The sequence below is a fragment of the Perissodus microlepis genome, chromosome 15, assembly GCF_051167445.1.
Source record: "Perissodus microlepis isolate ML-2025 ecotype Zambia chromosome 15, ASM5116744v1, whole genome shotgun sequence".
Lineage (NCBI taxonomy): Eukaryota > Metazoa > Chordata > Actinopteri > Cichliformes > Cichlidae > Perissodus > Perissodus microlepis.
This window is the reverse complement of record NC_140475.1, coordinates 17107317-17250732: the sequence shown is the minus strand read 5'-3', so window position 1 is coordinate 17250732 and position 143416 is coordinate 17107317. Positions and strand designations below refer to the sequence as shown.

The 143416-nt window shown below is 39.6% G+C and overlaps 7 protein-coding genes and 1 non-coding gene across 11 annotated transcripts in view; 3 read left to right on the top strand and 5 right to left on the bottom strand.

Annotated features, from left to right (window-relative positions):
- jag2b (jagged canonical Notch ligand 2b) overlaps positions 1-42412 on the bottom strand; it is a 43228-nt gene extending 816 nt beyond the window's left edge. Inside the window, exons 1-25 of one of the 2 annotated variants that reach the window (XM_084952219.1) lie at positions 41962-42412; positions 40995-41315; positions 25854-25908; positions 20139-20396; positions 19441-19501; positions 17216-17346; positions 15792-15911; positions 15362-15472; positions 15131-15244; positions 13445-13558; positions 12985-13091; positions 8387-8549; positions 8121-8282; positions 7874-7987; positions 7601-7714; positions 7306-7419; positions 5773-5889; positions 5446-5473; positions 4845-4930; positions 3875-3988; positions 3471-3586; positions 2817-3065; positions 2591-2722; positions 2208-2358; positions 1-2080 (exon numbers count right to left, since the gene is read on the bottom strand). The exon at positions 1-2080 is cut by the window's left edge and continues 816 nt beyond it. In XM_084952219.1, the coding sequence (XP_084808345.1) occupies positions 1560-2080; positions 2208-2358; positions 2591-2722; positions 2817-3065; positions 3471-3586; positions 3875-3988; positions 4845-4930; positions 5446-5473; positions 5773-5889; positions 7306-7419; positions 7601-7714; positions 7874-7987; positions 8121-8282; positions 8387-8549; positions 12985-13091; positions 13445-13558; positions 15131-15244; positions 15362-15472; positions 15792-15911; positions 17216-17346; positions 19441-19501; positions 20139-20396; positions 25854-25908; positions 40995-41315; positions 41962-42030 (3642 nt within the window). In that variant the 5' untranslated portion in view covers positions 42031-42412 and the 3' untranslated portion in view covers positions 1-1559. The remainder of the gene's footprint in view (positions 2081-2207; positions 2359-2590; positions 2723-2816; positions 3066-3470; positions 3587-3874; positions 3989-4844; positions 4931-5445; positions 5474-5772; positions 5890-7305; positions 7420-7600; positions 7715-7873; positions 7988-8120; positions 8283-8386; positions 8550-12984; positions 13092-13444; positions 13559-15130; positions 15245-15361; positions 15473-15791; positions 15912-17215; positions 17347-19440; positions 19502-20138; positions 20397-25853; positions 25909-40994; positions 41316-41961) is intronic. The other variant, XM_084952220.1, reaches the window with a different exon arrangement.
- Positions 42413-61331: 18919 nt separating this feature from the next.
- nudt14 (nudix (nucleoside diphosphate linked moiety X)-type motif 14) lies at positions 61332-80704 on the bottom strand. The gene is made up of 5 exons (XM_084952221.1): positions 80529-80704; positions 71167-71210; positions 65373-65437; positions 64598-64889; positions 61332-62235 (listed from the first exon to the last, which is right to left on the bottom strand). The coding sequence occupies exons 1-5, from the start codon at positions 80607-80609 to the stop codon at positions 61986-61988; spliced, it is 732 nt and encodes a 243-aa protein (XP_084808347.1). The 5' UTR covers positions 80610-80704; the 3' UTR covers positions 61332-61985.
- A 12148-nt stretch (positions 80705-92852) lies between these two features.
- Positions 92853-105555, bottom strand: knl1 (kinetochore scaffold 1). The gene is made up of 32 exons (XM_084953956.1): positions 105348-105555; positions 104539-104573; positions 104373-104409; positions 104234-104293; positions 104045-104127; positions 103911-103966; positions 103801-103825; positions 103655-103695; positions 103513-103565; positions 102725-103391; positions 102360-102412; positions 101774-102161; positions 101344-101381; positions 100607-101198; positions 100396-100448; positions 97869-100091; positions 97667-97781; positions 97485-97543; positions 97294-97392; positions 97086-97201; positions 96413-96503; positions 96087-96203; positions 95894-95981; positions 95547-95609; positions 95412-95451; positions 95184-95288; positions 94992-95092; positions 94723-94782; positions 94457-94566; positions 93998-94119; positions 93745-93870; positions 92853-93560 (listed from the first exon to the last, which is right to left on the bottom strand). Exons 2-32 carry the CDS (start codon positions 104565-104567, stop codon positions 93464-93466), a joined length of 5907 nt encoding a protein of 1968 aa, XP_084810082.1. The 5' UTR covers positions 104568-104573; positions 105348-105555; the 3' UTR covers positions 92853-93463.
- A 154-nt stretch (positions 105556-105709) lies between these two features.
- Positions 105710-108782, top strand: knstrn (kinetochore localized astrin (SPAG5) binding protein). The gene is made up of 9 exons (XM_084953996.1): positions 105710-105812; positions 106555-106620; positions 106695-106830; positions 107100-107129; positions 107220-107319; positions 107951-108065; positions 108156-108217; positions 108503-108577; positions 108654-108782. The coding sequence occupies exons 1-9, from the start codon at positions 105725-105727 to the stop codon at positions 108780-108782; spliced, it is 801 nt and encodes a 266-aa protein (XP_084810122.1). The 5' UTR covers positions 105710-105724.
- A 304-nt stretch (positions 108783-109086) lies between these two features.
- LOC146371996 (adhesion G-protein coupled receptor G2-like) lies at positions 109087-119277 on the bottom strand. 2 transcript variants are annotated; one of them, XM_084953994.1, is made up of 18 exons: positions 119216-119277; positions 119022-119126; positions 118654-118806; positions 118059-118106; positions 117799-117954; positions 117604-117642; positions 117369-117446; positions 116987-117140; positions 116356-116518; positions 115834-115968; positions 115649-115759; positions 115516-115552; positions 113731-113831; positions 113209-113330; positions 110391-110659; positions 110182-110284; positions 109809-110092; positions 109087-109594 (listed from the first exon to the last, which is right to left on the bottom strand). In XM_084953994.1, the coding sequence occupies exons 2-18, from the start codon at positions 119077-119079 to the stop codon at positions 109452-109454; spliced, it is 2154 nt and encodes a 717-aa protein (XP_084810120.1). In that variant the 5' UTR covers positions 119080-119126; positions 119216-119277; the 3' UTR covers positions 109087-109451. The 2 variants fall into 2 exon arrangements, with proteins under 2 accessions (XP_084810120.1, XP_084810121.1); XM_084953995.1 differs by having other exon boundaries at positions 119022-119265.
- Positions 119278-122260: 2983 nt separating this feature from the next.
- Positions 122261-122333, top strand: trnav-uac (transfer RNA valine (anticodon UAC)). Its single transcript has one exon. It is a non-coding gene; the product is annotated as a tRNA-Val (tRNA).
- Positions 122334-124037: 1704 nt separating this feature from the next.
- Positions 124038-126840, top strand: mtif3 (mitochondrial translational initiation factor 3). 2 transcript variants are annotated; one of them, XM_084953280.1, is made up of 4 exons: positions 124038-124140; positions 124767-125235; positions 125703-125872; positions 126484-126840. In XM_084953280.1, exons 2-4 carry the CDS (start codon positions 124776-124778, stop codon positions 126730-126732), a joined length of 879 nt encoding a protein of 292 aa, XP_084809406.1. In that variant the 5' UTR covers positions 124038-124140; positions 124767-124775; the 3' UTR covers positions 126733-126840. The 2 variants fall into 2 exon arrangements, with proteins under 2 accessions (XP_084809406.1, XP_084809407.1); XM_084953281.1 differs by having other exon boundaries at positions 125721-125872; positions 126484-126789.
- A 1597-nt stretch (positions 126841-128437) lies between these two features.
- heca (HECA ribonucleoprotein granule regulator) lies at positions 128438-142379 on the bottom strand. The gene is made up of 5 exons (XM_084953279.1): positions 141934-142379; positions 137395-138457; positions 135578-135744; positions 131467-131621; positions 128438-128955 (listed from the first exon to the last, which is right to left on the bottom strand). Exons 1-5 carry the CDS (start codon positions 142070-142072, stop codon positions 128791-128793), a joined length of 1689 nt encoding a protein of 562 aa, XP_084809405.1. The 5' UTR covers positions 142073-142379; the 3' UTR covers positions 128438-128790.
- Positions 142380-143416: the final 1037 nt, after the last annotated feature.

Genomic DNA, 143416 nt, shown 5'->3' with positions numbered 1-143416 from the left:
TTCTCTACAGCACTTACAAATAAATAGCAAGTAAATCTTAGAGCTAAACAGTTAAGAGCAAAATTAAAGCATTTATAGTACATTTTCCTACAAAATAAAACATCCAGGTTGTGCTTCCTACTTCTAACTTTGCCAATTGTGTATACACCCCCCCTAAAAAAACAACAACAAACAAAACACTAAGGGAAGCTAATATTGAGACTGCATGCTAGACTGAAAGAAAAGCCAAAATAACATCAATGAAACGAACAGGATGCCTAGTGATGCCTCGGCCCTGTGAAAGTTATTCTATCACATAATGTAAAGGTGAAAAACCAAAAACATCACTTTTTCTTTAATATTTCAAAACACATATTAATCCCCCCCCCCCCCCAAAAAAAAGACAAACCATTTATAAACCCTTCATAAATTCCTTCATAGGTGGTACCTCATTGTAAATGTTCCTAACTCTTAACTGCGGGACTCTGAGTATTAAGTGTTATAAAACCTGCCTATTTGGACTGGCATTAAATAAAAGGAATGGCGTTGTAAAAAAAATAAAAGTAATATTAATCATAATAATAATAAAAATGTGTGACTTGTTTTTTAAGTTACTTATTTCAAATATACACAGCGACTCCTTTAGTATTTACATGTATGTACAGAGTATTCATTTCTGCTTTGATCAAATACCTTGAATGGCGTTGCTGTGAAATTGAAGTCTAAATGTACACATATCCCTTTGAGATTTGAGAACAAGGAGGTCAAACTGGGCAGCGCAACTTGGAGCCTGAACGCAGCTCTTAGAAAGGCACTTGCTACCAACTCAAATACTGCAAAAAATCGTCAAACAGAGCTTTCAGCCAAGAAAACGAGACAGGAGAAAAGGAAAACAAACAAACAAACAAAAACAAGGAAGGCCACATAGTAGGCACTGGGGTTTCTGCCCCCTCTTCCCCTCCAGGCCAAGTGTTTTTGGTAAGGCTGGCGTGTGACGGCCACAGGTGGGCAAAGCTGGAAGGAAACTAGAGCAAAGGGAGAGTTTCCCCTGTTACTGTGAATGCAACAACAGTCCATGTCTCTATAAAACCCTTCCCTTTCTCTCCCTTTAATGTGTATCTGCCCCAACAGACACTGAACAGGAACCCACTGATAGTTCAACAAAATCATAATCATCTGTAAACAAAACAAACAAAAATAAAATCATTATACAGCCTGTTTTTTTTTTCCCCCTCAATCCATATCAGTGACTCACCATTTACCAACAAGTCCATAAACATAAATTGCAAGGAGCTTCTTTTGCCTCCTGAAATATCATTACATCTCAGCTCCTTCTGTGTACATGTAAAGGAAAATAAGGTAACAGAATGAAAAAAGGATGTTCACTGTGCTCTAGCCCTCCTGAATCAAAAATCACTTCAGGTGACAGTGACGAAAACATGAAAATGAAGCAAACAATGGCTTATACAAACAAAAAGCATTTTTTCCTTTCTTTCCAAAAATAGTCCAAACTAAAAATAGTCACTGCCTTGCAGCTTCTCTTGCTTCCACACTGCAACTCATTTGTTTATATATATATCTCATACACAATAGTCTCTGAGGTCTTTCTGACCAGTCAGGACCGCACTGACATTTTTCCAGCGGTTGTCTTTGGGACTGTAGCCTGGGGTCCGGTGGGGGGCTTTGAGGGGTGAACTGGAGCTGTGCATGGTGCAGATCACTCCTCCACTGGGCCGCACTGCAGTCTTAGAGTACTTATAAACTAGCTGCTTTCCCGCCTCTGCTCCACCGCACTCCTCCTCGAGCTCAAGCTCGCCTTCCGTCTCCTCCTCCTCCTCATCATACGTCCGACAGGAGGGGCCCATGAGCTTTTTGCGCTCCTGCTCAGCCTCCCTGTTGCTTTCTTTCAGCTGCTGCTGCTCCTGCTGACGTCGCACAACGATCCGCAGTGGCTCCCACTGGTTGTTGACGCTGTCGTCAGCGGCTGATCGGGAGGTCCTCTCGCGCTCTTTTCTCCGTTTGCGTGTCCACCAAACACATACAATGATGCAGAAGAGGCAGAGCAAACAAAAGGCGACACATAGTAGAGGCACCAGGTAATCTGTTGACATCAACATGGAAGGAAATTGTAGAAAAAGTAAAGTCAGTAGCAGTGCGACGTCAGCAATAACTAAAAATGGCTGGCCCTATGAAACCATTGTGCAACATTTGCGTTAATCATTCCTTACCCACTGATGGACGCATGACCTGGGTTTCCACTTTGACCTCAATGACTGCCAGCATTATGGTGCTATTGTGCCGCTTGGACAAGGTGCCCACAATGGCACTGGCTGTCTCCTGGATCAGACTGTGGTCAGGTAAATCCTCTGGATGGAAAGACTGAGAACCAAATCAAAAAGAAAGGAAGAGATAAGACACCATGAAGTCCCAACCAAACATCTTATTGAGTGTGCCACTTGGGTTGTATGGTAGGCACTGGCTGTTTGTGTATTTTATGCCCCCACCCATAAATCTGTGTCAATCAAGCTTGGTAAAATCTCCAACATGAGCTAGAATAAGGTTGTTTTAGAAGGCAATGGAATAATCACCACTCTAATTCAATTTTACTTACTATAGCCACCTCTACAGCATCCTGATTTGAATGAGAGAGATCACAGAGAAGGAGAAGAGCGTGATCTCTTGCCAAGTGTCTAGTATCAGGAAGATACCTCAGCTCAAAACAGATATTCTCCACTGTTGTTCCCTGTAGATATACACAAAAACCCAAAACGCATCAATCAGAAGCAACACAAAAAGTCGTTTAAACGGTTCAAAACGATATGTGGCTGATTACTCACCGGCGGTACTTTGTCTCTGTTGAAAACGAGTGTTATGCGGCCGCAGCTGTTGTCCAAATGGCCGCTGTTTGGCTGGCACTTGGTGGTTACATGTGGAGGTGGAGGTCCAACCATTGAACAAACCCCCCACTGATGACAAGGGGGGGAGAAGCAGGTGAAGTAGCTATGCTCCAGACATTCTTGTCCAGCTGGACAGGACTGGTCACGGCCCGATGACTCGAGCCGGCACGGACGGCGACCACACAGCACCTGGTGTCACAAGGTCAAAATATTCACTTAGACGTAAGACAACATTCGCATTGCCATTTCTTTCTTGCGTCACTTGTCACCATGTTAAAATGTCATGTGGGAGTGTGACTTCATATGAAAGCATTTTCATTCATGCTTCTGGAAATATTCTTACGCTGGACACACTTGAATTTAATATCCATTGTGAACTCAAAGACACAGAATGGAAAAGCGAATAACAGGACATCAATCAAGCCATCTAAAAATAGCACAAGTCCTGGAATCTGTTCAAAGGTGCGAAAGAAGAGTACCTTGAAGGCTAAACTCTAAATCATAGGTGGTTATTTAACTTTAGGGTCCAGGAATAAGATAAACACGATGAGCTCTTAATCAGAACGCCGTTTTGATGGTAATTAAGTCTCTTACCTTTGTACAATCCAGCTTGCCATCGAGGCAATGGCAACTGTTGCACTCCTCCTCCCAGTGGCTGCCATGTGGAAACTGCAGCCCAGTATAGTGGCAAGTTTTCCCAACACCTATGACTATAGATAGGAAGAAAGAACCATGATGCACTTATGGAACAGTTTTAAAATCTCCAGCTGTCCTCCTGCAGCTCTCCTCTCTGGTCTAAGCCCCTTGCGGTAGATAACGACATTCGTAATTGCATGTCATAACCAGACAGTGAAAGCCCTCAGCATAAACCACTGTGCCACTGCAGCTCATTCAATGCAACGCTTTTTGTTATTAAGATACTCCATGGTTTTAGCCAATAATGTAAATCTAAAGGAGGTGATTTCATCCTGAAATCACTTAAATTTGAGCGTGCTTACACTCTTGGCATCTGGCTCCTCTTCTTCCACGCGGACAGATGCATCGGAAACTATTGATCTCATCCACACAGGTGGCTCCATAGGCACAGGGTGAAGACTGGCACTCGTTTATGTCTACACAAAGAGGAAAAACACCAAAATTTAAGACAAAATGTTAAACCATTAGTTAGGTCTACGAGTCTTCCAAGCTCCCTGAAACTTGATGTTTTAAGTACTATGAGCTACTGGGAAAAAGTTGACATCTTAAAACAAGACGTGGCCTTCTTATGCCTTTTTTGCAACCAGTCACCATTGGCTGTGCATTGTTAAATAAATGTTGTTCTACAGACAAAGTTTATTCAAAAAGATAGAAAATAACTATAACAGTCACATTTTCCCCCGCTCACAATCATATCATATCTATCTATTACTTTTGATGCTTTAGGGAAAAAAAAACCAACAAACAAAAACCGCCCCCCAATAACACCCCCCCCCCGAAAACAGCCAGTCAAAACTAAAAACTTCCAAAAAGTGCAAAATAAAAATCACAAAGCCTCGCCTCCCGTGTCAGTGGGAACCTCCAGGGCATTGTCACCCAGATTTCACATGAACATGTCTGAATGAGAATTTTCAAATTTAAGCCCCAGAAAAAGGTGAAGGCTATCCGTCCAAAACAAAGGAGCAGAAAAGAAGAATTTCGGGGTCACTGGGTTATTTGTCTTCAATGTGTGAATATGTGACTGTGAGTACGGAGGAGGGATGACCTTTGACCCCCCAAGGCGTTAAAGGACTAAGAGAAAGTGAGAGGGGTCTGTCTCGGTCTCACATTTAGGTGTCAATACCGCCATCTTTTTTCACGCCCTATACTTTTTTCCACCCCTTGTTCCATGTAGCAATCCTCTTAATCATGTTCTCATCAGGAGTATCATTGCGGTTGGTTTTAGCCATCACATCCAAAATCGGTTCATCATAACCTCATGTCATCACTCACTGATTCTGCAGTCAGGTCCGGCGAAACCGGGGGCGCACTCGCACCGGAACCAGTTGACTCCGTCCACGCAGATCCCACCATTGTAACTGAGGGAGCAAAGAAACTGACAGTTAGATGAGACCGTACATCCTTTCCAGCTACAACAAAGTACATCGATTGTGTGCCTTTGTGGGGGGGGGGTGTCACAAGGCTCAGTTCAACCCATCAATACAAGCCTCCACCTTTCAAATGCTAATAGGTGTGTCCAGTCCCTCCCCTCCCCTCCTCTCATCAGGCCTTCTTCCATTCCTCCTCAAAGCCAAGCTTCCCCCCAGGTCGCACGGAAAGAATGGACACGTACACCCCCCCTCTGCCATTCTACCCCCCACCTGCATTCACCACAGGGTAGGTGGGACTCTTGTCCTCCCCACAAAACTCCCACTTCTCACTGTCCTATTCAATATTTGAGCCCCCTCCTCTGCGAGATGCCCCTTTGAGGCTTGATTTAAGGACAACTTCCACTGCTTTAGTGGCCCTTCACCCCTCTGGCCTGTAAGGTCTGAGTAAAGCGTGGGGATGAAGGAGCCAGGGAGGTGTGCAAGGAAAGAAAAATGTTACATACCATGGATGAGGGTCGCAGTCGTTTGTATCTGTTGAAGAAAAGAAAAGAAAAAGTAATATATCATCATCATCTTTGTTGCATACGTGTGGCATGCTACCCCCCACATCTGAATTGACCGAAGTCTATTATTTATATGCATGTAATGCAGCAATAATCCCAGCCTTATATGATCATGGGTTTCAAGCTTTTGTTACTTGCACACTTTATAATAAAACTTAAATGTCCCATTGCAACAGATTTCACTTCTACTTCAAAAACAGTACATCCTACACACAATTATGGTGATTTTACTGTCAGTTATATTTAAAGTTATACAGAAAAACTAACTTTGTCCACAGGTGGGGCCTTCCCAGCCCTCTTTACAGATGCAGGTGAAGGTATCGCCTCCTCCCACACAAGTCCCTCCGTTAGAGCAAGGACTGGAGGCGCATGTGCTGTTCTTAGCTATGGAAAGAGAGAGTGAGTCACGAGGTGCCCTAGACTGTCAAAACACAAAAGAGCAACACATACACAGGTATATGATTCCAAGCAGTGGAGCAAGCGGGTGATACTAAACTACCGGGAATAAGGTTACAGGTTTCCTACACATTATAAACTTACCGTACAGTCCCTATAGACAGTTATTTTATGTTCTACCAGCCTATATTTATCATCATTTTACTATTTTTTTAGCAACAGGCTTGAATAATTACTTGTTACCTGAGTGTTTGTGAAAGGCGAGGTAATTTGGGACATGCTTGTCTCACTAATTCCAGCCAGCCTTTAAATTAGCTAAAAGTAAGCTCTCAGGGAGGTCCTCCTTGGAAGGCTAATACCATATTGGATTGTCTGAATCATCCACTCCATATGGCGGTGTAGCTTCTGCCCTCAGGTTATCATGTAAGGTCAACCGTTTGGTCTCTCATGAGTGCTATTCAGATATTTATAATGGGTTCTATTCTGCAAAAAAAATGGGTACTTTGCTAACTTGTTATGAATTTTCATTTCCCACTTTTTTTTTTAAATGCTAAACTGTTGATGCCATTATGTTTGTCATGTTTACTGTTTCTATATGAACCTAGAAAAGCAGGACCGTCACCAGAATCCAAAACCTCTTCCGATTAAAACATTTGCCAACTTTCTCGTCAACCTAAAGTTGGCTCACCGATCAGGCAGGATTAAACTGCTGAAATGCGACACCAACAATGGAAGCCGATCAGAGGTGGCTGTTAAGTCTCTAAGACTGCATGACATTTCTTTAAGGAAGGGCCAACAGACATCCCATCTATTACTCCAAGTTTGCCCACCATAAGGTTTATGAGTGAAAGACAATCATGCTCCGTCTCCTACACTTAGTTTTAAAATACAATAATGTCAGTAATATAAAGCATCAGAAAAGTTTCTGATAATCTTACAAGTGGATGTTTCCTGTCAATTTGTGCCAGTTTCTTATTAACATGATTAACATTTACTTATTCACCTATAAGGAACTGCAGTAGGTTTAAAATCAGGGCTGATTAACAGCCAAACTTTTTCATCCTTGAATCCATCATTAGCATTACTCTGGCTTAGCCTCACCCACACACATTTCTCAGCTTGTTCAGAGGGTTAAGGTTAGGCCTGGCATTGTGTCCATTAATGACAATTTAAGCCAGTGACGGAAACAGCCCATTTCACAGTTATGAAAAGCATTAAGAGCTCCCAGCAACTACAAATGTAGCCGAAATGATTGGTCCATGCATCGTCTGTTTAGTGAAGGCAAAGCAGAGCAAAAAGCATTCAGTAAACATTTTAAAGTTTTTAGATTTCTGACAACTGTACAAAAATCTCCCATAAAACTAAGCCATTACCTTCCTTAAACCTTAACGTATTCTGCCTCACCTGTGTTGCACGTCTTTCCTCCCCAACCAGGTGGGCATGCACAGCGGAAGGTATCCCCGTGGTCATTGCAGGTTCCTCCATTACTGCAGGTGGTTTCATCACACTGTCGCTCACCTGGCAAGAGGAAATTAATTAATTAATTAATCATTTGTGTCATCCAATAATGATCTAAATGTAGACATCAGTTTACAGTTTCACAGCTGTAAAAATACACAAAAGGTGGAGCTGGAACTACTGGGAGCTGTGAACATAAACACACCCATTAACACATAACCCACACACCCAGATAACTCACGGGAATGGCAGGTCTTGCCCTTCCAGTTATCAGTGCAGTTGCAGTAGAAGTCGTTTACCAGGTCGATGCACTGTCCACCATTCTTACAAGGATTGTGTCTGCACTCGTTGACATCTGAGGAAGGAGGAAAGTTTCTATGATTCAAGTGTTTCATTCACTTTTGCATAAACTGTGGCGCGTTTGGTACAAAGCAACGCAGTGGTGGCAGATTCTTTAAACCGGCCGTGACTCTGTGTTTAAGAAGGACACAAACACTAGCAGGAAATCACTCACTGTGGTCACAGAGCTGGCCCTCCCATCCATCAGGACAAACGCACTGAAATGAGTTCACTCTGTCAACGCAGGTTCCCCCATTTCTGCATGGGTTGCCTATGCAGTCGTTAATATCTAAAATAAAAAGAAAATGATATGACGTATATAATGATATACTGAAAGGGCTAAAAGAAAAGAAAAACACCCCAAAAATGAATTACAGACCACACAGCACCTCCAGAATCTGAAAGCTCAAGTCTCTACGTACTCTCGTGACAGTAGATGCCACTGAAACCCGGATCACAGACGCAGGTGAAGTTTCCGGCTGGCTGGCTGATGCAGCGTCCTCGTGCGCCACAGACATTGGAGGGTATGTTCTGTATGCCATCCGAGTCATTGGTTGCAACAGCAATGCTGCAGCTGTCAATAGCTGTCAAAAATAAACCAAAAAAAACCCACAAGTTTCAGGTTCAGTGTTTTCTTATATTATCGATCTATTCCAGCCCTTTCCCCCCTGCAGATTCCTTTAGCCACCTTGACATGGAGTGGTTTGGCAATCCTCTTTGAGCCTTTCACACATCTTTCCTTCGTAGCCTTCAGGACACGCACAGTAGAAGTCCTGTTCCATGCTATGACACTTGGCCTCATTCTCACAAGGGTTTGGATCACAGGCATCAGAAGATGATGAGCTTGGGATCTTTGGAAAAAAGAGGAGAAGAGAGAGGGGGGGAAAAGGACAAACAAAATATACACATTAAAAGAGTGACTGTTGCAATTATAAGACCAATGATGGAAAAATCACTCAGTAAACATAGTAGTCCATCATCTTTACACAGCCAGGTATCTTCTTCAGGTGATGATGGAGACCAAGATGATCTAAAGCACTATATGTTAAAACAGTCCATTTGTATTTATCAGGTCATCGCAAGCACAAATGTTGTGGATGCTTCCTCAAACTAACAGCCTGATGTTGGACACAAAAACCCCGGCAAACAATAAAGTAAACTGGTGTGACTTAGTACACTCAAAGTTTTCTTCAACAAGTGCTCACGAATTGTGGGGTGGTAGAGCAGATCAGCTACTAACTGGAAGGTTGGTGGTTCGATCTTTGGCTTCCCCAGTCTGCATGCCAAATATAAATCCTTAGGCAAGATACTAACCCCAAATTGCTCTCCGATGCGCCCATCGGAGTGTGAATGTGTATGAATGTTGGTTAGATTGTACTTGAGTATAGAAGGAAATGCTTGTATGTGCGCTATATAAGAATCAGTCCATTTTATGGACAAAAGAGTTTCTAAGTGGTAGAAAACATTATCTTCACATTAAACTGCCTATGATAATAAAGTAATCAGGCCAGCTGGAGTAAGGACAGCTAAAGTCTGAAGGTGAGCAGCTTAGCTTGGCTCAAGCCTCTGCGATTAAGAACAAACTGAGTAAGTGGACGAGCAATGTAAGCCTCAGAAACTTTTACTAAGCTCATCAACAGAATCCATGCTTTCGGTTTTACATCTCTGCCCTGCGTTATCATTCAAGATTATTTTGAGAGGAGTCAGAATGCGAAACGGAGCAGGCAAAAGAACGGCTATCCATTATGAAGCTGGTTCCACATCATGCAGAGACAAGCGAACACATAAATATAAATCCTCTGACACAGAGAGAAGCTGCCTAGAGGTCAGAGTGATAACTTCAACCATTTATACGTACGGCATTTCTGGGATTGGACAGAAAATCTTTCAGTTCCTATAAACAGAGCATAACTGTGCATAAACTCTGGGTTGCAACCCGTTGCCATTTAAGGTGCTGAAAAAGGGAGATGGAATTGGGCAACGGGGTTGGTGAAGTTTGTGGTCACACACAGTTTATTTTAAGTGTCAGGGCCAGACTTCTTTCTTTAGTATTTGCACGTGTGTGGTCAGGGAATCACGTCTGAAGGTAATAAATCTGCAGAACATCATTGTTAACTGCTTGTGCTGTTCAGAGCACAAAAGTCATTGTTAATGCAGCAGGCGAGAGCCCAGAATTTAGTGCGTTTCATTGCATAATTTATTTTTGTTGTGTCTAGCCAGACTTTTTGGCGATCGCTTAGATCACCCACAGGTCCTCTGTGAATAAAAAGGGCCCAATTAAATGTAGATTGGCAACTGAGGACTCACATTTTACTGACCCCCTCTTTTCTTTCTTTGTTATTCTCAACTTGTATCCATGTTGTCCACTTGTCATCAAGTTTTCTACAGGAGAAAGAGGCTCTCGTCACCAGCACCACCCGGGCAAGTTTAAGCGAAATTGCAAGATGCACCATTTCAAGTGGTCATAACAAACGGTCCTTTGGTACACAAGAAAAGTTGGCTCTGAAGAGAAAACTGGCAAAGGTTAAATCGGGTATTCCTGGAAGTTTTTTGTTATTTGCCCTTTTTTCTTCACACCTCTAAGATTGTTTAGATGCAAGTTGCCCATTTTTGGATATCTCTTGCTTTAGAGATGTTTGCTTTCGCGTGAATAAAATCTCACTAGATGGCATTCACCGTGTTGCGAGTAGTTTCATGTAGGATATTATCTTTCTATTGCACTACATCCACCAGAGGTATAATTGTGCAGATGGAGGCGGGCATCCACCTGGGTCCTGCTGGTGTCAGCGTGTAATGTTTAGAATTTCTTTCGTTTATCATTATTCAGCAGCTGGTACCTCGTGATCTCAATTAACTCTGAGATAATTTAATATATTGCTTAATCTCCATAACAAGAGTCTTAAAAAAAAAAAAAAAAAGCATTGGCCAATCAGATCACCAAGATATTTAGGAACCATGAATGGATTTCAAGGCAGCAAATATGAGATATTTCACGCTGGGACCTAGTGCTTGACCGACTAAAAGTGATATTCACAGAGTCACACTAGTAAGTGTGCTTGAATATAAAAAGATAAAGCTCTTTTTTGCTTGGCCCCTTAAGTAAATTCACAAAATTCACCAAATTTAAGCATGTCTACTACCATAAAAGTAAATGCATCATATTTGTCCCCTTTAGCCTTTTCTCTGTACCCATTTTCTCTGAAGACATGAAACACCGAGGCAAACATGACATTGATTAATCCAGTAAGCACTTGATTGTGTAGAGATACTAATCAGAGAAATACGATGCTGGAGGCATTGTAGTTTTGGCACTGCGGGGTAGGAATATACGGCCCTGCAACAGCAGGCATTAGAGCTCTGTAGTATGCGGGCAGAAATCCAGGGTCCCCTCATTCAGAGAGGCTCATATTTATAGTAGAGATGCTAAATCAGGATTGGCTCCTGACCAGCAATGTCCTCCATTCAGGGCCCAAGAGATGCAGCCGAGTGTCGGTTTCCTCACTGCTAACCTACATTCAAACACTCGCTTCATACATGAAGGGCTGCAGCAGGGACACAAATATGTGGCATCTTTATGAAATAAAAGTATGAATTAAGAGAAGTTGCCCTGTGACGTGGACTTGGCTTGCAGGGTTGGAGGCTGACAACATTGCACGTTTTGGCAGATCACAGCAGCGATTTGGCACGTAGGGGAGTTTAATGATCTGCTGGATCAGATGACTATTGTGTTATGGCTTTTTGGTTGTCTTTATAGTTTAGGGCAATTTGTATACTGTAGTTTCTAGTCCATCTTAATGACACTTACGTCCCAATTCATGGGCCGCTTTGCTTCACAACATGTTTTCTAGCATCCAACTTCACAGGAAACCATTTCCCCATCAGTGCTGGTACAATTGCACATGATTAGTCGCTATGATGGCATTTTGTTAACGTTCTACGTTTACAGAAGATCTGTGAAACAAACAGATCACCTTTTTACGGTCATGATACCAGGTTATAATAAGAGATATCATCTCCTGATTTACATGCATATAACCACAAAGCATTAGGCGCCTCAGGCAGCCACAGTGTGATGTGTGATCAACTCCAGCTGAAGGTCAGTCTCTTAGGCTACATTCAAATCGGACTTTTTTGACCCTATGCGACCCATATCCAATCATGGTATGATGGTTTGAACAGCACAAATCCGATATTTTCAAATCCGTTTTAGAAAGTGACTGCTGTTTGAACGGTCATGTCTCATTAAATCCGTCTTTTATGTCACTGACACAAGACAGACACCAATTATCAGCGCCGGAGAAGGCAAACGAGAAAGCATGGCGGCGGCGGAGGAAACTGGAGACTGAGCGAGTCAATGGAGAGAAACTGAGGTTTTGGACTTGATTAGCATATGGGGAGAAAATTCTATTCAAGTTACGACTGTGCAGAAATTGATAGACTGCAGCAACAACACCTACTATCTCTGTAGCTGCCATTTTTACTTCTGTAAACTTCTTTTGAGCATGCGGGCCGCTTTGAGGGCTGTGAACCGTTCACACCAGAGCGCGTTTGCGGTCACATTTTATTTGTAGTGTGAACAACCAGACAAAAAAAATAAAAAAAATAAAAAAAAATAATCGGATTTGATCAAAAAAATAAAAAATAAAAAATCTGAATTGAGCATTAAGACCTGCAGTGTGAACGTAGCCTTAGACCTCCAAGAAAACACCCTGAACTTAAGTGGACATAACATACAAACTCCACAGGTCCTGGACCCCTAAGTCTGGGGTGGGGAACTCAAGGGCCGGTGTCCTGCAGGTTTTAGGTATCGCCCTGGGTCATCACAGCTGAATCAAATGATTAGTTCATTCCCAGGCTTCTGGAGAACTTCAGGACATGTTGAGGAGGTAATTCCCCCACCCCTGTCCTAAGCACTAAAGAGCTCAAGTTAAGGTAGTGTGTGAAACTTCTGGTTTTGGATCGATCAAATAATCAACGTTACTAATTTACAAGCGTTTGTTGAAACAAACTTTGAAAACGTGAAATTGTGAAAACCAAAAATGTGCCTTGGCAAGGCCAACAAGTCCAGAAATGTGAAAGGCAGTAAAGCACTTTACGAAACCATAAATCCTGCATGATATTGGTTTATGGAATTACAGCAAAAACAGGTTTCTCCTCATATTTTATACCACAAGATGTAATAAAGGGTTAGTCAGCATCTCGCAGCAAAAATTAATAAATGAAGCCTACTGCTACGTTATGTATTGCAGTTGTTCACTGGTAGAACCTGGGTAACATGAGACTCACCTCACACAGCTGTCCAGTGAACTCCGGTGGGCATTCGCACACAAAGCTGTCCAACACAGCGCGGCAAGTTGCTCCATTCTTGCACTGACCATGGCAGGCACTGGTATCTGAAGAGAAAGACAACAAGAATGAGCAAGTTTCCTAAAAACATACATTTTAAAAATGCTACTCCACTAAAAGAGTAAATCAGTTGTGCATAGATTAAGTAAAAGTTTGGAAAAGGAAAAAACTAGTGAAGTGAGAAGGGTGCCAGATAGACTCTTATGTAACTGGGCATGCATAACACAGCTGGAGTTTCGGTTTGCGAGACGAGAAAGGAACACGTTGCCACACGTGTGGAAAGTAAGCGGTGCCAAAGTACACCTAAGCTGTGCATCCAGAAAGTGAGGAGGAGACATCCGAGAGCAGCCAGAAGAAGAGTTATCGATTTAGGAGCGACTTTGAAGGGAGGAATACTGACTGATGTCACAGTTTTGTCCGGACCATCCCCGAAAACAGCTGCAGTGATATCCGCCAATCAAATTTTTGCAAGAGTAAGCGTTCACACAGGGCTGTCTTGCACACTCATTTGCATCTGTGAAGGCAGGAGTAAGGAGTCAATCAATTGAATGAAACCAGAGAAGGGACAAGAAGATGGGAAAGAGACCAGCAACCCAGCTTTGAAGGCCTGCTGGCACCTGCGCTCTTGTATAATCGAACACTCAGAAGTTCGAGTGAGGTAAAGTTCGAGGAATAAAGAGTTAATCAAAGAACAGTTTAAATAATGAGGATTTTTGGTCAACTTCTGAGTTACAAAACTTTATGAACGTCTAATATTTAATGGCTCAAGTGCCTTAATTCTTAAGTTTTTTGTCCAGTTGGTGTCAACCGAGTACTGCTATAAAATTACCTGCCCATTATTGGAATTCAAAAGCACAAAATTTGATATAAATATATTCATTCTTTTCAGTTTCTTGACAAATTAAAACATTGCTGGTTAAGATCAGGTGGAGCGGTCTCATAAGCTCGCTTCTGTACCAGAGAGTTCTCTCCACTTTCAAAGCTATAGTCTTCAGACCGAAAATGACGCAGGCTCAGGCGACAACACCTCAGGCACTGTATCAGACTTCACACAGCTTTAAGTGCCACAAACAGCTTTATTCAAGCCTTTACTCCACAATACATGGAAACAAACTTTGAAGAGTAAATTGAAGAGTAAAAGTGCCGAGCTACTTTCAGGATCTCAATTTCAAATTCAGTGTAAGTGATAAAACCACCTGAATTTAATATTTAGCACCGAGTTATCCTGTAGTGCATTGAGTCGACGTCATTTTCGCAAAAAATTCCCCATTTGCATCACAGGGTGTTTTTTTCCCTGCTTAAGAGATTTTAGCCAGACTGAGAGAAAAGCACTGTAATTAAGTCTTACGTAAAGTTTATTTTAGAACTTCATAATATTTCTAGAATATGTTTTGTGCGCCATATAGACAACCTCACAGTAATTCTATACACCACTTTGACCTGTTCAATAAAGATTAACAGTTTCACTCACAAACATCAACCACCTGCAGGTATCAAAAGGGTGGAGGGTGTTTGGGGAGGAGAGGGCAGTCCGCAGGGAGTCCTGCTACACTCCCCTCACACACCTGTCTTCTCTATGAAACCCCAAACTCTACACATGCACCAATGGCCAGGTAAGACAGGAGGCCTATAGCTGCCTGTAAACTGAGACCGGAGCTGGTAAAACGACACTGAACTCTTGGGATCTCTTTCCTGCCTTTACCCCCACACACGCAACCCAACTTTGTTTACCGGTTGTAATCCATTTCCTGACTTTATGCTGGTCACGTCCGCTCATCGGAGAGGGAGGTTTTATAGAAATGAATGCCACAGAGAGTGGCCAGCAAACAGCCGGATATAGGCTTTGGTATCTCATAAAGTCATAGAGAAAAAGGTGGTCACGCTGTGGGAAGCTGACAGCTCATTCAGGATACCAACATCCTATATTGTGGCCTTGTGACATGGCAGTTTCATTCCAAAATGATGAGCAATGCTATGCCTGCGTGTCAAAGGCCAATTATTTATTTTAGGAAAAGGAACAAACAGGAAAAGGGCAGAAAAACATCTTCCCCGGCTGAAATAATATGTGTATGCACACAAAACTCACCTATCTGGCAGGTCTTTCCTTCCCACTGAGGGAGGCACACACATTCGAATCCATCCTTCAGGTTAATGCAAGTTCCACCATGAGAACATGGACTGGAAGCACAGTCATCCAAATCTGAGGAAAATACTCAGGTAAGTGACTGACTAATCAAAAACCTGATTTTCATGGCTGAAAATCACTTTCATCATATAAAAATAAAAATGTGCGTAGAAAAGAAATGAAGACACTCACTGGCACAGGTTGGATTATCCCAGCCTGGAGGACACTGGCATTCAAACCCTGCTGGAACCTCGCGGCATGTACCACCATTTGCACAAGGACTGGAAACACAGGCGTGCTCAGCTGAAGAAGCAATAGTGTGGAAGAAAGGCAAAAATTAATTTCATATGAGATATGTTTGGGTATTTTTTTTTTCCTGTTTTTAAAAGTGTATTGTTAAAAAAAAAAAAAAAAAAAAAAAAAAAAATACAATTCTCCATTTGTCTTGCTGGATGCTTTCCCTACAAACTGTAAATAAGTTCACAGAAAAAGTGCCATGTATTTCTGACTAGCAAAACAAAGGCCAGTAAAGCTGAGAGAGCAGGAGGCGGCAGCAGCGGGGGAGAGGGCAGAAAATATGCTGTACATGGAAGGCCCACCTCCAGGGAGTGGATTCTCTCACCTATCTCACAGTTCTTTCCAGAGAAGCCCTCTGGACAGGCACAGTGGTACTCATCTGGCTGGGTGTTCATACAAGTTCCTCCGTTAACACAAGGCTGATGGCGACCGCAGTAATTCAGATCTGGAGCAAAAACAGCAGGGAGATGCACAGTGAAGTGAAATGACAACTCAAGGTTGCAAAGAGTGAAGCACAGAAAATCTATGAAGCTGTCTTTTTTTCACTTTACCCTATATTTTCAACCAGGTAGAGAGAAGTTTGATATTAAGTGATAAGTGAATGTTCAGAAGGAACATGAGGATTAGAACTTCACCACTCAGAAACAAATCAAAGATGACAGCTGTTAGCTCATGCAATACCCTTCAACACACCCATTTGGCAAACTGCATACTGAGAATGCCATTTTAATTGCTTTAACCTGCCTAGCCAGTTTTTGGCCATGCAAACCCCTTTGCAACCCACCTCTACATTATCATGCTGTGTCTGACCTTGACACGGGTACAGAGGCATACTGCCAAATATGAGTTAATGCAGGTCAAAATAATGTTTTTATAAAACTGTTCCTGGTTGAACTGAATACTAGAATTTTATCTGTATTGGTATATTCTGAAGTGACACTACTAATAATTCTCTTTAACAATTACAAGTGGAACAAACAGCTCTCGTCTTGTTCCACTTTTTATCCCGTTGGAGCAGAGAGCTCCCAGAAAGCTCGTCAGATTCCTCAGTCAGCAAGAAGCACCAGCTGTCCACTTTGACAGGAAGCACAGTGTTTTCTCAACCCCTCTGCTGCACTGCATTAAAATAAATTTTACTGTATTCAGACCACTAGCTGTGGAGACTTAGTCTGCTTATCTGTATAAATGCAGTTTTTCACAATTATATTCTTTGCTTCATTATTTTAAAGCTCCCAAAAATAAACTAACTGATCGCCGCACACCAGCTTTAGGCTAAAAGCCAGGTCACCCTAAAGGCTGGTAAATAAATGAGCAGGGGGATCAGTCTCCGCTGGGGATCTTAGGGCCCATTCTCATCCCCTGAAGAGCCCTGTGTGACGAAGGGATGTGGGGGGGTGGAGATCGGGTGTCCCTGCTGTCGCTCAGATCACACAAGCAGTAAAACTATCCAGCCGCCGGTCTCCACTCAGAGAAAATGAGCAGTAAATATAATTCAGACCTCATATAAACAGTGTAATTCTGTAATAACTGAATAACTATAATAATATAAAGATAAATGTAACTCCTCAATGTTAATGGGTCAGGGTGTGAGAAGCTTGCTCATCTATTACTCATGAAATCCAAGAAACTGTACCTGGAGGGGGAGCAGAGGAACGACAACAACGACTCACCCTGCCTGGTGTTGAGAGTCCCTGTGAATACATTTTGTAAAAAAATAAAAAATAAAAATAAACAGCATTTCTTCCATACCTTTTTCGCACATCAGACCACCCCAGTTCTGCTGGCAGTTGCACTGCCAGGGGGCGTTGCAAGTCCCGTGGACACAACCAGGATGAAGCTCACATTCATCACAAAACTGGCCCTTCCAGCCATATCTGCACCTGCCAAACAAGAACACAGCCATGAATAATTTCCCTTTAACAGCTTCTTAAAAAATTGTTGGTTTCATGGTCCGAATCCTAATACAGTGAAATCACCATCGGTGATGAAACAATCTTTTTAAAATATCTACATAAAACAATCTGCAACTTATGTCCAACAGTTTTGAAACTGATATGGTTTTATGCTTGATTATAAATCACCACAACCAAACTAGCGTCTGTTAAGGAGAACAGTTCTTAAAGACATCCATTAGGCTGTGAGCTGCTGTAGCTACTAATGATGCACAAGTGACAGACAGCCTGTGGAAACAAACCTAATATTGTACCTGCTATAGTGTCAACACATCCCATGAACTTCTGCCAACTAATCTTAGTAGAGGGTGACATTCCGGGGCAGCAGGGGTTAAGGATACTTCCAGTAGCTACTGTGCATTGGGTTAGAGTATGCGGGTGAGGTGGATTTGGGGGCTACAAGGGTGACGTGATGTTTCTGAGAGTGCGTGGCTGGAGGTGATTGTGTGTATACAGTGTTTATGCGCAGCAGTCTGACGCTTCGGGACTGTACTCGGCTATTCCAAGGCTGAAATGTTGTCACGGCAGCTGTCTTGTCAATTGGCTGCTATTTTGAGCCCCTTGCAGACGGCACCGCTGCCTCTCTGAGCTTTCAGCACCCCCTTCCAACCCCCTCTTCCAGCCAGTCTCAGACTGTGGGGTCCAGGGGTATCAGACTTGGCATGCTTCATCCACTGTATTCAATTACCACCAGAGAGCTTGACAGCAATTTGGCAATAACACTAAAAAGAACATGGAGACTGCTTTAAGGTATCCAAAGAGTAATTCTGTAGTTTGTCCTTATTGATATAATTAATCGCAAATGTGAAACTTATGAAACTTGGCAAAACTCCATATAGAAGGGTTACAATTAATATCTAAGGAGCTCTTAGGAACACTGCAGCAAACCTCTTAAATATGTCAGAACAAGCCTAATGCGGGCTAATAAAAAGCCTCAATACTGCGGTGTGACAACAGGCACGTACTAGCCTTTGTGTTTCTCAAAAGCCCGTGGCAGATGAGGCAAAGCCCATAAAACCTTGATGAAATAAAGGGAATAAAGGGAGATGGCAAGGGATTTGATGCAAGCTTTCTGTGACCTGAGGCATCATTAAATTCATGCCGCTGCAGGAAGTCTCTTTACTGCTGCTCTTCCATTGATGTCACACTTCCTGTTGACTGCAACTTGACATTTTGTATGACTAAGAAGAATGCGCTAACTAGAATAAGGACGGCACAAGAAAACACCATTCCCTCATTCCTCAGCTTTTGGCCAACTCTCTTTCCTAACACATGGAGGCAAGCGTTCCCCCCCCCATCCAGCAGGTGAAAGACGGGGGTGGCGAAATGACGACGGGATGTACCACATCCTGGAAAGGTGGATTCACTGGGACATCCAACGTCACTTTATCTAATTGTCGTTTCCACTTTGGGAAATGTACATAACACGGCGGGATATTCATTTCAGCTCCTGTCCCTTGCCCTTCGAGGAGGACTGCAATGCGGATGGGGAGAGCATCTGACAATTCCCAGCACGTTTTGCAGTGGTCAAATTCACACACCAAGACGAGTCCCTTTCTTCAGTCCGAGCTGCAGAAGCCTGATGAGGTGCTTGGTATTCTAAGGAGGATTTCGGATAGCTAAAAATACAAGAAGGCTGGTACGGCATTGCCCTTTTCTTCTGAACCGAGGTGGAGATGCCCACGAGGGAGGGAAAGGCTGACACACACACGCGCGCACACAAAATACAACAGGCTTCGACAAGTGAAGGTGCCTCTGCTTTAAATCCAGCCTTTCCACCCCCACAGATTTAGCTCCTCTGCTGAATTTTTAAGAAATACCGATGCAATTTTTCTATGTTTTAAAAACAAACAAACAAAAAAATCCCAACATTTCGTCTAAAAATGCATGAGCAATATGACAGTGATCTAACATTTTACGAGATGTGATACATTTAGAAAATTACAGCGCCAGAAACAGAAAGATTCTGCATTTATGATTCACATTTTTGCATATCAAATAAAATCTTCCCAGTCATCTTACTTGCATTCGCCTGGGACACTGCATGAGCCATGTAACAGGTTGCAACCTTGCTTGCAGATCGCTAAGACAGAAAAAGAGAAACAAAATGTGTTTATTTAAATGCATCTCTTCCCATCCCATGCAACCCAGGTAATTAAAGAAGTGGAGGAAAGGGGGCACCAAGACAGAAAGTGGGTGGTAGAGACGCTGGTTTGTTTTGTTTGCCTTCATCCTAACAAGTGCAACAAGACATGAAAATTCATGGCACCCTGACTAGACAACTTTATGGCCTGCATAAAACACCACCCTCTTTTTTAAAAAAAAAAAAAACAAGCCAGGCCTTCTGCGCTGTCCTCCCCTTTTTCACCCTTCATCTTCTAAGGTCAGTTGGATGATTTATTGAGGGCCCCCCACTCTCTCCAACACCACCCACAAGCATGACCTCAACACTGCTAGACTTTAGAATAATGACCTGACCAAACATTCTACGTTTATTTATGCATGCTGCACATTTCTGCCATCTTACTTTAATAATTATAGCCTTGATGATCAGTAAAGAGTAAACTGATCGGACTCCCTTTGAAAATCTGAACCCAAACTTAATAGAAACAGTTTAAAAGACATCTCATTAAATAGATCTCAAAAGGCAGCGAATCTTTACAATTCATTCACGCATTTCTTTTTATTTTTGAAGACATTTTAAGGTGCTAGGAGCTCACCTATTGTGCAGTCGTGGCCCATCCAACCATCCAGGCACACACGGGTGCCGGAAAGTCCACAGCGGTAGTGGCCAAAGTAGTCGTCACGAGGAGAACACTGTATGTTGCACGTGCTGGTGTAGTAGTTTTCGTCACACTTTACCCGGATACGATAAGTGATGCGAGCCACGGGCCCATCGTGCATGATTGTCTGCCAGGGGTCACCAGGGTTGATCATGCCAGTGCGGGCGCTGCGCTCAATCAGCAGGTCCTCCTCAGCTGAAACAAAACGGGGTGAACACCAGTTAGTGCGATTCAGACTCACTTCCTTCTCACCACACATAAAGCAACTCAACCTGACACTGGATCAGATATTAGTCCACTCAAAAGGTGTCCTGACAAAACATCCATCTATAGGGCAGTTTAGTTTTTTGACTTGATCATTGTGGTCATCTGAGTCGACACAAAGTGTGAAGCTCAGACGATGACATTTCATTATTGCCTTTCTCTTGTCATGTTCAACACAAGGTTTAGAAGCTTTTATTGTACTTGTGCTAAAATAATATCCTGAATTAATATTTCACTTCATTTCACTTTCACACCTCTTGTCGGCTGAGAGCAGCTACACTTACAGTGAGAGGAGGGAGAGAAGAGTCTAACGTGACTAAATAAGAGAGGTATGCAATAGGTAAATTGAAAGTGGTGTTTAAGTACAGCCTGATGTTGCCTGGTGCCATGTAAAGAATCATTCCCAGCTTTTTCCTCAAAGTGAGCACCACAGCTTATTAGTATTCCCTACACAAACACCAACTACAGTCACTCATTTTAAATTTTTAGGCGGTCCCAGACTTCAGTGCATTTTACCAACTTTATGAAGCTCTGTAATGCTCCATATTTATTCTCAACCCTCAAGTTAATTTGTATAATTCACAGTTCATAACAATCCTCATAGCTCGAAGTAAAGCCGCATAGTTCTCCCCATTTATAAAAGCAAGACATTTCAAAGTCTCTCTTTTTAAGCCAGCTTTCTTCTGATTGGCTGCCCCCTTGCAAATCGATGGTCTGACCAGCAAGTGAGGGAGCCTTCTCTGCTCACCACCAGAACTGTGTCTGAGATTGCCATTAAGGATAGCGAGGATGTCTTTTGAAAATACAGAGCCAAGGCTATGGGGAAAAAAAAAAAAAAATCTGGCTGGTATTGAGCATTTACAGAGATATTAAGTCTGAACGTTTGTTGCACAGGCGGTGCCTGCACGTATGGTAGACTCCACATTTAAGCCAGATTTAAAATGATCGACTAGTTTAACAGACAAAATACAGAAAAGTGTAACAGATCCGATTTCAGACTCTGACAAACACTTGGACCACATAAATAAGGCACACATGCTGTGCAATAACCAACAAATACCCACTACCCAGGCTGAGATCCTCACACTTTTTTTCCCCTGCCTATTGCACGCTTCTGTCCGTCTGTTACAGACCGAGCCACAGCCTCTAACAGAGTGTCAACAGTAGACTTTATATAGAAGATTACAGATTACAGTTGGAGACTTTAATATGAGAGTCTCTTGGACCTGACTTGCATCTTCAGTCACTCTCAGGAGGTTTTTTGAGATACTGCAGTTTGTGGCACTTTCTGGTGGCTTCGCTTTTCAGCATCAGAGGTCACTGCTTTCTGTAAATAAGCTTCCACTTGCTATCATCAACTTAAAAGGTAATGAAGATCAATCAAGCACTTTAAAAAATAAAAAACACTATCTAAGGAGTGAAACCTTTATGCAGAAGTCTCTCCATTAACTAAGTTGTTTAAAGGCTGAGGTAAACTTATCAGGATGACTAAAAACTAATTTATTTGAAGCAATTTGAAAATCTGACGCCAATGTGGAACCCTCTATCCATTCGTACAGTCACACTCAACTGTACCCACTGAATTTTAAGTGCGCTCTTGAAATTCATTGTCAATTTTCTGGCAACAGCACATAGCATCTGTGAGCTTTAAACGAGCACCACCATGAAGCATCTGTGAAACATTTAAAGCCAATCATCCTCTAGCATTCAAACACAGTCTACTTCTGAGGGGCAGAACGAAATAACAGGCAATCTTTTCACAGTGGAGTCAAAGCTGGAGAACAATCTCTGTGGAAATATGGGGGCCTGTGACTTCCTCCATGGCTTTGGGCTCAATGCTCCAAAGACATTTTAAAGCAGGAACACGCACACAAGCGCACACACATTCCTCTGCTGGGGTCTGACAATGTCAGACAAAATTAAGCAACAATAACAGAAATAACCCTCGGTGGTTGCCAGATAGAGAACAATGGGCTCGGGGCCCAAGCCGGTCTCTGCTACTAAGCGTCTAAACACCGAGCCCGGCCACCCAGTCCAGTCCACTTCCTGCTCGATAAACACAAGGAAAACAGCCGGCGGCCTTTCCTGAGGACACAGGGGGAAGGGAAGAGGGGTGCTATGGAGGACATGACGCTGGAAGAGAGGAATCTCACTGACATCCTCGACACACTGGTAGGCTCTTACGTAGGACCAGACATGACCCCGATGCTGACTCAGGCCAGACAAGTTCAACAGACTGAGAATGTCATGAATTTAACTGATCTTTTACACATCATTCTGCATGAAAATGAATGAAAAAAAAGAATAAAAATAATAATCACCTGAGCGGTCGATCACCATAATTACTTTTTCCCCTCTTTACAACACTTGCCTGCTGGCGGTGTAAAAACCTACAACATATTTACTTTTACCTTCACCTTCTGCATTTTACATGTCATTCAAGAATTTGTTGTGTTTTTCCTTTGAGTGCTACTTTAAGTAGTGCTGCTTAAAAAAAAGAACGACAAATAGTTCAATGACACGCAAAAGCAAAACTTAAGTATCGCTGGTTCATGACAAGTGTGAACTATGGCTACACTTGGAGTGGCGTGTCTCCAGAATCTCCAGAATATTCAACTTTGCAGTAGCTTGCAAATCCAGACCCTGTTCTGTTCTGCAAACTCTGAACAAAGTCTCCACCTGCTACAGGTTCTAGTTAGAGTGCACCTCTAGTACACAGTGAGTCAGAGTACACCACTGGGGTGAGGAGGTCTCTGAAGAGGCAAGTGAATGAAAAAGGAGCACTACAATGGGGACGAACAAGGAAACATGAGGAAGGAAGACTGAATATGTCCCAGCATTGATTCATTAGCATTGGTGTCCATATTAATACAAGCACTGTTTTTTCAGCACTACCAACTGACTTAACAGGCTCCTTTTTTTGTTTTTTCTTGCAATGGTTACAATGGCTTCAAGCTGCAGTTCCACATGTATCCATTAGTATAGATCAAACTACGGATTTGGTTGTTGCACCCCAATTCTCACCAATATGTGGTGTCCTGGTGTTGGCCCAGTATAGATCTGGTGTATTAGAACTGGTGCTTCAATGTTCATGATCTTGGCTCTACTAAGGCCTACAGACCAGTCAGTGCAACCAAAGAAGACAAAAGAAGATAAAAAAAAAAACCAGCTGATAGGCCTCTAGATTTGTGTGACTGGCGCTTTAGTAGTTGCTAACTAGCTATCATATGATATATGACAAGTTTTCTCAAGTGAAAACATGTTTTGGTGGAAGAAAATCTTTTACCATCAGTAACAAAGGGGTTCAGATGATGCTTTTCTGTTCTGTAAATCTAGATGAAGGCTTGACATCTTAGAACAGCGGTCCCCAACCCCCAGGCCACAGACCAGTACGGGAGTCGCTTGGTACCAGGCTGCGAGAGTTCAGGCTTGGGTTTGAAATTTATGGTTTTCAGGTTTTTTATTTATTTATTTTTATTATTATTATTTTTATTATTATTATTATTATTATTATTATTATTATTATTATTATTATTATTATTATTATTATTATTATTATTAATAACTCTGTTTCTCTGGGTCTTTTCCTGTGTTGTAGTTATGTGTCTTATTTTGAAAGAAATATGTACGCGTTACCATAGCGACCAGAGAGCACTCTCAATGTTGTTGGCGCATTTCAGGAGGACGCTGCTAATAAAGTTACAATTATACAGTGAATTCACGTTTATTATTGTATTTACAAAATACCACAGTTTTTGTCTTTGTTGTATAATTTTTATTTTGTTGTATTTATGGACGACGCCTTAAAGGCCAGTCCGTGAAAATCATGTCTGACATGTAGCGCAAAAAAGTTTGGGGACCGCTGTCTTAGAACTACTGGAGAATGAGGTCCATGTCTTTCTAACAAGTCTCCCCATTTATAAAAAGTTGCCTTACCATTACTCATGAAATAAACCTACTTCTAACACGTTGCTAAGAAAAGCACAAGACACCACTGCTAATGAAAAGATACCTGACAAGACAAATTCACGTGTGACCTGTCCAACCCTCCCACCTGCTGAGAAAAGCTGTAATAACTGCCCAACTCTGACATAAGCTTGCTACTACTGCAGACTGGCCCACCATCCTCCACAAAAAACAAAAAAAACAAAAAACAAAACAAAAAAAACCCAAACGTGTTTGTTATTTCTTGAACTTACGGCATTAAGGTAAGAAATTTGGGACATAAAATCCGGTGACATCTGAAAATAACAATGAAAATAAAAATAAAATAAAATATAAGCTGCCTGAGATTCAAAGGACAGTGTAATTAAGGTTTTTCTATAGTTTGGCATTTTCCTTCTCATCTTGGTGAGGAGTCCCATTTCTTGGGGGAAAAAAATCTTCATCTTCTTTATAGCAATTTGGCTGAGACTAAAGCGAGAGTAGTTGGCAGATAATCAACTGGTCTGTTACTCAACAACTGGGCCGTACCACCTTCAGAAACATCAGAACTAATTACCGTAAATGTACACAATCAGTGCAGAAACAGGAGACTACACAGGGCATGCACAGTCTAATCAAAGAGTGATGATGTCAAAATCTATTTCTTCTCCATTGTCTGCATTCTCAAGTGGAAGTGTGTTTGATGTTATGGACAAAACAGGATGCAGTGACCTCATATAAACAGAACAAGCTCAAGACTGGACAAGACAGGATGGCATGATTCAAAACAAAAATTAATTCACCCTTGCATGCACATAAAGTTAATAGAGACACATGAAAAATGACACCTTCCTCACAGATCAAAGTTACATCTAGACATGCAGACATTATATGCCTCAATGTGTCCTCTTCCTCCTAGACTGGGCTACTGCTCAGATGGGGAAAAAGAGGCTCTACAGGAGTCCACCCAGCGGACATAACCAAAGGAAAACAGGATACAGCTGGTCAAAACTGACTGCCACAGCCAACATAGCCAAGGAAAACCAAGGCTTGTATTCTTTATGAGGACTCTTGTCCTGTAATTCGTGACCTCTGCCATTAAGCTATCAATAAACTATGTGTCACAAAGTATTTAAGAAATTTGGAGGATATGCTGGAAAGATCTTTGGCACATTTTAGTGGAAATGATTAAACGTAATGTAGCGTCATGTGTTTTTAACTGTAAGAGGTTCTCATTACGGTATTAAAATTAATAAATAAATAATGAAAAAAATACATTTAAAAAAAAACCCTTACTACACACACTGGATTGCAATCAAATCAAATTAGAAACTCAAGTACTGATGTCGATACTAAACTCAAAGAAATCCAGCACCAGTCAAGATTTGTACTAAACACTTCTTACTGACAAACTCTACATAGTAAAATCCAAAGCAGTATGATGAAGGTGAGGTTTAAACTTACTTTCTCGTGTCTTGTTGTCCCAGTCCCAGGCCTCTACAATCAACGTGTATGTCCGCTGAAGGAAAAAGCAAAAACAAAGACATTAGTCACATGGTATTTATGACTCATTATTTCAGTTTTGTGCAGGTGGGCCTAAATGAGCTTTCCAAGTGTTGGCCATTGACTGGTATAATGTGAATAACAGGAGTCTTCAGGATCATGCACATGTAATAGTTGTGTCCATAAGCTGCATTTTTGCAGCTCTTTTTCCTTCTACAATCACCCTCTTCAGTAATGAAACAGAAATCAATCCATTTCCAGTAAATGAAGTTGCAAACAGTCTATCAGAGTACACCTTATATTCCAATGCACGCACAAATGTTTGGGACTATTAATCACAGGCCTCACTGTAATGCCTGCTGTACAATGAAAAGTTCCACTTTATTCAGTGATTACTGTGACCAGTCCAATTGTGACATGGCTGTTGTAGCGAAACCCAGTGAGCAATGCAAGACAGAATTTCAATTTATTTTACTCGTCTTGAAGGTAACCTTGTCGACATTTAAATCTAAAGACAAAGAGGAATTGAGGACAATGAAATATTCTCCAACCAGTTTTTGTTTTTTGTAACTAGAGGGGGGAAAAAAGGGAACATTAAACAGCCTTTGTCATTTTGTTCCTAAAAATCACAGCAGTACTTATTAATAATGACAGTCGTTTCCTAAAAACAGACCGAACCATGGAGATGATCATTTTAGCCTCAGCTGTGCTGCTCTCAAACATCAGCTCGCACGGATACAAAAATCAATTTTACTGCTACTACAGCGTCTCATATGGACCTCGGCCCCATTATCCAAAGGTATGCTGAAGTTACTGCTGAATCATTGGGTTTCATTGACAGTGTAAGACAACAAGTACAACTGTGGAAAAGAGCCAAGACAGGGAACAGGACTTCGATGTGAAAAGTACATGACAGGAAGATAATGCATCGCATTGGGTATTGGGATTATAGCTGGTTTAAAAGAGTTTTTGTACCCTTACAGAGCGGTCCAAACACATCAAAACGAGATAAGAGCCATTCAGGAATACAACTACAAAATGTAGTACATGTCAGGCAGGGGCTATGATCACATGTACACATTTCAGTCTAATGTGCAAAAGTGATGTCTAATTTTTCTTTGGCTCAATCCAGTGGAACAGAATGAATCTATAGGCACTCATGTTGATTTTGTTTTAATGAAGTTTAGCAGCCATTATATAAAAATTCTGGCACCCAAGGTTAGTGCCATCATGGAGATCAAATCAGGTAAAGAGCCATAGATTTGTTTGTCTGAATGAACCAAAAAACCAAAGCCAATCTTTCCTGCTTCAGTCTCCAGTTTTTAAGTTTGCCTTTTATCAAAAAAGAAATTTAAAAAAAGAAAAATCTGCAAAAATGTACGGTCACTTTGCCAGTATAAGCTGTGTGAGATGAATTGGCTTTATCCTTGGTTGTCAGACAGTGAAAGAAAGCAGCAGCTAAGGGGATTATCTTGTTTCTGTCCAAGTTATGCTTTACAGTTAACCAGTACGACAGCACTACATGGGTTTTACCCTCTGCTGAAATTATTGTGCAATTAATACGAGCAAAGATACGATTGGTGATCTATTGATGGTATTTCATTAATGTGAAAGCTCCTCTGGTTGCTTAACTCACCTCGACCAATGGACAGATGAGACCGCCCACTCTAATGCAAGTCAGTTTATGGACTGAAATTGGTTTCCATTAAGTGTGAATAAAACAGACGACCGTTTGCGTTTTAAGCAACGATGCAGCAAAAACTTGAGCATTCTGCACAGCTGATGCTGCTCGAGTAAACACCCGCACACAAAATAACCAAGCTAACCAGTATCACAGTAATCTAGCTGGTGTGCTGCAGGGCACACTGCTAGGCAACTAGCTGACCTAAATAGCACTCGTTACGTCACCGCCAGTGACAGTTGTAGTAGCCACAGTGTGACTGCTGTGATCTCTAGTGTAATGTCAATGACGGGGCATTACTCTCAGTGTGGATGGAAGAAAAAAAAAAAAAAAAGATAGTAGTATTTGAGCTACTTAAAGTTGAATGAAATGAGGAGGAGAAATCAGGGAGGGTCACTGTAAAACATGTGTACGTCTGCCTACGTTGTTGTTCTGGGGGACCAACAAGCTGGTAGGCTAGTTGCTGCTGGGCTGTGGGATTAAAGAGGCTTGTCTGGCTGTGGGTGGCAGCGGGAGGAAGGGGAGGGGAGTGTTATTGTGGAAGATCATTGGTGAAAAGAGAACGGGATGGAAGATGACAGGATAGGTGTGAGCGGGAGGGCTTGGGTTAATAAGGATTGGGAGTGCAGGTGTATGAGATTGTACGTATACAGGCAAGACAACATTAGAAGAGAAAACAGGGCTGGCGTGAAGAGATGGAAAGCTATAGTTAGGAGTTAAGAGAAATCAGGGGATCAGGGCATCGGCAGACTCGTGCTTCTGTTGCCGGAAGCTTTGCCAACCCATCCGACCGCAGACACACAACAGATGCGGGCTCAAACGTGGATTATTATACATGAACGTGCATCATCCCACGACACGTAGACGGCTTCTGACCTTTCTAAACACCCATCCTCCCCCAACAACAAAAGGGTGGGCTGGCCGACCCACTCAGAGCATTTGGATGGGTGGGTGCATATGCCAGTGGATATAAAGAGGAACTATAAGTGGCAATACATGCATTTGGGACAGGAGATCTTAGAATGAAGCCTGTCTGTGAGACTATGCAGAGAGACGAACCTCGTCGTGACGCACATTCAAAGATTAAACAAAGAAGGGGTGGTCATACCGTGACTTGCACCTTTTAGGGTTTACTTTAAGTCCAGGCTTCCTTACATGCCTACATGTAGTAAATGTTTGAGTAAACAGTCCCGAATCAGCGCATGCTGGGGATGAGCAAAGCCATGGACTAGTCTGGTTTCCCACAGACCGTCCCCGTCTGTGATTAGCTGGATTAAGTGACAGCTGCCCAAATGGTTGGAACAAGATAGATGGATGGGCAGAGGGATAAAGGGGAGGAGTGGGGGAGGGAAGGGGGTGAAGGCAACTGAACAAAGACCCTTGTCCCAACACCGTAACTCACCCCCATTCCAATCAAAACCATTGTCCATGAAGAGACACAGTCAGCACGGGGACAATTAGTGTCAGCATGTGTGCTACTGAGCCTGAGCAGCACAGTTGAATTGCTGAAGTCAAAACAAGCCGCCAGTGGCTCCTGTGCAAGTCCTAATCATATAATCAGACTCAGAAAGTATCCTAACATCATTAACCTGCCCCTTTTTTCAACTCAAAACACATCAGCCATGTCTGACAGCGTGAAATACATCATTTGAGACTACAAAGTATCTGCAGTCAAATCTCCAAAACCCTTCCTAATGGATTAGGGGATTTACTTGGAGAAATCCTAGCTTTCAAGTCAAGAAGGGGGAGCAGTGGTAAGAAACAAAGGATGTTAGTTGGATGCACTCAGTGACTTTGTTTGAGGTAATGATGCACTGACATTTAAGGAAAAAATAATCATTATCTATTCCAGGTAGTTATTTTAATTCTCCACAGTAGACCACAATGCTGATAAAAGCAAAGGATGTACCACTAGTGATGTCTGGGGAGAGCTACAGGTGTAGGTTCCCACGCCAGACGATGGGTGGATGGGTGAGTGGAAGGTGGCTGTTGAAATAATAAAAGGGACGGGGAACAGAGAGGTGGCAGTGGGAAGTGGAAGCCGGGGCAGGTTGGGGTCACTAAGCATGGGATCTGCACGCTTCTTTTTCAAAAGAGGGGTCAGCCCTCTGTATGTGGGGGCGACGTGCGGGTTTGCATTCGAAGAATACTGAGAATGTGAGATCCAGGGCTGGTGTGTAATCCCATGCAACATCCCCGTCTGCCAACAATTCCGTATCGTTGGAGGGGTGCGTCTGCTTTGTAGATCACAGCTTTGATTGACTAATTTCTGTCCCCTGGGGAAAGTTGGGATATCAACAGAGCTTTGAGAACGACTTTCACATAGTTACTATAAAAAAAAGGTCTCAGATTAGCACTCGCAATTTAAAAGGAAACAAACAAAAACAAAAAAGCCCCGTCTGTGTCCTTGAGCTATTTTTGTCTCGCATGTCCACTGAAAGTAGCCTATATGCACACCTCCAAGCTCGTCTACAGAGGGTTTAACTGATGTCTCCTGATTTATTGCCTTCTGATGGGACAAAAGGTCATCACAATTCATTCCATGGCCAGTAATCGCCACATGTAATCTTCATTAATCTGCGATGTCAATCCCAGCTTTTGATGTTAATAGGGCCGAGTTTACACTATTCTAGTGTAAAGGCACCGCACTAGAAGTCCTTAGTAGACTGGACACAAGAGCATGTGACACAGGATCTCTGGAAGAACTGCTAAAAATCTGGATTAATGAGAGATATGACATGCTATGTCACCCTTAATATTTAGTACCAGGTAAGGTGAGAAATAACAGAATTCATCTGGTATTGCCATTTCCTAATGAATCAGGATCAGTAATCAAGCAACCCCAAAGCAGAGAAGTTTCCAAGGGAAGGAAAGCATGCTCGGGTATAGGATTTTGGGAAGCCATTTCAGGGTAAAACATTTGAAAAAAATAAAATAAAAATGTGAGCTTCCCATCACTTCTGCCAGTAGAGTGGACTTCAAATGTAAATCTCTCAGACTAGCTCCTCAATCTGTTCAGAGGCAAGGATCAAAGACCTCCAGTGGCAAAGTCCTTGCATATGTTGGCAGGCAAAAAGGTTGGATGGTTTTTGACCCTTCTTGACATCAGTGTTGGAACAGCACGGTGGCCATTCCAGGTTTCAAGGTATGAAAAACTCTAAAATAACCTAGTAGGAAATTAATTTTCAGTCATAAAGACAATTAGAATCCAGAGCACACAAATATATGATTAATGTCATCAACCTATCAAATATTTATGACATAATCCTGTGATTTTAACATCTTTAAAGGAGGAGAAGCTGGCAAATAAATCACAGGATTATGTTTGGTTTATTTTTTAATGTCCTCTAGCAGTCAAGTTAGGCATCATTTATTTTCACCATTGCAACCACAGGTGTAGTTGAGGAAGCAGATTACAGACAGTCGCATCTCTCCGGGTAGAGAGGTGGAGGGCTATGAGTTCTGCACGCCTGCCAGAGTCGTGTGCCAAGAGATCTCGTACTGAAGGCAAGGCATTTGGCTGGCTGGCATATACCGGCTGTGCACACACACACACGGCCCATTGAGCATGCTGCTACTATGCCAACAGGGTCATTACCCATGCACTTCCAATACAACAAACCCCTCCCCTCCTGGTGCTAATTAACCAGCATAATCCAAGACTGTGTTACACGCAAAACAAACACTGACACATGCACATGTGTATACAAAGGCTAACGAGCTCGGCGTCGCCGTGTGCTAGTTTAGAGTTACAATTAAAATAAGCTAAAAGCTAAGATGTGGTGGGGATGTGAGGGGTGACGCTACAAAGGCAGTTTGTCACACCTGAGTAAAGAACATGTATAAATGCTGTAAGTTAGCTGAAAATAATTCACTGACGAGGCTGACGGTCACAAAACTATTGACAGAAATGCCACATGTCATGAGTTCATCCCGATGCGTGCCAAGTGTGACAAACAAGTCAGAGTTCAAACAGGTTAAATCTCCATTACTGCAGCGTCTTGGATATTTGCAAATTACTTCCTCTGGAGTTAATTTGCCTTCAGAGGTCTAAGAGGTACTAGAGAAATAAGCGTGCTTCAGAAACATTAACAGGCTAATTCCTGATCCAAAGCAACAGGGCTCCTGACTGGAGTGCAACACAGGACCGCCTCCAGCATAGCCCCATTATCATTTCAAACAAGTTCAACAGAACAGTGACAATTTAACTGCCCATGTAATGACATGCTTTAATTACCCCCACAAGGAGCCTCTCGCACCTGCACACCATTCATTTAACAAGAGGCAGGGGATGTGGTGGGCCACAACAACACGCTTCGATGCAGAGTGACCATGGAAATACACACATGTGCAGACACACAACTTACTGTACAACAGGGTTATACAAATAACATGTGCAGCATTCGTTGACAAGCAGTTCACTGTGCCACCTACTTAAGCAATGTTTTTACAATAAGAGACATAATGACTTTTAAAGTATGTGGTGAAAATACTGGAAAAGAAATTGTGATATGATTTAAAAGGTTTCCACCAGAAAAAAAAAAAAGTAAGACCATCACCTGTGATGAAGGAGTTCAGTTGATGTCATACAGCAGTGCTTGTGAGTCCTTTCAGGTGTAACTTTGAGCCTACATCTGTAGATCAAGTCACCCCCCCCCCCCTTTTTTTTTACACTTCATTTGGACCAATTGCACTTCTTCCTCTGTTAATATGAACACCGGCTACCAAATGGACTGACGATATACCAGACAGTGCTTTTGCTCCAGTGTTTTAAATGTGAAACATACCAAATATATCATTGATCTTTAGCAGAAAAAAACCCCCACACACACTAGGGTGGAGCAGGTGCACTGTGCATTTACAGTAAATCTGAAAACATCAGTTTAATTTTGAGCAGAGACTCTGCAGACGTAAACAGTGGAGTTTTCCCCATCTGTCCCATGAGCTCAGATCCACAAGAGAGTACTCAGACCAAAGTCTTAAACGTGTTCATGAAGACACCCTCAGTACCTGTGAGATCACAACAAAAGAGCACATGCAGTCCCCTTCTAGACAGGACTTTTTAAAAAACAAAAATCCTTCAGTTACCAACCTTACATACACTGATAAAAACAAAAAATAAAAAGACGTTTAGATAGTAAACTTCGATACATTATGGATGTAGTCGAGCTAAGGAAGGCATTAAGTACACAGCGGATGTTATAAAATTACAGTAGGTACACTGTAGAACAGATTCACTGTGCTAAATCTCGCCGTTTTATTCATTTATCATTTTCCCTCTTCTACTTACATCAATGAAATCTGAACTGAAACCTTTACCACTGAAAATGACAAGAGTCCAAGAGTCTGCATGTTGGACCACGCAGATGCAATTTGAAATTTTGTGCGTCAATTTGCCTCTGGTTATGTTTGCATAAGGTGTTCGCATGACCCTATAGGAAATGGCTCAATGGCAACTTAAAGCCCATTTGAATGGGTGGCTTACACATTCACACATGACAAAGCCACACGGGCCTATGGCAGGGCATTCACAGTGCAGGGGTTAAAATATGGTTTATGCCAAAGAAAAATAATGAGCTTATTTTCATACAGTGTGGAAACAGGATGTGTCACATCTTCTTAAAATACCCATCTGCAACATTTTTACCAGTGTTGATGAAAACAGCTGTGATTCTAGAGATTTTGTTCCTTTTAAAAACAAACTTGGCGTTTACGGTTTATTTTTAGTCGACTTATTTTTAAAGATCAATATCCAAAGCCAATTAATTAGTTAATTGTGATGACCGTTTTTACAATAAAACAGAAGCATTACTTTCAGTCACCAAGACTTAGCGATAATGCTATGTTTATGTTACAAACAAAAGTGGCTGTCTGACATTAATAACTGTCGAGTTCCTCTGAAGTCATAAGAAACTTTATATATACACGTGCTAGATTTACAGAAATGTGCTGGAAAGCAACCAGTAAAAGAGGCCGAAGTGATCATTTTCTTCTCACGCCTCTTTTTTTTGACAAGCACAGAGAAGAACATGAACATGATATTTACGAGCTCATTAGGAGAGGTTTGATTCCCATTTGAGACACACGAGTCAAAGAGCGTGAAACTGCAATAAATGTCCAAAGATTGAATCTGTAATCGCACTTAACTGTAAAAGATGAGAGCTGTAAAGACTGAAATGATCCAGTTATTAGTGAGGCTTTCATGATAATCTAGGAGTAAACCAACTGTCAGTTCATCACAGTTCACTGAAGCCCCATCTCACTCAGTAGCATAGAGCATTTGGACTGTTGTTTACGTCAGTCCGCTAAGTCAGAACCAAAAGTGTGGAGCTACTGCCTGATAAATTTAATCTGTTTACATCTTTGTTTAATAATTTACAGGCTTTTTTTTTTTCAATAAAATTGGAAGAATATGGACAATCATTTCAGGAACAAAAAAATCTCATTCTGCAGTAAAGCTTAAAGTAATAAAACTGTAGGCTACCACATCTTAAAAAAAAGAAAGGCCCTCTTACGTCCCATTATGTCACTTTGGGAGTTCAGTGCGAGTGGCTAATTGTATAATCAATACAGAACAACGCTGAATCACAGGTGAGACTCGTGTGAGTAGCTTTCCACAGACCAGCCCTGGGACCAGAGGAGGATGGATGGGGGAGGGAGCCACACAGAGGAAAGATAATTGTTTACTAGAGGCCTATGCAGCCGTCTCCTAGCAACAGCTCTGACACGCTCCGTATCAGGTGTGGTTAACCATGGCAGCCTGCATTAGCCTCTCTCTCTCTCTCTCTGCGTGTGTGCATGCGCGTCGAAAAAAAAAAAAAAAAAAAAAATATAGCTGCCGCCTCAGCCAGAGAGGGGAGGAAGGAGGAAAGACCTACATTACATGAGCCAAAGTGCATCACTAAAGCACTGAAATGCTCTGCTCTGCTTCATTCTCATATTCAGATGCATAAATAAGAATCCTTGTCTGCTTGTCTGACAAATGCGATGATACTCAAGAACATTTTCCGCTGCTCAAGCTCAAATTTGCTGACGTTTATAAGACATAAAATAAAATAAAAATTAGAGTTCTATGTTAGAAGGTTTTGTCTGCTACAGTTTTACTCTCGTAACGGGTCAGGAGCAAACAGATCACATGTTGTAGGTGATATGTGGTGTTGGATATGCATATATATTGCTAGATGCAGTATCCAACCACTTCACTTCCTTTTTCCATTCATCTTGCAAGTACTTCACACCTGTCAAATGTGTGCACAGCATACTTTAACACAATTACTACCTAGTATCAGAGAATGTGCATCTTTATCCTAGGAAGTATAATTCATAACTTGATACGAGCACAATGATTGAGTTGGGGACTGTGTCCTTGACCATCTTCTAGGAGTCAGTCGAGTTTTTGTACTTTTATTCTCAACAGAAGCATGAAACAGGAATTCCAATAATTTATGTTTGCTCCAGAAAAGAGTTATGTAAAATAAAATTTAGCAGGTACGGCTAAGTTAAGATGCCATTTAATTGTGAATCAAATCTTCTCACAGTTGAAATAATCAGCTGCATGAGACCAACTACACATTAAGGGAGTGCGTGAGCGGAAGAACAAATAAACCAACCTGTAGCACACTCACTATCCCTTTATCATAGATGGGTCAGAGTGTTTAAAAACTCTTTATTCTAGGAAACAAACTATTTTAAGAAATATGTAGTTTAAGCATTTTAATGACACTGATGCCTGGTGTAGATCCCAGTAGAGTTTAAACTACTTCCCTACATCCATTTACTAGCAGAGTGAGGATGGAGGCTTGATACATGTCAAAGCCTGGAGCGGATAGAGTTACAGGCAGGATCACATCAAACGGACGTCCGGCTGATGTCACTTGAGGGCAGGGAGGATGAGAGAAAGATAGGAAAAGAAATTCCACCAGCAATTTCATTAGTGTTCAAATGGAAGTAAGACGTGGCTCTCTCTTTCACTTGCTCTCCAGAAGTGCACACACAGCATGAGCCAACAAAAAGAAAACTCAATAAGAGTGGCCAAACAAGGCACTAACTTGGTCAGCTCATCTGCGAGCTGGAGCATGTGAATCTACATTGCATAAGGTCCATGGGCTTTATTAAACATGAATGCTGTTTTTAATTTAATGAGCAAATAGGCTTATTTTTAATCTTTCTAAGGCCAAGATTAAGAAAATCAGTGATTAACCTAGTCTGGCCTAAATAATGGAAACGCAGGGAAATGACTAGCCTAACCCTGATTTAACCATCATTGAGTCTGTTCCTTTTTTTCCCCTTTGGCCCAGTCTGCACATAATCAACTGGGACCCAAGTCAAGAACCTCCAATCAGAGCAGCTCCATCACCATAATGTTCAGTAATTTACAGACAAGATGGGTGATAGTAGCCAAACACAAAGCAATGTCTAACAAAGATTTGGTAGATTTCGTTTCCAGTTTGGACAAATGAAACCAATTCGGTGCATTCTGAATTCTATGTGGAAAAACCTGCATTCTATTTGAAGGCCACCAGATGGCGATGGCTGCGATTATAAAAATTAAAAAATTTAAAAAAAATAACAAGACATATAGATTTCTATGGGAAACAGATTTTTATCCATCAATCCTTTTTCTGAAGCTGGCTTGCAGAGGCAGCAGACTAAGCAGAGAAGCTGAGACCTCCCCGTCCCTCGTCCTCCAGCCTATTCAAGTGAACATGGAAGTGGTGTTCCCAGGCCAGCCCAAAGATGCAAGCGTGTCCTGGGTCTACCCCGAGGCCTTATTCTGGTAGGACATGCTTAGAACACCTCATGCAGGAGGCGCTCATCCTGGCCAAACGCCTGAACCACCTCAGCTGGGTCATTTTGATGTGGAGCAGCAGCAGCTCTACGCAGAGTCCCTCCGAAGGTTATTATATTTTATTGACAGGACTGAAATGCTAGGATGGCTCCTGCGTTGCCTACTAACATTACGAGATTGAACGTTAGCATTGGGAACACAGTTGATTTTTCAGCTGCAATGCCAGCTATCTCAAACAAAACAGCAATATTTCCTAAGAAAAATAATATTTTAAGAAGATGTTGCATTGAAACTCATTCCCCCTCGAATTCTTTGGACAGATCTTGTCTATGGATAGTTCCTTCACTAAATTTAAAGGATTTCCTCCCTTTGTCTACAAAGCTGGACAGTATCACTTGGATATTGGTTTTACTGCCTTTCCTATCCGCAAGTTAGGGTGGACACATCGCAGCAGTTGTACTAGTCGCAATCTTCCATGTGCTGTTTTTTTGCGTGCTTATGGACATCTTTCTTCTTCAGCATGTAAGGACAGACTGGAACACTTGTAGACATATGCTGCCCCCTTCAGTTCCAGAAGAACTGTAGTGGCAGATATGCTGCACACGGTACCCACGGTAATAAAGAAAAACACAAGTACCATCGTGTTGTCAGAATATCTGAATCAAAAGTTCTAAGTATTGGTTCTGGTGACATCCTAATTACAATATGAATGTCGGTCTAACAAAAAGATTTAAAGCCACGAGAGTATAAGCAGTAAATTTAGGACTGAAGAAAGAGAGAGAGAAGAAAAAAAGTGGAGGCTGAGCTCAGAGGTGGCATCACTAATCAGTCTTTTTACTGGCATGCTGTCAAGAGAACAACAAGATAGAGAATCACTGGGAGAATTCCAAAGAATGGATAAAAATCAGCCATTAGCAGCTGAATCATACTGGTGTGATGATAGAAGAACAGAAGAAACAAGAAGCTATGATGTATAGAGCCACTATTTCTGTGGAGACAATCGTCTCCAGGAATACATGATGACCTTTTTTTGTTACAGCCTGAGTGCTCTACACAAGACTGAGATTAAATGTTCACTTTCAGATTTACCTTAGGTGAACGGTTTAATTGAAACTTAGTGTCTTTAGAGGCAACATAACCATAGATCTAAATTACACACAGACTTGCATAGCCAGGATCCTAGGATTCAAATTTCTGCTTTCATAAGAAAGTGTATGACTAATTAAGTGTCTGTTTAAGTATGAACAAGAACATTTATTATCATCAAAAAAGGCAACCTAAGCAGAATTTTTTCTGTTGACATCAACATCTGATAAGGATCAAAATTGGGAGCAGGAATAAAATCATTCATTCTGCTCAAGCCTGATTCAAGATGACAGAAGAGTCCAGCCCTCGCTGGTTTTCATGTGGCTCGAAATGGGCAGTTGACCAGATGACACAGCCAATAGTACACTGCATCTTTGTTTCTTCAGTGAGGAAAGAAACAAGGCCACAGCCAGTGACCCCGAAGACTTGTTGTGACATCTGGCACTGGAATACTGCGACGTTATCAGCCGGGCACTTAACAGAAGTACGACACACCAGAACAGCCCTCTTCACCTCTGCCTCAAGTTGTTGAGATCCTCAGTGGTTCATATTTTATGAGATATGAACCATGTAGTTAGTCCATATGAAATTTGAGTTAGACTCGAAAGAATACTCAACTCAGATGAAATATAACTTGATGGTGAATATATATTGCTAGACATTGACTTTTTTGTCTTTTAGCCTTTTATCAAGTCATTTTGGACACAGCAGGCTGCCTCAGTTTGAGGAAAGATTTCAGGCATTTTAAGTCGTGAATAAATATGGTGCTCCATCCTTTTCATCAAAGGCAATTAACATAGCCTTTGGGCTATTTGCACAAAAGCTGTTGATTATCCCGGAATCCTTTCCATGGTACAGAAAAATCCCTTTGTCGGATCAATTCAAATGAAGAACACCTCCAGGTACCCGAGTGGGCAATTAAGGTTCCCAAGGGGCCACATGAGAAAACGGGCCCTTATTGTTGAGCTCACAGTGAGCAGAGACTTCAACAATAAGGTGAACTCACTGCTCACTGTTAATTTTATCTCGTCAGAAGCTTATTGGTGCGGTCCTCCACAACAGGCCCATTTTCTCAGGTTAACATGGGAAAATTAATTGCCCACTCCTGCTCCAGGTGGTAGATGTATTATCATTCGGTTCCACTAGCATGAGGTGCAAACCAGTAATTGGCGCCAGGAACAGAATAAAATGTCTATAAGACACGCCAAGAATCGACTAAAACGGCTCATGATCCAAGGGATACAACATCACCTCTACAACACTGGGCAGGGAGTCTAACATATGGCCATTCGTAGCTTCCAACCAGCTGTCACTGGCTTGCTGATGTTTAAGCAATAATGTGACAGAAGACAGGTAAAGACCGATGAATTCAAGTGTAGAGCACAATGTTTTGCTCAGATTCAGTGAAAAGTTAAAAACAAAAACAAACAAACAAAAAAACAGACCCCCCTCCCCCCAAAAAAATAAATAAATAAATTGAAAATGAATATTTTAATTTATGATTATGTTAATTTGCCCAATCACATTACAGCTCCTAATGGCTTTAATTCCTTAACAGTTAATAGGATTTCTCCCAGCCTCTTGAATTAAAGCTAAACATCTCCACTTAAACTGAATATTTATTGCACAAATAATCACTGTGGTGGCATACACTCAAAATTATGACTTTGTATCCAAATACTTCTAGACATTATTTCCTCTGAACCTAAAAAGTAAGTAAATGCAGCTGTTATTTCACTATTGGTCAACCACTTGTACTTAAGTTCACTTCGTTTATCATAATAAAACCTTAAGCACTCAATTAGTTAGGAAACTGCTGCTGATTTTGTCATCCATCCTCAGCTGCAGTTCAAAAGACAGCAGACACATCCTGGTCTAAACAGCAGCCAATAATGTGCAGTACAGTTCCTTTGACACAAAACATCCCCCTAAAGACGTTTTAACGTCTACTCCAACTGTGTCAGACGTCTGCGTTCGCTTATTGAGTTCCACTGGCTACTTTATAGTAAAGAACACCTTTAGGTGTTCGAGGCTGTGTGAAAACAGTGCTTGACATTAGAGTGTCCAAAGGAAAGCACTCATTATCATAAAAACCTCAAACAGTAAAATTGCTCCTTTATCAGCTATCAGTTATCTGGAGGGAAATGAGGTTAACTGGCCTGGAAGGACCACAAGCAGCCACCTGGCAAGCACAGCATGAGAGGAGGCTCCTGGGTGCTGAAGAGGGGCGGAGAGTTGTCAAAACCAGCCAGAAGTGCACACTGAGCTACTACCCAAAGGCATCATTCACTCCAACTGAACGCATATTTCAAACTTGGAGCATAATGTAACATATTCATTATTGTATTACAGAATTCATCCAACCAGCACCTACAACCAGGCTGCATCCCCTCACTCTCCTACACCTGTAAAACTTGGCTGTCGAATGTTGCTATGTGTGAAAGTAGGAGTTTTCACTCCCACACACCAACAATCACCCCACAAAACTGCGAGTAGCAAACAATAAGGTTCAACCTTTAAGTTAACGAGCTAAGGCTCAATAAATTGATTTGACTTTAAAATCAGCAATTTGCTGATGTAAAAAGCATTGCCGTAACCATTTCTCCATAAAAGGAGAAGCACTCCCCATCCGCCACCATCTACATATCAAAGCATTTCAGAGTAATCACCCCATCACGGCCTTGACAGGTGCAAGCTGGTGGCCTGGAACAAAGCCAATCCTCATATATCAGGGCAACTTTAAAAGATGACCCAGTTGACACTGCGAAACACTGTAACTGCAATCGGATCCTTGTGAAGCATGCAATCATTTAGCCCCGATGTGTGTCAGTTCTCATAAGGACAGGATGCTGCTAAGCACCCCCTTTAATGAGGTCTAGCTTCTCTGTAATAAGACAGAGAGGAGGTGGGAGATGCTACAAAATCATTTTGGATCACTGCTTTAAATCTATTCCAACTGCGACTCCTTTACAGGTTCTTGCCTCCAGTCTTAACAGTATAAAGGAGAATCGCTTCAATTTGAGCCGCAACAAGCAATTGTTGATGTAGCTGCTCAAAAGTTAAAGGTAATCTGCAATCGTTTTCATAATGGGTCAGAAATTTTACTCACTTTCAAATAGAAAAAAAAAACAAAGCAAAACCAACTTGGGGGGTTTCAGCTTCTGATGTGTTGCTCAGACCTTTGAGAAATAAGCTCTAGATGAAATAATCAACAAAATAACTGACTGTCAACTAAATTTGGAAGCAACTGTTAGCTGTAGTTTTTTTTTTTTTTTTAATCTGGTGGATCTTATTTTGAAAATACGAACTTTTCTCCAGGTAGGTGCTGCTGGGGAAAACCTCATTTATGCAGAATACCAGAGCGTTTTCTACCCACGAGTTTCTGCAGGTGTGTGCTTGCGCGCGCGCGTGTGTGCCCGCGGGTACATGTAACAAGGAGGGGGAAAAAAACCCAAACCCGCCCTACATTTTAAACCGGGTTCAAAATGATGCACTGTCTGAAGAAAGGGTGAAGAAAGGCTTAACTGGAGCAAGAGAAATCACTCACCGGCCAAGCAAACTGGAAGGGGATCACAATCCTTCCAGCATCGTCGACTTTATTCGGGTTATTGTTGGCGCCCTTAAGAGAAAACGTATTTCCACCGACAACTTGCGTAGATTCAGCTCCGAACGTGCAGGAGCCAGTGGTGGCCACCTCCATCTGATATTCCTTCAGGCACACTTTGAAGTAAGTGTCGCACTCGTCTTGAGTGCAGCTCAGGTCTTGGGAGCTCCGGGGACCGTCGCAGCACTCCCCGTCCGCCAACTCGCCGTTTACATTCTCCACGGAGATCAGCTGCAGCTCGAAATAGCCGGTTGACTGGGACATCTACAACCAACGTATATACATTTTTTTAATAGAGAGAACTACATATAGGCTCTTGTGGAGAAATTACAGCATAATTTATACATCTTAATCTGGTGCGTAAAAAAAAAATAGTATGGAAGTGGCCAAATCTGAGTCTTACTCTCCATTTAAAACGGTATAGAGGTTTTGGAGATTGGGTGGATGTGCCACAATATTTTTCTGCATCATGAATGGAGCACGTGAACAGCGTACAGTTTGCACGCTGGGATTTTAGACAATCAGGTTACTCTCAGACGGGAGCGAATTAACCGCTGCAGCAGCCAATTGATGCAATCCAACTTACAACTTGTTTGGTTCAGGCCTAATTCTCTCCCCTCAAGAAGATGAAGAAATTCAAATAAAGGAGTCAGCATTAAACCAAAATGGAGAGTAGCCTGTATCAATTCCTTACACTTGTCATGGTAACACGATCACATGCTCCACAACTGACGGCTACGTAATTCAATTATCGATTAATGTGACGCGAATATGCGTCGCCGAAGAGCCAACGCATCTCTCCACGCCCACCAACTTTTTAATTTGAATTTTAAACATTTTTTTTTTAATTATGCGGAGCAGAATTAAATATGAGTAATAAATAAATTATTTTTTAAAAACACCCTCTTACCTCCGTCCATAACGTCAACAGCAGGCACACTATTGGGAAGCAATTCCTAATCCTGGTGAGATTCCACATGCCTCCGACTAATTAGAGTGATAGGTGGGGAGGGGGGGACGATTTAAAAAAAAAAAAAAGACAAACAGCCGCGGACCCGGCGACTAGTTCCTCCTCTCCATACATGCAAAGATGGAATATTGACACGCTTGTCGTCTCCAACGTGTACGTCCAGATTTCAGCGAGGCATTACATGCGTGTGTGTGAACAGGCGGCGGATTGCAGGCGCAGTGATGGTCCATGTACAGCAGCGTCCCTCCGTCAAATCTCTCCACACAGCAACTGAGATGTTTCGTTGCCACAGCCTGAGGAGAGGATGTCTGCTGTGATTGGCAGCTCCGCAAACCACTTACAAATTGGCCTGCGGGCAGTCTCTGAGCCAACCGGATTAAGGGGCGGACAATAGTATAATAACCCCCGCTTCAATCCTCCGCCACCTCCGCCTCCTCCCAAAACTTGAATTGTACTGCCTTTCTATTGAGCTTCATTTAGACAAACCGCATTACAGCGTGCAAACAAAGCAGGGGTCGACTTTAATTAAACGCGGCCGCAAAGATATTATAATGAGCATGGCCATTAGCCTATGTCAAATTAGGAATTTATCGGCGCTGCTGTGCTTTTAATTACAGTCTTAATTAGGCCCAGAGACAAATTTGGATGGGTGTTTAAATGAAGTGACGCCCGATGGCAGAAGGCACATTAAAAAAAATGATTTGCTCCTAAAGTTAAAAATAAAAAATAAAGCCCTACAAGTGTGCTAAATGTTTGGCGTTAATCTGCGGGGATTACTTGATTAATTTACAGTACAGTTTCATTTTCTTTTCAAGTGGTTGCTTTTGATGTTATCTAATAATGCTTAAAATTGTTGCCACTAATACCGTTATTGGAGTGATATGGAGAAATAAAGAGGTGCTAATGTGTTTAATCTAATCATCAACATTTCTGGAGCATTAACTGCGATTAAAGGTTAAAGAAAAGAGGAAGGAAAAAAATACTCCATACAACGCAACACTTTTCAGTCCACGAATTGCAGTTTAGAGCGCCCTCTACTGTCTATGCACTACTCGTCAACTTTAAAAACATGAAATCATGTTCGAATTTTTCCAGTATTTTTTAGGTGTTGCGTGGATCTTAAGTTAAAAACACAAACCTACTGTTGGTGCAGCATTTCCCATCATACATTTTCTCTTGTTTCCTTTGCTTCTCTGTTCTCTGCTGCATCTCATTGCTATCTAATTTGACCACATAAATCCACAATAAAACCTCTCCCTTATTGACTTAATGAGCTTCCTTGTCCACAGCTCATTCCGCTGCCTTTATACTCCACGAGGAGTGGAGGTGACCCCCTCTCGAAGAACGCAACGACAGCAGCAAGCGCGTTTGGTCATTTAAAATGACTCCTCTTCTCTCAGATTGTACACAGAGGCATACATGCTCACAGAAACAGATGTTTGGGATACCTGCATCTCCTCACAGCGCACTCAGGTGATCTGGTCCTCCCTGACAGATGGTCAGTCCTTACCAGTGTTTTTCCATGCTTTATAAGCCCATTATAAGCACAGCAATAATCATTTCTCAAAGCATGTTCAAGCTCTTTTGATATTTCTTTCTTCCTGCATTGAAGAAGTGAATTAAGGTCACTTCTAATAGGCAAGCTGCAACTAGCGGCTGCTCACTCCGAAACCTAAAGCACCTGCTGTGAAAAAGGCTGCTGTGAAAAGGCTCCCTCTTTAACCATTCCAGTTATTCACCCACAACTAAGAATGAATTGTCCTTTAATCTAATGCCAATTTACACTTTTACAACGTCCTCATCTTCGATCCGATTGAGCCAGAGTGTCCACATATTGTTTTGTAGGTTAAAGCTCCCGATATCCAGTAGTTTAGCAGCCCCTTTATTTGTTATTTTGCTAAATACTATAATCATGTAAGGTTTTAAGTAAGATGTGCACTCACATTAACAGGACTGGATGTTTTTGACTGCAACATTAACTGCATGGGTCATAGATGGGAGGTATTTAAAGAAAACTAACACTCTGTTTCAAGCCTAACATTGCTCCGTTAAACAATGGCAGTATTCACTGCCACGAGTACTCAGATAAACTGGCCAAAAACTATGACAACAATTCTACGGGCTCAGGTAGACATTTACCACGCTACCAGGATAAGCTGCCACTCAAAATGTACGTGACAGCAGCCTTCAGCCTCCTTTCATGTCACTGTCTCCTCCTCATCAGGCGCCTGCCAACCTGTCAGATAGGCCTTGAAGGAGGCCGCTGATATCCTAAGCCACCACAGTCGCTTTGACTGGAACATTTCACACGCTGTCACAAGTACATGTTAGTGCCTTAAGTTGGATAAGTAAATAGTCTTGGGTGGCAAAGGAACAATGTGTAAGAGTGTGCATGTTCCGTGCTGGGAGAAAGATAATGGTTCAGCTTTTGGTCAGCCCAAAAAAATGTGATGCAGGCTCAAAACACAGTATTTAAATTTTTGGTTGCTTAAAAATTCTTGTGCGGTACCCTAAACCTACTGACCCAATGTCTGCACTGTTTAAAAGGAATCATGAGAGTGGTATTTGTGGCTTTGGGATATTTTGCCAATGAAGCAAACACAAATGTTCCCCTCTGGGATCCATAAATTTTCAAACTACAGCCAATAATTTTCTTTTTTACTGAATACTGGAGCTAACAACCTGCCCGGGATGCACCGTGCTCTCATTGTCTGACAGCTGGCATAGGTTCAAGTCAGCCCCATGACCCTGGGTAAGCAGAGGAAGATGGATGGATGAAAGGACTGTTGCTACTGGTCTTATTGGTTTTTGGTGTTGCTAAACTAAGGCAGTGACCAGCATGTTTGCATTGCTATTAGGATGCTGGTGTTAATGTTTAGCAGAGAGCCCTAGAGTAAAGCCTAAGAGATAGATGTGGCTTTAGATTTACCTGTTAAAGTCCTCTATATATGAAGGTTATTCATAACCAATCTCTTGCATTAAAAGCATATATTAAAAATGCTTTTATTCCCATATTCAGCACTTCAATAGCCAGACCTGTTTTCATGTCACAGTAGAAATGCGTCTGTGAAAGCATTTAGACGTTTATGATTCACTAATATGAGTCTCTCCATTAAATGTGTGACTAATGCAATTTGTTCAGCATATCTTTAAGCTCAAGGATTCTTAATACATTCGTTTTTTTTATAAAATTGATCAAAAAGGGGGAAAAAACCCGCATTCTGAATTGAATCCCAACAAGAGAAAATAAATCAATAAATTTAAGATTCATGGAGCCTCGCTTTATCACATCAGTCACGGATAACATCTATAATGTTATAAAAGACTAATATTAGCACCAAACTGATGAATTCTAACACCTACCGAGGACCTGAGGCGGTGTGTGGTGCCTACCGTGTCTTCCTGTTTGCATACACCACATGCATGTGTTTGAGGCGCAGGGAGAGGAGTGTGTGTGCAGGAGGAGAAAGGATTATGAGTGGGAGCGCTGTGGGGGGTTTGCCAGCCTCCAGGGGGGAGGTGAAGTGGATTTCTTCTCTCATCCATTTTTCATGGCTTTTCTCCTTTCAGATCTCCAGTCTCTGTACATACGGCTGACGGGTCGATTCTCTTTTATCTTTAAGCATCTTTTGGGGACTCTGTGTGTGTGTGTGTGCGGTGGTGGTGTTTGGCGGGGGTGGTGGAGGTGGCTTGGGTCAAGGTTGAGGCGTGCTGTTTTTCATCAAGCTCTAATGGCTACGAAGATGATGATCATTTGCTGATGTCTTCGGATTTTTAATAGAGGTGGGTAGCTTCATTACCTTGGTCGGAGGAGAGTGAATTCCAAATACTTAGTGAGGTCTGTGATTTCTACAGTGCAGATGGCTGCATCTCAGAGGAATATTATAGAGGCCGGTCCACATGGACCATAAACACTACTATTTAATAGCAGTTTATTTCCCTTGTGGATTTATTCAAACTCATGTCTTTAAAAGGGACTTTGAATGATTAAAGACCTCCGTTTGTGACCTCTAGAGTTCAGCCTTCACTGACCAAACTTGTTTCGTGGCCACAACCTTTCCCCCTCGACCTACTTAACTGGCATCAATAACTGCAATATTCCTATTTAGAGAGGCAGTTTAGGTTCAGAACGTAACGATCACCTTGATGGCTTTGTCCTTTCTGGTTTTCAAGGTCTTTTGTTTTTTTTATTGTTGTTTTATCTACTGTAGTTTTGATAGTTTCATTATTATCTGTGAAATAATTATTTTCTTTTTGATCTAATCTATGCTTTATACCACTACATGCATGTCAGAAAAGGCTGAAGAATTGTAGCTGCTCCAAAGCAAACTAACCTGACCTGGTAAAAGACATTTCGCCGGCCATATAGTGTATATTTTTGTAGTCAGCGTAAGTCAGGTTTCTCGATTTCAGTATCTCTGAAGTGACCTTTAATGTGGCCACCTTCAGTTGCTGCTTGGCTGTGAGTCATTCTGCCTTCAGTTTCATCTGCACTGTACACTACAGCTCATCGGCATCATGACTTATTTCTCTTCCTATCGCTGTGGTACTACATAATCTTGATTTCATCAGCCCAAAGACTTTTTTTTCCAGAACTGTGCTGGCTCTTCTGTCAAAATCTACTCTGGTCTTTTTGTTCTTCAGCGGAAACAGTGGTTTACACCTTGTAGTCAAAGCCTCTGCATTTCCATTCATGAAGGCATCTCTTTAGACTACCTCCTCGAAGGTGTACTTCATTTAATTAGATGTTGTGAGACTGTTTTTCCTTAACCATGGATTCACTGCCATTCACTTTCAGGTCTAAGTGTTATAATCAGGGTACTAAAAGGTCTTTTAGGCCTTCTAGTGTTGCAGAGTTGGTCAGTGCATTTAGTCTTTTAAAGAAAGTACCAGGTTGTTGATTTTGCCACTCCAAAGGTTTTTGATGGCTACTTTATTTAGCTTTTCATCTTAATGATAACCTTCTTGGATTGCATTGACATCTCAGTGAAATTCAACACCTTGGATTAACTTTAGATATTAAGTCTGCTTCATTTGTTATGAAATAAGAGGAACAAGCCTCACCTGGCCATGAATGTACTTGTCAGCCAAATGTCCAATATGAGTCTGAGCATCTGAAAATGGAGGATTGCGTGTAAAAATGGCTGTAAGTTGATGTAAAAGCCCTTGAATTAACAATAACATATCGATTGCTTGTTTTAAAACCGATGGTGGTGCTCCAAGAACCATATGCTCCTTTCTTTCTTCATATGCATAGTACTTTGAACCAAATAGGCTTATTACGTGTCATATGAATGCAGGGGAAGTTTATCATACAGACCATACTGTATCAGTAAGATCAGTGTTATTCATTTTGCCTATCACTGGTTATAGTGTTGTAGCTGATCGGTGTGTGCAGTAGCACAAGCATAATTAATGGTTGAATTCAAGTGAGGGCATTATCTGAATTATCTGCACTTTTAAGAGGTCATTTTAAGAAGGTAGCATTTGTCAGTGGAGATAAAAGAACTCATTCGCTTACAGAAGTAATGTTATCATACCTTCCCACAGCACCTAAATGAAAATAAAGTGTTTTAGGTACAGTTTATCTGCTTATATCAGCTGAAAGAACATCTCACCCGTAGTTTAAACTTTCAAGATAGGAACGGGGAAACTACCGTATCCGCTGTGCCAAAGCTAGCTGAGAAATCCAGCTTGTCCAGCACACTTGTGTTCAAAGAACATATTGCCAAATGCTTGTGAGTTCAGCCTTGAAAATAAACTATCTTGACATGTACAACGTTATCAGCACTCAGACTTACATAGTACCAGTATAAGTGATCACGTATAGTATGAGCTGTGTCACGACAACATAAAACTCAATAATGTTCTAAGAATACAAATAAATACGACCATCCTAGTTTGTGACCTAGATTTTCATTATCTATTAGAAAATCAGCAAATTGTAATTAAAAACTAAGCACACAGGTCTGATCAAGAGGCCGTGCTGAAGTTTAAACTGTACACTGGAATGAGCAAGAATGGTGATTGAAGTGACTCTGAAGGTGCCGTGGTTGATGGTGATCGACTGGGATTTCCCCCGCACATCCATCTCTAGGGTTTGCAGAGAATAAGTAACTTTCAGCTGCTCTCAAGGGGTTGTCACAGGGTAGCGTATTTCATTTTGCAGATTTTTGTAGTTAATGGCCCTCCTGACGTAATCTCTGAGGGAACTGTCTATCTTCTCAGCCTCTAAGTGGAGTCCTTTTACTTCTCAGACAAATATATAAACCACTACGCTATGGAGTGGTCTAAAAAAGCGAAAATAATCAATGAGTGGCAGTTCAACAGGTGAGGTTAGAGGAGACTGACCAAGCTACTTTCAGCTGATAGGAAGGCAAACTCAAATAACTACTCTTTTCATTCAAGGTATGCAGAAGAGCATCGCTGAACACACAACATGTTAAGCCTTGAAGCAGATCTACTACAGCAGCAAAAGACTAGACTGGATGCCAGCTAAAAACAAAAAACTCTCTTAGCTGCTTCCAGCAGCATAACACATCTTTTCACAAAGCTCAGATCATCTCGAATTGGTGTCTTGAACATGGCGATGAGTTCGCTGTACTCAAACGGCCTCTGCAGTTACCTAACCCAGTAGAGCCCCTTTGGGATGTGGTGGAACGGGAGATTTACATCGTGGATGTGCAGCTGACAAATAGAAACTGAAGAAACTGTGTGATGCTCACATGTCAGTGCAGACCTAAATCCCTGAGGATGTTTCCCTCTCAAGGAGAGGTTCAAGTAAGGTAGGTCGAAAGGAAAAAGTGGGTTGAACCTGGCATTAGCAAGGATGAGCTATTCATTTTAAAAAGGCTAGTAAAGCTTTAATGATTTGGGATTTATATGTCTACTTGAATGATATTTAATATCCCAAAAAGTCTGCCACCCTATCCCGAGGCTAACTTTAAACTATCCACGTTTACATGTTAACAATATGTGACACCTGCTGACCAGTGTGTCCAGTGCAACAATAGCCTACGTAACACCTACTGACCAAAGATATTGTATGGCAAATGGAGGAAATTATGGCTCTTGATGGTTGTTGCTTTTTTTTTTTTTATGTTGCAGAGCTAAGATAAGCATTGCCAGGAGAAAGCGTCTGAAGACACTGCAGTAACCTCTCCTAAACAAGCAGAAGTGAGGACAACGCCAAGCATGTTTGCCAAAGGGAACTCTCCAGAGCCTGACTGACAAGTTAGCAGACAAAATAAGCTCTGCAACCTTGAGGCAGTTTTTTTTATAGTACACTTAAACCAACCGATATATTAATTTTAGCTCACTTCAACTTCAGTGAAAATAATTTCTTAATTTGCAACAGACAGTCCGGGACTAGAAAGCTTTGTGCAGCTATTTGAAATATGACAGTTGGATTTGAAAGTCACAGTATGCATATATGGAACCTTGGCATACAGACAGTTTCAAAAAAAAGGAAGTAGTTTGCAGGGATTTGCAGTTTTAAGTACTGTTAACAGCAGTTTATGTAGCCTACAGTTGAACTGGATCTTCCATTAGAACTACTTAGACACCAAGCTAATTTGATACTTGACATTTTCCATATCAAATCAGATGACTTAAGAAATCCAAACTTAGTATACATTTTTCATACATGGCTACCAGATTAAATCTTTGTGTAATTTCTGAAGCGTGAATCAGTAAGAGGTCAAAGAAGCTTTGTGCCTCAGTGACCTTAAGTTCCCAGTTTTTGTCCCGTAATTCCCCATGGCTGAGTAAGCCAGCAAGTGTGTGGAAAGGGTGCATTTCCGCTGTGATAAAAGCGCATGTTTAGCCACCGCTGAAACCCAGGCGTACCTCTACCTCTTTCACACCCTTATGTTCTGCTCCAGTGACAGTACCGCATGCATTTCTGTGCTCTCTTACAGAGAGCTCACATTTCCAAGCCCATGCTGGCTTGTTTGACATATTTACTGTTTAAAGAATTGGAAAAGTGACAGACATTTCCAAACTAACTGGAAAAGCATAGTTGGACTACAGTAACACCGGACGAACAGGGAAACGGTCCACACCAGCTAAGATATGAGCACGCACACACTTTTGCCAATGGTTTACAAAGGAAACGCCTGTGTTCATGATGTTAACCAGTTGTGCAAGTTAATCTCATTGCATAATGTATGCCTCGATTTGCTTGGTCATGTTTGGCAACATGAACAAGCAACTTAACCTTGACACACTTCTTAGCTGCTTCCAAGAAACTTAATTTAATCTTTTAGTTATTAAAACATTTGGCAAGTATAAAACAGATCGAAGATCCTTTTTATTTAGTGTTTTTTCAGCAAGGTAACCACCGTCAACAATGAGTGAGATTTTGAAAAGAAAAAGCTGCAGGGGTTTAGTCCTTAATCCCTCTGAACCTAAATGATTGTCTCTTTTACTTCCCCCTGTACTGAGAGATAAGATATGATGCTCAGATTATCTAAATACTGCTGGTTAAAAGGCTAAAGTGAAATATGGTATGTTGTTCAGATTCCTTATTGTCAGTGTTAACATAGCAGATAACATTTTCCTATTTGTCTCCTTCCAGGTATGGAGGTACTAGAAGCTGAGGCTCGCTTTAACCCATCCTAGCTGGGAAATCCCAGAGCCTTGTAAATTTACCTCACTGATAAGGCCAGTACACGTGCACAAGAACTCAACAGACTGCAAAAAAGAGCAGTTAATCATTTATGGCCTGCTTGATATTATCTCTCTAAAGTTGAAACAGGTTATGGGTATTCACCTGGTCCCTATGGAAGTCTGTTTATCACTTTGGACCATGCAGTTTCTCTTCTGCTGTTCCTCAAAGCACAATGGCATGTTAATCCAGGGTTAGGAGCTAAGGGCAGAAGGGCAGGACATCTTGAAGTGATTTCATTTGTACCCGATATATCATAGACCCCTTGATCCAATCAGAAAATTCACTGATGTTTTCAGGGTAAATATAAAGAGCTTTCAGAATTTTAATAGGATGACAATGAGAACAGAAACCAACTCTTTTACATTTTTAAAAATTATTTAACAGGAGCAATATGAAACCTCCAGAAAATGTAGAGTACACATAATTCCAAAAAGTTGATTCTGTTCATCTGGATGTAGCGTTTTCAGTGGGGCAAACATTTCGTCGCTCGTCAAAGTGACTTCTCCAGCCAAGACTGTCCTCAGCTGAAGAAGTCTGAACATGTGTACTTATGACAGTCCAAATTTTCCCACTAGGCTCTTAGAAAATGTAGCAGATGAGGCACTTTAACCAGTGTATCTTATCAGCTGGGAATATGATTGTAATTCTACCCACTAAGTACAGAACACAGAATACAAAAATCTACAGGTTAGGAGAATTGCTGTGCACAAAGGCATACTGAAGATTTGCGTTGATTGATATAAGGTTGAAGATCTTATCAGCATACAGATGGAGAGTGTGTCAGAATTCTGGCTTGGTGCATCTCAGTGTATCCTCTACCTGCAGTGGTAGTTATTGGATCTGGACTTTCTTTCAAAGGGCTCGTTTTAGATCCCACCTGTGAATGGACTGTATTCAGAAAAAGAGGAGTGGTAATCCATCTGCTGTGGAAACACACACACACACACACACACACACACACACACACACACACACACACACACACACACACATCCAGATGGTCTCTGGAGAACAGAGACATCCCATGCATCCAGTTACAACATGAAAGCAGCAGGGACACAACATAAGGACTGATGCATCCACCCATCCCCTCCACCCTCGCCTAAGATGGTGTTGAGGATACAATTGCTGATCATGTGCGCAGTGTCTGTAAGAATAGAGGCTTCATTGGGGAGCCACTCAGCTGACTCAAATATCAGATTCAGCTTCTCTAGTGATCTAAGGATGGTGAACACAACTTAAAAATACATAGATAACAGTATCTTAAGGTATATTTTAGTCTCTTTGATTTAACTGTATTTCAACTCACTCATCAACCGTATGTCCAAAATCAAACAGCATGACAAACAGAGTGTTTTTGCACATTGGGGTTACATTTGTCTGCTGGACTCTAAATGAATGCAAACTCTGTTAAATAGACTGTCACATGCTCCCCGTGTCATCCAAATATACAAACCTATCACCCTATGAAAGCTGGCATAGGCTGGCCCACCCAATTCCTTGGATACAGTAGGTGAAAGAAAATAATAAAAAATAATAAAAACAACCTACTTTCCCTGCCAAGAAGTGAAACATCTATGTCCCTCTACTCGAAGTAGTTTTTAATATATTTTAATACATTACTGAAGGATATGTAAACCACTCTTTTGTAATCTGTAGAAAACTGCCTACCAATCCTGCAAACAGATGAAACATCTCATTTTGTCTGTGTTTAAAAGGTCAAAGAAATTCTTGCCACTAACTCTGTTGTGTGTCTGAGCGTGCTTTCTGCAGGAGTTGCGTTACCAGAGAAGCAAGTTTTGATGCTAAAATGGGAGGGAGTGTGACTTGTTGCGATTTTGTTTCCAGGCAACATGCATTGAAGAAACCCAGAGAAAAGAAAATAATACTCCAAATGAAAGTGATAGAGTTGTGATTGATGAACTTTTGACTGTGATGGAAAGTCATTTTTGTCTTTGTAACAATGCTTCCATAAGAAAGACAATGTTCTTCCTGTTTCCTTACACACCTCTGCTGAGCCACCTCAGATAAAATCACCACGGGTAAAATGAGAAAAAAAAAAAGAGCCCGTTTTCATTTCTGGGGGAAAAAAAAAAAGAAATCATGATGAATTTACACTTGCTCAGGCTTATCTTTACAGGCGGATTCTTTGCATAAATGTGTTGTCTCATTTCCTGATTCACATCTAGTTGTGTCTTATCGGGATGCCTTTTTTTTTTTCCAAGAGGGATGATTCATATCACAGGGCCCCATAAAGGCCACTGACAGGTTTATATAAGCAGGCACGGAGAAGTGATGTAGATTTTATGGTAACCACAGAAAAAGCAGATCTTTTGCTTTACTATGAAGTGAATGGAACTGTCTGATGCAAACAATACATTTTGGGTAACAGATTAGACTCTCAATGACATTCATAAGCAGTTGCATCAACAAAATTTAATGACAACACATTTGAGACTTTGAATGTGACACGGTTGTTGGTGCCATATGGGCTGATCTAATTTACCGGGATATCCCCACAATTTACCGGGATATTCCCATCTCTAGGTTTTTACAGAGAAAACTACTTGGTGAGTTTTCTGAGTGAAAATCTCTTGTTGATGCCAAAGGTCAGAGGAGAATGGTCAGACTGCTTAAAGTTGATAGGAAGGCAACAGTAACTCAAATATATTATGTCTTGTTACAGCCAAGGTATGCAGACGAAAATCTCTAAATGCACAACACGTCTGACCGTGAAGTAGTTGGGCTGCAGCAGCAGACAACCACACTGGGTGGCAACCCCATCGACCAAGAACAGGAAACTGAGGCTAAAGTTCACCAAAAGGTGCCAACAGAAGATTAAAAAAAACAAAACATGAAAGCATGGATCCACTCTGTCTTGTATCAATGGCTCAGGCTCCTGCTGGTGATGTAATGATGTAGAGGAAATTTCCTTGGAACACTTTGGACCCCTTAATACAAAATGAGCATCATCTAAACACCACAGCCTACCTGATTATTGCTGCTAACCATGTCCATCTGTTTATGACCACTGAGTACTATTCTCATAAAGCTCAAATCATTTCAACATGGAAATGAGTTCACTGTAGTCAAATAGCCTAAACAGTCACCAAATCTCAATCCAATACAGCATTCTTGTGATGCAAAATCTCTGAGGAATGTTTCCAGCAGCTTGTTAAATCTATAACGTGAAAGAATTTGGGCGGTTCTGAAGGTAAAAGAGGGTACTGGCAAAGTGTACCTAATGAAATGTCAAGCACAGTCATCAGTAGCATTACACGCCTTTCCTCTGAAAACCTTATTTTTTTTTCAACCACTTAGCTGTTCTTTGTCTATTGAGATACAAATAAACATCAGTAAAAGAAATGACATAAAATATGCACAGATATGATGATCCTTATTCTACGCAAGGAAAGAAAAGTAAGTAAAGACTCAGAGCACAAACAGACACTTTGGGCATCAAACCCATTTTTATTTGAATTTAATGCAGTTTAATCCAACACAGTGCACATGCAAAGTATCATATTTAAATATCCTGTATGTTTGTACCAAGTGTCATGTTTTGAAAGTTAAATATTTTAACATTTAGGTAATAAATTAACAAAATCGAAACATTACTAAAAACACTGCCCACAATGAGTATACACATTTTAATAAAGCATAAAATACATGATAAATTCATAAATATGCAATGTTCATACCTGTACCTTTTTCTGAAAATATTTTCTTAAAAACACAAATTCAGTTTAAGACACCAAAAAGGGAGAAAAAAAAAATCACAACTGGACAAATTTCTTTATGTCTTTACCATAAGAAAAAGAGTACTTTGCTCACTTAAAGGTAGTATGTGTAGGATTTTCACTGCCTAATAGAATAACATGTGCTACAACATACAGTCACTGAGCTCCTTCACTGCCTCTGTTGCTTCCGAATATTCAGCTACCAGTCTGCTAATTAAGAAGCAAAAGTGACTTAGTCTTGGACTTAATACAAAATCATTAACAGTACTACACCTTCTTCAATAACTCAATACTACACATAGCACCTTTAAATGTATTTTCTGCTGTTCAGATCATCAAAAAATACAGTAAGAGACTGTCAAACAGTGCACGAACCATTAACAAAAGAAAACAAAAAACAATCACAGTTGAAGAAGCAATTACAGCATAGCCATGGGGGCAGGGTACAGCTATAAAAGTACTGATGAATGAAGTATTTTGTGACAGGGAACCACTGGGTTCCCACGTTACTGATCTGTTTTTGAGAATTTCAACACCTTAGGGTCAAGCAAACGGACACAAAACACCTTTGTTGTGTGCCTGAGTGATGGAGGTAGAAATGCTGGGCAAATGGTTGAAAATCCAGCATAGGCAAGAATGAAATACTCAGTCATTTGCTTACCATAAATATGAGTTTTCCTGTATATTAAATACAAGTAGCATATGGCTTACCTGTAGCACAGTCTGCAACCTCACTCTAAACTGTCAAAAATGTGTTTAGATTTGTCGCAGAGGGGCGGGTTAGGCTTGTTGCACTGGTAGACCTAAAGGGACAGTTAACGGACGAAACGTGCTTATTTGCTTTTTTGACACTGTGGCGCCGACACAATGAAGTTGAGCTGCAGCCAGCAGTTATCAGCAAGCCAAAGCTAACTGAGTGTCTACACAGAGAGCACAATGCAACCAGTACGTCTAGTAGAGAAGCAGTAGCAGCAAATGCTCCGTCTTTGTGGCATTCAGGTACACGGTTTGAAGGTGCTGGAGCCAAAGACACAATGACTGTAGTTAAAAACTGAGCAAAAACGACTTGAATAACGTAAATGCCTACTGTTCGCTCAGATGTGACGACTAAAAAAAAAAGATGGCTGAAATGTTTTTTTGTGAAAACAGCAAAACTCAACTCAAGTCTGGACACGATATCCTGTTCGTTACACAGAAGTGTGAAGAAAACATTTCACAGTTTAGAAGAGAATCTGTTCTCATATTCTGACGTCTCTTGTTCGCTGCTCCGTAGTATAGTGATTACTATAATTTGCATTAAATGCAAAAAAAGATCTGTGTGTGTGTGTGTGGTGGTCCCAGGCCTGGACTATTGGGAGCATTGTGTCGGGGTTTTCCTCTGTTTCTAGTCCTTATCCCTGTAACTGCCCAGACAGGTCATCAGTCTGCAATTAATTTCCGCCAAAAAAAAGGTCTAATAACCACATTCCTCCAAAACTGTGAAACTTTTCCTATAAGTCTCCAAGAATAATGTTAGTCACCAGTGTTGAATCAGTAAAAAAAAGACCTCAGAGATTGCCTTTACACTCAAAAGATGTGTGTTTAACACAGAAACACACAGCTGTTTCTAACTAAATAAGATTACACAAAAGCTGATTAAAAAAAAAAATCAATGGGGAAAAAAAAATCCTAAGTACAAAATTAACAGCAGGCCTGATAACACAGAATACGTAATACGTTTTGACTCCAAAGGCTAAACAAAACTAAAATAACTCAAATACAGGCTGAAGCTGGCCGAACCAGCTGAACCTGAAGTGCTACCACTCTGTTTGTGCTTCTTTTGGCAACCGAATTCTCTGCACCAATCAATCACATTAGCAGACATCTGACACGATCCTTCCCACTTTGCAGCTGCTATTCACCCGCATGGACGGTACTTTTATTTTCAGTCAGTGAGTCATAATGCTGCTGCAAATCCTCAGCAATGTTCACCAAATACTCTTGACAACTAGAAGGGAAAGTGTTAGGAAACAATCACCTGATAATACTTGCCTGAAACAAACAAACAAACAAATCTATTTCAGCCTAAAGAGAAGTCACTGTGCAGCTCTTCACTTTTGACAGGCACGTTAAAAGTTACAGACTGGCCTTAAAGTTAAAATGGCTTTTACGTTGAGCCAAATCAGAAGCAAACACTGGTAAAACACATTTCTAAAAATATTTTTTTCTTCCAGCCTTGAATCCTCATGGCTAACACATTTCATGAGTTATTTCTAGACACAAGTGTGATACTTCTATTATACTCCACCATACTAGATGAGAACAAGACAATGGAAAACTGTGAGCACCATTGGAAATCCTTCACTGAGGTTCTCCAGTAAACCAAACAACAAGTGCTGAGATCCACTTTGACCTAAAAAAAAACAAAGGGCTGTATGATTGTCATATGAGAGAAAGGGGACTGCAGAAGTGTTGAGTAACTTCTGAAAGCTAACAGCAATTTATGATGTTAGAACATATAATACACTGTCTGGCCAAAACAAGTCACATCTGAATTTAACTAAGGAAACACATAAAAGCCTATTACTGCAGTAATTAATATGTTTTTGCTAACAGATTATCCAACACTAACCAATGCAGTTCTCAAGCAACCATGTTTGAAGATATTCTGCGGTTGTGGAAAAGCCATTAGTCCATTTCAGAATGGTCAAATTATTGGCCTACATGGTGAAACTACTAAAACAGATCAACAGCAGAAATCAAGGATATGTTTAACAGTGAAGGTAAATATTTCTAAGTGCACACTGAGAGCTCAATGGAAGCTACGTTGCTTTAAGAAAACGTGGCTTAAATGAGGTTTATATTTGCTAGGGAGCATGAAGATCAGACTCTGGAGCAATGGAAAAAGGTCATCAGATTGATGGGAATATTTGGGGAAGAACAGGCGGGTGAAATGCCTACCACACAACATCCTGTGGGATCAGCGTTATGACCTGAAGTTGCTTCAGTTGGTCAGGTTTAGGTTCGAGAACATTACGTGCCCCAAGAAAAAGGTCAGCTGACAACCTGAAGCTACTGAAGTCAATTAACTTCCATTTTATTTATATATTGGGAAATCACAACATTGGTGGCCTCAAGTTGCTTGAGGTAAGGTAAGGTAAAGAGCCTAAAATAACACAGAGGGCAAGCACTTGGCCACAGTGGGAAGGAAAAACTCATTTTATTTAACAGGAAGAAACCTCGAGCATGGGTGAGGCGCTGAATTACTAGGTTTTTCCCAATAATGGGAATGGGAAGTTCGAGGGGTACGGCAGACTGGAGAGCGCTTTATCCACACTGAGAATCTTTGCTGAAGAAGGCTTTATACAGCAGTCTGACTCTCCCATCATCAATGATGAAACCTTTGGAAAATCCTAATAGAACTCTGGATGGAAATAAATGCTGGGGTATTCCCTAACCTTACAGAAACAAGCCCACGGCAAGTGCATGTTGTCATCAATGCAAAATACTGAAATTTGTCTTGGTCAGGCAGCATACAGCAGTCTTGTTATGGGTACAATGTGTAACACTAATAAGTAATCTCATGGTTTTCCAAAGGTGCTTTCCACATTTTTCCAAAGTGTCCCGATATCACGCTCACAAAAGTAAATGCATTTGAGAGAGAAAATATGAACCTATTGAGCAAATGTTTCAAGCAGTCTGAGCAAACTCTACAATCGCACATCGAGGAACGATCCATGGTCGACGAAGGACAAAGAAGCTCAACAAATTATATTTATGGCTTTAGGATTATGCATATTTTTCTAAGCTATTTGGGTGGAAGTTACTCCCCAAATGTTTGCGTCAGTGTGTGGAACAAAATACAACCTTTGATTTTTTTAATCTGCGTGGGTGACGGAATTTCAGGTGGCTCCATGACACACTTATAGGGATATGCCCAAAAGTTATGCTCTTCTCTCTGCTGGATTTCTTAGTATGTAGAGGAGAAGAGCCTCACAAACATAGACATAAACCAAGTGAATAAGAAGCATAAGGTTTAAAAAAAAAATTAATGTTGAACTTTTGATTGTCAGCTGTTCTTGGTGCTTGAAACGCATTAAAAAAAATGCTAGACTGATTGTTCATATTAACCTAGAGTATTTATTCATATGCGCATCTGGCTGCTAAAGCTAAAAGTGCTCTTCTTTCAGAGAGGTGCTGATTTTGGACAATGTTGTCTGTAATGCTAGTAGTAGTATTATTTTCTCCACCCAAACTACAGAGATAAGTACAGAAATGTGGCTGTATATAATATAGGATTTACTGTTATATTACACTGCATTACTTTAAGCTTGTTGTCACTATCTGTACTCAGTCATTGCATTTCTGAAGTTAAAAAACATTTCTGCAGGTGCACCATAAGGATTTCAGCTCTATTAATGGTTGTTTCAAAGTGTAGTTCTCTTATTATTATTACTGTACTAACGTTAATATAATGAAATGTGTCTTTGAAGGTGAATTTTTTAAGACAGTATTGGCTTTGCTTCGGTTTTTGTACATCTATATATGTACTTTTTGTTAACAAAACTACAAGGTGGGTGGTTCTCGTCCTCACATATTAAATAATGAATGATGTACCAGCCCTTTTTGAGTGAAGAAAAACACTAACATTTTATAGTATTAGTGATAACTTTCTTGCCTAGTTAGTGAAGCTGCAAGTGATTTTGAAATGTGAAAATATAGTAACAGACATGCTGGTCATCATCACATTCAGAGATCCACTCTGAATATAATCAAAGATTGGACTATTTGGACCTGAGATTTTAAGAAGCTGCTGTTGAGAATCACTTTGTGAGTTCAGAGGTGCGTCTCATTTTCTGATACTTATGAATATTCATTTTGATGTAGTAAACCAAGTACCTACTTGTGTAGGGTGTGACATTTGACAGGGTATTGTCATTTCAACTTGAACATGGCAAGCTGTTCACTCAGAGAACTACTATAGTAGCAGGTGACTCGAACTGTCGCAATAGCTGCAGCATTACAAGTTACAAATCACTGACCTAAAACTAGTTTTGCCTACACTAAAACAACCCAAGCTACAGAATGCAGATCCACTGCCTAAAAAAAAACAGGTTGCTTTTTGCTAAATAGTGCGCAGCAACTATTTAGCCTGCTCCTACTGGTGGAAAATTGTTCACCGGCTCCTCCCTTTCCACTTCAACCATTAAGGGTCCAGTCATACAAGTCAAGAGACTGGTTGGCAGGAGCCTGGCAACCACTGGTCACTCCAGCAACCACTGATTGTTAAGGTTTCTATAGGCTGCTGACAAGAGACCAGTCAGTGGCTTGTTGGTAATAATTGGTCACTAGGGAAAAATGGGTATTTCTTAATCAGTAGGCGAGTGGTTGCTAGAGGCTGTTGCTAGTTGTGAGGTGAAATCGGCTACAGAGAGGTATACAGTGCGTAACATATTGCCAACACCTGAAAACTGTTCGAAAAGTGGTACTGAAACTGTGAAGAGTCCAATGTAAACACAAATGGATAGTCTTGGCCTTCAGAGTAAAAGTTGTGGTTTTTGGAAGATGTTGGTGTAAACGGTTAGGCACAACTTTTACTTTGAAGGGAACCACTCCCAGTGTCCACTTTTTCTTTCTCAGATTCTTGGTGGTCAATTAGTGTTTTCATCTCCGTGTCTTCCATGAAAACTAAGGGCGACTGCAACTATTTGCTAGCGATGAAAGCAATCACAAAAAAGGCAACAACATCGAGGAATCACTCACCAACTGGTCAGGGAATACACAGTTCGGTGACTAGTCTCTAGGCCTATAAGTGACAACTGAAAAGCATTCTCCAATCAACTTTTAATAAATGTTATGTTTACAGCAGGTACTCAGTGTGAATTGCATGTAGTGTACAGAAGCATACAATAAGAGACAGAGCAGATTTGTGCATTAATGGTTTTCAGCATGTGAGTTTTGCAAATGAATTATTATAAAAATCAGACTTTCACATGGGTTACATTTTCTGAACATTTTTCTAATTAATATTGATGTGATTTATGGGTTCATAATGTAACTTTGATGTTGTGTGCAAAAAATAAACAATCTAAAAATCAGAAAAATAGAGGCTACTGCCTTAAGACATCATGTCCGCAACAGTATACATTTGAGTTCCTCCAAAACTCTAAAAAACAAACATACAAAATAAAAAACGAAACAAACTATTGTTTGTCTGAGACTCCACTGATGTGCTACAGGCTTGAAAACGCCTGTAACACGTCAGTGTGAAGATGTCACCAGAAGTGGATTTAAGTGTCTCCAACTACAAATAGGCTGCTTTTAATCAGGATCGTGCTTCAGCGCAATTGAGTTAATTAAACTGAGGCCCTCTGCGCAGAGGTAAGTGTTTGCTAATGTTAACTAGTTTGACTTCACGAAGAATTTGATGAAAAGGATAAGGGCTGATTTCAATGATACTACGATTGTTCAGCCTGGAGTACTTAGGTAAGTATTGCTTGAAGGCTATGATTCAGAACTTAAATGGGGCATCCCTGAATACCCCAATCATTACAAGGCCCCATGATTGACTAGTATAGTTTTTGCATTACTGGATCATGGATTAAAGGAATACTCCACTGTTTTTTGTAACCTCATCTATCTATCTATCTTTACATTATAAACAGTGCAAAAAGTAGCTACTGTATATGTGCTTTGCATTGTCACAGTCAGACTTTTTCAGGAAAGCAAAAATGCTTTCAAGATTTCAGTGGAAATGCTGGCAAACTGAAGGTAACCAGCGGCACATTAGAGGTTAATCATGAATACTGACAGCCGCGTTTAATGTAGCAGAGGTGAGAAAGAGGAATGTTTTCACTTGCAAGCCTTCTCATCATGTGCGAAAATGTGTGAAAACGGAAATACAGTGCATTGACCACAAATAATTTTGAAACTGGGTTTAATTTAGTCGAACAGTGGTTTTCAGTGGCCTCCAATCTGGTTTTGAGGCATTTCCACATAATAATAGAAAATACAATATTGTTACAGTATTATGAAATCATATATACTGGAGCTTTTAATTCGCTTTACTAAAGCAACTAGCAATGGAGAATACAAGTTTAAAGAACATTGAAGGCCTTTTTCTCGACCAAATTTTGATTTTAAAAACACTAACATGTAGATAATATTTAATATCTACATTAAAATAAAATTTAAAAAACAGTGGAGCATTCCTTTAATTAAGGGCAGGCAAATGAAATCTGTGATATGCAGCCACTGATAACAAATGGCACAGTAAATGAATGATTTACGTATAAAAAGAAGAGAAAAAGTGCCAGTGACAACCAGCTATGGCATATTTGTATTTAGGAAAAACGCTAGGACCACATAAAACAATTGTCTTTTTAAAAAAGCTAATAGGACAAACCTTAAAGATACCAGCTGGCAACAAGACAAGGGGCCCACCCTTCATCATGTACCAATAAGCAAAAAGGCAATACAGGATGAAGAGCCTTAAGGGGAGGAGTGAGTGTGCTGGGCCAGTGTTTGATTTAATCTGGAATAAATTGTAGAAAGAGGGCTTATTTTAATACTAGTTACACATTGGTGGAGATCTTGTACTTAGGAGACATGTTATTATGGAACCAGATGAAACTAAAAATGACGCCCATGGTTTTGGGTATACGCTCGTCGTAGGCAAACGTCATGGCCTCGTGCAGCGGGACTTTGACCACCTCGATAAGCTCTCCCTCCTTTGGCTCACCTCCACCTGGGCTGACGCAGTTGTCATCGGACACCTCAGCGTAAAACATGGTCTGCTTGGCACCGGTTACACCTACACCCGACCTGGAGGAGAGACAAAAAATAAAAAATCTAAAAGGACATCTTCTTTCATTTTTAAACAGGGCTGAGTGTCTTGTGCTGGTGCTTCAGTATCAACACAACACTCTTAGAGACAAAAACAAAGAACTCAACAAAGTCACATATGAATTCTGTAAATCTGTCTTTCACTCTTTATAATAAAAAAAACAAACCCATATGGTGTAAAAACAATAAATTCTTTAGCATTTCAATAAAATATTAAATCTCTGCCGCAGGCGACAGTGCCCTCAGGTTGCCTGCTATTAGCAGAGAGCTTCAGTATACTGAGTACTTCTGTCAGAAACACCCTCATAGGTGTTATGAGGGTTAAGATGATCCCCGTCTGTATAATGGAAGCAGCCTACACACAACAATGGTCGTAGACAACACCAACAGAGCTGGAGGTGGTGTGCAAGTTATATCAAAAGCGTCCTTATGAGAGTCATCACTCAAAGCTGTCCAGCTGCTGCTGCTGTCTAATGTGGGACTGTTCGTCTCCTGGGTCTTTTCACTGCCGCTTCAAGCTCTACTCAGCTAATAATACATTGACAAAGATGGATGACTTGCCTAATGCTTATTTCCAGGTCACTTATATAAATTGTGCACTTTTAGTTTATAATTTCAGAACTTCCCCCAACCCCTCCCCCCCCCCAAAAAAAACAAACAAACAAACAAACAAACCATACAAAAAACCCTGCACTGTCACAAAGACTGTTAAGTAATGCTCTTATAAATCTCTCTACTTGACCACTCAAAGCGCTTTATTCAACATGCATCATTCACCCATTCATAAGAGCAATTTTTCTATGCCTTTCTAACATTCACACACATTCACAATCCAATGGAAGCATCAGATTGTGCATCCACTGGATTGTGAATCAATTGGAGGAGTAACTTGGGGTTGGTATCCTGCCCAAAGATATTTGGGCATGCAGACTGGAGCAATCAGGGATCAAACCACCAACCTTCTGATCAGTAGGTGCTCTTCTGAGCTACTGCCAAACAGTGTTAATGCACTATTAAACCACTGTAAGAGTAATTGTCAGGCATTTTTTTCACCTTTACAGACTAAACTAGTGAAAGAGCACCAAATCACAGCAAGAAACATTCATATATACAGCAAAGAATGATCCGACTTAAAGCCAGACTGATATATGATTTTTAAGACCCATATCGATACCGATATTTAGTGATTTGAAAAAAATACGATATAGCCTTAACACATGAAGCATAAACGGATTGGTTATGTGTATTTATGAGTCTAAAATATTATGATAATGCAGTTTAAAAATAATCTTGTTTTAGTGTCATAACCAGTGACGGACTAATCGTTTACGCTCTGCCCAACTCTCGGATGAGATAGTTGTTGCGTTTCCAAACAAGTATTGCCAACAGGAATGTTGTAGAGTGCCCTCTGGTGGATAAACTATGTAACATCAACACCACTAGCATGGCTGTGAAGGGTGTTCCTCCTTTCTCGTCTTTATGTTTTTACATTTTTATTTATTGTCCGTTAAAGCAGATACAGATATGTCAGCTAATATTGGCTGATATATTAGCCCTGTCTACATATCAGCTGGGATATAATCTAACCTATCATGTTCACGCAGCTAGTGAAAAAATAAGTGGAAAAATGTTCATTTAGATGAGGTTAATAAACAATCATATACCAATCCAACAATGACAGCTTTTATAGACTAAGCTCATTTTCAATGGCTGTACCTATTAGTTGAAAGAGTAAAATGGCAAAAAGTTATAATATTTGCCTGGTTATTTAAGTCTTTAAAAAAAAATGTCTTCTTACTTTATTTTCCAAGTGAATTTTGAGAACTCACTTTACTCCCAGTGCTCAGGATAAGGGGAGCACTGGTTTTGCTATTCACTGGCAGATCATCACACAGGAAAATTGCACACATGATTTGACTAATATGCACTTTCAGTCTGGCACCTTTTAAAATCCATCCATAAAGCTTTCCAAAGCCTTTCCAAGTTCCAAGTTTTTGTGTGTGTGCTCCAATAATCTACAGTATATATCATTTAAAAGTTTTAAACACTGCAAATGTAGGTTATTTCCCAGTAAATGCTGCACAAGGAAGTTCAGAATGTATAATTAAAGGAAATTATAACAAAATAGGACAATAGGAAATTAATTGTTAAGGGACAAGAAATCCAGTGGGAGTGACTAAAGTAGATAAGATACATAAGATAATGAAAAACATTGCACTGAGACTTTCCTGTGATTTGAGTTGATAGACACTTGACAAAAGACCTTGACCGAGTGCTCCTAACACTAACCATCAGCTGTAAATTATTTTGGAATTATGCACAATAAACCCAAAAAACTAACCTGTAAGAAGTAATCTTCTTCAGCTTGGAAGCTGGCACATCGTAGCCACATTCTTCCAGCACCTCCTGGCGGGCGATCTCCTCCAGAGAGAGGTTAGGTTTGTCCACCAGGCCAGCGCAGAGCTCATAGGTGACCCCCGCAGAGGCAGGCAGCCACTGAGAAGAGCTCTCCCCTTCTGAGGCTGACTGGCCCTCCTGAGACTCCGTCGCGGCTTCTGCAGCACCCTCCTCGGTTTTTTCAGCAGACTTTGGTGGCTGCGTCTTGGCCTTTTCCCATTCACACATGTATACAGCTGATGGTGGGAGAAATGGAAGAAAATGCCAATACACTCGGGTAAAAAAAAAGCTAATTTTAACTGCAATGGCTACATTTCAATCTTTAAATATTTATTGTCTGATAAATTCTATCGTGAGCTCAACGTTTAAAATAAAATCTCATTTTGCACTGCAGATAAATACTTAAAAAAAATGGCAAAACAAACGGACAAAACAAATAAATCACTGCCCAGGTGTCCTTGAATTTAATAAACGCCAATGTGGAAAAGTCTCTGGTGACTACTAACAAAGGAGGCTAGGCTGCATTGTAATGGGACCTCCTGCAGTCTATTTATGAGTCTGTATTGTTGCTTCCATTCATTTGAATAAAAAGTATGCACAGGATGTCCATAGGATGTATACCAAACTTAATCTAGATTGGTGAACATAATGAAATTGAATAAACTGTACTGCAGTGTTTTTGGTGTGCGACTTTGTGAACACAGAAAAAGAAAACTTACCTGGACGGAACTGTTTGACGAGGACAAAACAGTGTGAGGTGGTGTTGAAGATCAGCACAGATACACTGCAGACATTGGGGTGTGGGAGAAAGGCAGAGTTAAACAAATGTTATTCTCAAAGAACATGTTTTCTACCTGCCATCACTGGTGCAGTGACGTCAAGTTCAAGAGAGCAATAAGTCAGTGGTGAACCAATTTTTAAATCCCTTGTGATGGAATCACCAGTCTAAAACATGCACAAGTCAAAGAACCCTGGATTCATGTATAAAGGTGGTCAAGCGTCGGGTCAAAAACGCTGGTTTTTGCCAGTTGACAACCAACACTTAGACTTTCTGAAAACAAAAGACCGCCTGGTAAAAACTACTACTCTACCAAATTTCTTTACCTGGCACATTCTCAAAAACCAGTATAAAGCCACCATAAATAGTGACATCACAGCTGTTGCACGACACAAGCAATGTCGTGACTTTAAACTTAATGCAAGATGCTACTTGTGGGGGGGGGCTTCTCGTCACTATGTCTGTGTAACTGAGGCTAAACAATCATACTTGTGTTTCATTGTGTCTGGTTTCCGTTACAATGTTCATCCACTTGAAAGTAGTTTTACTTGATTCTGCAGTTCATAATTAATCCTGGTTAATCGTCTACTGGGTCTTAGTCCTTCAGTTCATCCTCTGTCTGAAACGACTTGTTTCAGGGACTCTCCATTTAAATAAACCTTCGTCCAATTGGTTACCCTTCACAAATAGAAGATGTGAAAAGCAGGTGTGTGGGGCTTCTGTGCAAAAAAAAAAAAAAAAGCCATCTGCCTGAGACGCCCATGTTAAGAAAATCCACCCTTACTAACATTAAAAAGAAAGTTGGGGAAAAGAAAATATACAAAATGTTACGTAGTTCTGTGCCATTCAGGGAGACACACATCTCAGTGTTTAACAAAAATCATAACCTACAAACAAACGGAACCATCATACCCCTGACTTAACCTTTGTATTAGACATTTCCTGTTACAAAGACCTAAAAATAACATGCCACTAAAAATAAAATGGTCTGCCAAAATGAACAGTTTTCTAAAATAAGAGTCTTGCTTCACTGCTGATATTCACAATGACTCTTAACAAGCAGGATATGGAGATAAAATAGAAGGAAGGTCAGCATGATATGCTTCGCCACTGGCACCCAAAGAGCTCTATAGGCACAGGTGGGTCACCGCTCGAGTGTGTTTGTGTGTATGTGTGTGAGAGTCTGACTGTTGCTGTTTGTGGCGACTTGAGGCCTGGGGTTTGTGTTGGGAAAGCGGATGCGTCTGAGGCGGCAGGAAGCCCTGCCCTGTCTTTCCCATGGAAAGAAGGAACCAAGAGTTTGCTGGTACAACACCTAGCTGCAGCTCCTGTGCTGATACTTGGTTAATGTCTGTTTGCGTTTTAGATTTTCAGTTTTGCCTTTTCAAACATGTGTAATGTCAGCTGACTGGTTAATCCTTCTTAAAAACGGGATCGTTCCCTTTGTAGTTTATTTTATTGAATCCACTACCTCATTTAACCTTCAGTGAAAACAAATGTCTAGTCCCTACAGTGTGCATTAAATCAAAGGAAAAGTAACTACAGACCTCACTTTTATTGGTACAAACACAGATCATAGCACACACAGATTAAAAAGTCATTAAAAACACCTCTACTGTGCATACTTAAAGTTAATAAAAAAGGTAAAGGAGATTACACCAGGTAATAAATGTAGCAGCAAGTAGGCCTGTAAACTATGACAGCCATTAACTGCCATTTTTACAAATTCAAACATGCTTGCTGCTTTGTTGGGTCCTTTTTCAAAACACTTTTGTGTTCAAAATTGCAGAATTGAACTTGCACTTCCAGCAATAACAAGTTAAAATCAAAGCTGGAATTAACTGTGGGGTTAACTTATAAATCCTTATAAATTTGCATAAAATATACCATCTCGTGGCCCTGAAAACAGCTTCAGAAAAAGGTCAACTGTCTTTCTGTTACTGATTAAAAAGCCTTTGATTCATATCTGAATCCAGTGAGCAAACTCTGCGACTTATCTATTCAGCTCCTTTCACCATACTCCATTGTTTGCTCTCACCTTGAGAACACAGAACAGCCATTTTCACCTCCTCCCTTGCATCTTTCTAGAGCTTCTTTTTCACACTGATATTGCTGAAGCTGATTACAGATATACACGAGAAGACTGCACTGTAGGGCAATATCACCTCACAAGACACAAGTGAGGAGGATGTAGACAAAAAGTGGGTCACAGGCCTGAGGCATTGGAGCTGTCCCTTGTGGCAAGTCATGGTCTTATAGTGCTGTTACACACCATTACTGCTCTTCTACTGCTTCCTGGTGAAAAAAAGGAGCTCTAACAGTTAAACCAAGAAGCAGGCTAAACAGACACTCAGGACTTTTCATGCACGGTTAAGCTTTCTCTCTGGGGCATCTGGCTGAACAGCGGGAAATCTGGGTTAAGGCAGACGTATGAGACGCAGGACTAAGGTGACTACTGGTAGAAAGCTTATGGTTTAAGGATATTATTATTTGGCCCAATTCCCACTAGAAAAAAAAAATGGGTTAAAGGCTACACAATCCATCTTCTGCTGTCAGATCGGAGCCAAGGACATAACCACATCCCTTCTTTAATTTACCAGCTTTGGTTTAAATGAGTCAAGTGTCGTAATATTACATTTTTTAAATGTTAAATAAACAGAGCCACATTACGAACTAATAAAACTTACAGCAAGCTAAAATGCATTAGAACAAACAACAAACAAGGGTTTAACACAGTAATAATTTTATTTTTATCTTTGCTTTTCTGTTGCCTCTGGGCGTCTTTTATTCTCAGACTCATTATGTGAAGCTTTCTGTTATAAACAAGGACTACAAACCAATAAGAATGGCACCTCTGCAATGAGAAACCTCCTATTTCCAAAGGTTTATCAGCAAGCATCTTAATACACATATATAAAAACAGGACATCCTATCAGGCAAAGAAGGACATGAAGCTGATGTCCCATAAGTATGAATGATCTAAATTATAGTTTAGAGTGTAGTTTTTATGTTTGTCTTGTTTGGAAAACCATTTCCACGCAGTCAAGTGTGATTTTACAGTCAGGTAGCTTTTCTCAGAAGGCAATATGCAAACTTCAGTTAGCTTTGTAAAGTTTTAACGCTCTCCAAGCTCTATAGAAATAACAGTTTCTTAAATAAGTTAAAGAGGTAAAACTATATACTCTTCAGATACTTTATTACCCTAGTGGTATTGCTAATTCTGTTAAAAATGTTGCAGAGTTTATTGTCATCCATGACTCACCTATAAAGTAATTTGCGCTGTTGTGTCTGAATGTGTCCCATGGAAGAGCAATTCAGTTTCATGTGTTTTTGTAGTTTTCAGGTCAAACCCTGCTTGTGCAAACAAAGTAAGCACTTTCTCTAGATAAGTGGCAGCTAATGAAGCATGTACTTCCAGAATCTTTGGCTCCTGGATTGAGGATCTGCACCTCTAAGTCAAAAGCCACTGAACATTTTACAGTCAACTGTCGTATTTACACCGAGAGTAAATTGTTCCCCTTGTGCAGAGTTAAGTACTATATCTAAGGCAATATCCACACACGGATCTATTAGCAGTTGTGTGGCAATCAGAGCCCATAGAATATCAATTACATTGAGCAATTTCAAGCGACAACGGGAGAAATAACCCCCGGGCAAAACGATATGGGCAGGTACAAAGGTAAATTTTTCCCATCTTAGAGCAATCGAAGTGACTACCAATGAGAGCAAAGGATATGCAGCAGTCGATTGAAAACCACATGGGTGGCAAATACATTAAAGGTTTAACAAGGCAAATAGAGCCTGGAATGTCCAGTAGCAACCAACCGTCACAATATTTAAATATTGACAGGCCTTAAGAGGTGAGGCCTGTCCAACAAGAAGATGAATCCATAACATGTGGAATACATGTGAATAGGTGGATAATCCACATAGTGAGGGAAAACCCTTGGGATCCTTTAGAAGAAGCTAAAAGGAAAGACTGTGAACCACATACACCCTGAAACATCATGAAATATCATGAAAACCCAGGTTATCAGTTAACCTTACAGTTTAATTGTATTTATTTATGCAGTACTGTCAGGTAAAGACCTTTTAATAATCTTGGTAAATTAAATTTCTATTAACTACTGTAATTTCCCCAGGAGGCCACTTATCAAATAACCGCAAATCTTGGTAAATGTGCATGCTTATGAAGCAGATGAATAACTGTGCACGTCGCCACAAACTCATCTTCATAAGAAACAAGCTGAAAAAAATGTATTCAATAACGTATCTCATACCATTCTGACTACAGTCTCTTCTAGTCTAATGTTGCCTTTGATAAAAAAAAAATCTGTCTTTCAAATCTTTGACTAGTTCTTCTGAAAGACAACATCCTGCTGAGAAGAAAATGCTATGCACACTTGCACAAAAATGCAAAACAATCCAGGGTCTATTTGATACATGCCCCACGGGGAATAACCCGTTTCGCAATATCCACATGGGGTAGAGAAATGCAGGTTTGGGTTTACTGCTTCTTCCCTCTGTGGCACTATTTTTCAAAAGAACTTGTCTTTGGGGTCATTAGTAGAACAAAATGGGGCTGAAATAACCCGAGACTTACCTCAGGGCATTATGGCAGACTGAGAGTTGGAATTACGGCTTTGACGCAAATGTGTGATATTTCTCTTACAGAGCCCCACTAAAGTTCAGACATTTATTGCCACTTTCCCTGTATAATTGCATGGCACTGCTTTCTTCAAAACAAGGTGTGTTAAGGTTGACGATCCTCCAAATACAATGCATTTTTAAGAGAAACCAGATCATTGTGGTGTAAAAATACCAGAGAAGTCAGATGAGAGGAAATTGGTTTGGATGTTCAGGAGCAATCTAGGAACCAATAAGGCTTAAGCCTACCATGGTCTGGAAACTGCCATTTTACATAGCCAGAATGACAAGAGGTATGTGTGGAAGACTAAAGGCTTTTAAACTTAAGTACACTGGACCGACTGCCAAGCATGGTGGTGGTAGCATCTTGCTCTGAGGTTGTTTTACTGCCTGTAGTACTGGTACACTGCATAAGTGGATGGAATAATCAAAAACGAGAACTACCTCCAAATTCTTAAAGCTTTACTCAACAGTTAGACAACTGAAACTTGCACACAACTGGAATGATGCTAAACACACATCAAAACAGGTTTTGGAATGAATAAAGCAATCTAACATTAAACTTCGGAAATGGAATCCCAAAACTGAGTCTATCCCAGTGACGTTAAAAATGTTATTGCTCCGACTTGTGAAATTATGAATTCTTATAAAGCAACAAATCTTGTCATGATCTAAAGACACCTGAGAACCAGTAAGAAACAAAGTCATTGACATCTATCAGTCTGGAAAGGATTAAAAAGCCATTTTTAAGGCTTTGGGACTCAAGCAAACCACAGTGAGAGCCATTATCGACAAATGGAAAAAAACTGCCAATAATGAGAAAACTTCTGAGCACGGCTTTATGTTTAAAACAAGCTCTCGAGATTGAATAATCTCTCCTGACATAAACATGCATGTTATACAGTTTCTCAACAATAACAATGCTGTGTGTCAAGGTCTCATTTCAGGCTACATTAATGTTTTCTTACCTCTTCTGTGTAGTCTGGTATTATTTATTAGCCATTTAGTTTGCCAATAAGATGTATTGAGTAAATATACATGCAAGTAAAGGACAGGAGCAGTAAAAGTAAATTGAAAGTGTTTTTTACCTGTCATGGGTCCGCATGAAGTCCCACGATTTCTTTGTGCCATTCTGCGTAGAAATAAGATGACAATAAAACACCATAAATAAAAAAAAAGTATGATCTCATAGTAATTCTCAAACACTGCTGGGTTCCAGCTGCGTCAATCAAAGTGTTTAAAAAGATAAAGAGTGCCTACAGTTTGCAATCAGTGTATTATAACCTGTTTTATTTCATATGATTTGCATGACAAGATATCAAATCCCCTCTCATTTGGTTAACAAGAATATTTGCTGCACAATTAGTGTTGTCTTATTGAAAAAAGCGCACCCAATAAAAACATCTGCAGATGCAAAGCAAAAGAAAAGCACCACGAAAAACGTGTTTTCTTTTTATGCCTTGCAATTGCCTCGCAATTGCAGAGAGAGATTCCCGACAACTAAACAATAAAACACTTAAGTGACAGAAGTTGTTGTGTTTGAAAGCCCTGTGGACACATCAGCACATTGGCATAACATGCAGCTTCACTCTTTCAGTAAATTTCCATCTGTATAATTATGATCAAGCTGCAAAGGAGGTGTGTTACCCACACAAAAGACAGACAAAAATATTCCAGAAATCACAGGGCTTCAATTTATAGCTTGTGACACATGCATTGTCTGGCATGTGACTCTCATCTGTAAAATGATGAGCTAACATCCTGAAAGTTTGGTTTCCTTTCTTTTACATTATTTTCATTAAAAATGGCTGGAAAAGGTTTTAGGAGTTTGTTCCGAAATGTATAAAGCCAAATTTGTTCAATGGAAAGCTACATGCTCTAAGCTTTGCTGCTTTTTGAAAATATAAAAACTGGCATGTCCACTTCTTTTAGCATGTATTAGCCAATACATGTCATTGCTTCAATCAACTGAATTCCTAAAGCTACATTTAGCTACATGGATAAATCACCTGGGTCAAAATATCAGGATAAGGCTCAAGGTCAACCTGCTTTCTACATACAGCAAGGCCAGTGTAAAGCTAGCATGACCTAATGTTACAATACTCAAGGTGAAATAATACCAAAATGTTTGTCTATTTCCAGCATTTACTCAGCCAATACAGTGGCACTGAAGAATAAGTCGGGCAGATGAAAACAACATTCATCAAAGCTATAATTACATGAGTAATGGAAAACAGCGTTTTTTCGTCTGTTTTCCGGAAACAGCTGAAAAAGCAGGAGGAACTTCCAAAGAAAAGGTGTGCCAAGCTTATAGGATCATTACCAAGAAGACCTGAGGCCATCATTGCTGCCAAAGGTTGACTTCTTACTTGTCATTTAAATAATTGGTTCATGTACCATCCACAAGCTCTCCCTGTGTGAAATAACCACATTAACCTAGCATATTCCTATCTCTGCATCCAGTGCTGTTTAAATATGGTAAAGTTGGCCTACATTTTCTATGCCTGAAGAAATATGGCCTTGATTCAAATTTAGGCTGCACCTCCTCTCCACCTACGAGCTCTTTCAAACGCAGGGATGACAGTTTTACTAGAACAGGCTTATCCCAGCTACAACACACGGTGTGTTAGTGAGCTGTTTTCAGTACCACCCAAGAAAAAGGGAGGTGGTACAGCTAATTTCACTGATTCAATCAGACAACATAACTACTGTTGTAGCAACATGATTTGTGGTTAAAGCTGCAATATGGAATTTAAAGATTTCTATCTGAAAGGGAAAAGTTTAATCACAACTACTTGATTGTGTGGAAGTTAATTTCCTTTCAAAGCATGTTCCACAAACAAAATCAGGCCCCCCAAAAAAGAAGAAAGAAATGAGAACGGCAAGCTTGGAAGGAAGGAAGAGGCTTTATTTAGCACCCTTATTATCAGTTACTCATTTCTTTTTTTAAAAGTTCATTCATTCATTCAGGGTTTCATCTGTAGCGTAGTAACTAAATGGCCGGGGCCTTTCTGTATAGAATTTGCATGTTCTGTGGGTGCTCTGGTTTCCTCCCATATTCCAAATAGATGCAGTTAGTGAGGTTAGGTTAACTGGTTATTCTAAATTGCCCATAGGTATGAATGTGAGCACATGTGGTTCTCTGTCTGTGTTAGCCCTGTGATAAAATGGCGACCTGTCCGGGTGTTCCTTGTGACCCTAAATGGGATAAAGCGGAAGAAAAAAGATGGATGACTGAATGAAAACAATGCCTTAGATCCCAGTCTCTCCATCCTACAAACTGGTCAGTGACTCTCTGGGAACTACAAATCCCTTGAGATAAAACGTATATTCCTTCACCAAATGGCAAGTGATTGCTGGAACTAACCAGGTATAATTAATCATAAAGAGGTATACGGATTTCACCAAAAAACAAACAAACAAAATAGCAATACGACTCAAAACTATGATATTTACAAGACCAAAAAAAAACTCACATTTTAGGAGACAGTTCTGTCTTATGTTGATTACTTTTGCTTGATAAATATTTTGAAGACAAGTGAATATCATAATTTGCGCTGTACAATAGCTGTGTTACTACATTACTATCCCCTCTGTAAATCTGCGTCTAAGCAAAGGAACTAAAATGCACATCAACAAAATGCAAGCTACTGCAAGAACACGGCATCCAGCGCATGATGTAAGAGGTCATAGTCACATGACCTTAGCATGAAGCCAAGCCAGGATAATTCTGTTCATGCACCATTAACTGTCCTGATTTGGTGTGAAATGGAAGCATAAAACATTTATGTTCATTTATTTGGCTCCACAATTAAAAGACTGCCCACTTACATATGCAATTTTACTGCATACTAAAGCAGAGTTAGCAACACTCAATGATTAACTGAAGGCATTTTCTGTGTCAAATAAGAGAGGAATTCCTGTCTAAAGATCATGAAAGAGTGAAAAAGTCACTGCAATGAAGTCACTCAAAAATGCTAATTATTTATTGGCTGAAGCCTCTGAAATGTTTTTTTTTCCTTTCTTAATTAATTGACAATGAAAAGCTTTTACATTTTAAACTTCATGTAATTGTATAAATTATTCCAAAATTGCAGCTGTAAATAAAAATACATTTTTACTCCAATTTCAGTGAAAAAAAATATTAAAAGAAGATTTATTTTGTCAGATCTCCATTAAATTCAAACAATACATTTTAACTGACTGAACTAAAAAAAGAAAAAAAGATAGAACAATGAGAGTCATACATAATCTCATGTTCAGCCATTATTAAAGGCCCGATATTATGTGATTAAAACACTGCAGACATGCTGCGGGTGTAATTACTCACAAAATCCTTCCATGTTAGAAATTAGTATATGTGTTTTACATGCCATCATTCCTATATGAAACCAAGCCCTTTCACTTCTCCTTATGAAAGCAAAGCTGGTATGGTGATGGAGTGTGTGATAAATCATTTTGTCATGACTGAGGTAGGGATGCACGTCTCGTGGCTTGTTGCTTTATAAAAATGCTTGGCTCTGGAAAATGCTCTGCTGAGGCTGAGTATTTTTGCCATCACTGAACGTATTACATGGAAATTGCAGGGTATTTGCATAAGTAAATGGTTACAAATGCATGCACTAGGGCTGTCCTGCCCCTAAACCCATCCATGTTGTTCAGAACTGAGCCTTTGTCAAACTGAGGCTATACATTGCATTGCTGTACAGCAGAAACATTAAAATATACAATAGAGCTAAACTTTGAGATAAAATGGCATTTTATAATCCAGTCCTCCAGCTACTGCAGGTTATGGTTAAAGTGGCCCTACAGCCAAGTACAAAAACAAGACCTATCACAGGACCAGAGACTCTGTGTGAAGGCAGCTGAATAATCTCGAGAACCCCCAGAACAACCTGGTCAACCTCCCGGTACAGAAACACAAAACAGGAAGAATCTGAGCAAGATTTTAAGACAGAGACTGAACCTTCAGAAGAAAACCTTCAGATCTCTTGGAACAAATGCTAAAAGGAGTCAAAAATGCTTAGGTGGTCAATAATGCATCTAAAGGCTGATTTAAGCAAGCTTCTGAATTTGCTCAGTGCAGAAGAAATGTGCAGGAAAGGTGCACCATCAGTTCAGAGTAAACTGCAACTACTATACAGACATTTCTGGTAACAACACAAACTCAAGGTTATGAAACAGTGAGGATAAAAATAACATCCAAGAAGGTCTTTCTATTTAAAAAAGCAAAACAGAACAAAAAGTCATCTGAATTTCAAGATTAAAGAAATACCTTAATGTTGTCAGCAATTTCAGACAGCACCACAAAGAGACTAGCAAACACCTTGAATATGGTTTGTTTACAGTACATCACCATTAATTGGCCATGATTACTGTTAAAAACACTGTAGATACAACACATTTATCTTCCAGCAGTGACCTACTACATAAGGTAAAACTGCACTGCATGAATGTGTCAGCGCACACACATTCCCTCTTTAGTCTCCTGTCACCACTCACAGATGGCGGGGTTCCCCTCATTACTCAGGCCACTTGCTGAGAGAGGGGAGGCGGGGACAGCTTGAATGGCCCAGGGGAGATGGAGAATCATGGCCGACACGGATTACGACAGAGAGATTAGCCCACGGGGGGAAAGAGAGAGACACAGGCAGAGAAAGAGAGAGAGCAAGGCAAGCAGAAGCAGGCTACACAGGACCTTGAAATTAATGTGGTCCCTCTGGCTTTGGCCATCCGAAATGACAGGCTCGTACGTGAATGGCTGTTGTAGGGAGGGATGTATGGGCTTGATCTTTTAGGTGCTTAAAGTCTAATAACCATCACACACACACACACCTTCTATGCTGACTATAAAGCAGACAGCTGCAGCAAGAATAAAAAAAATTAACTACCATCCTCAAATACAATAGCTCCCTTTGAGTCTCATCATGCGCGCTCCAGTTTTTTTCCTGGTTTCATTTATAGTCTCTCTGTTTGACCCTGATGTCTCGACAAAGGCAGCAGGACTATCATTACAATGGTCAACCGTGTTTTAAAAGTGACAAAAAGCATCTACACGTGCAGGGGGGAAAAAAACCAGCATGTGCAGTTTCTTCTCAAGGACGCAGTTTCCAAGTACAAACTGACTGTGTCCTCCAGTGAAATCCACAGAGAGTATATAAACCTCAAATCAAGGCCAGTATACACCAGTGCCATCAATATGAACCTCACCAAACTGAACTTCAAACCTCCTGCCTGGTCTGTACCATACACACACTAAGCCATATTATTTTATTTAGATACTTCCATTAAAAATGTTCCAAAAGGTACAAACACCACGAACATGGTTGAGAAGTCCAGGTCAGTGATACGATTTAGCAGACAGGAGGCTAAAGCAGTCCCAACCGCCGTGTTCCTAACTCTAAGCCTCACCAGACACAAAAGTAGTACCATAAAGCAAGCACAATACGTCATTCTTCTTGAAACAGGAGCTTTACTGACCTCTCAAAATTCCTTATAAAGTGTTGTGAATGTCAACTACTTCAGCTGCTACTGAAGGAAGGGTTGTCTGCCAGTCTGTCTCCAGCACTACTGTTTGAAATTGTATGCCAACTGCAGGAGGCAAGACAGCACCGTTGGTATCAATACTGTTGCAACTGAGTATCCAATAGTAACATTTTTAGTACTGATTAATATTTCAGTATTGATGTATTTTTTTTTTTTGACAACTCTGGTGGATTTTAGTTAGTTTCTGGAACTTATTCACAGGGGAACAAAAACTAGATGCTTTCTCTGGATTAACTAAACTGACCATAGTGCACCAACTTTCTATCTTCTGTCATCATTAGCCTAAATTGAGTCTAAATGAACATAACATAGTGTTTATGTTATGGACATAGTGTTTTCAGTGAAAGAAAAGTTTCGTAGAGTATTGAAGAAATCAAATACTTTAACGCATTTATCTCATGGCAAACCTGTAAAATCAAATTTGAAATAATTACAATTGATGGAACCGTTATTCATTAAATCTAGACTGTTTAAACTGTGATAACCCATGTTGTTATTGTGTTGTGAACAAATAATTTTAATAATTATATCCTCCTGGAACTGTGCCCTTATTTATAAGCAGATAATCACTATGGTAATCAGTTAACTGCTGTGATTCAAGCACAAGCAGATAAATAACCATTCACGTAAGAAAATGTGCGCTTCAAGATCATAAAGATCTCATATTCATTCACTGGCTGAAAGACGCACAAGGTACATAATTCTAGATGAATAATTCAAATCATTATAATGAATAAATAGAAGGTAATTATCTCGCTCTAAGCACCAACTCGTGATTCGCTGTCAGCACGAGGCGACAAAGATAAGAGGGGTTTCCCAGAGTCAACAGAGCACAATCACCTGCTTTGGAGAAGGAGGCGAGAGCAGCGACACAAAACACCAATAAACACTAATGATGCAGAGCGCCTCTTATGCGTGACATTATGTACATATGGAGTGTGTTGCTGTGAGTGTGAGTAGATTTCTGTTAATGGCCAATAGCAAAAGCTGAAGATGTACAGATGAACATAAAAGGATTGTGGGAGAGATGCTCCCTCGGCATGATTGAAAAGCCTTTGTGGGGAGTCTCTGAACAGCCCCTCCTGAGGTGCAAGGCAGAAATGATGAGAATGAAAGAGAAGGCAGGACAGAGAGAGAAACACAGAGGGTCCACCCGTCATCTCTTTTGTTGTCCATCTGCTGTCTTTAGCCGTTCCACCATCCTCTTGACAGGCTTAACCTTCCCCCTCTGCTGTCACAGGTGTGTACCCCAAATGGGACAAACTCCCAAAAAGAGTACCATGGTACTTGAGTTTTTGGATTACACTGAAAACAACAATACAAAAAAGAAGCTTCCATACATGTAAACCACAATTTGTCACTGCAAGTACCAATTAAAAGCCCTTTTTTCTCATTTGTTTCCAAAACAAAATATACAAAAGAGTCTTTTTTGGCATGTACTAATTACATGAAACAGATGTCATTAACATGCTCTTATAATCTACTGTGTAAGTAACGCAGCAGCTCCTAAGTTTTAAGAATGAGTTCAGCACCACAGTCACTATCCAGGTTTTACACAACCAGGAGATGTATCCATAGCCCAGCAACAGAGAAACTGCACAAATATTTTGAAACCTAAAAATAAATTCATCCTGGACTGCCGCCCGTGTTTGGGTAAGGAAGCACTTCTCACTTTGCAAGGAGACCATCGGGACACAGTCATCACACTTTGCTTTTAGTAGGAGGACAATTTTTATAGTAAATTATTAATGGCTAACCTAAAAAAAGTCAATCAAAGTTCATTGGCGGGGACACTTTAGGAAGCCCAAACCTTCTAATATTTAAGATGCATATATAAAGCAGTGCAGTGAGATAAACGATGAGAATGAATATCAGATTTTGGTCAGAGATAATCAGCACTGCCTAAATTATTTTACCACCACCTGGATAAGGTGGATAAAGGTAAAAGCTAAAGGTGGATAGATCATAGATAGATGCTGGCATGGATGGATGAATAGTGACTAAAACTGCACCCGCAAGCCCCTGAGACACCTATGTCCTTGGATAATAAATATTATCGACCTACAAGACAATTGACTCTGCACAAGAAGCGCTGGAAAAGCAAGGACATGTTTGAAGCGATTAAGTCATATTTACACCTGAATTTCTAACTAGCAAAGTCTAGTTAGAAAAAATGAATCCCATCAACATGAGCATAAACACCCACATTTTTCCCCTCTTTTAGGTGACTTGGAGATCAGCACTCGCTATTTCAACCTCACTGAACTGCATTGCATTCATATTCAGAAAAATGTGAGATAACTGTGGCACTATGATCTGAGTCACAGCGTGACTAAATGAATGACTGAATGAATAATTTGTAACTGATAGGAAGAAATAGTGAATATCATTATGGCACTGACAAAGAAACCAAATTTTATTGGGGATGGGAATCAAAACCAGTTCACAAGCTTATCAGTTCATTTCATCAGTGTACGCTACATCTCTCAAAACAATCAAACTCAGAGGAGTAGCTTTCCTTTTGCAAATACTTTTTTTCTCCTGTTTTTTCCCATGTGTTCAGGTGCAGTGAAAGTAAAAACTGCAGTGCTTCTAAAAAGGTTCAGTAGGCTTATTTTTTTCCACACCTAAAATTGATGATGAGCCACTAAGAGAGTCCGTAAAAATACCTACAAGCAGAATTAGTAATCACAATAGCAAAAAATATACTGACTTATTTACTATTCATCCTCACTAAGGAAACTTATTGGGCATGGTCAGTAACAGTCCAATCTTCTTTCTCTTCTTCTTTCGAGTGCTCCTATTAGGTACCACTACAGCAGACCATCTGCCCCCCATCTCACCCTACCTTTAGTATCTTCTCCTGGTACACCAACCCTCTGCGTGTCCTCCTCCACTATATCGATGGTCTTCCTCTTTTCCTCTTACCTGGTAGCTCCATATTCAACATCCTTTGTTCAATATATCCTCACTATCCCTCCTCTGCACACCTCCAAACAATCTCAACCTTTCCTCTCTGCATCTCTTAATAATGCTGACTCAAATTGCTTGATAACTGAAAAACCAAATATAGGTACTCAAAATGACTGGGTAAGACTTATTAAACTAAAGCGTTTGAATATAAAGGCACATCTACTATGGTTTATATTTAAGACAGGAGCATGAGATTGATACTAACAAAAAGACTTATAGTTATATTTTCTTAATTGAAACTTAATGCAAAAGAGTGATGCTGATCTGAGGTAGGTGCATGTTTCTCTGCACTATGTTCTGTCCATGATCTGCACATTTTTGCAGGTCAATAAAACACAAACACACGTATGACACTTTAAATCCCGAAAGGATATGAACAGGCATAACTACTCAGTGTCGCTCAAACACAAGCCTGGGCAACTTAGCTCTCTACACATCTGAACTTTCAAAACCTTCGACCTTATTAGACCCACCAGACTGGGTCACTTTGACAGCTGAGATCAACAAGTCTCGCCTGTCTTTACAGTGCAAATAGCGCAAAAAACCCCTCTCTTTTCACGTTAAAAAGACCAACTCGAGCCATCTACATCTCCTCGCTCTAATATAAAGCATGTGCCTCTGTTAAACCATGAAAAAAACCCTCTGCAGTAGCAGCAGGCTACCGTTAGCATGGTAGCTCATAGCTGCCTGTTAGCTTAGCTGTCTCGTAAAACACAGAGGTAACTGCGTTTCAAACCAGACCAAATACAGACCTCTTTTTGTCGTCGTGGTGCATGTAATGCCAATTTTTGCTGTCAGTGATTGTGTTTAAGGTCGGCTTAGCCTTCATGTTATGCTAAAAAAATGAATGGGGGTGGGTGGGGGGGGGGGTTGGGTTAGCCTACATCATCCAACAGCATCTACTAGCCGTTATTACTCAATAATAACTCACCTGGCTATAGTGCACCCTGAACGGCTTTAGATAGTCAGACTCTGTGCACGGAACCACTTCAATGTTGTTAATCTCTTCCATAGTTTACACTTGGAGCTTAGATTTGGAGGCTCACCGCTGTTGTCTGTCACCCGCACACTAACTGACAGTGAAGGAATGCCTACGGAAGCCGGGAAAGGACATGAGACTTGGCAGTAAGGGAACAACAAAGGGGGGGGGGGGGGGGTAAAATGAATGGCGTTAATTTATATAACAATATAAATACATGTACATGAAGAAAAGAACAGATTTATCTTGTTGCATCATCTTAGCCCCAGTTATCTTTAAATGATTAGTCTAAATTAACCTAAAGAGCCAAGGACAATGCAATATTGCACACTACACATTCCACGTGACTCACCAGTGCTGCCCATAATACTAGGATAAAGGATGTAGCTATCTTCTGATACCTGTTAGATGGCAAGACAATGTACTTTGTGCAAAGGGAAACGTGGTGGCTGATGACTGAAACCAATGAAAATGCAACAGCCTGCAGTTGTCAGCTTTTCAAAGCCAGCTACAGCAGTCAAACCATCTAAGGCTTCACTCACGCAGGCCTAGAGACTGTTCTGACAGCATCTGATTGCTAGGGAAAAATCTGTATTCTCTGACTGGTTGGCTCTCACAAGGTGACTGCGTTGCAAAAAAGGCTACTGTAACAAAAACCTCAAAAAACTCTTCCGTTCTCCTAACCCTGACTTGTACATTCTATAACTCCATGCATACATCACCACTGACAACCATATCCAGGATGTTAAATCCAGTCAGTCAAAACCACATGAGGTTCTACCCTATATTGACTGTTTATCCCACCTAATAATACCACTTGGGTCAATTCAGCACAGAACCCAAGGTTAACAGCGTTAAGTTAACAGCCTTTTGATATGTGTGGATAGTTTTCCTCTGTGCTGGGTGAATTTTCCTTTTTTCATTACTCAGTCATGGATTTGAGCCCACTTTGATTGGCAGATGTTCTAAGACAGGCAAGTGTAGCCGATATGTGTCTGGAAGACAAACTATTACAGTACTGTTTATGTCTGTCCATCAACTGTACACACTTTTTTCCTTTCTCTTTCTTTTGCTACTTGGGGGATTTTTCCTTATCTAAATCAAGACTGTGAACACAGAGGGTATTGTATGCTGCAAAGATTTCTGTAAAGTCTCTTGAGGCCTTGTGCCTTGTGATATTGGGCCATACAAATAAAAGTTACTTTATCCTGTGAAAGATCACAAGAGACCGAGTGCTATTATCGTAACACAGACACCAATTTATTGCTGTAAATAAACCTGCTGGCAACTTTTGACATGTGAGTAAAATGTGAGCACTTGAATTAAACCCATAAGACATGAAGATGGGCTATGTTATTATAAGTCTTCTACAATTTTACTTGTACAGGTTTGAGCTTGTCATAAAACCCTGATCAGTACTAACAGGCTTCAAATAGGGTAACCAGCTGCTGATTGGACCCATAGCTGTAGCTTTCTACCAGCTATGAGCGGCCATGCAAGCCAGGACATGGTGTTACTCTGCCTTTATTTTAAAGCTGGCATTCCATTAATTCGTTCCCCTTTGCATGCCTATTAGATGTTGTCTTCACGAGGGAAAGACTTTCTAAAAAAAAGGGGGAAAAAAGGTGAAGTATGCAGGAAAAATATTTAGATTGTACCTATATATCTACAAAGATTAAGCTAAGAATTAAACAGAAGAAGGGTTATGCTGTGTGTCAGTCTGCAGTCATGGGTCACATGAAGGTGGCATAGCTATTACCAACAGTCTCAAATTAGTACTGCATTATTCACAGGCCGCAGCATGACTTATGTTATTGTCTGGCATTTTTTGCCAGAGGAAGCTGAAAGTAGTTCACTATTTTAATCTATCTAATGAAAGAGGGTTCCTGTACCTTCATATTTTTATACATGGTCCGTTCATCCATCTATCTTCTTCTGCTTATCCAATGCAGGGTGGCAGGGGGGCTGAGCCTATCCCAGCTATCATGGGGCAAGAGGCGGTGCACAACCTGGAATGGTTGCAAATCTGTTCCTGGACTAACATAGAGAGACAGACAACTCTTTGTGTTCAAATATGGCCTTAAATATATTTCATATACTAAAAATGGCATTGCATATTCTCTTTATGCAAGATTATGCCACTGATTAACACATACTGTAAAAAAGTGCAAGGTTAATTTTCAAACTGCTATTAAATAGTCTTCACTGTCTTCATTGGTAAATATAAGCCTTTGAAATGTAACCGCAATGCCCTGAAAAAGTGAGAAAATTTACACTTAAGATTTGAAACATAAAAGAAAGGTTTGGTATTTTATGGGTTTCTGTTGCTCAGACTGGTGCATAAAGTGCTTTTTGAAAGTCATAGGAACTTTGAAGTCTTATTCATCCTTCTTAAAGTCATTCTGCTATATGACAACAGCCACAGGTCCATTTTGTGTGAACCAGAGGCCAGGTATGCTGTGGCATTTGGGCTACATCTGAACCACAATACTTGCATTGACCCATGACAAGTCTTCTTTACGACTTCTGGGCCACATCTGGCCCCCCTCGGCATTAGCAAGTGCAGTAAGTGAGTCATTAGTGCCAGAAAGTAACCCAGATTCAGCCAAAATGTGTCTGTTCTCTGGGCCTGGCTATAGCTTTGACTGCTTGATTCACCAGAATGTTAAACTATTGCTTTTACAGCACAGGTATTATAATTTAGGTACTTACTAGTCAATTTCCATGCTCCAGCCTTCTGCTTTGAGTTTAGCTATTGGAGTGACCCTTTTGCGGGATGGGGGGACTCTTAAAACCTCCACTCAACTTATTTTTGGATGAAACATGAAGACAAGTCCATCCTCCTCGCTGTGCTGAGTAATGAATAAGAGATAGGCTCTTTCTCACCAACGCTGCCTGTGAGGGCGAGGCAGCATGATGTCACCCTCTCACATCAATAACAGCCTTATAATGGAAAACAATCTGCACAGCTCCAATCTCGATGGGGCTGACTTCCTCCAACAAATGAGCACCAGTCCTCCGCCCACTACACAAGGGCAGGACGTAACACTTTTGCAAACTGATTTACATCTAAATAAATACAGGCCTAGACGAAACAATGTGCGGACCCAAAAGAGAAACCGGCGTCTCTCTGCTGGGCAAGTTCAATTTATATTGCCCAATCCGGCCAAGCTGCAGGGCACGATAAGACGGGAGGGACTGCTGAATTAAAGCATTGTACAGGAGTCACCGCCTCTGGTTTGCTGCCACACTTAGAAAAGTGAACACAAAGGGACTATAGCAAATGACAAAGGGGATAAAATGAGAGTAAAGTCTAAAAAAAGTAAAAAGCACAAAAGTCAACAACCAAGAGTAAGTGCAGCCAGTACTCAACAGTTGTAGAGGTTTCAAGGGAGATTGCAAAGTGACCATAGAAACACAATGTTATACACTTGCAGGGCAACATTGGAAATAATCCATATTTTTATGCCTCCATGCTGGAGAACACTGTTGTAGCAGGCGTTGTATTTTCAGGTTGTTCCTTCACCTGTTTGTATGATACATCTGTCTCACTGAAAGGTATATTCTTGGAGTACCTGAACATCCACGGGAACTCTGAAGTGATAATACTTAGGTGGACAAAAGCCAGGTTTAGGTGTTGTGTATGTGCCTAATTCTTGTTATCATTGTCAGCATGAAAATAGTGAAAAGACTAAAACCATCAATGTGTGAACTGATTTCTCACCAAGCTCATCATCTTTTCACCTGCTCTTACGGAGGACTTAAATTTTAAACATTATATAATTTCCTAATATTATCCTTTAAAATCTCACAGCGGCGTGATTGTTGGGGCCAAAATATCAGAGTATGTCTGGAACTGCAGAACTACTTGGCTGTTCCCACACGATCAGCTCTTGGGTTTATAGAGAAAGGTCCACAAAAAAAAATATTCCGTTCTCTGGCAGGGTAACTAAAACTGGAAAATATGTTGCTGGTCTGACAAGTGTCAATTTCTGCTGGTGGTGTGAGCTGGTTTTTATATGTTTAAGATGTTCTCTGTAATTCCTGCAACTTTCATGGGAACCTAAAACGTTAAATGCAACAAGTAGAAAGTTTTTTAAAAAATTCAATGTTTTTTTTTTTTTTCAGTTGACATATACAGAACTACTTAAAAAGATATTTATCAGTGCCATACGAACAAAAGACTTTTTTTTCCTCCCCATTCTTAAGTATATTTCCTTATGGGAAGTGGAAATAAGGGAAGGAAAGAAAACTGAAGTTTGACAATATGCTGTTTTAAGAGGGTAGTTACATGTTTCAGTTAATAAGTACCACTTCACATGCTTATACTGATACTTTCAAGATAAATGGTCAATAGAAAAGACTATTTCACTTCATGTGAACTAACAATACAACAGTGTAAAAAGTCCATACATTTACAAAGAAAAGTCCTGTTTAGCCGTAAAAATATGTAATATTGTTAGATCATAAATGACCCAAAATCTTATCCTAATTTTTATTGCTAATGTTGCTGGATAACTAAATCTTCTCTCATATTTTGATTTTTTTCTTCGTTTTTTAATTGTTTTATATTTCTTTATATTTACTGTTGTTTCTTCCTAAAAGGTGAACTTTGATTCCATCACCCAATGATACTACTTCCTCTCTGAGGCCTCATTTGAACATAACCTGTAAAAGAGGCCTCCAAAAGTCTTATCAGCTCCTCAGCCAGAACATGTGGGTACAGGAGCCTCTCAGTCATGACCAATTATTGTCTGCATGCGGATGATGCAGGCCAGACCTCCTTGGACTATGTACAACTCCAAACCTGGAGCCTGTTGAAGTCACCAAATCTGGTCCTTCTGTCTGTCCATGTAGCTCATCCTACTCAGGATATTTCTATTTTATGGCATATTGATTGAAAATAAAAGTTTGTTAAATTTATGTAGATATGATTCACACCCAATAATATGTAGAAAAAATAAACCCAAAAAATCAACACGGCTTTGTGAAAGCGTTTAATTATTAATAAAATTGCATTAATCACTGTTAAGAGTAGAACAAAAATCTTTTGGGGCCCATATTTTGAGTCACAATAGTCCAGTTTGTTGTTGTAAAAACTCTCCACTAACCTTTATTTCAAAGGTAAAAGCTCTCCTTTGGTCTATCCATAGCGTAGTTTATCAGTCAGGGTCAAGCAGGGATTTGGGCTGGGGCCTTTGGGAATGCACTTAGCAAAGGTGGCTGCTGCGTCGATGTTAGTGGGCTCAGGGTGTGGGTCAAGATGACCAGTATCCATCCACCAAGCAGTCTGGACAATCAACCACTGCCGGCCTTGTTCAGGAGAGGCTCCTAAATCCTCCCACACAAGCCTGGATTTCAAAATAGCCCCATGTGTCAAAAGGGCACTCGATAACGCAGCACAGAAATGTGAACTCTGTGTAACAGAGGTGTGTGGGAAGTTGATGAAATGGCGAGGATGGACAGAGTGACAGAACTGGAGTTTTCACATCGTGAGACATTAAACTTTTTCTTGAGACTTAAATGTCAGATTTAAGCAGTGGGCTTTTAGACCCCACGAATTTGCTGTTTTGGTTTATCACTATCATTGTGTTTCTAGCTGTAGCAGGTAGTTGTTTCATGAAGCAAGTTCAGATAGCAAAATAAGGCTGAGGGAGAAAGGCAGAATGAATATTGATTTCATACCTGCAGGATTTATAAACATGCTATTACATCTTGGAAAAGCTTTAACACCACTTAATGTTAAAATAGTAAAATAAAAAAAGGATTGATTATTTCTTATGAAAACATGAAATAATGCTAAATAATAAGCCAAAATCATTACATCATCAATTCATCTACATTAAAGCAAGCATTGCAAACTGACCACAATTCAGTTTAATTCTCACTGGATTTGGATGGTAAATTTAATAAGGGATTTTGAGACTGTATTTCAGAAAACCTGTGAGTGTGACTGGGAAAAAGTATTTGTATAAAGTACAAATACTTTGTTACTGTACTTAAGTAGAATTATCAGGTATCTTTTTGACAACGTTTTACTTTTACGCCTTACATTTTTACAGAAATATTTGTACTTTCTACTCCATACATTTTCAAAACAGACTTGTAACTTTTGGGTTAAGACATATGAGAGAAGTTATTCTTTCAAGCTATTGTGGGCCTTCAAACATCAAACCAATTTGAGCCTGAACAGTACACGAAACATGAAAGGCAATCCTAATGGTGTATCAATCACCAGGGTTATTGCATACAAAGAGATGAAAGAGATAAAATCCATACAATTTATGCATAATTTATAACCCAACAGTCAGGGATTAAAGTGGGCATCGTTTTTTATGCACAAATGTCCATAAGCTGTAGTCGTGGTATTTCAGCATCCAGCCAGCTCTACAGAAGAGGAGCAAACATAAAGGGGAGCAACACTTTTTAAGTCAAGTCATTTAAAATGCAATGTTTCTATCAGCTCAACAAATATCAGCAAATACACAAACTGTCTGTGTGCAGTTTGTCCCACAATGTGTTGCTAGCTAAAGCTCCAGCTGCTGTATTTCACAAGGAGAGAATGGAGATGGAGAAAGATATATTAAAAAAAGACAGTATTTAAAGGACTGCTCAGTGGTATTTAATAAACTGAAAATTTAAAGTTTAGATGTAAGCCCTCTTTTGTTAAATCATATCTTGGATCTGAGGTGTGTATTGACTGACTTTGTGTTATTAAAGGTTCCATGCAAATACTCTGCAGTTTAGTGCAGCATAAACAGGTTAGTCTGCTGTACTGTGAGGGATTTAAAGCAAAGAACAGTTTGTTGGACTGGTGCAAAGTGGCTGTGGCGCTTGTGGTCAGGGTTAGGTTACATTAAGTGTAATAGAGATGGATTTGAAATTAAATTGAAGACGCTTAGATTTATTCACTGAATTCCACCTACATACCAACTGTGTACTGTCTTGTATAAAGACAGTGTGAACAGTAGACCGTCAGTGTAGAGGGTGGAAATTATCCAGGACAACTCTTACAACTGCTTACAGTTGGGTAAATCCACTGTATCTGTACTTCTATTAAAGTACAGAATGTCTGTACTTTTTCCAGACTTTTTGCACTGGCAGTATTAATTTAATCCATTAATGTGAAAACAAACTGTAACAAATTGCCTTGACTGACAGTCTGTTGGCAGTCACTCTGACCATAGCTGATCCCATGAGCACTAACCTAGTAGGTTGTATAAAGAAATCCCCTCTGCAAGAACTGATTCCATTGTAATGGCAAGCTTCATCAATCAGGCTCTTATATTTTTAGAAGAAGCTCTCATTGTTGCGTTGCTTTGTTGCCCGTGTGCCCCAGGATGTGTTTCCCTGTACAAGATCAAGATTCCTTCTATGTCATCGTTCTACCAGAGAATAAGCATCTCACCCACAACAATGCTCTCAGTTGCTGGGGCTCCTGATACTTGTTTTTCTTCCGTGAATACAAACAGACCTGAAATGGCAGTTGGATGAAACATACAGATTTAGTTTAACTCAGCTGGAAGTTATCTGATAGATGAGTTAGGATTCCTTTCCATTCATATATCCTTGGAGTCTCCCAAGGCCGACCCCAGCACAAAATAATTACTTTAATCATATGAACTTCTGTATCTTAACATACAACATATTTTCGTGTTTTATTTAATTTTTCCGCACATTACACATAAATTCTCAATGTTTTATTGTCACGTTATTACAAATGTTTTTTTCTGACATAAAATTTCAACATTTAGTGACTAAAGTTTTTGCCTTTTTCAGTTGAATGTTACATTCTTTGCAAGTCACTGCAGAAGTGCCTTAACCCTGCATTTTTTCCAGGGACCAGCAGGGGGCGACACCTGTGGTAGCAAAAAGAAGTGCTCGTTCATTAGAAGCCATTGGAAAAATGATCCTTTTCCTTCTTTGGGCTATGACCTCAGTAAACATTTGCTGAGTTGTTTGTCTCAGTTTTAAGTCTTTTTTTTAGAAAGAAAACAATGTATGTTCTACAAATTCTGGCTCCAGTTAGAGTCAAATAGGAGGAATAAAACAGGAGATGCTTTAGAGTGGAGCCACTCTCAGATTAACCAATCGTAACAATATGAGTATCTCGTGTCCCTCAGTGTCTTAGTCACGCCCACCTCTACTCATTATGGCCATTCAAAACCTCAAGATTCTGACAAAACAACAAAATGCTCAGCTTGTGGCTCCAAGACAGGACTTGTCTAGCTAGTGGGTGATGTCATCATTCTTTCATCTTTTATATACAGTCTATATTATATAAAGGCTGTGGTCTAACATTGGATGACTCACTCTGGTCCTATCACATGCCACATCCTGGATTACAAATATCCCTTTTTTGGTACATTTTACCCCTATTGTAAAATGACTGTTAAATAAAAACAGACTTTTAATTTTCACATTTTTATGAACAATAACCTTTCTAACATTCTCACATAGCAGCGGAGATCTAGGGAAGGTTTATGTTAATACTTTTAATATTTCATTCCTAATGAGATGTTGTATGTCCTCACAGAAGTATAAAAAAAAAAGCAAATCTTTGTACTGGAGGTTCTGTGGTTGCTCAGACTATTGAAGCTTTATACTATGGGACAGCTGCTGTGGCTCCTGTGTTCCCCCGCTGAGAGGGAGCCTATTTTAACAAGCCAGACCTATTGTCTTTTCCTAAGAATGACCAGAGAATGTGGCAACTCCATGGGTCACATAGTCTTTATTTGAGTGTTGATGATTGGGGTGAGGGGCAGGACGTGGCTATGTCTCTGTCATTCTCATCACCATGGGTGCACATGCCATCAGAGCTAATTACCTGCCTGGAAGGATCAATTAGAACGCCCTCTAATGCCCCCTAACAATAATGCCCCCAACCTCAGCTTTGCAGTAGCGCAGGAAGGCTGTGAGTGGGAAGTGGGGAGAGGCTGATGGTGTTAACAACAATGCTCAGTAGTAAACTGTGTAGTGACACGGCTCCCTACCATCAACACACTATCGCAGCAGAAAGCCTGCACATATCCCCTGTTGCAAAAACATCTTTAACCCTTTTGTTCATTCCCGTCAACTGGATATACAAAAGTTACACACAATCCTATTGTTGTTACGAAAATTTGGAAAACAGACCTAAATAAAGTGCTTATGTTCTTCATTTTCATGCATGTTTTATTTCTGGACTAGTTCTCCAGTGTGTCTGGCAGATGGCTACATTTAGATCTAAATACAAATAAACGCTCAATGAACTTTTCCATCATCCAAAACCAATTGTATTACCTCAAACCTTCCATCTTTCTGATGTCAGTGGAGGACACTGATAGGGTTACTAAGGTGAAATACTGCTCCTAGATCAGAGGATAAATAGATTTGAATGAGGCCACATGAGGCCAAATGTTCCACTTTAGAGAATTAGGCCTTTGGTGCAGTGACAACATGCTACCACCTAATTTCATCCAAAATCACAATGTGACTTTATATTTGTCTCCCAGAAAGAAAAAGTGTTTAATCTCATCTATATCTCATACAAAGATGTGAAACACATATGCTTAGGTTCGCTTGGACCATCTCCAATCAAGCACAATCTTATTTTCTAATGAATTCTTTATAAATCAGTAAAGGTTTGTGCGAAGTGTTGTTCTTATGCCTGTGTTTCAGCAAAAAAACTAACCCATTAAATTTTGGTATAGATCGCGATCGCGTTCTAGAAAACTCTAAGATGGGGCATCACTTAAAAAGCAGCATCATCCTTGGTGGAGGATTTGCTAAGTGTCTAAATGCCCTTCTAGTTCTCACCTTCATGCAGTAATTACTAATTAATCACCTCCAATCTGTCCAAAACATCACTCCGAGGCTTTTAACTTACTCTCATAAATTCTCTCATATCACATCAGTTTTAAAGTGTCTGCACTGGCTTCCGGTCAGCTTTAGGTATCAATTTAAAATTGTGGTTTTTACTTTTATGGCTCTTATTTATATTCTTGATCTACCCCACCACTTTTCTTCAAACTGGATCCTTAGTCCGTAGACCTTTTTGTTATTCTACGTATCTGTCTAAAAACTAAGTGGGACTGTGCATTCCAAACCTTAGCGCCAAAATTGTGAAACACTGTAAAGCCCTCTTTTTGGAACTTTGTGGTATCTTTGAAAACTAGCTTAAAACTCATCTATTCAGACATTTGGATAATGTTTTTGTGTTATTGTACTCATTCTTACGTGTTCATTTTGTCCCTTTAAAAAAAAAAAAGCTCTGTAAAGCACTTTGTGACTGACTTCTTGTTTTAAAAAGCACTGTTGCTCTAAGACTTTCATAGTACTGAGAGATTGAATCCAATTAATTTTGGTTTCTTCTTCTCGAGGAGCACACAGGTTTGTGAATTGGTTATGCCTTACTCTTTAAACAAACATCAGGTTAGTATTTAGTTGCAAAGTTGTTGGCTTGGTAACTGGTGAGCATTACAGAAGCAGCATCATATCATTGTATGCTGCTGTTTGATCTGTTGACTCTAGTCTTCTAATGTGTTTAAGTACAAAGGAAAGCCCACAGATCTAAATTATTTACCTTTCAGGTGGTTTAATAAATGTTCAGTTGCTTTTCACCCGAATTTGTCCGTAACCATTATTTCATTTTGGGGTAACACTGAAATTACAGTGATGAATACCCATGTAAATAATTGTGCAAAGTGGATTATTAGGCACTTTTCAGGAATATCTAACACATAATTATGGACAGTGAAGAAAGGCCATGCTAATAAGATTTAAAACATCGATCAGTCCATCCATTTTCTTAATCAGTTGTCAGTCACATGGGGGCATATCCTGACTGGCACAGGGTGAGCGGTAGGGTACACCGTGGACAGCTTGCCAGTCTGTCACAGGATTTAAAGCAAATTACATAATCATATAATCAAATAACACATTAAGTCTGAAATCTGTTTTTAACAACTTAATTGCACAGCTAATAAGAAGGTCACATAACTGCAATAAACTGGTAAATACGTTAGAAAGGAAATCTTTTCCAGCAGGAAAGGAAGCAATGCCTGAGCCACATTTCTTCTCAGGTATTTGCAAAACAAAAAGAAAACCAAGTGAAATTCAATCACATAATATAACAAGAGTGACCTTGAGGAAAAACTTTGCTCCTGTTCTCAGTGTTGTATGATAATCTAATGACCGAATGAATCGCTCACACACATAATGAAAAATCCTTCGGTTGATCGATTAAAATCAAATTGAGTTGACCCTCAGGAGGTCAGGAGACCCAAATGTTGCTGTCCTCTATTTGGTTTGACAGCAGCCGTTGTTCCTGGGGGAGGAAGGGAGGACCTCATCTCCCCTTGTGGCTCACTCGAGGGTGACGGTTTGGAAACATTCACTTTGACCCTTGATGTCGGGGCTCGGGGAGTAGACTGTCATTGCCCACCCCCATCCGTCTTCTTAGAGGCTCGTCTCTGGCTGTTTGACCTTTCAGATGAACTCCGGACACTGTCCATGTCAGTCATGTCTTGGCTGAGAACAGCCTTTAGCCTAAACTGGATGCTTAATTTAAAAAAAAAGTAGTCAAATTTTGGTATGATAGAGTGTAGTATGATTTTTTTTTTTTCTTCAAACATGCCTTAAAGTATAGGGACACAGTATATAATATAGGTCCATAACCTGCATAATCTATCTACCTACAAACTACATATAACATCTTAAAGGTTTCTTTTATTTCAGGACAAACACTATCATTTGAAATGTGGGACAAAACTTTCTAAATATCTTGATTTTTTTTTACTGAACAAAACAACAGCTACCAGAGCACCATATATTTCACAGACCCATAGTGACCTCCGAAGTCTAACCAAAGTACAGCAGTTGCAGAGGAAGATGCATTTTGATGCCTTATTTGTAGAGCTTTCTTTACACAAAGTGCACATTTAAGCTTGCAGTTCAGCTGTTTTGCAAAAGTCAGTTTTTACACCCTATGTCCTTTGCAATACTTAGAAATATGTTTAAGAATTAAAAATACTGACCATTTCAAAGACTTATTGAATCATTTGAGGTCATGGAAATTTTAAATTAAGCTTAATGAAGATGGATTATTCTCAGTGGTGTCTACTCACCTGCAATCTAATTTCACATTTTGATTTGTATTATTGATCATAGCACGTGTCACATGTTTCAGCCAATTTAACCGACACCCTGTTTTATTCTTTACTGTGATCCATTTTCAAACAAAGAAAATTGGGTGAAAATGTGGCACAAAATACTCACACAACCATTATAATGCATAGCATGTTTATTTTTACAGTTACTGCTGTCTAATAAAAAAGCCTGGAAAGAGATTATGTGCTTATAATCATTTCAGTATAAACAAAATGAAGCGATACTGATATTTACATGTGGGAGGTTCAGCAAAAACTTCCAATAGGTGATGGGTAATGTCCACCATCTAGAGGCAACTCTGGAAACTGCACCACACCAATAATAGGGTTTTATGCTTTAAACTACAGTGACCATAATCGTGCAGTCAGTAATGCTGGGTTGTCGTTGTTTTTTTTTTTTTTAAAGAGTTGGGATTTCAATGTTTGCAAATCCTTTTGACTCCCAACATAGCTTTCATTTGAGCCAATTCATCTTTTTATTTTTTTGCCCATATTGGAACATTAAAGTCTGCAGAAACAGAACAGCTTTGTACAGTGAGAACTGTTTGTGTGTACAGCAAAAAGCAAAACAGCACATCTTTCACACACCAGAAGAAACAGACTAAGACTCTGTACATTATACTTATTCTTAGATTTGTAAAAGAATTTAAGTTTTTAGTTTTTCCCCTCTATACTGTACAACAGAGTTTAATTACAAACAACTAGAATCAAAATGTGATCCTGGACTCATTCCTGGTCTCAACATAATAACACTTCATGAATCTTTCTGACAGTCTTTGTCAGCAGGTTCTTGGCGGGAGTGAACGAAGCCACAATGTCTTCAATCTGTTGAATCCTAGAAATACACAAAAATGTAAAAATTTAACTTTATACTAGAAGATAATATATTATTCCTTTGACACGGTTACCTTCAATAGTAATATGCTCCATAAAACAACGTAATTTCTGTCAGTATTCATTAAATAAACAATAGGTTTTTTAAATCTAAATTTCTTGATTTATATTAAAATTTTACTTACGTTGTGCTTCCAATTAAGTTTTTAAAGCTCTCTACTTGTAGGACACAGAAGTGGTTGATGAGAGAGATGGCAAAGACGACCTCAAACTTGGAAAATTTCTTCAGAGTGCTGAAGACAATGCGCACTCTGGAAGAATAATTGAATGTTATACACCTCAGTATTGCAAAATGCAAAACTGCATGCAGATGTGAATGATTTTTTTGGATCAAAAAGTGGAATATTTGTCATTTCTGTGAAGCACTGTAGTTCTTACTTGGTGTCCATGCAGCTGATGTCGAGTATATCCAGCCGTAGCCCTCCCCACAGTTTCAGGAGACGCAGTTCCTCTCCCAGAAGACGACAGCGACTCACCACCAGGCTGACATCATGGAGCAGCTGGGAACAACAGCAGGCAAAATACGTTACCACAGACTGTATAAACAATAGACATATATCTTCTGGGTTTCATCACTTAAGCTAAAACAGAGTAATTTAAACTGGCATTTGTTTTAATGGCCACCAGGGGGCGATCACTGTGGATGCAACAAAAGTATGCGAGAAACACAGGCCTGATCTAATTAAACACAGGCACTTTTCTCTAGTGCTTTATCACACGCATTCACATTGGGAGCAACTCGGGGTTAAGTATCTGGCCTATTTTACATGAGCCTGTTTCTGTCCTTTGTATGTATCTGGAGTGGGTCCACTCATTTAAGTGTTTATTTACACTTACCTTTGGTACTTGTCTTCTTGTTGGGTATTTCTTTACCCAGCAACTTTCACCTTCAATGTACTCGGAGACCAATTTGTGAACAAGGCGTGCATGGCACTGCGACTTCTCATCTGGTAGAAAACATAATTGCTTTCAGTACATATTCTTCATAGTAAGTGCAATTAAAGGTAGCCAAAGGCCATTAATTTAGCATGGCAGGTAGGATGAAAAGAATAACCATCTAATAACCATCCATCACAGAATGCTTCTTGTACTTATTTTCTTACCATCGAGTTCCAGTTTAAAAGTGATGTGTGTTATTTTCTGCTCAGTGTCGGCATCATTACCTTCAAAAGCAGAAAAACAAAGTTATTAGAGTGCGTCTTAAAAAAAAAAAAAACCCAAACCAACAGAATTAAGCAAAATCGAAATTTTAATATTGTTCAAAGTTTGCGCAAACACTACTGACTGAGGTGCAACCATGAGTACAAGATATTCACAACTGTTAGAAACTGCTTTAAACTGTATGAGAAAACATGAAAAAAAAAAGAAATACCATTGTCCTTTTCAAACACCAGCTGCAGATGCATGGTCTCATGGAGGAAAGTGAAGACTCTGCAGTTGTCCCTCATTTCTCTGAGCTTCCATTCATTCATCCTGATGTAAACAATGTACAAAACCAGTTTTACGTTATCATATTTGTTTACAGGACTGGTCTAAAGCTGTAAAAAATGTTCTTGGTACTGACATATTCAGAAGGCCCATATGAATCTCCAGGTTCCTCGTTTCAGCTCGAAGCCTTTTGACTTTACTTGAATTCTGCTTCTTCTGCATCTCTAGTTCAGATATTTGTCTTTAGCAGGAACAAAGAAAACAAAGAAGAAATAAACGAGACCGCTCAAAACTGGTAATTCTCAACATTCACTGCATAATTCAACGAAGAAAAAAAAAAAAAAGATAGTTAATTTTAACCCACCTCTCATTATCAGCCGTCGTCTCAGTGACTCTCTTCATTTCTGTTAAACAAAATGAACCAGTAAAGGCACTTAGGACTTATTCAATTAAACTGACGTAACATAAAAAACAAATAGATCAAACAGTATTAAGTTACCTTCCTGCAGCGACTTCAGACTTGGTTTGTCTTCAAACCCTTTTTCTTCAACTGCAGCAAATTCTAAATGAAGGAGAATATGTTAGGCTAGAGCAACACATCCAACCTACTTGTGCCCCCAGAGAAAGGTTTGCTAACAGGTCATCATCTTCCATCAAAACTACTGACAACTTTGGAAATGTGCCAGCAACAAAAGCAATCACATAGAGATTTGCGGTGCAGCACCATCTTTGCGATCGATTTCATCTAGCAACAGCCAAACGATAGAGAAATACATATGTCTACAAAACGAGCAAACTCGGTGGTATATCACAAACAGGAAAGTCATGTTTTCAAAGTAGCTATACCTGTTTCTAATTCACAAATACAGTCATCCAGAGTTTTTATCATCTCATCTGCTTCTTGAATTCTTCCTCTTAACTTCTGCTGCTGCTCCTGGAAACAAAACCAAAACAAAACAACGTCAATTTCATTTTGCATTCAAAGAAGTCCCCAATTTTGCATTTTAGTATTTTTTTCTTAATGTGTGGAAGTTCTTACCAGATTCGCCTGCAAAAGATTTGAGTACAAAACCTCCTTCATTTCATGTGACTGAACTTTGCTCGTTTTTCTGAAGAAGTTATTTCTCTCCTTTAGTTTAGCACCGAAAGATTTCAGCTGTTGATTCAAACAAACGCCACATTGGGTGAATTGTGAGAACAGATGCCAAATTCATGTCACACACAAGCGCACAGCAAAGGCCAATAGCTAAATAAAGTTAAATAAAATACATTGCAATTAAAAAAAATATACACTGTAAATTACTTAATGTTCATCCTGCCCAAATAAATGTAAACATATCACATAAAAAAAACTTTGACTAATACCTCTTTATCTGAAGCATATCTCATGTCCTCCCACAAAGATCTATTGACAGTATTAAGAGGTTTGTTTAGATCCTGCATTCGCACCTTCAGCCTAGAAAGAACAAAACAGACATGTTTTTAAACTTCAATTGTAACGTCTGAGATTAAACATAAAAAGAATTGTACAATTTTTAACGAGTTATAATTGTGTTTGTAAGCTACACCCAGTTTTTCCTTGTGATTTTATGAGTTTACAGCGATACAGCACAATACATCTAAACCAGTGGTCCCCAACCCCCGGGCCACGGACCGGTACCAGTCCGTGAGTCGTTTAGTACCGGGCTGTGAGTGTTGAGGCTCAGGTGTGAAATTTATGGTTTTCAGGGTTTTTAGGTTATTTTTTAAATTGTTTTTATGGTTACACTCAGTTTCTCTGGGTCTTACCCCGTGTGTTGTGAATAAATTTTCTTTTTTTGGTACCGGTACTGGTTTTATTTTGTTGTATTTATCCAGGACACCTTAAAGGCCGGTCCGTGAAAATATTGTCAAACATGGCACAAAAAAGGTTGGGGACCGCTGATCTAAACCACAAGTTTAGATGAATAAATGTATTTAACTACTTAATTTTTTCAGTATATTTCTGTAGGTTTAATCATGTGTACAGTATATGTCATAAAACTTGAAGTGCACATACCCTTCAACCTTTTCTTTGAGGTTAAAGACATCTGTCTCATAGACCATCTGTGTAGGACGACTGATATGTTGGTCTTTCAGTAAATCCATTGGTGAGGCCTCTGTGTCTGACAAAAACTGAAAAAACAACAAAAAAAAGTCACTATAACATAATATTTTTTTTGTGTATATAATGGGGAAGTAATTTTTAACACAGAAGATTGACCTACTCTGCCAGGAAGGACACTCTCCCGAGGATTATGGATGACAAAGTCAATGCCGAAGAGTTTAAAGAACTCCAAGACCGTTATGGTGCCATCTTTGAGTTTCTGTAATCAAGGCATCAAATGCAGTCAAATATGAGGCAAGTGTACATTTTCAGATTTCAAATAAATCAATTTTTAAAAATACAACTTCTTACCATCTGCACATCAACAGCACTGTCTTCAAGCTGAGATTCAAACAAGCTGTGTTTAAAAGCTAAAAAACCAAAACCAAAAGAAAACAAAGATATTTAATAATAATAGTGTAAAAGGAAACATTATTTCAATCAGGAATACAAGATCTTAATGATGCCCATCAACGTCAAAGATAAGAACTTACTTGACTCAGATGCAGTTTCGCATTTGATGCTGGCTGTGTGATTGCTGGAGGAATCTATTGTCTGTGTAGTCGTACGAGCTGTAGTTATATTACTGTCACACTCTATGACCTCTGACTGCAATGCACAAGAAGAAACAAAACAAGTGGGATAAAAGAAACCATATTAAAGGTAAATTACGTAAAACAGAGAAAGCTGACCTACCACTTCAACAGTCACACAGGATGTTTTCATTCTCTTTTGATCCTCCACATTAGTTTTATCTTCTGGCAGAAGTCTCTTTTGTCCATGAACAGGGCTAATGACATCTTCTTCAAACACAGTGTTCTCTAAAGGCTCGACCATGTTGAACTCTGGACTTTTCTGAGGACTCCTAGTGTCCAGTGCTTCTGACATATCTTCATAACTACCCAGCTCTTCATCGTAAATATCACTAACATCATCATCAAAGTTGTTCAGCTCCTTGGCAACGTTGGCGGTGATCGTCTTTGTATGGTCTCCTGAAGATTTCACTCTCTTTGACTCATCAGGTTTGCATTTTTGGGGCAGTTTCGGCTTAAAGCCTCCCAGTGAGATTCTTGACATAAGCTGTTTGGTCTTTGAGCTAAAAGGAGTTGTAGTAATAGCATCACTGGGATGCTCTGCTTCTATAAAACACTGAGCTTGTGCATTGTCTTCAGTGTTTACCAATTCCATTTCAGCTTCTGGTTCTGCCATAGTGACAGGTAACGTTTTATCTTTTGAGTTTTTCTCCAGGTCTTGTTCCAAATGATGCAAAGGTGCAGTGCAGTTATCAGTTACAACTGCACTGGGAGCTGCACTTATCATGTGACTCAAACGCCTTACTTTTGACTGAATATCAGCTAAACTGATTCGTCTAGACTTTCGTGAGCACAATGCATCCACATCCTTTCCAGCAACCTTGGGTGAACTTTCCATATCCTGTGATATCAGACAAGCTGTAGTTCTTGGTTCAGGTTCTTCTGTGTTCTCCCTTTCGTTTGAGTTAAGAGAATCTGGCACATTCATAATTTCCTGGTCATCAGGATTGGCTAACCCCAAATCACCACTCCTCTGTGATGCAATCCCAGTTTGCCGCAAATGGTCTGAATTGGGATCTTGTGTGGAGGACAGGCGCTGAAGGGGGTCATCTGTGCACGTCTGACCCAAAATGCATCCTGTTTGAGCTTCAGTCATATCCATGCTGAAATTGATTTCTGTACAGTCCATCATGGTTGTACTTACTGGCTTCTTTATGAAAGATGAAACCAAACCTGGAGCTTCACTTTCAGTATTCATAGCAGGTTTCTGTGTTTTAAGCTGTATCAGTATGTCCCTTGGGTCAGTAGCTTTTTGAGGGGATGGTATATCATTGTCCTGTGATTTAATATCCGCCCATGGGTCACTTGTGTTTGACAAGTTTTTAAATTCTTGATATAAATCATGTGCTGATGAAGATATGTTTCCACGCAGACCACAGGCTTCACTATTTGATTTCTCTACTTTAAAAGAAAAACCCTGGATTTCCTGGATGGGCAGAACCTTTTGCAATGGTAGAACCGGGTATGGTGCAGAAACACTTGGAATACTTTCAGTGAGGCACTCTGTCATATCCATTGCTCCATCATTTGCATTGAACCTCCCTGTTTTTTCTTCGGAGGTAGGTGGAAAATCCACATTTTGATGTAACTTCTTGTCAAAATCGGTGGCAATCTTTACAGTGTGACTTCGTGTCATATCCATCGCTGCATCATCTGTATTAAACCTCACAGTTTTTTCTCCGATAGGAGGTAAAAGGTCTGAATTGTGATCTGGCTGCAGATTTAGATTAGTGGCAATGTTCACAGTGTGACTTCGAGTCACATCCATGGCTGCATCATCTGTACTGAACCTCACAGTTTTTTCTCCATTGAGAGGTAAACTGTGATCTGACAGCAACTTTACATCGGTGGCAATGTTCACCGTGTGACTTCGTGTCACATCCATGGCAGCATCATCTGTACCAAACCTCACAGTTTTTTCTCCAAGAGGAGGTAAAAGGTCTGAATTGTGATCTGACTGCAGGTTTAGGTTGGTGGCAATGTTCACCGTGTGACTTCGTGTCACCTCCATGGCAGCATCATCTGTACTGAACCTCACAGTTTTTTCTCCGGTAGGAGGTAAAAGGTCTGAATTGTGATCTGACTGCAGGTTTAGATTGGTGGCAATGTTCACAGTGTGACTTCGTGTCACCTCCATGGCAGCATCATGTATACTGAACCTCACTGTCTTTTCTCCATTAGCAGGTAAGAGGCCTGTGTCTTGGTGAGACTGCAGTTCTAAATCACTGACAATGTTCACTGTGAGACTTTGTGTAACTTCCATAAGGGCATCATCAACAGGAACCACTGTCTTCTCTTTGCGGTCATCTTCCACATCAAGCTTAACCTGAGAAAGACAGTGTAGCAGAGCACGTGTTCATGAAGATATGTTTCCACACAGACCAGAGGCCTCACTATTTGATTGACTTTTTATGACATCTTAGGTTTGTAGTAAAATTAAAATGTCATACTGAAACCATATAAACTTGATAAAAATAAAACAAATGCCTTTAATGTAAAGCAAATATTGACCAAAATGACCCTGTCTCTTTAAATTTATTTGCTCCTTTGTTAAAACAAAGGCATTATTTGGTGCAGCTACCTGAATAAAACTAACCTTAACAAAAAGATCAAGACATGTTTATGCTCACCTGCTGTCTTTGCACCTTTGTGTTTCCAGAAGTCTTCAGGAAGTTTTCTTTACCTTAAGGTGGACATGGTAAAACTGAGTGAGAAACAGCTACCTGACCATAACTTCAATATATAATAATTATTAAAACTTAACTGAGGCACTCTGTACATTTTCTATGTAAAAAAAACCAAAACAAACAAAAAAGCCCAATAACTTTGCCGTTTTCATACCTTTACAGCTTGATAATCCAGTTGCTTTACTGTTCTGCCAGTCAGCTTTTCTGACATTACCACTTTGGGCGCTTATGCTTTGCGTGGGAAAAAGATCCTGAAGACGGGCATCTGTAGCTGTGCCTGCATCCCCTTCCAAAATGTAGCCAGTTTGAGCTTCAGTCATGTCCATGCTTATGTCTGCTTTGGGACATACTGCATTTCCATTAGAATTCATTTTAGTAATCATAGGATTAATGCTGGAGGAAGCTGTAAGGTTTTTTGACCCTGGATCCAAACTATGTGCTGACAAAGATGTATTCCTAGGCAGATCACATATTTGACGGTCTTGTTTCTTCTCAGAATTTACTGAATTGGACGCTGAATTACTGGCAGTGTTTGTAGTGAGGCCATAATTCTTATCCATAATACCGTCATCTGGAGTGAATCTTAAAGTTTTCTCTTTAGCAGGTAAAAAGTCAAAATTTTGGTCAGACTGTACTTGCAACTGGTGGATATTTACAGTGTGACTTCGTGTCACATCCATACAGGCATCATCTGCAGAAAATCTCACTGTTTTCTCGCTGTAGTTGTTCTCAATGTCAGGTTTGTTCTGTGGATGGGAAAGGAAATACTTTGAGTATACAGCAAAATATCAACCTTGATTTGGCAATATGTTCTATCTTCCAGACCAGCTAGAACAAGTATTGCGTTATGCAGTAATTGAAAAATAAAAAGGGAAAAACATTTAATCTCACCTGATTTTTTAGTGCCTTTGAAGATGAAGCTTCAATGCCTAAATGTGGAAATGGGTAATAAATAAATAGATTAGCTAAAGAAACCAGAACACTGCAAAACTAGTGAATTCATTAATTAATTGGTTGAAAATAAATAAATAAAGGAGAATCTGTTTTGGAAAATAAATTTCAGGAAATTAAATACAAAAGCATTCACATGACCTGAAACGAAGATTTAAAGTTTCTGTCATTTCCTTTTTTTATTCTTAAGCTCTGGTAGAGTAACTTTGTATGGATTACAGTTCAGTTTTGCTTTTCCCCCTCCCTTACAATAGGTCTTGGTTCAGCAATTAAATTCATCTACTGTCTGAAATTGTGTTTAAGCTCCTCCTCACTTTAGATTACCCTTTTCCCCCCTCTCAGAAACAACAGGGTTCGAACAGCACCTTACCTTTATGGTTAGATGATTTGAGTGCTTCACTTATCTGCTGTCCTGAAGTACTATCTGCTTTCTTGAGACAGTGGGTGTACATGTCTTGTGGTGGAAAAAGAAACTGAAAAGGATCGTCCTGCACACCTTCCAAAACGTGGCCAGTTTGAGCTTCTGTCATATCCATGCTTAGTTCAGGACAGATGATAACGCCTTTAAAAGGCTCTCTAACATTTTGAGTGGTATTTAGTGGCAAGTTTTCTTTATCAATATCTGCTGATTTTTCCTCTGGAACCAAGGGACCGCAGGCGATGTTTACTGTGTGACACCCAGTCATGTCCATAAACTCGTCATCTGCAGCAAACACTACTGTCTTCTCTCTGCATTCGTTTTTCGCATCAGAGCTCACCTGAAGAACAGAACACAAACAATTACTACATGCCAACCAAAACTTTACTTTGAAATAACAATTATTAGCATTCAAAGACAACATTTTAAATCTATACTATGTTACGAGCAACTAAAGACAAAACCTCCCATGCATGACTTGCTTATATGTTCTATTTCATCTAAAAGCAAAGTTTAAAAAAAGAAATGCCAAACTTACCTTATGTCTTTGATGAGGAGCAGGTACGAGAGGATTTATCAAGGACACTTTATCTGATAATTAAAAGTGAAATGAAATTAAGGCTATTTGAAATTCCATTCAATTAGCATTAAAACTGATGAAGCATAAAATTCATACAATGCATACAGGGATAATTTCCTTGCTCTAGTATTAGACTTTCATAAAGTTGTGAGCCTAGACAGCAAGATATTTATGAAAAATGGTCTACACTAAAGGAACCGTGGTAGAACACAAATTTGTCGTCTCTGCTTGGCATCCCATATTTTCTTCTTATCACTTATAAGCTGATGTATAAATGCTGGAGAGTTGTCCTTTAATTTGAGTGACAGACATAAATGTGATACCTTTTGGGTTGGTTAATCCTGATGCTTTACTGCTCTGCTGCCGTTTCATCTGTGAGTGGGTGTACATGTCTTGAGTAGGAAAAAGACACTGGAAAGGATTATCGTCATCATCACAGACTCCCAGGATGCGACCTGTCTGGGCTTCAGTCATATCCATGCTCACATCATCTTCTGGACAGAGTGCACTCCTGTAGGATGATTCTCCAGTTTTCCTGGTGTTATGTGGTGTCTTCTCCATCACAGCAGAAACGGACACTGGAACTTGATTTTCTTTATCCAAATTAGGCCTTTGTGTTTTAATCTGGACCAGGGAGCCTTTTGTTTCTTCAGAGGATGCTTCAGCAGGAAGAGTCATCGTTATGTTTACAGCATTAGTGCTCTGGCCACTTGGTTTAGACAGACTTGCAAGGAAGTTTTCAAATCCAGGATCCAAACATGACAATGATGTGCTTACGTCGACATTTCTGCCTGTGGATAGTGGTGGGACTGTGGCTTTATCATCTAGCAAGCGATTTTCTCCAAGAACTGGGAAAATGTCATAGTTGTCAAGGGGTATATCTTCAGGTATGTCTGCAGCAATATTTATAGTGTGGCTTTGGGTCATGTCCATGGCTGCATCTTCTGTGGAAAACATCACTGTTTTTTCCCCAAAGTCATCTCCAGTGGCCTAATAAAGGTAAACAACCTTTGGTCAGTTAATGGGAACAACAAATGTTAAGTTAAAATACTTCTGCTATTATTAAGCATTATAATAATGTAATAAATGCAAAGATCGACTTCAAATTTACCTTATCCTTTTGTTGGGAAACATGTAGAGGAGCATTCAAAAGAGTTTCCATACCTACATTTGGAGACCTGAATTTAGTAACAGCAATCTCTATAACTATCTAACAGATAATGTGGACAGTACATTGAAAACAATGATCCTACCAATGATTTCATTCCCATCTTCAGTGACTCCCACTTGCACCCTTGTACAAAAAAATCCAAAGCATTTATGTGAGAGATTTGACTCTTTGTGATAAGACTTGAAATTCAGATGACAGGCTGGACCTTAATAGCTCATTTCACCTTACCTATTTTGTATGGTTGTTGCTCCTGCTGTAGAATAACATACAATATAATTATAAAAATTACAAAAAGTTTTAAAAAATTACATTCTTATACATAATACTACATTACATACTTGCTGTTATTATTTCTTGCAAAGGGCTTCGGACAGGGGAGGCATTTTTGACATCCCTATAAAGAGAGAAGCACTGATTAGGTCAACTTGTGGTTAGGTACTTTTTGTAAAAGGAGCATTTTTTCGTGTCTCACTTAGAAAACAGAAGGACGTCATTAGCAGGGGCAAAACTGACTCGTCTTGAATTCCTCTTTTCCACTGGTTTGACACGTTCCACCTAAGAGGAAAAAGGCTAAATTATATCACCATTTTTTAATTTTTAAACCTTAAGGGTGTCTACTGCCACAAGCAGTTGGAAATCTTATATCAGACTCTCTGTTTACCACATTTTCTTGCTGATCTTGGTCAGGGAACCTGGCTGATTTCCGTGGCGCTTTTAAAATCTGAAAATTACAAGGTGCAAACAGTTTAGTTCATTTGTACAGAAATAAATAAAATCACACCTCTGATTAAGATACTGACCGAGGAAAGGCGGCGCTTTGAAAATCCACTGCCTTCACTGTAATACAAAGCATGAACAATAAAACTATTACATAAATATCACAATACATTTGTTAACATAAGGTGTAAAGTAGGAATGCTCCGATATCAATGTCCTTTTTATTTAATACAGTAATTTTGCACTCACTTATTTTTTGGAGGATCCAGAGGCTCCATCGTCAACTGTACGAATATAAAATAATGCTTTATATAGAAATCATTGTTTCTACAGTGTCTTCCTGAAACTCAAAATGTTGCTTAAGAAGCATTTTTAATTTGTCCTAGGTATTTGGGATTAGCAGACCTGATAAGTGTAAAAATGAAGCATTATCTTTGGACACAAAAACAATTGTTTCTAAAGTAGTGGCAATGGGTTTATTTGACAATAATTACAATAAATTCACCACTGTTTAACAAAGTTTAAAAGACTTTATTAAGCAGAATGAAATGCTGGGGTAAGACCTTATGAGCTGTACATGAACAAATGCCAACAAACAGTTATTGCTGCTAAGGTGGTTCTGCAAGCTCCTGAATCTCGGCGTGTAGTTGCAGAGTCCTGTGCAAACTTTCTTTTTCACATGACCGTAAGTTACAACCTTGATTTAAAAAAAAAAAAGAGACTGAAGAAAACTTAAAGTTACTACGCCACACCTGTCAGGTGTGCAAAAGTAACGCCACTGTTCTCCAGCAGCCATGAAATGGGAAACCACCACCACAGAATAGACCTGTCATTCAATTTACCAAGACCTTATGAACAAATGCAGCTCGATAAATACTGTTAACGTAACTTATTTGAAATAATAAACAAAGCTAGGCAGCGTTCTGCATTTCCCCTTGTAAAAAATCATATTTTAAAGAGACAAACCGATAACCACTAACTCTGACGTTACTATTAGCTTCCCATTCATAATCAAACAAGAAAACAACCGAACACCAAAGAATCATTACGGCGCTTACCTTGCTATTGTTGATTGTGATGTTGCGGCGTTCTAAGATAAATACGTTTTTTATTATTACTTCTTAACTAACTTGAAACTATTTTCAAGTCGTTTATCTTCAACCACATTACATACGATACGTAACAATTTTGAAGCTAATGCGAACAACTCTCGATGCTAACGTCTTGAGTTTTGAATTTAGCCGCCTTCACGCGTGCGCACTGAGGTCCGTCTGTAGCTTAATTTTTATTTAGATAACTGGAGTGTAGTTAACAACAGCCTGTCAATTAAAATGTTAAAACTGATAACTCAGTTTAATTTTTTAAAAAATCTTTTGAGGAACACAATTATTGAAAAAAATTTTTATTTACACAGGAAATAACGTTACAACCGGAAATGGTCGCAGAGGGCGGGACGTTTTTAAAAATTGTCAACTGGTATTTGTCTGTTGAGAATTCAGCTTGCATACTTAGTGTCCTTAAAGGTAAGCATTGATATTGTGCTAATTATCTAGATCACATTCAGTAAGCGACTATTATTTAACTACTGCTTTTTTGATTTGTTGAGTATTGAAGAAACTACGACCGATCTCTATTTTTCTATAGAGGTCGGTCGTTTTAACAGAGTTTTATGTGTCAAGCTCCCCTAGAGGGATCTCAGTGAGTATGCGGTGAAGAAATAAATAAACTTTAATAAAACGTATCGATTTTTGAATGCTCTGGTCAGTTTGTCAGACTTCTGATTTAAGTATCCAGATAGTTTAGAGTTTTATGTAGTCTTTGCTGTCTACATCAGGGATTGGGGAACTCCAGGCCTCAAGAACCGGTGTCCTGCAGGTTTTGGATGTGTCCTTGATCCAATACATCTGATTCAAATAGCTAAATTACCTCCTCTATATGACTTGAAGTTTTCCAGAGGCCTGCTAATGAAGTAATCATTTGATTCAGGTGTGTTGACCCAGGGTGATATCAAAAACCTGCAGGACACTGGCCCTTGAGACCTGGAGTTCCCCGCTCCTGGTCTACATTCATTGAAAGTTTATTGTTACATACCTCAGTCGCAAGATTTTAGAGTAGCCTGAATGCGAAACAAACCAAACCCAACAACAACCTCTTACAGCAGTTAATTTTATTTTACTGTTATAAAACATCTTAGTGAAAAAAAGAAATGAAAACACCCAGGATACAAATACGGTCTTACTGTCTTGTGTTGTTTTTCCCATGCAGGTGCCTTTTTATTATTGCTGACATTATACTTTTTAGGAACAGTCATGTCTTCAAAAATTCCAAGAGGTGAGGTGAATTTGAACTTTTCTAGTTATTTCAACGGATTACTTTAATTTTGTTAACAACTGTCATTCTTCCAGGTGCACACCCACCTACAGAAACAAAGAAAAACAGTCATAAACAAGAATCCAAAGACACAGCAACTGCACCCACAACAACCACTGCTGCCCAGAGAACAGATGGTGTCCTTAAACCACATAAAGAAAATGCACCAAGGTAACAAATTATGACCCGTGTGAACGGTCACAGTTGTATGAGAACAATAAAGGTTACCAAGAGCATGCATCGCAATGTTTCCTTAGTTATGTTAGGAGTCAACTGTGGTAACAAAACTGTGCCTGATAATTTCCTGGCTTACCTATTCAGCATCATGTAGTGTAAAGACTATCAAACGTTTGCTAGTAAGCCTAAATGTGTATATTCTCTTAGTACATGCCAGACTTTAATCTGCTGAATTCTAATTTTTTCACTTTTTTGTCTTTTAGGAAAAATGTTGCTCCTAAAGTTCAGAAGGCGTGAGTCTTTCATAATCATTAACATGGGTATTGTTTAAGCCTGTTGGTTTTTGTTTTTTTTCCTAACAACTTTGTTGCACATTTTCATAGAGTCTTCACTAGATATGGACAACAAGCAGAGCTCAAAGAGCAAAATCAATGTTTGATTGCTGCCAATGAGGAGCTGGCGAAAAACCTCACAGACACACAGGTATAGAAAGTAATCGCTACCACACATGACTGCCCACTGATGTTTGTGGGCTTTTGGTTTATGCACAGTTCTCTTAAGGTTCCACCATAACATTCAAATCAGGTTGAAGTTGAACTTTTGACTGCTTTGAACAATCTTTTCTTTTTTAGCCATTCTGTTGTAGATGCTGTAGATGCTGCTATCCTTTGGATTGTTGTCCTGTTGTATGAACCAGTTTATGCTTCTTTGTTTTCTTTTCTTCAAAATTGTGCTGTCATGAGCTTTATCATTTAAAATATGATTATTTCAGGCCTACAGAATCTGAGGTGTAGCCCTTGTTTTGATTAGGTTTTGTTTTTGGCACTTAACTGAGCACTAAAACTGGTGCTCAGTTAAGTGCATTTATTAGCAGCACCTGGCTGCTACTTACTCTCTTAATTCCTATTCTTTTCTTTATGCATCTGTCCTCTTTAACATTATCTGGTACAAGTTTATAGGAGAAAATGCAAAAGGGCTACTTCATGGATGGATCTGACACCAAAAACCCAAACGGAATAAATGCTATGTTTGGTATCAGCCACAGCTGAACAGCCCTTCTGTGTTATCTTTTTACCATATTCTATTTAATTCTGAATTCATTTTCCTATTACAGCAAAGAGTAGCTAAGCTGGAGCTGCAGTACTGTGACCTTCAAAAAGAGAATGCAGAGGTTCAGAAAAACCTGAAAGACTGCCATGCTCTTCTGGTTACTGCCAAAATAGACCCAGGTAGAAAAAATACAAAAATATATTTATCAGTTTCAGTTTCTTCAGTGGATTCTGTAAGAGACTTAACAGAAATACATCTTTCATTCTTAGTATTAGGCGAAAGAGTTGGAGACACTGCGCGGCAGAATGAAAGTCAGAGGAAAGAGGTTATGGTATGTTTATTTGATTTCACTTTACATTATGATATGTTTACACTTGGGTTTTATTCGTTAAACATTTAAGCAAACTTTAAATCATATTCACGCAAATAACCGCACTGGAATATAAAGGAAAACCAGAAGCATGCACTTATTAGTTTGTTTCATGCAAAAATAAATGTGCAAATAAAGAACAAATATTATAAATGCACCCAATATACATGTATTGTAAACACCCACAGGATTTATATAATCATTTACAGAAACACCAGGTTAAAATATTTACTCCTTGTATTTCAGAGCATCTCCGCAGACCTGCTGAATGAAATAAAGGCCTTTGGTGATATTGCATCACAGCAACGTGCTCGACTAGAGGTGAGTAAAACTCTGCTCAGTGAAAGTAACAGGTCACTAAAAGTTACGTTTTATTTATTATTTTTACAACCTTTAGGAAATCCAGGAAACGATGAGAGGCCTCAAGGAGGCACGAGAACAAATGGTTCAAGAAAGGGAGAACTTTTCCTCTGAAGCAGCTGAACTGGAAAGAGCTCTCAAAGAAGCGGAAGCTCTTCTACTCTGAACGTTTTCATTGATTTCTTAATTTAAATTGTGTCCATTTAAAGAGTAAACGTTGTGTATATATATTTGCAGATATGTATTTCGATGGCAGTGTGAGTGAAACTGAATAAAGAACCATTTCCACACGTTCCACATTCCTTCTTATGTCAGTGTACAAAATTTAATGTCACCCAATTTGTATTTTTGTTTTTGTTTTGTTTTTTAAGAGGGACTGGCACTTGTATAGAGGCTTTTTTTCACTTTTGGTTGTACAAAGTGCCTCACAGTGTGTCTCTTATTCACCCGTTCACACATCAGAAGCAGCAGTTCAAGGCACTCACCTGCTACCAAGTGCAACCTTAGGTACATCCTTTGGCAGGAGATATGGCCAGTTAGTAGTCATGGCTATTATTATAGTCTTTAGTACTTGACTAGAGCTATAAAACTATTAACAGTTTAAAATGGCTAAAAGAAGGACAAAGGTTTATTATATTCTGTTGATTTTTGTCAAACTATCAAAGTTCATTGCTTCCAAGACAAATTAAGACCTTTAACAGTAAAGCCATTTTCTAACATGTATTTACAATATCAACAAACCTAACTGGGACTCAGTGTGTTATTAACTATTAGAGTGTTATACAGCAGTTTACACTTAACGGTACGGGTCTTCAGTCTCAGTGTGTCTGTTTCTTCAGCTCAGCCAGTTCGAGTAGGGGTTTGTAAAGCTGCTTAGACTGGTTTTATCAGTGATGTTACTGACGCTGCTTGACTTCTCATCAGAGGCTGGAGGTAACATGCGGGAGGTTTTGTAGTAGTAGACGAACAGGAAAAAACCTGGCAAGCAGAGAGACATGGTCAGTAGTGTATAGAGAAAAGGCACTTTGCATGAAGAACATGAAATATTTTTGTTCTTTCAAATAAATATGCATAGTTTTTAATATTAAAAACTGAATTTAATCAATAAAAACATCAAGCGTTATCCTGTGAGTGCTATTATGCAACACGGTTGACTTAGAATGATTGAAAGGTGCTTGCTGGTTGTCAGTACCTTGGAAAGAATTGAGGATGGTGAAAAGGTAGAGCGCGGGGACCTGGAAGACACCATAGGCAAAGAAAGCAAAGCCCCATGTAATGCCCAGCATGAAACACAGGCCCATGACGCTTAAGATATTTATGCTACTTTGCTCCCCTTTTTCTTTGGCTCCTTTGACATTCCTGAGACAACAGAGCCAGGACATCATGATGATAAAGGTGGTAAAAGTGAAGAGGAAGACCAAAGCATAGTAGCCTATGTTGATGATTAAGTGGGCACTGTTGTCTGTTATCCAACACCTTAGAAGGAAAAGACAAGTCAGCTTTTCTGAAATTTTATATGAAATGTAATGGAATAGTAATGGTACGTAATAGTATAGCAGGCTCACATCATCACTCTATCTGCAGCATTTCCAGTGTTTTGGTAGCTGATGACTTGTTCACCATATTTCCCAATGCAGAGCAGGACAATCCCAATAACTGAAGGCAGTACTGGAAAAATAAATGGGGAAAAAATCAGGTGAAACAGCAAGAAGGAAAGAGTGAAGCTTTCAAGAAGTCTATAGATGTTCAATTTTTAATTATAACATAAACTTACTCCAGCTGGTAATGGCGATTTTCAGTATGTAGTGATGGATTGCGATTTTCCCTCCTGTATACAGGCTAAGACACAGGTGGAAGGCCTGCGCAGCAAACCAGGTGAAAGTGGCCAGCATAAAATAGTGCATTAGGGCCGCCATGATCTTACAGCCCACACTGTTGTTCAGGTTCGCCACATAGTTATTGACCAGGAAAGTGAGGTTAAGCAGGAACAAGGCACACACCAGGTTGATGAGGATCTTTGTGGCATTAGTGGCCTTGATCCGCCTGTATGGGGAGATGATAAACAGAGAGGAAACAAAGCGTGAAATAATAATGCCCTGTGGGTCTAAATAATTAGCAATCAAGGTATTTGTTGATTTTGGTAATTATTTCATTTTTAATTAATATAAATTGGGAAAAACTGACAAATTCAATATTCTCACATGTGGAGATTTTCTGAATTTAACAGTTTGTAAAAGACTAAAGCCTGCTTAGTCTTTTACAAACTGTTAAATTCAGTCAAAGAAATGTGAAGGGCAGGTTGCTTCTGAGAGAAACTTGGTTTTGAATATCAGCAACCACAAAAGGTCAAATTTCCATATTGCAAATACAGTAAAATAAACATGGTTATAGACGGTAAAAGTAGGAGAGATGTTACATACAAATAACTGTTTTAAAGGGAAATTATAATAAAAGTGATATAGCCTCAAACAAAAAGTATAGACGATAATTTCAAGTTACAGTTGAACTTCCCTTTTTAAGCCATTTTAATACAAAGTCCCCAGTTTTCAGAAGCTCAAAATTTAAATTGAAAATTGACTGACAATCAGTTTCACTGCCCAATAAGACCCGTTCCCTTGTTATTTCATGACAAGTAAAGCACACATAATACCTGAAGTTGATTCAAACCCTTGAACATTATAGCTTTTAAATGTTAACATTTTGTATAGGAGGGCCAAAGAGATGTTAGCATAAGAGAGACTGAAAAAACACAATAGACCTATGTAGGAGATAGCAAAAAATGTTAGGAGTTTGCAAATCTAAAATCTGGTGCTTTCTTAAATAGATGCAATACTCTGCCCAGCTCAGGAACATCAAAAGACCACAGAGGAACACTTCACAAAATCTAACCAAGTAAAGACCACTCTTGAGAAGGTGCATGGATCACTGTCAAGATCTACAATCCAGAGACATCTTCATGAATGGAAATGGAGACAAGAATCTACACAGCACAACAAGATGCAAACCACTGGTTACATTCAAGAACAAGAAGGCCTGGTCAGCTTTTCCAGAAAGATCCCCAAGAACCTGGTGTGGTGGGATGTGGTTAGCTGCACGAGCAGGGTTCAGGGGACAGTGCCAGGGGAGATTGGCCAACACAGCTGATTTTTATCAGCTGTTCAACCTCGTGCAGTAGCTGCTGGGGCCTGGGGAGAAGCAGCATGGACTGAGAACGGACTGCGGAGCAGAGCTGGGCTGAGCAGGAGAGAGCTCCAGGGCAGAACTGAGCGATCAGCTCTGGACAGTGTGTAAATAAACGTCACCTAAAAGTGCAACTGAGAACTCTGTGTATGCATGTGTGTTGCGCCATGGTCAGCTAAACAGTGTTATATCTGGAATTTACTGGGGGAAAAAAAATCTTCGGCCACACGAAACCAATATTAACTTGTATCAGAATGACGCAAAATGTCACATATTAGTCATGGTGGAGGGGATGCTATGGAACTGTATTACTAGTGTTTACTGATGATTTGACTGTCGATAGAGATAGCAGCATGCTCATATTCAAATTCAGTGTAACTGAATGCTCAGTAAAGATGACCATGTGGGATCACAGTTTGTAGCTGTGAATAAACTGTGAGGATGTCTGTGCTTGGCAAACCCGCACTACCCCCACATGGGCTCCACGTGTACCCACACAGGGCTAACGGCAAAAAACGCAGGTGGTGCCCGTGTAGGCTAGCCGATGTGTGTCATACATCTACAGAGATGCAGGTAACATGCACCTGCTTTTCTTTAAACAATGCTCATTCATAGAGGGTTGTGCGCTGAGGACTTAGAAATACCCCAGGAAACATGGCAGGTAAGGAAAGTATTATATTTGCATGCGATGTACACTGATACATACTGCTGATATTTCCATTACATAACATCAGCATCAAGGCCCCTGTTGATGAATCTCATTTCCCTGTGGTAAACATTATGACACCTCATCACAGTGTTCCACTGTCCTGGAAAGCAGCCTTATTTACATGAAGCTTCATCACACCAGCTGCCAGAAAAGCACGTCTTTCTAAACAAGATTTTTAAAAAAAATTCTGTACAGTGTTTGAGGCTATTGCATCAATAACAATTTTGCTCTATTTTATTCATAAAGATCCCAATCATGTTTTTTTTTTCAGGAATATATCACCTAGTTATAGTGAGAGCTGTGAATTAATCTGGTAAAGACTTAGTTGCTTACCCTTAAACACCAAGACTTTGCTCTTGTACCCCTTTGCGCAATAAACATTACATATTAAGGTCCAAATTATTTAAAACCTAAACAGTATTTCTATTCACGATTAAGGATTTTGACCTCTGATGATGAATTTTACAGTTTCTCTTTACTGAGTCTCTCTCTTTACAGAGATTTTTAGAGTGATTTTATATCTTATTCCTGGGATAAGTATTAGAGACCTATACAGCGCAGTACTAATTTTCAACAGATTTTCTCTGTAAAGCTTATTCTGTTCTTCTGTTGTCATCTGTATTTTTAATGCACACTTTTTCTTTTCTGACTATTATATAGTTAAAATGCTTCAATATTGGAAAAAAAAAGCCCAACTTACTACCTTGAAAGGAAGTGCATGAAGAGGATTATGGCGAGGAAGAACATGGAGAGTCCACAGCCAACTTGGGTGATGATTGTGAGGTTTTTAAAATCAGAAGCTGAAATGGTTTCATTAAGAGGAGTCTGCAAAAAGCACAGAAAAGCACATCTCATATGAAAACAGTGCCTGATGTTTACAGTGAAGAGTGTGGTTGAAGTCGAACAGAAAGTACAGCCCCAGTAATAGTAGCTAATTAGATAAATGGGCAAAAAAATTAAGTCCACAAACTGTGGAAAATTTCTGAATAACATTCCTCAACATAAAATTGTGACCAATTTGATTATCGCCTAAAGAGTCAAATTCAAAGTGAGCTCGTATTTCAAAACAGTTTAAAGATTTCATATGTTTTCTGTGATACATTGTTAATAAAATGTGGGTTTACTAATGATTTATAAATCACGTCATTCTGGTTTTATTTACGGTTTACACAGCATCCCATTTTTTGGACGTGGGGTTGTACATCATTACAGAAGAAAAACATACCATCAAGATAGCAAAGAATGTCAAATGTGAACACTGACACGTAATGCCATGTTTAGTTATATTTGTCACACAGCCATCACTCGTCCAGTTTGGTTGACTTCCTAAGAGAAATAAAACAAGGAACACAATGACGGCCTAACCATACATAAGTTCAGTTTGCTCAAGTGTCAGAATTTAGCTGCTTGTATCGTTTGTACTGCTGATGAGAAATGGTTTCAGACTGGTTTAAAATAAAACTTCAACTTCTGTTTCCTGATAAATAATTCCACACATTGAAAGCACCATAAAACTCACAGCAAAAACTTTTAGCATGCATCTGCGAGGAAACACACTTTCAAAACCATAAAAGTAATGTGATCAGCTTATGTCCATTTTCTGATTTGTTCTTGATACCATGATACAGCTGAATCTTTAAATTGGCCATCAGATACGTGGCCTTTGCAGTGGAAACCATGATCCTGTTGTTGATTTTTATTTTGTTATTTATTCATGCTATGATGTGGCACTCACCAGAAACTGGGTTTCTGTTTTCATTATCTCTTGCAGTGTTTTCCATGTTAAAACATTTGCATGAGCTTTTTTTTTTTAAAGTTCACCACAGCATGTATTATTGTGAATGCAGGCTAAACTGGTCCAATACTGATTCCAGTAAAACCAAAGAAATGTTGAGTTTATTTAGTCATGACAAGTTATGGCAATGTGGTTAGTTTTGTGTTTTTATAACCATCTAACACCAAATCCAGTCTCAGAGAAGTTTGGAAAAAAGAAGACACAACCTCCAGTCTATTAAGTTGTGTTTCTGTACTTAAAGTGTTCTTCTTCTTCTTTCCCAACCTTATTCTGATGTCCCTAAACATGTTTTTTATTAGTTCGGTCTCATCCGGTACTGATTTTTGTTCATTGTCATTCAATTAATATTTTCCACTTTTAAAAACTGAAGGTTGGAGTTGTTTCATATTTTTCCATACGATTAATTAATAATACATTGTTAATTAGCATTAAATGCTAACTTGATTAGCTTTAGGATATAAAACGGTTAGGGATAGAAAAAAAATCATGCCCTTTTATTCTTGTTTATGCAAACATCTAGTCCCACGGCAGGTATCTAGTGCATTTAAGCATAGAGAGATGACCTGAAACCGAGCATGAGAATATGGAAGAGAGGTAATTTAAGTGACTTTGAATGTGGCATTGTTGTTGGTGTCACGTAGGCCGGTCAGAGTATATATGCAGAAGTTCGGCTCTGACAATAAATTCACTTTACTCAAATGGACTCCATAGTCACCAAATCCCAGTCCTATAGGGCACCTTTGGGATGTGGTGAGATGTGAGATTCACATCATGGATGAACAGCCAAAAATCTGTAGCAATTGTGTGACACCAGTGTGAACCAAAATCTCAGGAGAATGTGTCGAGCGACTCGTGGAATCTATGCCATGAAGAAATAAGACTGCTCAAGCATAACTAATGACATGGCTGATAAGTGTATGCTTCCTACTGAAATACAAGAGTTACAAAATTGTGTTGACTGTCCTGAAAATATGTGTCTACCAATACAAACAAATACAGTGTTTTTCTGTACATATTTTGGACTTTTACAGAGAGTGGGCTCAGAATTCACTGGCGTCATCATTGAGCTGATCACTTAAGACTGTAACACTTCTCTCTTAAATAATGTAGAGAAGAAACTTTTTGCTCAGCTTTTCTCAGCAATACATAAATAATATGTAATACACAAAACTGTAAATGCCTTATGTCAGGGTGCAAATGAAGCAGAGAAGCTACCTTGACCATTCCATGAATGACAAGACGGTATCCCTCTCTGCAAACAAATCAACAGAAAATTAATGAATTTATGCTCTTAAAATGGAAAACAAAATAGAGAAAAAGACCCAAAAGACCCAAACTTTTCACTTACATATGTCATATTCGTAAAAACAATGTTTATTTTGTCTGTGAGGTTGGTGATAGCAGCTCCCATTTCAATGGCTAAAACTTCATTCCCTAAAACAGTACTGTTCTTCTTATCCTGAAAAATCAACTTATGGTCAATCCATCACTGAACATTAAATTTTACATTTGAATTAGCCTGTAGCCCCTTACCTTAGCCATATTGATAAATCGGAAAAGAGCTGCAAATAGGATACTGACGTTTTGAGCAATAGCTTTATCAAAAGCTTCTTTTGGCAGCATAACGGCTCTTGAAAATGTTTTCAAAGTTTCTGTGTTGTCTATAATCTGCAGGAAAGAACACAGAAAGAGTCAGGCTCAGTGCATATTTACCTGGATCTTACTCAAAATACCACAAAAATCTGCAATGTGATGCCCAAGTAAGCGGTAACTTGAACATACTGTAATAACTACATAATAATCTTAACTGTTGTTTTTAGTTGCTGTAACTGTTTCAATTGTACAAAAAAATCTAGAATAAAAAGGAAGTCGTAGGATTACATGCAATTATGGGCAAAGGCCCCTTCCAGTTTTTAGGTGTCATGATTTCTAGGTAAATCTTAAATCGAAGCAATGACATTTTGGGAACCCGCTACTGCTGGGATTTTAGTGGAGTAAATGCTAGGACAGAACAATAGAACGTGTAAAAGTCAAAATAAATTTAATTCCACCTACATTTATGCTGTCATTTGGAGACTGATAAGCAAATAATACTTCTTCTACTTCGTCTTTATGTATTTCTTTCACCAAAACTCCTTTGACTCCTTCTCCTACAGATATTTCAGCTGAAGATCCATTTATGTCGGCGGCCAAGTTCCTTATGTCATTCATTAGTTTACTGTAGACAGATGTGAGAACATTTCTATATTATACTGTAAATGTAAGATGCTGTACGTAAAATCAGTTTTTAAAAAAACATGTTTTACAGTGGGGGGGTTTTAAATGTCAAAAACCAAACTAAACTTTCAGCATTTTCATTCTGGGGAAAATAATATAGGAGTTTTTCAAAGCTGCTAGAATGTCTTACACGTAAGTTGTTTTTTGGCAGCAATGTGTGACGCACAGTTTAATTGTATTAGTGAGATATGGAGATCACTTTCAACTCTTCATTTCAATAGTAAGGTTTACTGATCCTGAGCCCAGTAGGTAGTAGTGCCTAAATCTAAGTAGCAAGTGAAAGCAAAACTAGACAGTGAGTGGAAAACTCAGATTTTAAACTTCTTGATATAGATCTTCTTAAATAACTCAATAGAAAATAAATGATGAATACATGCAGTATATCATTTGGTAAGTGAGTGTGTCTTACGCGGCATTTGCAGCAATAATTTCTCCTCCTTTTTTAGAAAGTGTTGTATTAAGTTCTTTTTTCTCCTCAGGTATTTTCACTGGATTGTTACAGTTTATACAGTTGATGGTTGTTAAGTTTATGTTGATTATGTATTCATTCTGGAGATTTGGAGCTGGAAGGTGGAGAATTTAGGTTTAAACTTAAGAACTCAACATTTAACAAAATATAAAGAAAGGTGTTATTTTACTCTCAGCATTTTACTTATATGAATTTTATTTAATCAAATTATGGCGTAATGCAAAGACTCTGTTAGGCAAGATTTGTCCGATTCATTGTGCACTCATCAGGAAAAATGGCTATTATGAAAGTGTGATACTTGCCTGCACTTATCTAAACTTACCCATGGTACTGCATTCTTCTTTATAGGCAGAGTTTTCACACACCGTGTTTGTATCGATACATCTGATATGACAAGACCCTTCAGCATTATTTTGTCAGATTTTACCACCACAATCAGAGAAAGAAAGGCAGGAGAAAAAAATTAACATTGCATTCTAATCCTTATTTTCAAGGTTTCAACTTTTAAATGTTTCCTATTAGCTCTGCATTTTATCTTTTCATTGATATGAATTTACCCGAGTCTCTGGTATTGAAGACACAGTTTTTACCTGGATCTGGATGACAAAAATGTTTGGTTAATTAGATATTTTTTTATTTTATCATTTATCATATTTTATCATTTTTTTTATTTATTTTTTTTATTTTAATTTGCTAACAATGCTGAAAAAACAAGAAGTTCAAAAATATAAAATACTGAAGAGTTGTTTTACCTGTAAAGTTAAATTGTGTGTCGTTGCAGAATGTCCCATACAGAACGTACATATGCACACGTTGATCTATATGCCATTTTGAAATGTGAAGTTTCAAAATGTTGCTATTGTTTTTAATTTTTGGCCAAGTGTCCTGAATTATTCTGGTATAATTTTCTGGTATTAAAAAACAACATACAGATACATTTTTATTTGCTAAAATGCTGATTAGAAAGTCAAATATTGGCAACTAAAACAATATGAAACTAAGCTGGACTCACCCAATTCAATTCCGTTTGTCTCTACAAATACTATGCAATTCACTTTTGCTGTAAAGGCAAAGAACAGTGTGGGTTTTTAATACATTTAAATCTTTTACATGCCTTAACAACTATAAATCAATATCTAGAAAAAAAACACTTTCAGAATTTTATTGGATTGACATTTTAACAAGGTCTAAATAAAGTGCATTTACAGGGATGAGGCATCTCACACGGGACAAAACATCCACGTAAATGTGTTGCACTTCATGTTCATCTAAACTTGGAGTTTGTCCCAACATGCTTAAGTAACCTGTTCAAGTTACCTGATTATAACACATCAAAAGGCTCCTTTAAATTAATTAATCTCCATAAAGTCTTGTCGAACCAGGTCTCATATTAAAATGTCAAACCGAAATGTTCGTTATATGTTGCATTTCCAATCAAAGTTCCCAGAAATTTCAGTCCCAGTCCAATTAATTTCAACAGGTCAAATCTTTGGCTTTTGTTTAATTTCCTCTTTGTTGGACGGTGATTGCAAAAACAGAGAATCTCATTTCATCGCAACTTGTGAAAAATGAGAAGCAGTTGTAACTGAAATGTGTATTTGACTTACTCTGTTTCCAGTACTTTGTTGCACTGATATTGCCATAGAAACTATCGACAACAACAAAACTTTCTTTCTGCTTGAAACAGTTTCTGATATCCATGAAATTATTTTTATTGCAATTTCCATTTTTTGAACAGTCATGTATAGAATTGGATGACCCTGAAATAAAAATTGACAAATATTTTTATCAATTTAGTTAACACTGACATTATAGCTACCACAGTTGAACTTGTGATATTCAAAATTTTTGGTCGTCTTGTTTCAAAAGTATAATTCATTTAAAGAAAAATTAATTGTGATACACTAGCACTTGCTGAACGTTTAGCTAAGATAACAAATGTCCTGTAAAGATTCAGCAGAATTCATGTACTCACCTGGAACCTGCAAAATGCTCATTAACAAAACCAAAGCAGTCCAACTGAGCCGAGTCATGTTTGGATGGGATGTAATGTGAGTCAGGATGTGTGACTCATTCAGTCCTGCAGTTAATATATACCAAGTATTGTTCAAAAGCCATTTTTAAAAAGGAACTTTCAGCCAAAGATGCCCCAAGCATTTCATTTTTTACCTTTCTCTAGCTGAAGTCAAATCATTAGTCAGCAGAGCACCTGGAGAGGAACTGAACCTCTGGCGATGTGCACTTGTTGTCAAACTTTGGGTAGATACCCACTGCACAAATTTTGTCTTGCAAATTCAGTTTCTGAATATGTCATCAGACTTGAGTGTGCTATGCAAAGCAGGCATAGAAACTGTGATGTGCTTGGATGAGGATCCAGGACTAATTTTGTGAGCTGCACACTGGCTGTTATCATGTTGTGCATACAGAATCATTTTTCCATTGAAGACGTGTTAAAAGCATAACCTTTCAGGAGGATTTGTTTCCTAAAACTCTCATAAGTGATCATTTCTCATCATTTCAAGCAGATGAAATATGTTCATATTATTTAACAGCTCAGATGCTATCTGTGTTTCCAAGTTTAATGGAAACATAAATAATGTTATTCACAAAAAACTACAATGAGATAAATTAAAACTCGGAGTAAAGACCCGACTATGGCCTTTAACAACAAAGCGGAGGTTATCAGTTTCAGTGTCAATCTATATTTTTGGAAACAAGTCTGCGTCACAAACAACCTCCCACGTTTTCAAAGGTGTGACATTAAAATCAGTATCACAGTGGGTGGAAAATGAAAGATTTGACCTGTTTTGCTCAGTAAACCACATTTATTGACACAACTATATGAGTATTGCAATATTTAGTCCAAATTCTTTGGGCTAAATATTTGGACAATATTTGGCCTCTGGACACCACCACAGAGAACATTTAGGATGTGATCAAAGCCCTGATTTTTGCCTGTAATTATAAAGGTCTGACAAAAGTATTTCATTAACTGTTAATGAATTACAGCCATTTTTATATATTTCCTCTTATTTTCAGTGTGGCTCAAAAGTAATAAGTGGTTTTATGGCCACGCGAGCTCAGTTTCCTTGTCATTTCATTACAAATGAAGCCGTTAAAATATCTGGAGCTGATTTTCAACTATTAAACTTTTTTTTAAAGACCATCATTAGGCTGAAAAACCACAACAAACCTATCAAAGAGAAAGTCAAAATTTCAGGATTATAATTACTCTAACTATGACGATAAACTATAATCTATAATCTATAAACTATAATCTATAATCTATAATCTATAAACTATAAACTATAAACTATAAACTATAATCTATAGCTAACTATAATCTGCAGACACCTTCATGAATGTACATACTGAGATTTTACAGTGAGGTACAAATCACTGATTAGAAAGCATCTGTCTAGTTTTGAAAAGAAAAACGAAGATTAACTCGCCCTAGGATGATAAGAAAAGTATACAGCAGGAAAGTAATAGTCCATGATCCAAAATATACTGCGCCTGTATATGTATACATGTATGTATTGCATCATCTTCATTTGTGGTGCATATAAATTTGGACGTAATGTTAAGGTACGGGCATAATGATGATGATGTGACTGCTGACAGAAACAGCTGGATGAATTGTGACGGCTATCTCATAATGACCAAGGGAAAATGTGCTTAGATTTGTAGCATTTTATTGGCCATGCCATTTAAAAATCAGAAGGTCAACTATATTCTTTAACAAAGTGTTGAGATCGTTTGCTGTGGCACCTCAAATTGGGGTTGGCTGCAACTTGTCTTGAAATGTAACAGTTTCCTAATGTGACATCATTAATCAACTACCCATCAGTTATAAAGTCACAGTGTATATAAGATTTCACTCTGTAGACTTCCATGATGAAACTGTGATGGCGGTATAGATCGGGGGAGGGTAGAAAACCACTTCAACAGCATCAGTGGAAGATAGAAGAAATCTGTGCTGTTAATGGAGCAATAACGACCCTCAGTGATGTGACTAAGAGCCCAACACTCATGTTATACAGCCTTAGAAGTTAGAAGATGACTCTTGTAAGGCACACATCTGCCAAACAGTATTTAAAGCATCCTGAGAATGAAAGAATTTCTTGGAAAAACATTGTCGGAATTTTGTTGGCTTTCCAAAAAAGGCAGACATTTCATATTTGCACAAATAACCCGAAGGTATTCCATTGAATTTAATTTTGAACCTCTCTTTCTCAGCATTTGAAGTTACTGCTGTTATTGTAGTCAGTGTGACTGGGAATTTGACTGTCTGGCAATTCCCACATGGATGCCAGTTATTTCCATTTCTGCTTACTTCTAAAAAAAAAAAAAAAGGGCCCATAGGGGCTGCTTGCTGATAAGCTCTTGCTGCTGATATATTTATAGTACTATCTTATATACACAAAATCATTTACATTTTGTATTTTGTTTTTTCTTGGTAACAATATTTGCATGCTGTTGTGGTTAAGTGGAGTTGTTGAGCTGGAATTAGTTTGCATTTTCTTTGCTTACCAGTTGCATGCACTGTCTGAAATAAACATGTTAACTTTTAGATTTATGAGTTTATGTTTCAGTTCCCACGCTCACTAAAAGCCTCGGGGTCTCAGTATTAGACTGTATGATGAAAACCTCACATTATCTGTGCACTGTCTCCAGTCAGGTTAGTGTAACTTGGTATTAACAGTCCACGGAGTGACTTTTTCCAGTCAAGAAATAGTGTGGCACGCAACTCTTCGTATACCAACAGTGACACATAAACAAATAACAGGCAAAGTATGTACCTGTTGAGCACATAAGCTCTTGGAAGCACACCGAACACTTCCTGTCCAGCACAAAACAGCACACATGTAGTCAATGTTTTGCCAAATCCCCCTCTATGCCACACACAGAGGAGCGTTTATCAGCAGCTACAAAGCAACGCTTTTTCTTGCATTAATAGATAAACATCAAAATGACTGAAAAGAGCAAATATAAGCTAGAAGACTCTTGCAAACACTCACATGGACAGATATGAAAATGTTATTACACTAAATAAAAGACATATTATTCCATGCATGCACAGTAGAATGTAGATGAGCGACGAAGGGAAGATGTATTCTTGCACATTAATGTAAGTCAGAGGCTTGGGACCGATCTCAGTGTGAAACACACTCATTGGTTAACAACAAAAATCAGAAGCAAGCAATTACCCCTGGTTCCATAGTGTAGTGGTTATCATGTCTGCTTTACATGCAGAAGGTCCTGGGTTCAAGCCCCAGTGGAACTGCTTACTTTATAGCAGCTGGACAGTGTAGTGGTAAGATACACACCTGTTCAATTCCCACCATGCTAAAAACCAGCCCTGGAGAGGCGCAGCCTGCCTGCAGGTCAGGACAGAAGCATTTCACTATATGTTGTACTGTGTATGTGACAAATAAAAATATGCATTTGTAACCGCCTCTCTATCAATAATGAGGACCAATAATAAAATGAACACCATGTTTTAATCAGTAAAACTTGACACTAGTATTTGAGCCTATAAGCTTATCAGCAAAGGTGTTTACTCTTATCACAAAGCAAATGAGCCAAAGGCCATTTTCTCTTTAGTCTTTTATAACCACAGAACTCGTCCCCTGTTGGCAATTTTTTTTTTTTTTTAGCAGTTTTAAGTAAATTTGGATTGATTTTACCTGAAAGCAAGGGCAATTTTTTTAATGTGGTCCATGTTTGAGTTCTAAAACTGGCAAGCTTTATTAGCAAACTGCATCCATAGACTGCATGAGTGCATCACACAGGCATACATCTGTTACTGCCAAGTCACATATAAATTCACAAAAACTATAATCAGACTCCTTAGACTGGTTGCACACTTTAGTCAGCCTTTAGTAGATGGTGGCAGAAAGTCTAACACTGAATCGAACTGAGCATCAGATTGGGAAACAAAGGTGATTTAAGTGACTTTAAACATGGCATGGCTGTTGGTCCCAGACAGGCTGGTCAGATTTTTCCAGAAACTGTTGATCTGCTAGGATTTCTAACAGAGCTCAGTTCAGTTCATTTTTATTTCAAACATATACGTTCACCAACATTTCATAATATAATTCCATGCAGTTGTTTGAAAAGTTGTAGGCAGAAGTATATACTTATTTAGCCCTACCCCCTTAGATTTACATCTTAATCATTTCCTCATAATCTAAATTTGAACAACAAAAACGTATACAATGCCTTCAACTTAGCACATAACGTCACAAAAATATTTTCTCATATTCAATTAAAACTATATTTAGATTTACTAATTTGCAGAAGAAAATAAAAATCACTTTGATTTGATAGGAAGGCAGCAGTAACTGAAATAACCACTGGTTGCAGCAGAAGAGCATCTTTGAACATACAACACATCACACCGAAAACAGACAGGCTACAGCAGCTGGTCGTGTAGTGTGTGGGGAACATTTTCTTGGCACACTAAAGGGCCCTTAGTACCAATCAAGCATTCTTTAAACACCACAGCCGACCTTGGGTATTGTTGCTAACCATGTCCATCTCTTTGTGACCACACTGTAACCATCTTCTAATGACTGCTTCCAGCATATTGCAAGGTTTCAGTATTCTCACAATGGTTTCTTGAACATGATGGAGGGTTCACTGTACTCAGATGGCCTCCATAACCACCAGATTTCATTCCAATAGAGCACCTTTAGGATGCAGTGGAACGGGAGAGTCACATCATGGAAAATGATCAGCTGCCAAAAAAGTATTTGCCAAAAGGTGATTGTAGGAATTTAAACTGTTGTTAATGTTGTGACTTTTCCCCCTGTAATCTGTCAAAAAGGGAGAAGGTGCAACAGCCTCATAAATCCAGTTCACTACAGTGCATTTACCAACATAAGCAAAGCTATTAGACATTACAAAAACAAAAGAAATAGAAACATCGGTGTTAGCAAGGATTTGTCCAGTGAGTGTAGTGTCCTAGGTTTTCCTCACGAGGGCAGTATAGGAGTTATTTGAGACAAAGTAAACGAAGAAGTGCATGGCGGAAGGAGTTACAGTAGTCACCCTGATGCGGAGAGCAATAATAAACGGCACTGACACGAGTGAGTAGCAAAAACGCACTGCAGGAGATAAAACGGGGAGGTTTAGTTTCTGTCTGGATTCTTGCGCTTCTCTAATTAATGCATGCATTGATGTTTGTAACCCGCTGGCTCCACAGACAAACTGCTCTGTCTAGGACACTTAATGACAACCAACTCGAAGTGCATTCCTTTTCTCTGTGAACTGTAACACACCAGACACTTATGTGCTAATTTCACACTCATTAAAAGACATTCACTCTTATATACTTCGCAAATAATCAAGGTTTTCTAACTGCCATCGCATTCCAGTTTGCCAGACTATCCATTGTCCCAGTGTAAAATGCCCAAAGTCAAGCGATGAAACAAAGCTGATGTATCCCGAATGACAGATGGGACCCCGAAAGTGTTTTTACTCGTAACTTGTGCGGTTTGTTCAGTAACAAGTAAAAGTAAAACAAGAAAAGCAAATTAAATTTGACTATTTTCGAATGGAGGCTGGCTCGATTATGAAAACTGGATAATTAAACAGTTTTTTTCGCTTGAAAGACAATTATTGATGTTTAAATTGTGTTTGATGTTGAGCTTTGTGATATTAGTTCTTAAATTGTGAATGCACTGTCGAATAATCTCATCATTTTTTTCTTAAGGTTTAGGATATGTCTGCAGGCTGTGTAAGATGGGTGCTAAGCCATGCAGTGAGAACGGTGTGTGGTGGGAGTCCCGTGTATACGCCACCAGCCTTAAGATTTACAATATGCAGCAAAAGATGTAATATCATCGCTGCCTCTTGGAGACAGTCTGCTTTCTCCACTGAAGTACACAATACAGAACAAACTCCAGCCACGCCAAAGAAGAAAAAGCAAGATCCCCGAGCAAATGCCTCAATCAGCAGCATCGGCCGTAAGATCCCTGAGCGTCAGATACAGGTGATAAGTGCAGCTGGTGAGAACCTGGGCGTCATGCACCGTGCAGATGTCATCAGAATGATGGATGAGGAGGGTCTCAAGTTAGTGCTACTCAGTGAGCACAAAGACCCACCAGTCTACCAGCTGATGAGCGGCAAACAGATCCACGAGGAGCAACTAAAAATGCGGGAGAAGAAGAAAGCGAAAGCAGGTAGATGGTTACCAGATGCTTTTCTCATTCCTCTCTATCCTACTGCCTTCAACCCAGACATTATGTTGAAGGATGTCTCAGTTCCTAAAATGTATATGAAGGACAGAGGACAGGGGAGGTAAGGCAGAGGAGCTATAATTGAGGATGCTCAGGTGTATCCTTTGCAGAAGTGTTTTCACCTTGAACATATTAACGAGGCATGGCACACAGCCAGTTCTCTCTCCTTGCATTCCTTCTTTGTCCTCGCTGGGGAAATAAGGCTCCAGGAGAGGATGTGAGGAAAGGAACTGGGGATGTACAAACTGAGAAATGAGAAAAGAGGCATTACCTAGGTCAGTTTAAGGACGGTTCAAGAAATAAAGAGTTACATTACACCAAAGTCATGCCCTTTGCTTGAAATTGTCATAGACTTTAGAAAAGCACTTTTGGGGTGACAGGTTGACAAGCAGCTGTAAGTCCAAAAATAGTTGTTTTTTCTGCTCCAGTTCCTGTGCAGGTGAAGGAGCTCAGCTTTTCAGTTGGCATAGCGTCTCATGACCTCACCACAAAGCTGAAGCAGGTGGAGAGCTGGCTGGAAAAGAAACACCATGTGAAGATCACTCTGCGGGCAGTACGTCGTGAATCTGCAGTTAACCTGGTGAGGAAGAACGCCTATAAACCTGAGCAAATTCCTTGATTATTCTTTTATTCAGTAAGGGTCTGAGTTGTGACTAATATAACATAACATAACAAATGTATATACATATATGGTTGCCATGGTTAATCCACCACTATGTCAATTTTCAAATTCGTTATTTCACAAAAAAGCAGAGAAATGGGCAAAGCACGCTATTATTTGATTAAGATGCCAAATTACAATTATTCAATTGTATTGATGAACAAAAAAATTAGTTTTAGAGATTAATTGTTTTGCTTGATTCATTTCTGGCTTCTCAGAGAAGTCCCCTGTGTGGTTTCAAATACAGTAAGGAGCTTATTTAGCAATAAGCTAATGTATTTTTTTTAAATCCCTGTTATTGGTTCAGAAATATTTAGATGTAAGTCTTGCTTAATTACTTAAACAAAACTTTGCACAGCAATTTAGGGCTGTTTATAGCAAAAACATTAAAGTAAAATATGAGTAAGTAAAATCCTCAGTAAAAACTCAGTATTGCTCATATTCCAGTAAAAATTACTTTCGCATTTAGGTTTTTTTTTCTTCCTTAAAAGCTTTTTATGCAGAAACATCTTTGTGTTTTCTTTCCACAGGATGCCACTCTGGAGCAAATCGTGGAACAAATGGAAGTAATGGTGGGATTTGTCTCAAGGCCAAAAGTGATACGTGATGGCCAAGCAGCCGTGTGCATCCTCCGACCGCCTTCAGCAAAGGAACTGTCACAAAAAGGAAAGAACAAGGCTGCAGAAGCACAGCCTGCCAACTCCACTTCAGATGCCGCTCAGAGTGAAACGTCTCCTGTTGGCAGCACGGACACAACACAAGGGTCCACACAGCACTGATGTGACAGAAATAAAACTTTTTCACAAAAGCAAGTTGGAGTCTGTGCCTAGTGCCAAACTTGTTTTGTCAATCAGACTTTGTAGTTTAAAAGTTTATAACCCAGGGCATGGAGGTCCCACAGGATACAAGACCAGGCGGTCATGTAACCTTTGGCCAAGTAGACACAAACACAAACGCAAAATTGCTTAACAGAGCCACAAAATGACTGTACAGAAAACTGCAAACAACAAAATAACAGTGAAACATAATGAGATACAAATGCACAAAATGTCCAGATACACAAAATATTTCATGTAGGCAGCCACCAAAAGGCAAAATGACTAGAAGCACATGTAAAATAAACACAAAAGTGACAAAAAAGAAATCAAAAAGAGACACAAAACGATTCAAAACAGATAAAACATAGCTTTAAACACAAGGTAACAACAAGGTAAACACAAGACTTAAAATAGGAAAAAATGTGTATGAATTAAACAATAAAAATGAAAGACCTAATACAGCAAGAAACACTTGCAATAAAAGCAAAATTAAGCAATATGAACAGAGGGCGAAACAAACCTAGACAGATAAAAGCAGTGAGAAATGCAGAAATGCAACACAGTAAAAAACAATTATACATCTTATTTGTTGGCCTCCACGTGAGGGGGAAGGCTGTTGTTTTATAATTATGAATAAATGGATCAAGGGCATTTTTGAGAGGCTGAAACGTGCAGGTTTTGACTTAAAGTTATGTGTACACTGCAGCATTCCAGATATAAATGAATCCAGATGCAGATTCATCCTGTAAGATCTTCTTGAGCAAATCAACATGTCTTCAATGTTTTCTTATTGTGAAGCTATGACGGGAACTTGAAATTACTTTTTGTAAATGTCTGAGTTTAAAAGTCATTTTAAATTCGCAAAAACTCACTAAAACCATCAACACGACGTGAAGAAATGACTTCATGTCCAAAATCTATATTGAACTGAAATCAAACTGAGGTCCAGTTGTACTTTCATGTAATACCTGTTTGTACCACACGGTAGTGCAGTAAGTCAACGTTGCTTTTGTTTAACCAAGAAATGGTTATTTTATGTTTGAGAGATGGCAGCGTGCAGACAGTGTTTGTTGTCAGATGAGAGTAGTGTTAAAAATATGGGATATAACTGGTCTGTGTTAACATGACACAGGCCCATGTTACTGAAAAGTGTCCACTGAAACCACTGCCTGCAATTTTCACCTAACATTTGTAGTTATCGCTGGAATAATTATATATATATATATATATATATAAAACAAAGACCTCCATCATGGCTGCTCCCTGTCAGACATTCTACAAGTCTTCAGTAAAGTCATGAAGAACATAATCCTTTTAAAAGGGAGAAAAAAAATATGTGGAAGTCGTTGACACAGTGTACATCAGGTTGGTCTCTCAGGATGTAGTGTACAAGTTTTCTAAGATGTTCACAGCTCAGATAGGAACATACTACATGATAATACCAGACTTATAAACTGATGAATCTGTCATAGATAGAGTAAGAGGTGTACATTTTATTTACTTTTTTTTCCCTTTTCCACATTTAAACAACTTCTACCTGCCTAATGATGAGCATGATGAGGGAGCTGTTTTCACATCTCCTTAAAGGAAGTGACGTTTTTAATCAAGATAGAACATATTCTTATCAAAAGCTGCTTTAACAAAGAGGAGCACACCAAACCAGCACCAGTGTCTATCTCTCTCAGCTTTATTCAAGATTGTTTTTGGTAAAAAATAAAAGTAAATTTGGCATACAGATACATTCACTCGTCACGGATAAATGTGTTTGCTTGACTTAAATGTCAGTGCAACACTTTCATCAACACTTATCTCTAACCGCAGAGATACTGCCATGGAACTTTTCTCTAACTAGAATCATACATTTCCTATACATTAAAAAAAAACTGAAATCGTGAAATCAAAAGAGAGAGAACTTAAAAGCCTCCTTAAGGCCCCAAAAAATAAAATCTTTCCTAGATTGTGTTAGAAAAAAACAAACAAACAAAAAGCAGCTCAACTAGCATGCAAGAGCAACATTTGTCAATAAGCCTCAAGAACTTTGTAGGAGGAGAAAGGTTTAACAAAGTGATAGTCCAGGTTGCCGCAGTGGGGGCACTGCTGGACGTTGCTGTACTCGGAGAAATACTGCATCCCGACTCGAACGTCCACCACCGGTTTCCCGCAGTGCTTACAGTTGAGACGGGCCTGAGGACATACAGGACACAGGTCAGCAAACAAGAGGCTCAACTGAGGCTGGAAAAAGGCAAGATATCAGCATGGAGGTTCACTCGTGACTCCCTGGGATCTAAGTGTGACAAAATCATGTTAATTCAAGGGTCCAAGCTGCTTTAAATGGGTCTTTAGATGCAAAAAGTGACAGTGAAACTGGATAACAGACTGGATGCACTTTTACTACTATAATACAATCACTATTTTTAGACTAGCGTAGGTTATCTAGCTATTAGGCTCTTCTTCCATGGAACCAGCTTCCAGTGGATTCAGGAGACAAACACCTTTTTGATAAAGGTTATAGTTAGGACAGGCTCAAACTGGCTGCTAGGGGACTTTCCATGATGCAATGAGCATTTCTCTTCCCCATGTGTTTACATGCCACTATTTCATGACATTAACGTCAGTCTACTCTCTCCTGTAGTTTGTGTTTTGTATTTTGTCATTCACGGTCTCTCTACGCTCCTGTTTTTCACCTTTTTATTTCGCCTCATGCTCCAATAGTTTGCAGCGGATGGCTGTAGCTCCCTGATCTTGGTTCTGCAGCAGGGTTCTTTCTGTTAAAAAGGGAGTTTTTCGTTTCCTATGTTGCCAAGTTCTTGGTTGTAGGAGATCGTCCAACTTTTGGGGTTTAAAATTGCCTTAACATTTCTAGAGCCTTGGGATAGCTGTTGCTATGAATTGGTAACAAATTAAGTAACAAATTAAGCGCTACAATTAGCTAACAAATGCTGTGTTTTTTTTGCTATTTGGTAGATACTTTGTAGATGCAGGTAATGCAATAAAAATATTATACACCATATTCCAAATTATGCAACCATCCAGTTTGTTGTTTTCAGTTGAACTTGTGGATGGTATTGTGTCTCAGGGCTCTTCACTGATTCACTGATATGAATCTCAGACAGCTTTCATAATTAGGTTGCCAGGCAAGCTCAATTAAAGGAAAACTAGCTAAAAAGGATGTTCCAAATTATTAAGCATACCACAGGTTCCATGCAACATGGGGAAAAAAGGATTTCTCTGCTGCAGAAAAGTGTCAAATAGTAGAATGCCTTGGACAAGGTATGAATACATTCAATACGACACAAAAACTTAAGCGAGATTATTGTACTGTGAAGAATTTTGTGGCTGATTCACAGCACAGACAGGTTAATGAGGAAGGTTTCTGCCAGACAAATTCATCAGATTAAGAGAGCAGCTGTTAAAATGCCATCTCCCACAAGCAGAAATACATCAAGATTCATTTTCAAACAGTCTTCCAAACTAATGGGTGTCGTGCAACCCTGGGTTAAGGTTAGGAATCATGGGGAGAGAGCTGGTAGCCCCCTTTAGGATGCCCAAAGGTGTGAAAATGACCTCTGCAAAATACTGGTATGTAGAGTTGCACAATGCACAATCTCATCCTGCAACAAATACCTTTGTGGCACTGGCTGCTCTGGGCATAAAAGGAGAGAAATTCATGCTGTGGCCCCCATCCTCCCCTGACCTCAACCCTATTGAGAACCTCTGGACCATCCTCAAGCAAAAGATCTATGAGGGTGGGAGGCAGTTCACATCAAAACAGCAGCTGTGGGAGGCTATTCTGACATCTTGCAAAGAAATTCAAGCAGGAACTCTCCAAAAACTCACAAGTTCAATGGATGCAGGACTTGTGAAGGTTATATCAAAAAAGGACTTTTGTTTTTGATAGAAATAGCTTTTGGTTTTTAGTAAATGTGACCTCCTAATGCTGCAAATTCAACAAATGACCATTTTCAGTTCTTTACAACCAATAAAATGTTTTGAAACTCTATTGTGCATAATAGTTTAGAACAGTGTTTTTCAAGGTTTTTTTATTTTTGCAAAAACATGGTTATCATTGGGAGGTATGTTCAATAAAATTTGAATTTGCAAAGCCAAAAACAATCCATTTCCACTAAAAAGCAGGTAAGCGGAGCTTCTATTGAGATTATTTAACCCCAGAAAGGAAGATTTAATAATCCAATTTCAAGTCAGACAAACAAAACTTTATATTAACAACGTGGAGTCAGTAGTTCAGAAAATGAGTTATACATTGTCTGACTTTTTAAATTGGTATTGAATCATTTAACTTCAGTGATTACTGATGCTGGTGTCCATGAGCAAATGTTGGCATCTGCAAGTAACATGGTCACAGCTTTGTGGGAGCTGCAGCTGTTTAATCTCTAGATTTGGTTTAGAGCTTTTTTAATTAACTTTTTGGCTCAAAGTGGCAGAGGAGAAAGCTGTAAACACAACACTGAATTGTTATCACCTCATAAATTGATAACCTTGGCAAACACCTGCTTACACACCCAGCAGAGATAAAGCATCATGTCACTGTACCTATTTGTTGTCAGAAATTACTAATACGGGGAAGGTCTTTGGTTTTTGCTCTTATCTCTTTTGTCTGTCATATTACTGTTCTTCTTCTTCTTCTTTTCTATTTATTTCAGTAGCATGCTCTTCTATGCCCCTCAGTGTTTCTACCTGGCAACACGGTGAAGCAGCCAGTATGTCGTAGGTATACATGGTGCCCAGCTGGTGCCAGCTCCCATCCCAGCGTGACTTGCACTTGATGCAGACAATCTTGTGGACGCCCTCTAGACAGTCCACACAGATGGCGTAGAGGTGCATCAGCCGGCCTGTTGAAAGAACCAAAAGGAATAATTAATCATACATAAAAAAATAAAATAAAATAAAACAAAAACCCTCCTCAAAAGTCCACTGTCACATCCCTGCAGTATACAGGGAGTGCAGAATTATTAGGCAAGTTGTATTTTTGAGGAATAATTTTATTATTGAACAACAACCATGTTCTCAATGAACCCAAAAAACTCATTAATATCAAAGCTGAATGTTTTTGGAAGTAGTTTGTAGTTTGTTTTTAGTTTTAGCTATTTTAGGGGGATATCTGTGTGTGCAGGTGACTATTACTGTGCATAATTATTAGGCAACTTAACAAAAAACAAATATGTACCCATTTCAATTATTTATTTTAACCAGTGAAACCAATATAACATCTCCACATTCACAAATATACATTTCTGACATTCAAAAACAAAACAAAGACAAATCAGCGACCAATATAGCCACCTTTCTTTGCAAGGACACTCAAAAGCCTGCCATCCATGGATTCTGTCAGTGTTTTGATCTGTTCACCATCAACATTGCGTGCAGCAGCAACCACAGCCTCCCAGACACTGTTCAGAGAGGTGTACTGTTTTCCCTCCTTGTAAATCTCACATTTGATGATGGACCACAGGTTCTCAATGGGGTTCAGATCAGGTGAACAAGGTGGCCATGTCATTAGTTTTTCTTCTTTTATACCCTTTCTTGCCAGCCACGCTGTGGAGTACTTGGACGCGTGTGATGGAGCATTGTCCTGCATGAAAATCATGTTTTTCTTGAAGGATGCAGACTTCTTCCTGTACCACTGCTTGAAGAAGGTGTCTTCCAGAAACTGGCAGTAGGACTGGGAGTTGAGCTTGACTCCATCCTCAACCCGAAAAGGCCCCACAAGCTCATCTTTGATGATACCAGCCCAAACCAGTACTCCACCTCCACCTTGCTGGCGTCTGAGTCGGACTGGAACTCTCTGCCCTTTACCAATCCAGCCACGGGCCCATCCATCTGGCCCATCAAGACTCACTCTCATTTCATCAGTCCATAAAACCTTAGAAAAATCAGTCTTGAGATATTTCTTGGCCCAGTCTTGACGTTTCAGCTTGTGTGTCTTGTTCAGTGGTGGTCGTCTTTCAGCCTTTCTTACCTTGGCCATGTCTCTGAGTATTGCACACCTTGTGCTTTTGGGCACTCCAGTGATGTTGCAGCTCTGAAATATGGCCAAACTGGTGGCAAGTGGCATCTTGGCAGCTGCACGCTTGACTTTTCTCAGTTCATGGGCAGTTATTTTGCGCCTTGGTTTTTCCACACGCTTCTTGCGACCCTGTTGACTATTTTGAATGAAACGCTTGATTGTTCGATGATCACGCTTCAGAAGCTTTGCAATTTTGAGGCTGCTGCATCCCTCTGCAAGATATCTCACTATTTTTGACTTTTCTGAGCCTGTCAAGTCCTTCTTTTGACTCATTTTGCCAAAGGAAAGGAATTTGCCTAATAATTATGCACACCTGATATAGGGTGTTGATGTCATTAGACCACACCCCTTCTCATTACAGCGATGCACATCACCTAATATGCTTAATTGGTAGTAGGCTTTCGAGTCTATACAGCTTGGAGTAAGACAACATGCATGAAGAGGATGATGTGGACAAAATACTCATTTGCCTAATAATTCTGCACTCCCTGTATACAGACCTTTACGTTGCTTCATGAATGCTTAATATTATTCTTTTTCTTGCTCTGGTGTTTTTCCACTCCACTGCATTATACAGAGTCATTTTATTACCGCCACCAAGGAGGCTATTTTTTTTTTTTTGCAGCATTTGTGATATGATGATAGCTCAAAAAGTTTTCAATTAATTCTAAAAAAAACCCTTGGACTGGTGTAGAGTGGGGTCATGTTAACAATACATTCAAATTGAACTTCCATCCACTGAGGTCTTCAGGGTTAACTTAATGATTTATTGGTGAAAATTTGTCAAAAAATCAGAAGTGTATTGTCAACATATAAAAAAGTACCATAAAAAGAATTCAAATATAATGTTACATTTGACCTCTGACCTCTTCTTCAAGGTCAGTGGATTGTTCTGAAGGCCAAAGGAATAATAATGCTGCACAAAGCTATTTAAAACAATTTTTTACTTTTATTGTTTGTACTGACGATATAAAGACATATACTGTAGGGGATGATATATGGGGATTCTAATTATTGTGTTATTTTGGACTTCATAAAATGTCTTGTATCTATACAAGACTATACTTGTAATGGCAAACATTTAGAAAATCATACTGGCATAGATTTTAAATATCACATTATAGTTTTCATCCAAATGTCATGTCACATTTGACCTCTGACCTGACTTTTATGTTTGACAACTTCCTTCCTCTTAAAATGACCCCAAAAAGTGTTACATCTTAAAGTCAGTAAGTTAGAAATATACTGTAGAAATACAATATTATATAATGAGCTCAAGTTATTCGCTTAACATTTACAAATCAATATCCATTACCTACTCCTACATAATGTTTGCGTACTCAAAGTAAACACCTGTCACTCTGCCCTTATGTCATTTTTACTGCACTATTCCCTTAAAGGTAAATACAGCCCAGAGAGTGAGCTGTCTTAGCGGAGGCTTGAACTCTCTGAGTGCTTCTTCTTCATGTTTTTGCCACACAGTTCAAGCCTGAGTTATGATTATGTTTTCTGGGGGGTTCTTACTTACTTCTTCTGTTTTTAGCTCAAATATAGAAAAGTATCATGGCCAGTATAATTTAACTGAACTCTTTTTTTTTCACATCTGTTGGACACAAATTAAGCTACTCCTTCACCAACATTTAAATTCTGCCTGACAAAAAGCAGCAAAAATGGAATAAATAAGCCTTTCATACTGATGCATATCAAGGACATACATATCAAAGCTTGGAGGCCAGCACATCAAAGAAGCTTCACGCTGATTCACATTCATGTAGGACTGTGCAGAAGCCAGCAGAAAACCTTTCATGTCTATTCACACAGTGAATATTGGGCTTACTGATGGATCAATTTCTCTTTATATAAGGAAAACACAGTTTGAAAACACTTTAAAGGAGCAGGAATGTATAATTGAGCATCATGATGCACTAATAATTTATTTATAACCACTGAGAATATACATTTTTCATGATTAGCGGCAGTCCTGTTGTCGTACTCTGCGGTAGTCTTAACAAGGCGGTGACCCTGAGATCTCAGTTCGCTGCCACTTAGAAAAACATGCAAATACACAAAAACAAATGAAGAACTTATTCTCATCAGTTTGAAAACGTAGTACAACCAAATACAGAGAACACAACAAGATGATTCACAGATCAGTTTCATTTCCTTTAAAGGTTTAAATATCTTTTTTTACTTTAAATATTCTGATTGCGCGATGTATTACGACTTTATTACATTTGTTTGCTCACTTTTGAGTTCGACTGCCCAAGTCAGAAGCTTAATCACAATAAGGTATGTGTAAACTTAAAGGTTTCATTCAATTTGCACCACTAAATAAAAATCTGATAGAAAATGGGTGAGGTTAGAAGCCTCTGTTATACATTTTTCCCTATTCTCCCTGCCCCATGTACAGTACACAGGCTGTATATCCTCACCAAATCTGATGTCATTCCCCCCTTTCTCAACTCTCCTGGCGCTATACATTAAAGGCAAAATAAGCTGATGAAACAAATCTTGCGAGGTCCTCTACTTCCGCTATTTTAATCTTCTGTCTATCTTCTAGCCAGGCATTGTAAATACACTTGATTAATTGATGGTTAGCAACCGTGACGACCACTGAAAAAGCAGAAGTTCTGACAGATTGCTGTTCAAAATCAGACCACTCAATGCTGAGAGAAATTTCAGAAAACTCAAATAATACATCTCAGACTCTTACATGCATGAATATTTACCTCCACAAATTAAGCACAGGCCTCATTCCATGCAGTTAAAACCATGTCTGACCTTGAAGGTGGCACGGCACATCGTACTCAATCTCATCATGGCGCGAAGGGCTGAGGAACAGCGTCCCATCCACCAAAGGAAACTGCTCAAATACAGGCAGCGCCCGGTGGCACAGTGCACAGTTGACCACGTTTCTCTGGCTCGCACTGAGAGCTGACAGGATGAACCTACAGTGTGGCGACACGGTAAGAAGAACCATCATCAAATCACTTGCACTGAAAGTTCAGGCAGAGACAGGCATGTTCTTCTATGTAGGATATCAGCAGAAATGATTGTGGCACTGCATCTCGTGACCTAAATCAACAATCATTTCTTTGTTTTAATCAGTGCATGCAGTCAAAATTCTGCTAAAAACAGTGATAAGCCACTCTGTTTACAGGAGGTACAGAATTATAATAGAGGAACCATATATGAGGAAAGAAAACCATATCATAGATCCATTTTAAGAAGCTTTTTTTTCTGAATATGAACGATGAACTGTGCAAAAGTCTCTGGCCACCGCTCGTTTCTTTATATTTTGTTAGGAAGATTGGAAATACACAAAGTGATTTAGTGAAAGATGTGCAAACATAAATATGTATTTCAACAGAGTTTGTACAATTCTATCAAGCTGTCGCCAATCAGACACTTTCAGGATGATGGATCCAGATGGTAGATCAAAATCTGATACAACTATTCAGCATTTATATTTCCATCGCTTTTAACAAGATCCTCACCACCACTTGGTTTTTCCAGATGGCTGTAGACACAGTGTTTCACCTTCGTCCTGATGTCTTCAGTGCATACAAATTCAAATTTGTATTCATCACTCTTGTGAAGTACCTCAGCCTTCTCTGTGTTTTCCTTCCCTAAGAATGGCTTCTTGACAGCCACCATTCCTTTGAGATCATTTCAGATATCCACGTTTTTAGGCCTGTCACTTCTTTTTTTGACCTCCACTTGTCCATTTTCCTCAATATTTTTAGGCACACACTTCACACCATGCTGTGATATGCCAAGTTTTCAGCTAATAGCTGTTTGTTGTACAAAAGTAATACTTTATGCCTATCAAGCTGCGCTATCTTAGAATTTTTTTTATAGATTCAAATAAATAAATTGGAACAAATCATGCATTTTTATGACAGTCTGCTAGTAACAAAGATATAATTTAAAAATTTTGTGTTTCCTAAATCGTCTATTGTGTGTAGACACAACTGGGTCACTGGGCTAGATGCCTATTTTAAATTTGAACAAGTCATAGTTCAGTATTAAGCTTAATGAACAAACAAACAAAAGCCTTTCTCTGAAAAGGATTAGGTCTTATCTAAGGATAAGAGGTGGTTTAAGACTTTTACACAGTACTGCATGTAAATGTATACATGAATGAGTGCTGTGAAAATGCTGTAATTATATTGCAACTTTAACCGCTGTGTGGTTATATGATGTTATAACTGCAAAATGCTGCAGTTACAATATATTAAAACCACATGTGCCACAAGCAGCTGTGAATGTGACAACCTGCTCTGTGTGCAGCCTGCTCATTCTTTACCTGTACTAAGCACATGAATATAGGACCTGGCCTGTCTGACAGTGAATCACGTGCATTGCATGGGCACATCTGGTAGGTTTAAAAGTTCTGAGTTTTATTTAGCATTTTCATTAAAAAATATGTTTAAAGTTTCAAAATTTGCATGCAAAATAAACATTTCAGATTTATCACTTTCACCGTGTGTTCACTCTGTCACAAGTTTAGTGTTTAAGAAATGTTGCAAGAAATAGTTTCGTTATTGTGCCATTTTTTAAGCCTTTTTTAAGACTTAATTTCCCAAAAGCCCTACCTGCGCAGCTCCTCTCCCTGGCCTGCCTGGGCATCATCTTCCATGCGGACGTGGTAGGTGTTGAGCTTGTGGCGCGGGATGTGGGTGAGGAGTTCCGAGAGGTCCAGCCTCCTCAGGAACTGCACCGGGTGAGGGTGGCTACCATCACCCACACTGCCAGAGGTGAGCCGGTGATGAAGCGGGAGGGTAAAGGATAGCTGTAGCGGCAGGACAGACCCTGCATCTAAGTGAGGAGCACCAGCTGCACCGCCAGAGGCTCCCAGGGAGCAGCCTCCGCTCCGACCAAGAGATCCCCCGACCAACAGGTGTTTCCTCTGTGCGTCCATGTGGACGGCTGATTTGAAGAACTCTCCCAGCTGACGGGAACCCCGCATACCTGTTCCCCCACCTCCCGATCCGAGAGCAGCAGTGGGGGAGAAGGTGAAGCCAGTAGGAGGAGACTGTCCCGGGGAGTCACATGGAGATTTCTGAGGAGGCCCCAAAGGTAAAGGCCCTCCTATTGCATATCCCCCTCCTCCTGCTGCTCCACCTCTCTCTGTGGAGTTCTGTCGATCAACTGATTGTCTACGAGGCATCTCCTGACTAGAGGCCCTATTAGCTAGTTTGGCTCCTCCTACAGCCCCTCCAAGTGGTTTGCTTTTCTTGGGCTCCTCAAAAAACCCATCCCCGGACCCTGAAGCCCCTCCACTGGCTCCAGTCCTGCCTGAGCTCCTTTCCGACGATTTCTTCTTACGCTCATCCTGCATGCGTTTCACCTGGTACCAGTCAGTGTCCTTCTTCAGGTGACCCTGGCCACAGCGGCAGGAGCAGAACCTGAAGGCTAGGTCGTAGCCTTTCTTGGTCCACATGTTTTGTCGGCATTGCTTCTCATTCCAGGACCGCGCACGGCCGATGCAGTTGAACTGGACAAGGATGGAGCTCTCCCACTCGTAGAAACACTGTAGATGCATCCAGTTGCCATAAGGGCAGAGCTCGCTGTTGCAAACAACCCTCTGGCAGTCGTCCTTCTCCAGATCAATGGCACGGCTCAGGCTGCAGCCGAGAGGGGTTGCACACTGGGCCTCTGAATGAACATAGAGAAGAGAGGAGGGAAAAGAATTTATTTATAACTCAAATTCATAAGAAGTTTAAAAGCTGTGTACAATGTAGATAAACCCATATCTTATTCACAACAAAGCATACAAAACATATCAAAGGTTTAAACTGAGACAACAAAAGGTGGGGAAAGTACCAAAGAGAAACCCCTGGAGGAACACAACAGGACAGTAACAAGACTGGGTATAAAAAGAGCATCTTTGAGAGTTTCTCAGAAGTAAAAGATGGACAGATGTTCACCACTCTGCACATCAGTGTGTCTACTGTGTCTGGAACAATTTCAGAATGTTCCTCAACATAAAACTGTGACAAGTGTGAACATCTCATAATGTACAGTACTGAGTATTTTCAAAAGATACAGAGAATTTGTAGAAGAGACGAGGCTGAAAATCAATATTTGATGACCGTAATCTTTGCTAAAAACAACCATGTTTCTGCATTGGCTCAGGAACTACCCCAGAAATCATTATTCAGGGATACAGTTCATCATGCCATCCACAAATGCAGGTTTAACCTCTATTTTGCAAAGAAAGAAGCCAAATGTGAACATCTTTTTTTGCTCATTTTGAGGGTCACCGCACCGGATCATCTTCCTCCAGCTCCCCTTTTCTCAAGCATCTTCTTCTATCACACCAACCTTCTGCATGTCCTTCTTCGCTACATCAATTAATCCTATTTTTCTCCTACCTGGCAGCTCCACATTCAACATCCTTTGTCCAGTATGCTCACTATCCCTCTTCTGCAAACCATCTCAGGCTCGCCTCTCAAGCCAATCTTCAAATGTTATTTTGAAGATTGATATATGACGACATTGATCTACGCCTATCAGATATTTGACAACAAATGTAACTGAGCCAATCAAAATTAGGGTGATTTTGCTCTTTTCTGTCTACAGCCTATTTTATTTCTTTAACTCTTCTAATAAACCTCAAGTACTGCAAACAATAAATTTGTTAATGTAAAATACATAAAATAAAACTAAAATATGAAGACTGGAAATAGCTAAAGTTAAAGATAAATGAATAAAAGTATTAATAAACATTCTGATTTGCTATTTACTGAATTAATATATGTGTAGGCATTATTTATATTATAGAATGTGACATAGTATTTTTGCTCTTTTAATTTTCTCCTTATTTACCTTCACTTTGACTCTCCAGCTTATTCGGTTTCCCATTTAATTTTTCAAATAATTCAATTATTTTAGTTTGGCACCTTTTGTCCTCCAGAGAAAATTCTAATTACAAGTTAACCATTAAACTACAGCATTGTTTAATCCAGTGGTAACTTTTACTATTCATTTACTGCACAAGAGCCTAAGAGGAAGTCTTCAAATTAAGTAAACAAAACAACAGCAAACCCTAGAAGCTAATTTTACCTTCATAAACTGCACTTATGACGCTTTCAGCTTCTTAAAAGCTTTTTCGGTGTCTCGAATTTTTAGAAACTGAAGAGAGTTGTGGGGTTTTCTTTCACACAAACTGAATACACCACTTTGGGATTTTTATTATTATTATTTATTTTATTTTAATCAACCATTATGTGCAGCTGAAATACTAAAGGCAACAATTTATTCATGTCTTCAGCACAAATGCATTTTGGGTGACATTTTCCCTCCGATTCTCCATCCTAAGCTTCATCGCAAACAGACACAACATGGGGTGAAAATGTTAAACGGGTGCTTTCGGTGTCCTTGCTGCCTCATCTGCATCTATTTATGAAATTCAAGTAGGCCATCCTGTGAGCAGCTCTATTCACAGGATGCCAATTCTCAAATCTGGATGTGAATCAAACAAAATGTGGCCACACGGTCTCTATGAGAGGAGTAGCTCATGATAATACACTGTGGGTGTGCGTGGTGGGGGTGGGGGGTGGGGGGGGGGGGTAGTTTCCTCCTTCCTTTTCCGGTACAATTGCAGGGCTTTCTTCTTCTTCTTCACTTTCTAACTCACCACACAACAGAAAACAATCCACTTTTAACACCGTGTATCACTCTGGTGTCTACAAGTGTGTTCAGGCTTCAGCATCTGCAGAACAAGAGCTTTGCAGAGATTTTGTAACTTCCAGTTAAAGGCGTCTTTCATACCATAAACCTAGTCCTAGACTATAAACCTATTTCAGTGAAGGTCTTCAATGAATTTTCTTTTTTAGTGCAGGAACAGGCTTAATCCACATCTGGGGAAACCTGCTGCAAAAGATAGATGATAGCAAAAAGGTAATTTTTTGTTAAAAGGCCCAAACCCCCTCTTGGAACCGCCTACCTTCTGGTTTTGCAAACATGCACTTTACACTCTGAACTAAAAAAAAAAAATAAGTGTAATTACTAACTACATGTACAGTATATACGTTAGGTTTCTCTGATGAGTTACACGGTAAAAATCCCGATTTGTGCTTTGCTTTCCCTTTTAAAAAAGTCAAAGCAGGGCTTTACTTAGTCTTACAACACCATAAGAACAATCTGTTGTCACTGGATGTGTAATGCTGCACTAGCAATACCTGACAGTTAAGATGAGGTTTGCTGTGAAGTGGTTTCCAGTCTCAAGCTTTGTTTAATCTGTACAGTTTGTATGAATGCACGCGCCTCCAGCAGCTCCACGTCCGTGTGGGCTGCATTTGAACTTGAGTGCGCACACAAGCGGTGAGCTGTCAGTATTACCCTGGAGGAGGAAGGCCACAACCGAAAAACTGTTGTGGACAAGGTGCCCGTCAGGAAAAGACAGCTGAGGCCTGCGAGAGAGCCCGCGATCATTGACGTGCACGTGCAGACAAAGAAATAAAAGAAGGGTCGCGCTGTGTCGTTAACACCTCTTATGGCCACTTTTGACGGCGCTGCGCGTCACATTCACGGGCGATAATCCCTTATATTCCTAGAGGAGTTCCTAGGAGCCGAACTCCATTCATAAATTTCACGATTTCGTATCTCTCCCATCATCCACCTCTGAAGCCAATAACAAACTACGACCACAATCGACTTAAGAAACACCAACAGCCGCTGTCAAGTTCGCCTTAAATCCGACACAATAAGTAACACCTACTACTTCAGCAATATTTCAACTGCTTTGCCTGCTGCTCGGCAATCGTCCTGTGCCCACACAAACCCCGAATGACCTTTAAAAAATAATAGAAAATCAGTTTCCCAACCACGATTTAAGCGCAGTTGAGCAATAGCTACTCCAACAGCTACAATTATGCAAGGCCTGAAATCGTGCTCGACAAATGTGGCCCATGTTTGCCACTATTCACGGAACCGTACTGCCGCACATTTTAAACGAAGTTTGGGCTTGAGCTGCAAGGAACAAGTGGATGGGGGGGATCGAGACATTTGCACCGTTGCAGTGAACGTATGTCACAGTCGTGCAGACAGACAGACAGACAGGGCTTCCCCCCTGGCAGGAAGGCAGCATCACCAAACTTCACTACATCTGCGTCCGTTTCCTCTCTTACCACTTGAGCGCTCGCTCCTGGGTGCAGCCGCCGCGGCCGCGCCTCCTGTTGCAGCCGCACAGGCTCCATTTTCCTGCTCATCTCCGCTACTGTTCGTGCGTTTGCTTTTCTTTCCCTTGCTGCTCTTCTGGTTGGGCATTTTACAGGATTCGAGTGTCAAGTGTTATTTTCGACCTCTATCAACGGCTCCTGTCAGCGCTGTCTGACATTTCTGTGGACTCCATTTCAGCAGTGGACCCTTGCAGTGCTTTGTTTTTAATGCGGGCTTTTCTCTTTGTGGTGATGCTTTTGGGCCTCTTCTTGCACGGCGGGTTGAATTTAGTGCAGCAGGTCTAAGAAATAAGCTGGTATAACCTTTAGGAGCGAAGGCGTGTCCGTCTCTTGTTTTGATTCCTGCTCTGCTGTTCTCTTCCACCCCCTGACGTCACGGGACCCCGCCCCCTAGTGTTGGCCGTCAGCGATTTAGGCTGCGTTTGCGTCCCGTGGGAAAGCTCGGAATTTGCTGCTTCTAAAGGCATGTTTCGGTTTTTAGTCAGGTATATCAGATTTATTCCCCATATAGCCTTCTTACATAGAAAGTTTACAGAATGGCCTTAGCAAAACAAAGCCTTAAAAGTTACTTCAGCTTCACACCATATGATATTATTATATAATATCTTTCTCTATACTTATTTTACTGTACTGTATTTATTTTAATTAAAGATTTTTTAAATTTCATTAAGCTATAGTTTTATGTCACATTATACACTATTGCCTTATGTACTCTACCACTTTCTCAAGCCATTTGTTATATACTTGTTATTGTTAATTTAATTTTTTCCCTAATTGTCCTATCATATCTTACTTAGCCATTATTTATTTTTAACAACTAAATAAAGAATCTTTTTTTCATATCTTTCTTAAAGGCAAAAGCCTGAATCTGACCATTTCATGGTTATGGTGAATTTCACCAAAATAAGTAAAATAAATAAATAGTTTAAATGTACCATACAGCCCACCTTTCCAGTGTGAAACCACTAAAAACTACAAATTAGCTGCAGTTTCTCAGAATTTGAATGAATTGGTGGGCCAGATTTACATTTGCAAAGAACTATGCTTTAGTTTGACACATGTGGCCGAGTAGTTTAAAAATTAATCAGATTCTTGACTGACTGTGATAGCATTAGTAAATTAATTGTGTTATTTCTAAGCTAGGAGAATACGGTAATTTGTTACTTGTCAGTACCTTTGTTATACCTCATTATAAAAGTACTTTTATTTGTCTACAGTGCTGTTATGACAGTGTTCCAGCGTCATCACCCATCCTCAAAATTTCCCCACTTAATGCTTCATTTAAAAAAAATAATTATGCCAATTCGAGATTACAGTTTATGGGAAAGTTCATTCTCCAAGTTGCTATTGAAGTGTTCACAACAATAGTAACTATCAGTGCTATCAATAGCATTGTAAGTGTGTACTTATCTCCATAGATAAGCATAAATGG

Excerpts from the sequence above, each read along its gene's own strand:
- knstrn (XM_084953996.1), top strand. The coding sequence starts at position 105,725 with ATGGTCGCAGAGGGCGGGACGTTTTTAAAAATTGTCAACTGGTATTTG. Across the intron at positions 106,621-106,694 it reads GTCTTCAAAAATTCCAAGAG|GTGCACACCCACCTACAGAA; the intron begins GTGAGGTGAATT and ends TCATTCTTCCAG. Across the intron at positions 107,130-107,219 it reads GCTCCTAAAGTTCAGAAGGC|AGTCTTCACTAGATATGGAC; the intron begins GTGAGTCTTTCA and ends ACATTTTCATAG.
- mtif3 (XM_084953280.1), top strand. The coding sequence starts at position 124,776 with ATGTCTGCAGGCTGTGTAAGATGGGTGCTAAGCCATGCAGTGAGAACG. Across the intron at positions 125,236-125,702 it reads GAAGAAGAAAGCGAAAGCAG|TTGTTTTTTCTGCTCCAGTT; the intron begins GTAGATGGTTAC and ends GTCCAAAAATAG. Across the intron at positions 125,873-126,483 it reads GTGAATCTGCAGTTAACCTG|GATGCCACTCTGGAGCAAAT; the intron begins GTGAGGAAGAAC and ends TTCTTTCCACAG.
- nudt14 (XM_084952221.1), bottom strand. The coding sequence starts at position 80,609 with ATGGAAGAGATTAACAACATTGAAGTGGTTCCGTGCACAGAGTCTGAC. Across the intron at positions 64,890-65,372 it reads CGTCAAACAGTTCCGTCCAG|CTGTATACATGTGTGAATGG; the intron begins GTAAGTTTTCTT and ends TCCCACCATCAG. Across the intron at positions 62,236-64,597 it reads AAGAAGATTACTTCTTACAG|GTCGGGTGTAGGTGTAACCG; the intron begins GTTAGTTTTTTG and ends TCTCTCCTCCAG.
- heca (XM_084953279.1), bottom strand. The coding sequence starts at position 142,072 with ATGCCCAACCAGAAGAGCAGCAAGGGAAAGAAAAGCAAACGCACGAAC. Across the intron at positions 138,458-141,933 it reads CAGGAGCGAGCGCTCAAGTG|AGGCCCAGTGTGCAACCCCT; the intron begins GTAAGAGAGGAA and ends ATGTTCATTCAG. Across the intron at positions 128,956-131,466 it reads CTGCTTCACCGTGTTGCCAG|GCCCGTCTCAACTGTAAGCA; the intron begins GTAGAAACACTG and ends GTATGTCCTCAG.
- knl1 (XM_084953956.1), bottom strand. The coding sequence starts at position 104,567 with ATGGAGCCTCTGGATCCTCCAAAAAATAA. Across the intron at positions 102,162-102,359 it reads CTCCTCATCAAAGACATAAG|GTGAGCTCTGATGCGAAAAA; the intron begins GTAAGTTTGGCA and ends TCTGTTCTTCAG. Across the intron at positions 93,561-93,744 it reads AACTTAATTGGAAGCACAAC|GATTCAACAGATTGAAGACA; the intron begins GTAAGTAAAATT and ends GTGTATTTCTAG.
- LOC146371996 (XM_084953994.1), bottom strand. The coding sequence starts at position 119,079 with ATGACTCGGCTCAGTTGGACTGCTTTGGTTTTGTTAATGAGCATTTTG. Across the intron at positions 117,141-117,368 it reads AGAAGAATGCAGTACCATGG|CTCCAAATCTCCAGAATGAA; the intron begins GTAAGTTTAGAT and ends TCCACCTTCCAG. Across the intron at positions 116,519-116,986 it reads ATTATTGCTGCAAATGCCGC|TAAACTAATGAATGACATAA; the intron begins GTAAGACACACT and ends ATCTGTCTACAG.